This window comes from Daucus carota, chromosome 9 (genome assembly GCF_001625215.2).
Source record: "Daucus carota subsp. sativus chromosome 9, DH1 v3.0, whole genome shotgun sequence".
NCBI lineage: Eukaryota > Viridiplantae > Streptophyta > Magnoliopsida > Apiales > Apiaceae > Daucus > Daucus carota.
The window spans coordinates 44,331,538-44,445,425 of record NC_030389.2 but is presented as its reverse complement, the minus strand read 5'-3'; the positions used below and the strand labels follow the sequence as shown (position 1 = coordinate 44,445,425).

General features: G+C 34.6%; 18 protein-coding genes across 30 annotated transcripts; 10 read left to right on the top strand and 8 right to left on the bottom strand.

Moving 5' to 3' along the window:
- Positions 1 to 1,029: 1,029 nt before the first annotated feature.
- LOC108201954 (uncharacterized) lies at positions 1,030 to 5,075 on the top strand. Its single transcript, XM_017370303.2, has 3 exons — positions 1,030 to 1,867; positions 2,062 to 2,435; positions 4,234 to 5,075. Exons 1-3 carry the CDS (start codon positions 1,056 to 1,058, stop codon positions 4,968 to 4,970), a joined length of 1,923 nt encoding a protein of 640 aa, XP_017225792.1. The 5' UTR covers positions 1,030 to 1,055; the 3' UTR covers positions 4,971 to 5,075.
- A 3,331-nt stretch (positions 5,076 to 8,406) lies between these two features.
- On the bottom strand, positions 8,407 to 9,717 carry LOC135149709 (uncharacterized). Its single transcript, XM_064085510.1, has 4 exons — positions 9,525 to 9,717; positions 9,302 to 9,427; positions 8,702 to 9,202; positions 8,407 to 8,613 (listed from the first exon to the last, which is right to left on the bottom strand). The coding sequence occupies exons 2-4, from the start codon at positions 9,422 to 9,424 to the stop codon at positions 8,407 to 8,409; spliced, it is 831 nt and encodes a 276-aa protein (XP_063941580.1). The 5' UTR covers positions 9,425 to 9,427; positions 9,525 to 9,717.
- A 6,288-nt stretch (positions 9,718 to 16,005) lies between these two features.
- LOC135149708 (uncharacterized) lies at positions 16,006 to 17,934 on the bottom strand. Its single transcript, XM_064085509.1, has one exon. It carries the CDS (start codon positions 17,932 to 17,934, stop codon positions 16,006 to 16,008), a length of 1,929 nt encoding a protein of 642 aa, XP_063941579.1.
- A 3,701-nt stretch (positions 17,935 to 21,635) lies between these two features.
- On the top strand, positions 21,636 to 24,193 carry LOC108202134 (uncharacterized). The gene is made up of 3 exons (XM_064084194.1): positions 21,636 to 22,498; positions 22,872 to 23,243; positions 23,379 to 24,193. Exons 1-3 carry the CDS (start codon positions 21,637 to 21,639, stop codon positions 24,065 to 24,067), a joined length of 1,923 nt encoding a protein of 640 aa, XP_063940264.1. The 5' UTR covers position 21,636; the 3' UTR covers positions 24,068 to 24,193.
- A 4,833-nt stretch (positions 24,194 to 29,026) lies between these two features.
- LOC108202108 (WRKY transcription factor 72A-like) lies at positions 29,027 to 31,790 on the top strand. Its single transcript, XM_017370487.2, has 4 exons — positions 29,027 to 29,102; positions 29,866 to 30,276; positions 30,668 to 30,781; positions 30,890 to 31,790. The coding sequence occupies exons 1-4, from the start codon at positions 29,034 to 29,036 to the stop codon at positions 31,637 to 31,639; spliced, it is 1,344 nt and encodes a 447-aa protein (XP_017225976.1). The 5' UTR covers positions 29,027 to 29,033; the 3' UTR covers positions 31,640 to 31,790.
- A 555-nt stretch (positions 31,791 to 32,345) lies between these two features.
- LOC108201720 (SNF1-related protein kinase regulatory subunit gamma-1-like) lies at positions 32,346 to 34,188 on the top strand. The gene is made up of 5 exons (XM_064084383.1): positions 32,346 to 32,523; positions 32,596 to 33,035; positions 33,210 to 33,476; positions 33,570 to 33,742; positions 33,891 to 34,188. The coding sequence occupies exons 1-5, from the start codon at positions 32,355 to 32,357 to the stop codon at positions 34,186 to 34,188; spliced, it is 1,347 nt and encodes a 448-aa protein (XP_063940453.1). The 5' UTR covers positions 32,346 to 32,354.
- Positions 33,574 to 36,582, bottom strand: LOC108200643 (pentatricopeptide repeat-containing protein At2g02750). The gene has a single exon (XM_017368862.2). It carries the CDS (start codon positions 36,112 to 36,114, stop codon positions 34,264 to 34,266), a length of 1,851 nt encoding a protein of 616 aa, XP_017224351.1. The 5' UTR covers positions 36,115 to 36,582; the 3' UTR covers positions 33,574 to 34,263.
- A 698-nt stretch (positions 36,583 to 37,280) lies between these two features.
- Positions 37,281 to 40,954, bottom strand: LOC108203158 (probable LRR receptor-like serine/threonine-protein kinase At1g14390). 2 transcript variants are annotated; one of them, XM_064084382.1, is made up of 7 exons: positions 39,549 to 40,954; positions 38,976 to 39,112; positions 38,574 to 38,817; positions 38,291 to 38,484; positions 38,148 to 38,203; positions 37,957 to 38,065; positions 37,281 to 37,789 (listed from the first exon to the last, which is right to left on the bottom strand). In XM_064084382.1, exons 1-7 carry the CDS (start codon positions 40,759 to 40,761, stop codon positions 37,556 to 37,558), a joined length of 2,187 nt encoding a protein of 728 aa, XP_063940452.1. In that variant the 5' UTR covers positions 40,762 to 40,954; the 3' UTR covers positions 37,281 to 37,555. The 2 variants fall into 2 exon arrangements, with proteins under 2 accessions (XP_063940452.1, XP_017227410.1); XM_017371921.2 differs by having other exon boundaries at positions 37,957 to 38,068; positions 39,549 to 40,953.
- Positions 40,955 to 47,243: 6,289 nt separating this feature from the next.
- On the top strand, positions 47,244 to 52,740 carry LOC108200327 (protein IQ-DOMAIN 29). Its single transcript, XM_017368438.2, has 6 exons — positions 47,244 to 47,515; positions 49,244 to 49,456; positions 49,616 to 49,813; positions 50,020 to 50,100; positions 50,842 to 51,901; positions 52,348 to 52,740. Exons 1-6 carry the CDS (start codon positions 47,417 to 47,419, stop codon positions 52,380 to 52,382), a joined length of 1,686 nt encoding a protein of 561 aa, XP_017223927.1. The 5' UTR covers positions 47,244 to 47,416; the 3' UTR covers positions 52,383 to 52,740.
- Positions 52,741 to 55,863: 3,123 nt separating this feature from the next.
- LOC108201719 (polygalacturonase) lies at positions 55,864 to 57,042 on the top strand. The gene has a single exon (XM_017370003.1). It carries the CDS (start codon positions 55,864 to 55,866, stop codon positions 57,040 to 57,042), a length of 1,179 nt encoding a protein of 392 aa, XP_017225492.1.
- A 4,706-nt stretch (positions 57,043 to 61,748) lies between these two features.
- On the top strand, positions 61,749 to 62,930 carry LOC108201717 (probable polygalacturonase At3g15720). The gene has a single exon (XM_017370002.1). It carries the CDS (start codon positions 61,749 to 61,751, stop codon positions 62,928 to 62,930), a length of 1,182 nt encoding a protein of 393 aa, XP_017225491.1.
- A 4,125-nt stretch (positions 62,931 to 67,055) lies between these two features.
- LOC108201716 (probable polygalacturonase At3g15720) lies at positions 67,056 to 69,353 on the bottom strand. The gene is made up of 2 exons (XM_064085508.1): positions 68,611 to 69,353; positions 67,056 to 67,113 (listed from the first exon to the last, which is right to left on the bottom strand). Exons 1-2 carry the CDS (start codon positions 69,351 to 69,353, stop codon positions 67,056 to 67,058), a joined length of 801 nt encoding a protein of 266 aa, XP_063941578.1.
- Positions 69,354 to 75,348: 5,995 nt separating this feature from the next.
- On the top strand, positions 75,349 to 78,221 carry LOC108201963 (sesquiterpene synthase Cop-like). Its single transcript, XM_064084202.1, has 7 exons — positions 75,349 to 75,510; positions 75,587 to 75,866; positions 76,133 to 76,508; positions 76,632 to 76,850; positions 76,952 to 77,093; positions 77,199 to 77,447; positions 77,733 to 78,221. Exons 1-3 carry the CDS (start codon positions 75,373 to 75,375, stop codon positions 76,267 to 76,269), a joined length of 555 nt encoding a protein of 184 aa, XP_063940272.1. The 5' UTR covers positions 75,349 to 75,372; the 3' UTR covers positions 76,270 to 76,508; positions 76,632 to 76,850; positions 76,952 to 77,093; positions 77,199 to 77,447; positions 77,733 to 78,221.
- On the top strand, positions 76,537 to 78,029 carry LOC135146788 (sesquiterpene synthase Cop-like). The gene is made up of 4 exons (XM_064085507.1): positions 76,537 to 76,850; positions 76,952 to 77,093; positions 77,199 to 77,447; positions 77,733 to 78,029. Exons 1-4 carry the CDS (start codon positions 76,537 to 76,539, stop codon positions 78,027 to 78,029), a joined length of 1,002 nt encoding a protein of 333 aa, XP_063941577.1.
- An 8,873-nt stretch (positions 78,222 to 87,094) lies between the features above and the next one.
- On the bottom strand, positions 87,095 to 91,041 carry LOC108200849 (uncharacterized). Of its 3 annotated transcripts, none has more exons than XM_017369112.2 (5): positions 90,736 to 91,041; positions 90,185 to 90,627; positions 89,499 to 90,099; positions 88,956 to 89,419; positions 87,095 to 87,408 (listed from the first exon to the last, which is right to left on the bottom strand). In XM_017369112.2, the coding sequence occupies exons 1-4, from the start codon at positions 90,829 to 90,831 to the stop codon at positions 88,964 to 88,966; spliced, it is 1,596 nt and encodes a 531-aa protein (XP_017224601.1). In that variant the 5' UTR covers positions 90,832 to 91,041; the 3' UTR covers positions 87,095 to 87,408; positions 88,956 to 88,963. The 3 variants fall into 3 exon arrangements, with proteins under 3 accessions (XP_017224601.1, XP_017224602.1, XP_017224600.1); XM_017369113.2 differs by having other exon boundaries at positions 87,095 to 87,399; XM_017369111.2 differs by lacking the exon at positions 87,095 to 87,408 and having other exon boundaries at positions 88,842 to 89,419.
- Positions 91,042 to 97,541: 6,500 nt separating this feature from the next.
- LOC108201715 (receptor-like cytoplasmic kinase 176) lies at positions 97,542 to 100,313 on the top strand. Of its 2 annotated transcripts, XR_010287574.1 has the most exons (5): positions 97,542 to 97,672; positions 97,813 to 97,872; positions 98,329 to 99,275; positions 99,380 to 99,503; positions 99,679 to 100,313. XR_010287574.1 is itself a non-coding variant. In XM_017370000.2 (4 exons), the coding sequence occupies exons 1-4, from the start codon at positions 99,010 to 99,012 to the stop codon at positions 100,067 to 100,069; spliced, it is 735 nt and encodes a 244-aa protein (XP_017225489.2). In that variant the 5' UTR covers positions 98,932 to 99,009; the 3' UTR covers positions 100,070 to 100,313. The 2 variants fall into 2 exon arrangements, 1 of the variants encoding a protein (XP_017225489.2); XM_017370000.2 differs by lacking the exons at positions 97,542 to 97,672; positions 97,813 to 97,872 and having other exon boundaries at positions 98,932 to 99,064; positions 99,142 to 99,275; positions 99,648 to 100,313.
- On the bottom strand, positions 98,193 to 103,536 carry LOC108202771 (probable serine/threonine-protein kinase PBL3). 9 transcript variants are annotated; one of them, XR_010287570.1, is made up of 7 exons: positions 102,987 to 103,487; positions 101,717 to 102,060; positions 101,498 to 101,633; positions 101,236 to 101,372; positions 100,381 to 101,047; positions 99,153 to 99,339; positions 98,193 to 98,686 (listed from the first exon to the last, which is right to left on the bottom strand). XR_010287570.1 is itself a non-coding variant. In XM_017371305.2 (5 exons), exons 1-5 carry the CDS (start codon positions 103,048 to 103,050, stop codon positions 100,469 to 100,471), a joined length of 1,260 nt encoding a protein of 419 aa, XP_017226794.1. In that variant the 5' UTR covers positions 103,051 to 103,536; the 3' UTR covers positions 100,165 to 100,468. The 9 variants fall into 9 exon arrangements, 1 of the variants encoding a protein (XP_017226794.1); XR_010287571.1 differs by having other exon boundaries at positions 98,193 to 98,585; XR_001803228.2 differs by having other exon boundaries at positions 98,193 to 98,544.
- A 5,021-nt stretch (positions 103,537 to 108,557) lies between these two features.
- On the bottom strand, positions 108,558 to 112,967 carry LOC108202996 (transcription factor MYB124). Its single transcript, XM_017371670.2, has 12 exons — positions 112,555 to 112,967; positions 112,414 to 112,460; positions 112,013 to 112,069; positions 111,850 to 111,922; positions 111,593 to 111,648; positions 111,312 to 111,491; positions 111,102 to 111,229; positions 110,833 to 110,978; positions 110,515 to 110,642; positions 110,212 to 110,447; positions 109,962 to 110,110; positions 108,558 to 109,329 (listed from the first exon to the last, which is right to left on the bottom strand). The coding sequence occupies exons 1-12, from the start codon at positions 112,609 to 112,611 to the stop codon at positions 109,219 to 109,221; spliced, it is 1,368 nt and encodes a 455-aa protein (XP_017227159.1). The 5' UTR covers positions 112,612 to 112,967; the 3' UTR covers positions 108,558 to 109,218.
- Between the last annotated feature and the right edge of the window lie 921 nt (positions 112,968 to 113,888).

Below are 113,888 nucleotides of genomic sequence, written 5' to 3'. Positions count from 1 at the left end.
GGAAATATATGTGTGTGTAATTGAACCATCCCTATATATATATCAAGTGCACTCAAAGTATTATACTCAAAGATAAATGAACTAATGAAAAAATCATTAGTTTTATAATGCTAATTTTTTGAGTAATCACTAGGTATTACATAAACAGTAGAGTTAGATAAATTACAAAGGTCACTGGTAAATAAGTCACTTCTTTTCCATACATTCTTTTTCACTTTAAGTAATCACTACGTATTCTTTTATTTCTTTTTCCGATCATATTCCTTTTAAAGATTTCATGCCGGCCTTTGATGACACGAATAATGCATGCATTATAAAGGCAGATGTTATGATTGTGTATATAGGGTGGAGTATCAGTTCGTAGAAATACACATTTCACTTTCTCTGCGGCGACAGATTCTACTCGATCTCGACCGAAGTCTGGTTTTCTAACTCGAATAGAACTTGTGACACATTGATAACTTAGTTACGACCAAATCGAAATTGGTGGCTTTCTATCAAAGTGAGATCAAGGCTTACATGATCAGTGGTTACATGAGAAAGAACTGATCTATGTTACTCTGAGCTGTAATACAATATTGTATTCCACACTAATTCAGTATTTTAGAGGGCATGAAACAGATTGATAAAGTAACCACATATAAATGTGCTATTATATGAGTTCTAATGAACTTCATTATAGAAGAAATTTGTTGGAAGGCATGTATTCGATCTGTGAGAATAAATAATATATCAAATGTATACTCAAAGTATAATACGAGCAACCAAGTTTTAATAAATGTATCTACGAAAATAAATGATGATATATCTTATATGCACTCAAAGTATTATACTCAAAGATAAAGGAGCTCATGAAAAAAGTAAACTATATATATTGCTTCTTTTATGAACATTCTTTTATACCTTGAGTGAGTAGTTTTTATTCTTCTTATTTTTCTAAAAATGTCATATCACGTAAAGTACATACATTTATATGTATATATATACAGGAGTTTCATATCAATTTTTATTTAACATCTTCAAATTCTCTACAAAATTCCTAGTTGCATATAAAAATGGTACACCCCAGTCACGAGCATCCACTGATCCTACACAAAAATTACATTGCGAGGGACGGTGACATGTGTCGTGGCTGCGGTGAACAAATATTATCTTGTAAATCATTTGTTTATAGTTGCAGTACTATCACTAGAGCTGGCACTAGCACCCGTACTGATACTGGTGTAGATGATAAATCATGTGCCAGTTTTTTACTGCACAAAAATTGTGCAGATTTGCCCTCGGTTGTCCAAAATCCAACTAATCTGAAAGGGCGTCTTAAACTCTGTTTTGATCATTCCCGTATTGTTAAATTACAGTTCAATATGTTACTATACCAGACTATAGGCATTTGTGACATCTGTAACATAGAGATGTCAGAGAAACACTTCTTCTATTATGATAATGATTTTGATTCTATCATTTGCCTAATTTGTTTTATGTACCACACTCAGCTGTCCTCCGAGGATCACAAATCTATGCATCCGTCTCACGATCAACATTTATTATCCTTAATTCGGCATCCATCCTCATTCAGATGTTATGCTTGCAATGTGAATGATAATATCGTAGATATGTCTTATAGATGTACCAGCTGTCAGTTTTGGATTCACAAATCTTGTGCAGATGCTCCTGCATCTTTTAAATTTGAATTTCACGATAAGCATCCTCTTGTTCTCTCATTTTCTCTTCCACCACTTTACCACAAATTCCGACAATATTGCCGACTCTGCAACAAGACATTGAGTCCAGTGACTTGGATTTATTATTGTCGCTATTGCAGATTTTTCGCTCATTTTCATTGTGCTAGATCTGGCCGGTTTTTAAGGTGTTTTTTAACATTAAATTTCAGTGTTTATATATGCGTGTCCTAATATCTATAGCATTGCTATCATTTTGTTCATAATTTCATATAGCCACTGTATAAATATATGCAGTCTTACATGAATTATATACAGTCTAGTTTTATCTTTACATCTAGCAACATTATTTATTCTTATATATTTTATTTTTTTTGCTCAGCTCCGGTGAGAATGAAAGATACGAGGACGATCTGCTGCAATTACTGCCAGCAGCTGATGAATTATCAGTACAGTTACTACGCGAGAAATTTATCAAGGCAGCTAGCATTCGAGCTTACAGCAGCAACACTGCAGATAGCATACTTAACTGGGTGAATGATATAAAAAATATGAGTCACGAGGGACATCATCTGCAGCTCATTAACGGTGATGAGTTGAAAAATCATCAAATTGATGAGGATACATTATTGTTATGTGATGGCTGCACGCAACCCATAAGGACTGATCACTTTTACGGTTGTGCTATTTGTAAATATTTTCTGCATAAGTTCTGTGCGGAGTTTCCACAAGAGATCCAATACCCTGCAGCTGCAGGTATCACTATCTCTCTCGTATTGCCTTTAATAGCTCTTCCTTTTTGTGTGTCATGAATCTTGAGTTTTCTTAAAAAAAAAAAAAAGAGAGAGGAATTACATGCATGCTGATTACTGAGTTATATACATCCAAGGTAATTAGTAATATTTTTGGAACTAGATCCCACTACAGTTATATACACTCAAATCATCTTATTATATATGTTATATATCTTATACAGACAAATATCCTATAAGTATATAGTTTTTTTGTTTTTTTTTTTTGATAAAAAAGAATCAATTCATTGATCAAACGCCATACGGCATCTACAAATACAATTGAAATTGGACAGGCGCCGAAGAATATCGCTGTTGAATCCTTCCTTCTGGAAGAGGCAACTGAGCGATTTGAAGATGATTTGAATATACACACTTGTTTCCATCTGATTGGTTTTCACCTGAGTGTTCTGAAACCTTCAAATCTGAATCAAACCCATGAAAATCATGCCGATCTATAACCTCGGTCATGAAGAACATCAAAACACACCAAAACAAAATAAACCAACTCTCACAAGAAGGAGAGACTAACAAAACCCAAATAAATTGGGAACTTATTGAATGGGAAATAAGATTTCAAAACAAAAAAAATAGGAAGAAAATAGTTAAAATTATATGTCATGATATTTTTTGCTAAATAAATATAATGTTAACTAATATAGACATATATATATATATATATATATATATATATATATATATATATATATATATATATATATATATATATATATAGAGAGGTGAGGATTCTGATACAAACTTACAAACTTTTTTAGTTCAACACATAAATAATTTGAGTTCAACATTTTTTAACATATTTTGTTGAACATCTTTTAAAATTGTGTCGGAGAAATACATAAAACTAATTTTTCAATGTAAAAACTAAGTTAAACGTATTATATAACCAATATTTGTGTTTTCTAGGCCCTAACCAAATAGTATAGTTTAAGCATCTCTATAAACATATTCAACAGCGTTATAATTAGTGTTGTACACCCGATGTTGATGCACAGGTACAAATGTGTTGAATGCACACGATTTATTTAGGTGTTATTTTTAAAAATGATGATGTTTTTTCAATAAAATTTGAAAAAAATAACTCGTGATTTTTAAGAGTCTACTGATTTATTGTTAGGTTAAAGTTCTTATACATCTAGTACTGATAGTTGTTTCAATAGTTATTTGACAAATTAATATACAACTCTAAGGGAGTTTTCAAGTCATATAACTTAAATTCAAAATTAATTTATTATCAATATTTTTTGAAAATGTCTTGTGTTTCAGTCCTTTTACTATAATTAATATTGATTTGGCTAATAATATCAATATGGATTGTTTATTATTTGAATTCTAAAACATGATACGAATATTATAGAGTTGTTTCGTAAATTAAATTGTTTGAGTTTTAGAAATTAAAATAAATAGTTTTGTTAACCAATTCTGTTGGTGGTATATATAATATATGGTTACATTACAAATCCTAATCAATATGGTAGTCTCTATAATATAATAATAATTATTATTATAATTATTATTATAATTAAATGATAAAAACTATAAAATGATAACGAAATTATAGTACTTTGATATTTGATACTTGATGTTCCACTAAAATTAATAAAGGGTATAGATTAACTAATTGAAGTGCACACGATATTGATTAAAGTTCAGTTCAATTATAACATATTATTATGATCATGATTGGTAAATTATACTCTCCAAATACAAGCTAATTCATTTTGGCTTGGTCTCACAAATACCAGGCGTGGCCACTGCAAGAATGGTTAATACACGTTACAAGTTATTTTCTTGCTTTGGTTGCGGAGATTTTGGCAATGGAATATACCTTTATTGGAATGGTAAGAAGTTTCATATTGGATGTCTTACATTACCCAAAATGATCAAACATGAAGCTCATCCTCACAAACTTAAACACATGATCATGAACGTAGCACCAATTTTTGCTTCATTTTTTGCTTCCATATGCAATGGATGCGAAAGAAAAGTGAATAATAGACATGGTTGTATGAAATGTCGGTACTATATATGTAATTCATGCATTATGAAGGCAAGTGTGGTCCAACATCCATGGGATTCTCACTCACTCCACTTGATATATGAACCTGGTATGGTCGTCGATCATGAGCATGATTTCAATTGTGAGCATTGCTCTGAAGATATCGACTCGAATTTTTGGTTCTATCATTGCCATACTTGTGACCTTTCATTCCATCTCAGATGTTTCGAAATATCAAGATGTTCCTCCTACTCAAATGTTAAATTTGGGGCTACAGGTGTGATCAATTCTGAACTCCATCATCACAGTCTGCAATTTGTTTTGAACAAAAGGTCACGTAGGTGTGAAAAATGTCAAAGGAAACTGTTTGTGGAGCCGGTTCTTAAATGTGATGGCACATGTGAATCCATATTCTGTGCAAGCTGTATATCAACAGAAACAGATATTATGACACCACTTGTGAATCTAATTAAGAATTTGTAGTAAACTTGTTGTTATAGCTAATGAATACAGAATTAAGTAGCATCATATTGTGTAATTTATACTTTTAAGCTCAATATTTTCATCAACTACTTTACATTGTGTGATTTATACTCCATATATATTAGTCTTAATATTTTTATCTATAAATATAGTTTTATATATGGAACTTAATTTAACTACAAATATTTTTTCAATAAATAGTCCGGCCGTTGGCTAAACTTATTTTTTTGAAATAAGGACTTATTTATGTAGAAAAGTACGTTTAACTCTACTCTTTTTTAAATAAGTCCTTGTTTTTTACTAAATATCGAATATAAAACAACTCCTTAATATTTATATCTAAAACGGGTGCTCATCATGACTTAAAATTTGGCACTAACTGACCCAAAGACGGGTGCTCATCATGACTTAAAATGCGATACTAAATGAGTTGATATCCCATAAAATAAATGATCAACATTATTTTGACTAGATAACGAATAATTATGACAAGTGAGAGAAGTTGAAACTTTTTATAAGAAAGCCAATTATTAGAATATTTTATGAGAAAAAATGTAAAAAATGATATATATCTTTATTTCTTGACAATGTAGAACTAGTTTGATCCCCTTCCTACCATATTTCCTCACAAACCCCAATCTTGTGAAATGCATGAATCTGTCCGTAAAGTTTGTATTTGTAGTTGCATTATTTTAGTTATCAGTTGTAATCTCATTTGTAACTTTCAAAAAATTTTGAAGAAAAAAATGAAATCAAGTTGCGTGTGAGGTTGCAAACTGTATTTTTGAAAATAAAATTTAAAAAATCAATTTTTAAAAATATTTTAAAAAATTGTATTTAAATAAATAATTGTAAGAAGACGGTTTTAAAAAAGCCCTATTTTATTTATAGAGGAATGAAACAAACAACATTGATGTGACACCCGTCTATATACAAAAAGAACAAGATACAATAGAAAAAGGATAAGATAAAATAAGAAAAGAGTTTGAATAACATATACCGATACTTTTCCGGAGCTTAAAAAAGTTTGGCACCTATCATCTTTAGTATAAATATTTAGTTTTGTGGATTCGTAAATAATATTCTATTAAAATATTATCATAATCAAATATTCATATTTTTTTAATAGCAGTCAAAAAACATTATATTTTAAGATGAATCATTTATAATTTTAGTAAAAGGTTATATTTCAGAAAAATAAGTTTCTATAAATAAACATTTTTTTGAATGAAATATAATTGTTAGTCACTCAAAGTATCATATTGAAGAATAAAAAAAATAGAATGAATGGTACATTTAATTTATACTTTGAGCATATTAATTATGAATAATAACTATTTATTTTTAAAGTGTCAAAACCGTACTAAAAATTAATTATACCGAATTATTATAATTAATTAGGATAATAGTTAATAACGACAATCAATATTATTATTCAATTAAAATAAATTTTTGTTTTGAGATGGTAAGACATTATATATGCCAACTAATAATCAACTTCCCATCTACATATATATATATACCATATACACAAATACAATCTATATATGTCACCATAATCCATCAATGTGTCACCTGTACTAGTTGTTTCACCTGATCATCACTAATTTATATAGCACAAATTACTAATTTGTAAAGTGAAAATCACTAAAATATACAACAGGAACTCCCAAATTCTGCAGCAACTTTGCTCACTAGTGGGATTAAGTGGAGGGGCGTAGTGTGATGGTTGGGATTAAGAGTTGAAAATTGGGTAGGTAGGTAGTTAAAATAGAAGGTTTGTAGTTTGTATTTAAGGAGGGGTTCACTAACCTATATTTATATAATATGTTCTTAATTTTATACCATTAAGCTCTAATGAACTGCTTTATAATATATAATATATACTCAAAGTATCATATATCAAAAGAATATACATATATAGGAACTAGGGATATATATTAATTTTCTGTTACGGACTATTTCATCACAAGTAGTAGTATACAAGAAACTGATATGGAGATAAGTAGTTCCTCATAATTAAAGAACATGCTTCTTTATCAACATACTTTTCTACCTTAAGTGGTTCGTTCTTATTCTTATTCTTGTTTCAGAGATTTCATATATATATATATCTGCCTTTAATTTCACGTTCCAATATGTTTAAATGTTTATATAAAGGGTTTTGATTTTATTTAATTGATTGAAATAAATATTGTTATATATGCAAAAATCTCCTTCCAAAATTCGAAGTTATTTATAAAAAATGCAGCAGACACGCACCTTCACCACCGTGCAGAACCAATCAGTTTCTGCTTTAGTACTAGCACTATAAGAAAAACAACATCAGACAAGCGTGTTTGCCAGATGTCTGATACCCTCCAAGACCTTAACCACCGGCTAGAACAAATTAGATTAATTGAAGCACTAGCAATTCTGTAGACACCTTCAGCTCTGAAGTCTGATCCGGGTATTGATTACTCTCACCAGCACTACAAAAAAACAGGACAAAACCGACCGCCAAAAACGGTCGGTTACAACGGTAAACGGTCGGTTTTAACACTAAAACCGACCGGAGAAGCTGGTCGGTTGTAACCTGGTCGGTTATCAGCTATTGGTCGGGTTTAAAGACTAAAACCGACCGAAATGTCGGTCGGTTTTGCTTATTTAAGAAAGTCGCTACCTGGGCCCTGCAGCAATGCCATCTGGAGCCACGTGGACGCCACAGCCACGTGTAAACTAAAACCGACCGGAGTCGGTCGGTTTAAATGTTTGACCAAAATATGGTCAATCGATATAAGAATAATATAACCGACCGGATGTGGTCGGTTATAATCTGTTGACCAAAAAAGTCAAATTTGTTGGGGGAACTAAAACCGACCGCAGGTGGTCGGTTATAAACGTTTGACCAGAAAAGTCAAACTAAAAACAATGACCTTATAACCGACCGCGTTCGGTCGGTTTCCCATAACCGACCGACAGGACATGGTCGGTTAACGACCAGAGCGCTTGCAGGGATTAAAACCGACCGTATATAACCGACCGATCTACCAAAGATAACCGACCGAGTAGTAAGCAATCGGTCGGTTTTCTGGCTTTTTTGAATGGTAACCGTGGTCGGTTATGTATACGTCGGTCGGTTTTGTCTGTGAATTGAATGGTAAGGACGGTCGGTTTTGTCTTCAGTCGGTCGGTTTTCTGGTTTTTCTATCAAAAAAAAATAATCCTGCTGTTTCTATATACTGCCATACCTGCTACCAACAACCAACAATCAACAATATCCAAAATACATAAACCACAACACCATATATAACAACAAAATGTACCATAACTACAATCCCAAACATCAAACTTATAATTGTCTACAAGGGCAAACCAAAAGCCCTTCACAAGCATTAACCAAATTCCAAATCCAACTTAAACACAATATTCAAAACACAAATATTCAAAAGCCAAACTAATCTAATGTAACATCTGAATCGGAAGCAGCTCCATCCGCAGCGGCAGTAGCACCCGCTCCGGAAGCAGCACTAGCATCCGCTCCTGAAGCAGCACTAGCATTGGCACCCGCATCAGCACCGGCTTCGGGTCCCCCGCGTTCCTCCTCCGACAGCTCCTCTGGATCAGTATAATCCTTCTCCGCTGCGAGTCTGCGTTCCTTTTCCTAATTGCACATATAATAGACAATGACAACCAATAAGAAAATAAGCATACTCGATCAATACAAGTAGATAACAAATATGAATTCGTACCTCTTCAACCTTCCTTTCCATTTTGAGGAGTATATCCTCGACCATCGACCCCACAATGTGTACCATCTCCCCACCAATCATAGAATTCCATTGAACCCTTGTACTTGGATCGGCAGCTGGATCGGAGGCCTCTAGTGCGGTTTTTGCAAAATTCGCGATCTCTTCTTCAGACATTTGTCGCTGAAATTGAAGGGGGTTCGCACGGACCTCATTGAGCACATTGCGCACGACCGAGAGGTACACATTGTCGGGAATGACGGCTTCTTGTCTCTGACCGGAAGATCCACCGGCTTCGCCTCTTGTTGAATCCCTGTAACGTGAGGCAAGAGTCGGAATAAGTTGACTAGCACGAGCCTCGGGGAATCCAACAAGGTAGTCCTTCTTAGGCTTTTTGCCTTCGGGAACTCCGGTTGCTGACAACCACCATTCCAAGGGCTCGTCTCTATCCCCTGTTTGTGTAACCGACACCGGCCTGCTTTCTAGAATAGAAGCATATCGTGTCTACAGAGAAATGTGCATCAATCAGTACATTAAACAACTTAAAAAGTAAAATGGACATTGAAACTTTAAAAAAAAACCACAAGACAATCATTTAATTACCGCTATGGCCATTGCAGCAGGCGTGGTATACACGGGGTGCTCGGGATCACTTCCAACCCTTGTATGCGTCCGGTTCCATACTTCAAGGCGAGTTGGATTCTTTCCACGTTCCTTCCTTTTCATTTCCTTCCAAAAACAATTTAAATCATCAATATAATATATATGTGAATTAAATCTTAATTAAGAAATTAAGGTGTGTATGATAATAGATATTTATATATACCTCCTTCACTTTATTAAAAGACCGGGCACCGGCACTATGCAACCGCTCGACGTTCTTGCGGTTCGTAGATCCAACGGATGACCTATGCAAGTGCCCCTCATTCTTTTCCCAATAATTTAATAAATCCTTCCAAAAAAGTTCAGACCAATATCCAGGTCTTAAACTCAATTTTGATTTTCCGCTTTCCTTTGATTTTTGCTCAATATTTGTCTTGAGCTCATTCAACGTCCTCTTTATTGTGTTTTTGATATGCTTCTCAATTATATTTTTTGCTTCGGACCGGCTTTGTCCCTTTTGTTGCTTGAAATATAACTACAATTATAATAAAATCAAGATAAATTACATACATATGGTTAGACTATTTACACATAATACAAATAAATAAAAAAGCATGCATACAAATCACGATGTGAGCATAAGAAGAGTAGCTTACATTAAATTCCTCGACTACGTGTTTTAGCCATTCATCATCATATTCAACAATGTCGGTGAACGTGTAATGTCCAACGGGCCACCTTTCACGAACAATAGCAAGCAAAGTCTTCTTTGCTTGATCATCTTCAATACTACCAAAAATGTGAAAAGAGATTATATGTACATATATATATATGTCAACAAAATTTAAACAAGTGCAAGATACATATATATATATATATATATAGATAGATATACATATATATATATATAAGTTACTACAAGTAGACTTACTGTCCTCCTGAAATATTGATACGGATTGGTTTCGGAGGGACTTTTCCAAACAAACCGGCTGAATGGGATCGTGGCCTCCTAATTACCCTTCGTCTTGGAACTTCCTCTTCATTCGGATTCTCCCCGCCTTCATCCGAATCAGTTGGCTCATCACGTATAGCCAAGGTGCTAGACTTTCCTTTACCTTTCCGAGTGGAAGTTGTCTCCTTGGCTTTCCCTTTTCCCTTGCCTTTGGTTGTCTCCTTGGCCTTCCCCTTGCCCTTGCCTTTTCTTGCCATTAAGGCAATGATCATCACCACAAGGATGACAAACCACCACAAGGTGCCCTAATCAAACACCATAAACACCATTGGTTAGAATATGAATAAAAAAATAATCGACTTTAAATGGAAACTACAACCCCTTATGAATCAAAATGCAAACCACAACCCCTTAATTATATCACATAAATTTCATTCACAACCAATTATGCAAGCCACAACACCTTATGAATCGACTCATTTTTGAACATATAAACGCCAAAATGAATGAAACCACAACCCCTTATAAATCAAAATGCCAAAATACAAACCACAACCCCTTAATTATATCACATAAATTTCATTCACAACCAATTATGCAAGCCACAACACCTTATGAATCGACTCATTTTTGAACATATAAACGCCAAAATGAATGAAACCACAACCCCTTATAAATCAAAATGCCAAAATACAAACCACAACCCCTTAATTATATCACATAAATTTCATTCACAACCAATTATGCAAACCACAACACCTTAATTATATCAAAATGCCAAATGCAAACCACAACCCCTTAATACAAACACAAAACCAAATTCCAAGCCCTCCTTATGAATGTGAGTACAAACTAAAAATTACAAAAATATAAAAACAAATAAAAAACAGAGATTTCCAAACTAACATATACAAATTAACATATACAAACCAAAACTAACATATACAAACTAAAACTAACATATACAAACTAAAACTAAAACATATACAAACCAAAACTAACATACACAAACTAAAACCTATCGTTTTCATTCTCATGACATAACCGACGACAAGAACTTGCATGTATATTTCCAAACTAACATATACAAATTTTATATACATACAATGCATACATATAAAAGCTTGAAAACTAAACAAATCAAACAAATTGAAGTTCAATAGAGCTCTATACTAACACAAATTTAAGCTCTATACCAACACAAATTAAAAGTTAGGATTCTACCATTGAAGAGGATTTTGGAGAGGGTTTCCGATTCTTGATTCTTGCCGCCATTGCACTTGATTCTTGCCTTGAAAGAGTTAGGAGAGGGTTTGATTCGAGTTTGGAGTTTGAAAGAGTTTGGAGAGGAAAGAGTTTGGAGCAGCAGTGTTCGTGTGAGAATAAAAGAGGAAAGGGGGCTTTTTTTTGTTTATATACTGACGCACCAAAACCGACCGGCAACCCGGTCGGTTTTGACCTGGAAATCTGTGCAGAACCATCAAACGACGTCGTTTCTGTCGCGCGGGTGTTTTAATTTTTCACGAAAAATTCATTTTCCGCGTAATTTTCAAGGTCGGTCGGTTTTACTCTATAGTCGGTCGGTTTTGTGTTTTTGGGAAAATATTTTCTTAATTTAATATTTTGTTTATATAAAGTATTATTATAAAAACGTTATAAAAGTGTATTTCGATTCATCGAAATCATCTGAATTTTTGTGTCGACGTTGATGAGATTATTTTATTAACATCCGTACGGTTGGATCGTTTAAATAATAAAACATCAATTTTTGAATAATTAAGAGTGAACGAGATAATTCAAAATAAGACTTCTGGTATATGATTAGTCTTCTGTTTAGGGGATCCGTACATATAAGAATTTTTTTTAAAATGTCTAAAAAATTAAAACATCTTAGTCAAGTTTATAATTAACATGTGTGACTTCGTAACGTGAAATTTAGGCGAACCGGGTTTTTTAAAAATATTTTCTTAATTTAAAATTTTATTTATGTATATTTTCACAATAAAAAGGTTATAAAAGTGTATTTCGATTCATCGAAATCATCTGAAATTTTTGTCTCGACGTTGATGAGATTATTTTATTAACATCCGTATGGTTGGATCGTTTAAATAATAAAACATCTAATTTTTGAATAATTAAGAGTGAACGAGGTAATTCAAAATAAGACTTCTGGTATATGATTAGTTTTCTGTTTAGGGGATCCGTACATATAAAAATGTTTTTTGAATTGTCTAAAAAATTAAAACATCTTAGTCAAGTTTATAATTAACATGTGTGACTTCGTAACGTGAAAATTAGGCGAACCGGATTTTTTAAAAATATATAGGGAAAGTCGGTCGGTTATATTTGCAATCGGTCGGTTTTCTGCTTTACCGAATGGTAACCGTGGTCGGTTATATTTGCAATCGGTCGGTTTTCTGCTTTACCGAATGGTAACAGTGGTCGGTTATATAGCAGTTCGGTCGGTTTTCTGCGTATTGAATGGTAAAAGCGGTCGGTTTTATGACTAGTCGGTCGGTTTTCTGCGTATTTTAACAAAAAAAACAAGGTTTTGTTGTTTCCTTTCTCTGCCTTTACCTGCGACCAAACCAACAACCATCCAACAAACTAACAAATCAATAATCAATAATTTCATGAAACTAACAAATCAATAATCAATAATTCAACAACATCATAAAATATTCATTATATTAATCAATTTCATCAATCCATCATCATAATCATCCTCTTCTTCATCTTTGTCTTCTTCTTCTTCTTCTTCTTCTTCTTCTTCTTCTTCTTCTTCTTCTTCTTTCTTCTTCGTCTTCTTTTCTTAGGAGGAGTCTTCTTCTTCTTCTTCTTCTTCTTCTCTTCTTCTTCTTCTTCTTCTCTCTTCTTCTTCTTCTTAGTCTTCTTCTTCTTCTTCTGCTTCTTCTTCTTCTTCTTCGCGTCTTCCTTATTCTTCGGAGGCTTCTTCTCTTCTTCTTCTTCTTCTTCTTCTTCTTCTTCTTTCTTCTTCTTCTTAGTCTTCTTCTTCTTCTTCTTCTTCTTCTTCTTCTTCTTATTCTTCTTCTTCTTCTTCTTCTTCTTCTGAGTGATTCTTCTTCTTCTTCTTCTTCCTTATTCTTCTTCTTCGTCTCTTCTTCTTCTTCTTCTTCTTCTTCTTCTTCTTCTTTCTTCTTCTTATTTCTGATTCTTCTTCTTCTTCTTTTCGTCTTCTTCTTCTTCTTCTTCTGCTTCGGATTCTTCTGCTTTCTTCTTCTTTCTTCTTCTTTCTTTCTTCTTAGTTCTTCTTCTTCTCTTCTTCTTCTTCTTCTTCTTCTTCTTCTTCTTCTTCTTCTTCTTCTTCTTCTTCTTCTTCTTCTTCTTCTTCTTCTTCTTCTTCTTCTTCTTCTTCTTCTTCTTCTTCTTCTTCTTCTTCTTCTTCTTCTTCTTCTTCTTCTTCTTCTTCTTCTTCTTCTTCTTCTCTTCTTCTTCTTCTTCTTCTTCTTCTTCTTCTTCTTCTTCTTCTTCTTCTTCTTCTTCTTCTTCTTCTTCTTCTTCTTCTTCTTCTTCTTCTTCTTCTTCTTCTCTTCTTCTTCTTCTTCTTCTTCTTCTTCTTCTTCTTCTTCTTCTTCTTCTTCTTCTTCTTCTTCTTCTTCTTCTTCTTCTTCTCTTCTTCTTCTTCTTCTTCTTCTTCTTCTTCTTCTTCTTCTTCTTCTTCTTCTTCTTCTTCTTCTTCTTCTTCTTCTTCTTCTTCTTCTTCTTCTTCTTCTTCTTCTTCTTCTTCTTCTTCTTCTTCTTCTTCTTCTTCTTCTTCTTCTTCTTCTTCTTCTTCTTCTTCTTCTTCTTCTTCTTCTTCTTCTTCTTCTTCTCTTCTTCTTCTCTTCTTCTTCTTCTTCTTCTTCTTCTTCTTCTTCTTCTTCTTCTTCTTCTTCTTCTTCTTCTTCTTCTTCTTCTTCTTCTTCTTCTTCTTCTTCTTCTTCTTCTTCTTCTTCTTCTTCTTCTTCTTCTTCTTCTTCTTCTTCTTCTTCTTCTTCTTCTTCTTCTTCTTCTTCTTCTTCTTCTTCTTCTTCTTCTTCTTCTTCTTCTTCTTCTTCTTCTCTTCTTCTTCTTCTTCTTCTTCTTCTTCTTCTTCTTCTTCTTCTTCTTCTTCTTCTTCTTCTTCTTCTTCTTCTCTTCTTCTTCTTCTTCTTCTTCTTCTTCTTCTTCTTCTTCTTCTTCTTCTTCTTCTTCTTCTTCTTCTTCTTCTTCTTCTTCCTCTTCTTCATCATCATCCTCTTCTTCATCTTTGTCTTCTTCTTCTTGTTCATCTTCTTCATGTCGAACGAACGGTAAGGAACCATATTGTGCAAAATCAACAAATATAGAGAATGCACTAGTAGCATTTGATCTATCTTCTTGATAAGCTTCTTCAATATCATTTGATATTTTGATAGATTCGCTTATCGGACGACTTTTAGACTTGACGACCGTAAAATATTTGCCATGTGGATTCAATACACTGGGAGCATAGTAAACCTGGGAAGCTTGACTAGCCAAAATAAAAATCTCATCCGACTTCAATCTTGAAGTAATATCCACGGTCACGACCCTATTTTTATCAATCACAACACCATTTCCGACACTATCAAACCATATACATTTGAATAAATATACATAATTTCCTCCTCGATAAATAAGCTTGACAATTTCCTTCAATTGTCCATAATAATCACTATTGTTATCATGTGAAGTGCCCTTAACAATGACACCGGAACCGGAAGATGTTCTCGTACAAAATTTGTATCCATTGACTTTACAAGTCTCAAATGTCATTACCCGCATAGCCGGTCCCTCAAACAAATATTGAAGAAGAGGTTGGTTTACATCATTTCGTCCAACCTAAAAATATTAAAATTATATTGATGAAATATATTCAAATTTCAAAAGAAATTGAAAAAACAATATATACCTTTTTCAATAACCAATCTTTAAATCGGTCTTTATGTAACAATCTAATTGTTGAGGTGTTGTCTCCGGACGTTGACTCATAACACGATCTGTAAACCGCCTGAAATAAATTATAATAAATAAATTAAAATAAATTATCAATAAATTATAATAAATTAAAATGAATTAAAATAAATTTAAATAAATTTATTTAAATTATAAATGATACCTTAGATAAGGTTGAATTTCTGGAGAGCTTAGAAGTACATATTCTTCTGCTAACTTTCGCTCTTTATCGGTCAAATAACGACTTCCCTCTTTACCAAGACATTCAATTGGATATTCAAAAACTTCTAATTTTTCGGAGCCATCACCATCAAAACGAGCTTCATTGCGACGTATTTTATTATGAATTGAGTCCGTGGCAAAGTAGAAGGAACAAAAATTAAGAATCTCCTCTTCCATATAACGTTCGGCAATTGAACCCTCGACTCGCGCTTTATTACCAACCTTTTGTTTAAATTTCCCTAATAACCGTTCAATTGGATACATCCAATGCCAATAAGCGGGTCCTGCTAGTCTAATTTCTTCTGCTAAATGTATTACCAAATGCTCCATCGAATCAAACCAAGTCTGAGGAAAAATTGTTTCCAATAAACACAAAGCTCTAATAACCGATTTCGTCATTAGATCCAAGTCGGATCTCGTAATCACAGATGAACATAATTCTTGAAAAAAATTGGAAATCATTGTCAAGGCATCCACAATTGGTCCCGGTAGAAGCTCGCGAATTGATAGAGGCAACAATTTTTGAAGGAAAATATGACAATCATGCGATTTAAATCCAAAAAACTTACACTCCTTAGCATTGCAACAACGAGATATATTTGAGACATAACCGTCTGGAAGTTTCAACGTGAATCCACTGACATAGAAGTTTGAGTTGTTTTCTACTAAGAGAGTACGGAGCTTTTGGTTTTTTGCCATTTTCATCAATCCACAAATGAGGCAACACACCGAAGTGTTTGCAATCCGACCTTGCCTTGTGGTGATCTTTTGACTTCTTGCCCCCAACAATGGTAAAAAATATGTTCTCAAACACATTTTTTTCGGTATGCATGATATCAATGGAATGTCGCAAACTATGTGAAGACCAATAAGGGAGATCATAGAACATCGGGGCATGAGTCCAATGATGCTCAACCCCATATCCATCACTTCTTTTCTTTTTGTTAGTCTTTCCGGGTGGTGGAAAGTCTATGCTATCAATCCAAGTTTTAACTTCCTCCCCGGATAAGCGTCCACGCCACAACCTTTTTTCCGAATGGTCAAACAAGCTACTCTTCTTACGCAATGGATCATTAGGTTCAAGAAAAATTCGGTTAGTGCCATGAAAAGAACATTTCCCAGAATGTTTTAACTGAAACCCCTGCACACTTCCCAAACACACTGGACATGCAAGCTTTCCTTTCCCCGACCAACCACTTACCATACTCATGGCAGGAAAATCACTGATTGTCCACATAAGAGCCGCTCTCATGGTAAAATTTTGTTTTAGAGATTGGTCATATGTTTGCACTCCGGTATACCATAATGTCTTCAATTCATCAATGAGAGGTCTAAGATATATATTAATATTTTTCCCAATACTCTCCGGACCCGGTATAATATCCATCAAAAACATATACGGTCTCTTCATACACATGGACGGCGGAAGATTATACACAACAATTACCACGGGCCATACACTATATGTTTTGTTACCCGTATTCCCAAACGGGTTGAAACCATCGGTCGCAAAACCAAGTCTTACATTACGAATTTCTTGAGCAAATGATGGATATCGGAGGTCAAAATTCTTCCATTCGTCTCCATCCGCAGGGTGAGAAATTTCTTTTTCATTGACCTCTCGATTTTTGTAATACCTCATGTGGTTGGATGTATGTGCCGACATATATAAGCGTTGCAGTCGGGGAATCAAAGGAAAATGTCTTAAAATCTTTCTCGGAATTTTCTTACCATTTTTCCTTGATTTATCCAAATATCGATTACAACTACATATATCACACACAATTTTATCTTTGTCATCTCCATAAAATAGCATACAATCATTCTCGCACACATCAATTTTTTCATATTCCACCCTTAAACTTTTCATAACCTTTTTCATCTCATAATAAGACTCGGGTAATGTGTGCTTTTTTGGTAACACGTCCATAATGATCTTAATCAAACTGTTGAAGGCTTTGTCACTACAATTAGACGCATTTTTGAACTCCAACAATTTTGCGGTAAAACTTAATCTTGTAAATTTTGTGCAACCGGGATAAATAGGAGCACCATTTTCAACAATCGCCTTATAAAATTCTTTAGCACTATCATTAGGAGCTTCTTCAACATTAGTAGTACCCGTGGTATCATAAAATTCATGATTCGAACCGGCAAAATCATGTAACATGGAGTTGATATCAACATGATCATCTACTACCCTACGACATTCTCGCGTTTCACATGATTTTCGCTTTTTATTTTTTTGCGAAACCTCTCCGTGCGAAGTCCATACCGTATAACTCTCCATCATACCCTCGGATATCAAATGAAACCGAACATCATCTACCCCTAACCAATTCAAATTTTTACAAAGCTTGCAAGGACATTTCATCATACCTCCCTCCATTTTCAAGCTTGCAAAATTCAAAAATTCCTCTACACCTTCCCTATATTCTAAATTAAGAGTAATTTTATCTCGTTGCAACCGGTTACTAATCCAACTTCGATCAAGATTTGTCATCTACATAAATATATATACACACCACGTATGTATTAACATAACATAAAACATATACACATTACAAATTATCCAAGAAATTTATATAAACAACATTCATACAAATTATTCTCAACAAAATAAATAAAAATCACAATGTGATCATAATTAAGAAGAGTAGCTTACTTTGTTTTTGATAATTGATTCCTTCCTTTCTTGTTCTTCTTTTTCTTCTTCTCCTTCTTTTTCTTCTTCTCCTTCTTCTTCTTTTGATATTTGATAATTTCCAAGCTTTGTTGTATAATGAAAGTGGAGAGTAGTTTTTAACTTTTTAGCTCACACAAAACCGACCGACTGTCAAATATAAACGGTCGGTTATGTCTATTTAAACAAAACGATGTCGTATCACTGCTAAAACGCACCTACCCGCCGTTTTTTAAATAATAAAATATATAATGGGGGTCAAAACCGACCACCGGGTGGTCGGTTATGTTTCAAAATAAAACGAACGTCCGTTTCTGGTCGGTTAACGAGCAGAACGCTACTTTCCCAGCATTTAAAACCGACCATGTTAAACCGACCGACCAAAAGCGACCAACAATTCGGTCGGTTTTATTTTGCACAAACGACGTCGTCTTAGCACTTAGCCAAAATAAATCAAGAAATAAAAATAAAATAATCAAAACCGACCGAGATCGGTCGGTTTTATAGTATGCAAACGACGTCGTTCTTCGGTGCCGCAGAGCATTCTCAAGACTTAGCCAAATAAACCGATAAATAAAACTAATAAGAACAAAACCGACCACCATATCGGTCGGTTTTCTGCACTTGATTATGCTATAAACGGTCGGTTATGACCCAATCGGTCGGTTTACTGAGTTACGGCAATGGTAACCTCGGTCGGTTATGACTTTAGTCGGTCGGTTTTGTCGCTTAAATTTTTAAAAAAATAATTTGACGGAACTGGTTTTATATCAGAAAACTCATAACAAACGCAACCATTTATTCACAAGTCGTCTGATAAAAACCAGTCCCGTCATTGATAACTCCCTAAAAAATTGTTTAATCTTCAAAATATTTCAAATTAAAATTTATGCGAACAACAAATTAAACTCACACGCTTTATAAAATCAAACTCAAAAAAATATATCAAAATCAAATCAAACTCAAAATCAAATAAAATAGATGAGTAAATCAAATTCAAAGTCCAAAATCAAATAAAATTAATCTTAATAATATTTAAATTTCAAAATCCTATCAAATTCCTAAGCAATCAAGGGGTATGAATATTGGGAGTGTAACTCATAGAATTCAATACAAGGTAATGGAAGGGTGACTCTTGGGATTGTAACACTAATACAATTCAATGTAGAGACTTTTTAGTTGCTTAACACTTGTGCTATAAAAAGGGTTCTAATCTACCACAAATTAACTACAACTACTACAATCACAATCAAAATTACAATGGCAGTCACAATCAACTACAACAACAACACCGTCACAATCGATGGAGTCTCCTATGGCATTCTCGACATCCCCGATGAAATTTGGGTGGAAATGGATTGGGATTATAAAATCCCAATCATGTTCATGCAAATGGATCACTATCTCGAACAAGAGCGGTTAGAGGAAGAAAGGCGGGCAGCGCTACGCAAGCAAGAGTGGTTGATTCGCTTCGCGGGGATGATGACCGCGAAGTTGAAGCAACAAAAGAAGGACGAGGACAAGGAGGACAAGGCGGGCAAAGGCAAAGGCAAGGCGGGCCCTTCGGGGATTTGAAGTTGTTACAGTTGTTTTCAAGTGTTTTATTATGAATTTTATTTAAGTATTTATAAATATATATGTTTATGGGTGTTCTTATAAATTATGAATATGAATGAAATGATTATATATTTTGCTTCAAAAACGGACTCCTTCTTCATTATCATGCATTCATGCTTACAAACTCGACTAAAAATCGAATTCAAAGAACATTCACAATTAAAGAGAAACTAAAAATCAAAATCAAACTCAAATTCAAAATCAAACTCAAATTCAAAATCATATACATAAAGAAACATATATATACATACATACAAAAACACATATATACATACACAAAATGCTAAAGAGAAACTGAGGGAGAGATCGATATACCTTTAAATTGAGATTGAACCCTAATTGAGATTGATATCCAAAATCCAATCGAGACCGAACGGAGTTTAAAATCCATATTCTTCATGTGCATTTTATTGGCGGAGAGGGAGAGATTAGTTGGCAGAGACACAGAGAGAGGGGAGTAGAGAGAGATTTTTGGGAAGAGAAGAGGAAGAAAATAAGTTGGGGAAAAAGAAAGATAGACTGGTGGGGGAGAATCATATTAATCAAAATTACGAGTTAAAACCGACCGGTGCCGGTCGGTTATGATATTTATACAAAAACGGCGTCGTAACCCCTTCCCTGACGAGTTTATGTTATCCATTTTCCACATAAATAAAAAAAATTATATGAATATATTAGGATAAAACCGACCGCTGGCGGTCGGTTTTCGTTTTCGCGATCACACGTCGTCGTTTAAACTCATAATTTATTTAAAAATCAATTAAATTCTTTAAAAACACATAACCGACCGAGGCTGTGGTCGGTTAAGCGTTGTACACGTCAGCCATAAAACCGACCACTGTTGTCCCGGTCGGTTATAAAATGCCTGGCCTTGCCAGCAAGGCAAAACGACGTCGCTCTGAGACGTAACCGACCGATTTAGTCCGGTCGGTTTTAAGTCGACACTTTTTTTTGGCGGTCGGTTTTAGCCGGTCGGTTTTGTCCTGTTTTTTTGTAGTGCAGTGACGTAGTCCTTTTTCTCCTCATTTGTCATGGCTAAAAAAACTTGCCCCAATCTTGGGGCTAAAAACACAGAGCATCATCCAGTTAAGGGGTATCTTATCAATTGTCAAAACTTCAGTATTATATCTTGCATAATATGCTGGTCGTCACTTCATCAAATAAAAGGTCAAGTTGTAAAATATTATTTAGCAACGAACATCCCAGCTATACACAAATTCTAACACATAAAAACTATTAATACATATGAAGCACCCACGGGCCATTATTATACAATATAGTGATATGTGATGAACAAATTAATTATTGATTTTTGCAGTTAAAAATACTTAATAAAAATTGGGTTTTTAGTTTGTACGCTAATTTGGTTTGTATTGGAGTAGGATTCTCTCCCTATATATGAGTGATATATCTTATGTGCACTCAAAGTATTATATTCTAAAAGAATATATATATATATATATATATATATATATATATATTCATAAAAGGAGCAAAATATATAATACTAAGTATCTTGATTAAAGTTATTAAAGTATATGGAGTGAGAAAAACATACGAGGATTATTATTTTTATGAAATAAATTAAGATCCTTGTGGTGTGCTGAGCTCACTCACTGATTTATTTTATTATATTTATTTATGAGTATTAATTTTCTGTTATGGACCATTTCCATCACAAAAGTAGTAGTATACAAAAATTTAATATGGAATCAAGAAAAGTAAGTTCCTTATGAAGAACATGCTTCTTTTCTGAACATACTTTTCTACCTTTAGTGGTTAGTTCTTATTCTTTTCCTTATTTCGGAGAATTTATATCTGCCTTTGATGCCACGTTCCAATATGTATCAATGTTTGCACGTATATAAAGGGTTTTGATTGCAACTGGTTGAAATAAATATTGTTATGTCTGCAAAAATCTCCTACCAAAATTCGAAGTTATATATAAGAATGAAGCACTCTAGCCATGAGCATGAGCTGATCCTGAATGAGATATATATTGCTAGGGATGGTGATTTGTGTCGCGGTTGCAGTGAACAAATATTCTCATACAATTCATTTGTTTATAGTTGCAGCAGGATCACCGGCGCGGGCACTAGTACTGATGCTAGTGCAGATAATAATTCATGTGCCAGTTTTTTACTACACAAAAACTGTGCAGAATTACCAGAACGTATTCAAAATCCAGCCAATCCAAAAGAGCTTCTACACCTCTGTGTCGATTATTCCTTCAGTAAGTATTTACGGTTTCTTGAACTTACTAGTTTTAATATAGAATGTGACATCTGTGACAGGAATATATCATGGAGTCCAAAACAGTTCTTCTATTACAGAAGAAATGAGAACAGAATCACTTTTGATGGTTATGTTTGCCTCAATTGTGTTATGTTCCGAACTCAGATGTCCTTGGAGGACCGCAAATTTAGGCATCCGTCTCACTATCAACATATGGTATCCTTAATTCAGCAGCCATCGTCGTTCAAATGTCATGCTTGCAATGTGGATGATAATATCAAACACATGTCTTATAGATGCACCAGATGTCAGTTTTGGGTGCACAAGAGCTGTGCTGAAGCTCCGCGCACTTTCCAATTCCGATTTCACGATGAGCATCCTTTAATTCTCTCATTATCTCTTCCGCAAGTTTATCGCAAATTTGAACAGTATTGCGGACTCTGTAATAAAAAATTGAGTCGACTAGTTTGGATTTATTATTGCCCCAAGTGCAGGTTCTTCACTCATTTCCAATGTGCTAGATCCTTCAAAGGTACTCATTTTCATTATATATCTTTTTCCTACTATATATATAACATTTTTTTGAATATGCATAGATGGTATCGTTTGTTTTAATTCAAAAGAAGTACTTACGGCTTACAAGTTAGAAGTAAAAAGTAACTTTTTATTTTATGTGTTTGGATCATTTTTTATATCTACGACTTATTATATATAAAAATTATTAATATAATAATAAAATTATAATATAAATTATTTTCTAAAGTGATCCTATACATTTTTGTAAAGTCAAATTAAAAAAAAGTCAGCTAAGATTTTCAACTTCTCATATTGTGGCTTATAAGTCAAAAATTATTATAAGTTTTCTGCACAAACAGTACGAATTAACTGAATTTCTTACATTTTAGGTATTCTTGATGATGGCGAAAATGAAAATTATGATTCAGAGGTGGAACAACTACCAGCACCTGATGAGTTATCAGTAACATTACTACGGGAGAAATTTATCAAGGCCAAGAGTACTCAAAACAACAATGCTAGCATCTTGAGCTCAGGAAATGAAATTCAACATTGGACCCACAAGGAACATCCCTTGCAACTCATTAATGTTAATGAGCTTAAAAATAAGCAAGATGATGAATTATCATTGTTATGCGATGGCTGCATACAATCCATCCGGACTGATGAAGGTCAAATCTATGGTTGTGTTAGTTGTAATTTTTTTATGCATAAGTTCTGTGCTGAATTGCCAAAAAGGATCAAGGTCAACATTGGTAGAGGTATAACTATTTCTCTTAGGATAATATTATGAGCATGCATTAATCTCCACTTTGAGGATATATATAGTTTAGTAAATTTTATACTGATTCATGTGGAAAAATTGTCTAATTTGTTTTGGTCCATTTTACCTCTAGCCGGATTATACGCCAATGCAAATAAGCACAGCGAACCATACAAATTGTTTTACTGTCGTGGTTGTGGAGAAGGGTGCAATGGGATATTCTTCAAGCTTGGGGGTTTCAATTTTCATATTGGATGTGTTACATTACCCAAAATGATCAAACATGAAGCTCACCGTCACAAACTGAAACGAGTCCTAGTTCGTGAGCCTAAAGATTGCAAAGCATGTTACAAGCTAATACTAATGAAGGTTAGCCACAAGTGTGAACAATGTGATTACCATATATGTGGTTCTTGTATCATGAAACCGAGTTTAGTTAAACATCCATGGGATCCTCATCACCCTCTTCAGTTGATATATAAACCAAGCATGGTCAGCGATCATGTGCATGATTTCAATTGTGAGTTCTGCTCGAAAGATATAGACACAAACTACTGGTTCTACCATTGCCGTGCTTGTGATATTTCATTTCATCTCTTCAGATGTTTTGAAAATTCAAGTCATCGCAGCTACTTAAATGTTAAGTTTGGAGCAACGGGCATTGTCATCGACAAGCTTCATCCTCACAGTCTCACATTTGTTTTAAACAAAAAGGTCCGTGTGTGTGAAAAATGTCAGAAGAAACAGCTTGGTGAGCCAGTCCTTGAATGTGCCGGACCATGTAGATCTATATTCTGTATAAGCTGTGCTGAAATGCAGTAGTCTGTCACATGACACTTCGATTCACTATCAGTTTGTATTCAATTGTCTCTCTATCCGGCCTCATGCAGCCTGTTCTGATCACTTACTTGATAATTAATATGAATTATGAGATTCTGTTTCTTCAATTTATATGGAATATTTTTTAATTTGTTATTCGACACAAAAGTCCGTATAAATATTCAATCAAAGCAACAAGGCTACTATTTTCATGATGTGTACATGAAAGAGTTCTTATAATTCTGAGCTTGTGCATCTAGAAATCTCTACTCACTTATTCTTGAACCAAATCAAAGCCGTGTCTCGATGTTTATTGGAGCATAATTATTGCTTAATTAAAGTTAGGCGGGAACTTTCCTTCCATTTTTTTCAGGGCCCGCCATTTAAAATTGACCGGATAAATTTGACCGAAAACTTATTTTGACCGAAACGGTCAAAATTATGAGCAGTTAAAATTAATCGGTCAATTTTAGCCCTGACTTGGTGGCATGCGAGTTTGACCTTATATTTGACCGCGTTCGGTCAAAAATAAGGCGGTCAAAAATAACCGGTCAAAAATAACCGGTTTTTCTTGTAGTGAATGCAGCAGACACCTTCACCACCGTGCAGAACCAATCAGTTTCTGCTCTAGTACTAGCCGCACTACAAGAAAAACAGCATTAGACAAGCATGTTTGCCAGATGTCTGATACCCTCCAAGACCTTAACCACCGCCTAGAATAAATTAGATTAATTGAAGCACTAGCAATTCTGTAGACACCTTCAGACTCTGAAGTCTGATACGGGTATTGATTACTCTCACCAGTGACCTAGTCCTTTTTCTGCTCATTTGTCATGGCTAAGTAATGTCCTTGCCCCAATCTTGGGGCTAAAAGCACATAGCATCATCCAGTTGAGGGGTATCTTATCAAGTGTCAAAACTTCAGTATAATTGCACAATATGCTCATCGTCACTTCATCAAATAAAAGGTCAAGTTGTATTATTTATCAACAAACATCCCAGCAATACACAATTTCTAACACAGAAAAACTATTATACATATGAAGCACCCACTGGCCACTACCACGAACACAGCCATTTACGATGGATAACTTCCGACAAATCTCCTACACGCCTCAACTTACGATGGAAAAAATCTGGATGCCATAAAATGGTGGGAATGCAGGAAAATACAGCAGTCTCTTGTAGTATATAAATTTGAACTTACGACGGAAATATATGTCGTAACTTTCAGCTTTCTCCTAAATTTACGATGGAAGTTCATAATAGATTCCGTCATAAGATAACTACCGATGGAAAGTTCCGTCGCAGGATCAAAATTGCTCGAACAAAAAATATGAAAATGGTGCCCATAATGTGTATACGACGGAACTTTCCGTCATAAAATGTGTATCTCACGATGTATTATATGTCGTAATTTTAACTATTATTATAATGAAATTGTGTATCCCATCATATAACTTACGACGCTTTTCCATACTTACGACGCATTTGAAAAATTGTGACGTATTTTCGAACTTACTATTTGAGCAAAACTGACGGAAATATTCCATCATAAATTGATAACTTCGATGAAATTAAGACTTAATTTCCGTCGTAAATAGGTGAGTTTGTTAGGGTGACCCCCGAAACCTTGAGATTTTGAGAGTTAAATACTAAATACGGTATCAAACCTCTTATAACCCGCTAGCTGTGATACCTTAAAGTTTTTAATTTATCTGTTGATAACTAAACAAGAATTGATCTCTGCAACTCGGAACTGGGCATCATATTCTACACCTGTTCACCAAACATCAATTATAACTTAACATTCATATGTTACTAATATATCTCCAATTAGCAACCAGCAAGGGCGGCTTTGCCAGGCCCTAATCAAAAATCAGTTTTCAAAACCCTAATCAGCATGTACTCTCCATATATATTTCATACATTTGCAACATTCAAAAATTTTGGGGCCTTATGCGTTGAGAGTCCTAAACGCAAGTCTTGTTGGCCTGAGTCACCTCGGCAATACCAGACAAATTTGAGGATGCTTTGACTAATCACAAGCTCATAATTTAAGTACTTTTCACTACAAGAAAAGCGGCTATTTTCGACCGTCAAAATCTGGTCGAAAATAGCTATTTTCGACCGTTAACGGTCGAAATTAATTATTTTCGACCGGAAAAAGTTGGTCGAATATAAGCTAGTCGAAATTAAAAACCCAATCGAAAATATTTAATTTCGACCAAATACGGTCGAAATTAATTTCGACCCTATTTGGTCGAAATTAATTTCGACCCTATTTGGTCGAAATTAATTTCGACCCTATTTGGTCGAAATTATAAATTCAACCGAAATTTTGAAAATTTCAAAAATTCAAATAAATTCAAATTTGCCGCCCAAAAAGTATAATTTCGACCGAAATTGGTCAAATTTATACATGCTAAATTCGACCAAATCCGGTCGAATTTAACATACCACATTTTAAAAAAAAATACAGCAGACTGTCGAAAATAGCCGCCGGTCGAAATTAACCGGTCGAAAATAGCCGGTTTTCTTGTGGTGTTTTTAACTAAGATGGTTGATCATTTTGTTAATGGTTTGTTAGATTTAATTCATTGACTTCTCTTGTATATATAACTATCATGACAATCCAGATTGTCATGTAGTATATATGTAATCTTATGTATATGTATTATGACAGCCACTTCTTAATCCTTATATTAATCTTTCAAGCAGTAGTTTAGATTCAGTCCACTTGTGGCTAATTATTAACTCTTAGGTTAATTACTTGTCCACCTAAGTAACCATATATAATTGGTGTTATGTGTCACTTACTTCTAAAGAACTCCATTTTGAAAGAAAATGCAGCAATTTATCTAATATTATATTGCAGGGTCAATACATAGATGCATTATTTGCTAAAATAAGGAATTTATTATTACATTGGAGATAACTTGTATGAGAAAGCTGGCTAGATGATATCACTTATGTGTGGTAAATCAATCTTCTGCAATTAGTTTATTGGCAACGTATTTTTCTCAATTAATTAAATAAAATGTATTTTACATATATAATTATATTATATTATCAAAATATGTATTTTTTTTTTGAACAAGTATATTATTGAAGTAGTGAGAGTAATTTGTTTTGTTTGTAGTTTGGTACATGTGTTAGAAATGTTGAAATATATTATAAGATTCGTTTGAATCTTTCTTCTGACACTTTAAAATTTTAGATGACTCATATTTAACCTGATTTCACTTATCAGAACTCAAGTTTGACGAAGGTACGTATCAAGTTTGACGCTCGATGAATTAGGTGAAGTGTTTAATCATATGATCTAATTATTTAATGTAAGTTTGTAGATGTATTGCTGCATTATCTTAGTTATTTGTTTAAGTTCTTAAACAACTTGGATTACATTATTAATAACTTAATGAAGACTTAGAGCTGGATTAAAGAATTAATTACACGAAGTTCGAGGCCCTCTTGATCAAGCATAAGGGTGGATTTTGAACCCCACTTGTCATTTTATGTTCTTAGATCCTCCAACCCTATTAAAATATGAAAATTGAAAAGTGTTCCAGACTTCCAGAATCTTGAATGGTCGCCAGAGAAACTAAGGTGGTGGTGAAACATCATAGTTCGGAACTTCGGATGTTAATTATTCATCTTTTTTCTTATATATTTATATAGAACATCAAGTCGATCGATTTTGATATCAGAAATTTATTTCAAACAGTAACATTCAAAATCATGGATTGCTTTAAATCTATTATTTTTTACCTAATTCTGATCATTGAAATCAAATTTTATTAACCAGAACTCGCTGCTGTCCCAAGAACAAAGAATTTTACCACCGATTAATTCATTAACATAAACCGTAATAATCCAATGATGAATTTATCCTCTCTGGGTTTCGGTACACCCAGGTTCGACCTAGCGTACGTCCAACCTATCACTAAATGAAAACATCAGCTGTCCCCGATGGTACGTGCATGTATATAACAAGGTCGAGACATATATTAATCACCAAGTGACTCTATTTTGTTGACATCAATGTCAATTGTATATATTATACTTTTCATATATACAAGGGACCCAAAAAGTCAACAAGATGGCGGAATTTATAAATTGTACATGCATACTAGTACTTCAGAGTTCAGAAGAATCAGAACTCAAGGTCATCTTAGGTCTATGCTGGACGAAATGTTCAACTCACCCTATGGCACCCAACATGCATTCTCTCTCCATTGACTAGTTCTTAATTTGACTTTTAGTTTAACTTGAATGCAACTGCATTTGAAGTTAGAATAATTATTTAATTTATTTTTGAGTATATAAGTCCCCGTTATAGAAAAAGATTAATCAGAGTGATTAATCGGTCACTAATTAGAGTTAATTCAATATTATTTTTAAATTTATCAATTTTTACCCGGCTTTTCTATTTTTGAATAATTTTCATAGATACCTTCAGAAATTATATTTTATTGACTAACCTGCATTAATCGAAACACTTTTTTTGAATAGCGATTAATTCAGATTAATCACCAATTTTAGAATACTTATATCGATAGACATCAAATGATTATAATTTTATATTTTGAATTTATTATTGTTATAATGTTCCATATTTTATATGTAATGCGGAATAATTATTCTTTCTTACTCGAATCACATCTTTATTGTATTATTCTGTCATCTTCCTATGTTAAAATATGATAAGTTGAAAAGGTTGGACGAGTAGTTAAACATTCAAGTTAGAAGACTTTCGGAATAACAACTGGGCGGTTTAAGTTTCAATACTATATATCTATCCAGCATGCAAATGCTGATCAACTGTGTTTTTCAAAATAGAAAATAATATAAAGCTGCGACTTTGTATCTCAAGAAAGTCAATCTCGTGCTTTTACTATTCTTAATCTGTGTATATATATGCTACCGAATGTCTAATGCATGCATATTCAGCTCATTTCTTCAATATATGGCAACTGCTTTGCAAATACGCTCCAAGATTAAGGAAGAGGTTGCTCTTGTACCAGAGATACCTAAGGTGCTCTATCTTCTTAATATTTATAGTTTATAGATATATATGTATTATTTATATGATAGATTATGGTTATAAATTATGATAAGAGCCCTTCTCTCGACATCTTATCAGAGCTCGAGATCAGATTTTCATGATTTCGATTCGGATTCATGTGAATATATATGTGATGATTATAATTCAACTTTTCATCATAACTAGTGTTATGATTAGCTGAGTATTTCATTTGATATAAACTTATATTCGTAAAATCCAACAATAACAATAATATTATGGTTCATTTGAAATTTTAGAATTAAATAAATAACCTGTTGGAAAATATGAATTTAATTTTTTTTTTATTTTTTGGTCATATGAATTTGAATTTTATTTGAAATCAAGAATATTCAAATATTAGTATAAATTTAAGAATTTGAAATGACAGCTCAAATGAAATTCTATAATTTAAAATTCATCGTTTGAAATAAAATACATGTTTTCGAACTTTTTCTTGCATTAAATACATACATGAATTTTTCTTATCTATCAACTTGAGTACATGCATAGTCATTGGTCCTCCCAGTCAAGGCTTTGTACATATCCAGAATAGCGTTAGATTTGACTGCATGCATGTGATGTTTCGTTGCTTCTCCAATTTAAATAGAAACCAAGTTAGTTAATTCGACCAGTTACAATTTTTTAGTAAATTATGGCAAATTGTTTAGTCTCTTTTACGAGAATTTAATATTAGAAGAACTATTTACGAGGATCATATATTATTCGATTGCAGTCGAAATCAAGTGAATCACCAGCTCAAGAAATGGATGAAACTAGAGAAGAAATGGATCATATTAGAGAAGATGATCTGGTGGCTCTTTGCCTAGGAAGATCTTCATTGTCTGTAGCCAAAAACAAGGATCATCTTCCGAAAGCTAGCAAACAAGAAGATGATAGTTTGAACCAAGGGCTCGTGCTAAGGTTGGATGGGAGATCATATGAGTATTCAGGGGATCAGAATGATGCAGGAGTCTCAAAGAGCCAAAGTCCCACAAAGATCGAAGAAGAATCTGAAACTGATCAAAAATGGGGTTCAAGTATAGGATTAAAGGCGGCGAGAAGCGAGGAAGATGAAGCTCTCTTGCAGCAGCATCCTGCGAAGAAAGCTAGAGTTGCTGTCAGGGCAATATGCAATGGCCCAACGGTTAGTATAATTTCCAGAAACCTGCACTTGAAAACACAGTCGAATTTAGGCTCCGTTTGATGTTGTTGTTAACAGTAAGCAGTTTTTTGTTTAAAAACATGTGAAAAACTGTTTGATAAATCTAAAAACAGCTTTCTCAACAGTAAAACTGTTTGTTTGGAAAAGTAGGTCCTCCATACTTTTTGAAAATGCTGTTTTTCAACTTTTGCGAGAAACTGATATTAAATCTCGCCAAAAACATTATCATTTATACTATAACTCAAAATATGCAAATATCAAAAAAAAACAAAACTATCAAACAGTTATGTGATTTCTACGACATCACTTTTTCTGACACCACTCAACTGTATATTTGGACGATGAATACTAAAACTGCTAATGATTCATGTAGATGAACGATGGCTGTCAATGGCGAAAATATGGACAGAAAATAGCGAAAGGAAATCCATGCCCTCGAGCCTATTATCGGTGCACAATGTCAACCTCATGCCCTGTCAGAAAACATGTATGCTCACTTGAGTGATCTTCAATCCTTCTACAAAGCTTTAAGCTCTGATAACTTCATTAACACAACTCAATCTTCTGATTCTGACAATGTCATATCTTATTTCAGGTGCAGAGATGTCAGGAGGACTTGTCGATCCTCTTAACAACCTACGAAGGATCACACAACCACGGGCTCCCCCCTGCAGCCACAGCAATGGCATCCACCACTTCTGCTGCGGTTTCCATGCTGAAAACCTCCTCAACATCCACCTCACAGCCAAGCCTTAGCCTCCCCTCCGCGACCTCTGCCACCACCAAATTCCCTCCATTTTATGCCCCTAACACAACAATTTCGACGTCTCAGTCACACCCTACAATCACCCTAGACCTCACCACACCATCCGCCTACTCGCATTACAACAAGTACTCATCAACCTTCTTACCTCCTCACCACACAACATATTCCCCTGCTGCATCCCTCAACTTCTCTGCTTCCTCCTCGTCCTCATCCGCCTCATTCGAGCACTGGAGAAACCAGAGCATATCATCCTCCTCTTATGCCTCATTATACAACAGAACAGAACTCCAATTGCCATTAATGCCTCATAAGAACAATTTTATTAATCAAACTCAACCGCAGTTTTCTATAGAGAAAATCGCGGATGCAACAAAGGAAATCACATCGAACCCGAGTTTCCAATCTGCATTGGCAGCTGCAATTTCATCAATAGTTGGAAAAAAGAGTGGTGGCATTGCAGAAACCATGCAATCACAGTTTGCTACAAGTCATTTCAATTCGATTTTTCCACAAGCTGGGAACCTGAAGTTTGATTTCTCTCCATTTGCTTCAAGTAAAGGTGACTTTAGGAAGTTGTAAATTCGAAGATGTGTAAAACATTAGGAGTAAAGTTAATCTCAAGGTTCAGTTTTGGTCCTGTAATATATTTCTTCCCCTGTAAAAGTTGATATTATGATCTGTACATTTATATCAGGATGATTAATATAATGAAATTTACGTGAATTAAGAAGCGTTTACGTATGAGCGAGAATCGGACCCGGAATCTAAGATGACAAGAGATAAATGTTTCACCGAATTAATTATATTTCAAAAGAGATATAAGTTAATAATACTAAATACAAAAAGTTGTAAGTGTGGCATCTCTTGTTATATAATATAATACGTGTCGGAATGTCAAACTTGGAGATCTGATTAACCGTAACGTCCTGCTTTTAGTTTCAGGCGGAAAAACTAACACAAAGGATTCAAGAATAGAGATCTTCCTTACGTTGCAAGGACCATCAATCCGGTGTGTGAAATTTCTTATTTTATAGCCCGATTAAATTGTTATATCCTAATTATTGTTCCTAGTTTGTTTTGTTTTGGTTTATACTGATCACGAAAATGGCCATATCTGCTGCAAATTCTTTGATCTCTCATGCACGGTGCAATTCTATAATCTTTAATTAAGTTTTGATAAAGCTAGCATTACATGTCAAATAATGCATAAATTTCGTAAAGAACACCCAAAACATCAAACACCCAAAACATCACTTGCGATTTTCTGGTATATGTGTCAGGTATACGAGTAAATATGGCGCAATTTCAAGCCTTAAATCAAGTTCTGCAGAATCCGAGCTCTGGTGCTTACTTTGAAATGGTCCAGAAAAGAAAGAAACTGCCAATGTCGTTGCAGGAGACTTTGAACAAAGCATTTGCAAATATTCCAGTTTCGACCTTCCCAATAGTTCCTGGAGGCAAAGGTGACTTCTAACATTATTTTTGTTTGATACAAAATGAAATGTGCTGGCTCACCATTTATATTGGCTTTGTAGTGTTGGAAATTCAAGCAAACGCGTCAGTTGGCGAGGCAATCAAGATTCTGTCAGATGCCAACATTCTAGCAGCTCCTGTGTGCGAGTCTGATGATGTAAAAGCTGTGGACTGGAGAGAAAGATACTTAGGAACCATAGATTTCTCTGCCATTGTTCTGTGGGTTTTAGAGAGTGCCGATATTGCTGCAGCTGCCTTGTCAGCCAGCTCTGCAGCTGCTGCTGGAGTAGGTGCAGGCGCTGCTGGGGCTCTCGGGGCACTAGCAGCAGGTGGAACAGGTCCCGTGGCAGCTGCAGGCATAGCGGCTGCTGCAGTTGGCGCAGCTCTAGCTGGTGGGTTGGCTGGAGATCAAGTGGGAAAAGATGCTTCCTCAGCCGCTGACACATTGGGAGATGATTTTTATAAAGTCCTGCTAGAAGAAGAACCTTTTGCATCAACTACAGTAAGCTAACATGTGATTATAACTTTTAAACTAATTTTCAAGATAATGTAATTCAGAGAACAAGAACCAAAGGCCAAATAAGTGCAAAACATGGGAGAATAAATAAACATGTCTTACAAAGTTTTGCCCCGCTTTTAAGACAACCAATCTAGTTTGATTGGGAATCATTTGCAGGTGAGGTCCATCATCACATCTTATCGTTGGGCACCATTCATTCCGGTTGCAGCAGATAGCTCAATGTTGGGTGTTCTCTTGCTTCTTTCCAAGTATAGGCTAAGGAATGTACCTATAATTGAAGATGGAAAACCAACTATAAAAAACTTCATAACTCAGTCTGCAGTTGTGAAGGGTCTAGATAACTGCCAAGGAAGGGACTGGTTTGATTGTATCGCTGCTCAACCAATCACTGAACTGGGGCTTCCTTTCATGTCCAATGATGAGGTGACATAAATGATTAACTCGGTATACTTCTTGTCTGAAAGAAGATCAGCAGGGAGTTGGAAAAAAAAGTAATGTTTTTGTTTCATTCTACAGGTCATCAGCATCAAAAGTAGTGAATTGGTATTGGAAGCATTTAAGCTAATGAAAGATAATCAAATTGGAGGTCTTCCAGTCATAGAAGGACCGGAGAAGAATATTATAGGCAGCCTAAGCATAAAAGATATCCGATTCCTGTTGCTCAACCGTGAGCTTTTCGCAAAATTTAGGTAAGTTTAGATTAAAGCTCTCAACTGTGTTACTTGAATTCATCCATCCAGCAGACCAAGAACATCCTTAGACATGCGTATACGTGTATGATATTCATATAGCATAATATTTTATGCAGCTGTCATCATCTGTATATAATGCTTGCAGGGAACTGACTGTGAAGGATTTCATGAACACCATTGCTTCAGAGGCCCGTGATCTCGGGAAAGGCACCATACCTGCAACGTGTAGTCTCTCCTCAAATCTTGGAAGTGTGATACACATACTTGCTTCAAAGATGGTTCATAGAGTTTATGTTGTTGGTGCCAACGGCAAAGAAGTTGTTGGCGTGATTACACTCAGGGACATCATATCATGCTTCATCTTTGAACCACCCAACTACTTTGAAAACTATTTGGGATTAACAAGTTACGAAGTCAAGATTGATGCATTCAAGACAAAGTAACTGACTGTCCTTGGAGTAACAACATATGTATATTAGTTTTACTTCAACTTCTGATAGTGTACCGGAGGAGTCATATCATGTCAAACCAACCGAACTATATGCAGGAAACTTTTTCAATTTCTTTTGATCTATTATCTGTCTTACCCTCTTTGCATCTTGCCACCGTCCCAGCCCAGCATATATATTTGACAAAATAACGTATGGAGTTGGGTTGTCAGGTTCTAAAACTAACAGTCTCTTGGCCATGTCTTCTCCAAGCTTGGGTTCTAAATGATACTTTGACGCTCCAAGTAGAGAAGAGAACATAGACTTTGAAGGTTCAGGTATGTCTTGCAATAGTTTCCAAGCTTCATCGAGATGACCAGATCGACCTAGAAGGTCTACCATGCAACTAAGGTTCTCTGTAGTAGGTTTCAAGCCATAGACCAGTTGCATCAACCTAAACATTTCGCGACCTTTGTCAACTTGACCAGAGTGACTGCAAACAGATAGTATGCAATTAAAAGTTGCCGAATTTGGTTTGACATTCTTGTCCAGCATCTGTCCGAATATGTGGAAAGCAGCTTCATGCTCTCCATTTCTTCCATATCCAGAAATCATTGCATTCCATATTGCTGGATCCTTAGGCTCTAGCTCAAACTTATCAAATATTCGTCTCGCATTACAAGATTGCCCATTTTTTATGTACATATCAATAAGAGTTGTGGCAAAAAATTCATCATCACTTATATCAGTTCTAATACCATGTCCATGAATCTCTTTTCCACAACGCAGCGCAAGCACACCAGAACAAGCAGATAACAAGCTGGTAACAGTTTTAAGATTTGGCGCAACGCCAGCTGATTGCATTTTCCTGAAGAGAATAAAAGCTTCCGTCTCTTTTCCTAGTTGTGAAAAGCCACAAATCATCGAATTCCATGTTGCTGAATCCGGTTTTAATCCCTCATAAATCATTTGCGTAAAAAGTTCAATAGCAATCTCAGTATCACCATTCAACATCATCCCTGCGATTATTGCATTCCACGTTACTAAGCTCCTTCTTCCCTTCAACTCTTTAAATAAATCATAAGCTGCATGCAAACAACCGCATTTAGAATACATATCAAGAAGTGCAGTTCCAACCATTGTATCGAAGTTCATTCCAATTTTGACAATAAACCCATGAACCTGCCTACCAAAATGAACATACCTACTATCCGAACAGGCAGAAAGAACCGAAACAAGTGTCACAAAATTAGGTTCCACAACTGACCGTATAATTTCCCTAAACACATCCAAGACCAACAAAGGAACCCCATTTAACACCAACCCTGAAACAAGTGCATTATAGCAGACCAAACTCTTATCTCCAATCTGCTCAAACGCCTTCGACGCCATGACCAACTCCTTACATTTCGAGTACATTGTCACAAGTGAAGTTCCTACATAAACATCAACCTCAACCCCAATCTTAGCCCCCCAACAATGCACTTGACAGCCTTCCCTAACATCTCGACACACCGACAACAAACTAGCAATACTAACAGAATCAGGCCTCAACCTCCCCACACCAACTTCCCTAAAAACCCTAAAAGCCTCCTCATAACGCCCATTCAACGAAAACCCAGAAACCATAACATTAACTAAAGCGATATTTGGTTCAGGAATTTCATCAAACAGTTGGACTGCATTTTCTAAAAAATGAAGCTTTGCGTACATGTCTACCAGAGCAGTTGCAGTGTGTACGTGATCATGAAACCCAGTTTTGAGGAGATGGGCATGGAGTATTTGGCCCTGGGAAGGTAAGTTAAGCTTGGCACAAGCTTTGAGGAGGGCCGGAAATGTGAATTTTCCGGCGCGGAATGAGCGGGCGTGAAAACGGGAATAAAGAGAGAGAGCTTGTTCGTATAGGCCGTCCGCTACTAGTTTTGTTATTTCCCGCTTCATGTTTTGTAATTCATTCGCTGATCATTCCTGTTCAAATTCTTTTTAAAATCTCAATCCAATACACCCCGGTAAATGTCATACCTCCCTCATCTACTTGTGTGGTTTTCGTCTAGAATTTTGAGCAGTGTTCCGAAAATTCTGGATTATTATAAAAAGTTTAATTAGTTTCTTTAAAAAAAGATATTAATTTATTGATCACCTCCGATTTGATAAAAATGTCCGATTTATCTAAAAAATTCTTCAATAAATCTCCTACAAAAATCTAGAGTCGGTACGTCAACCGATTAGTTCTGATTCTCGATTTCTAGAACCATGATTACAAGTTGCGAAATTACCCATTATTGCTCCGGCTAATCTCTGGTAATTAGTGATGCACTTTCTTAAACACATAGAGACATATTTAGGCCTCCCATGTTAGACAGAATCTGAAAGGCATTGATGTTTGTGAGAATTGCATGCATCACTTCACAGTTAGATAGCAGTGTAGCAGACGGTATCTTTCTTGTGGTACATCATTGATTAAGGTAGGTAGAGTATTTATACCATCTTTCCTGTTGTGCAGTTCACAGATTACGTCTGTTGGCATAGGAGCGGATTTAGGATTCAAATTTTCAGGGCATCAAGCAAATTTTCAAAAAACACTTATGTATATTTATTAAGTTTATGAGGGGCACTTCTATGAGTTTGAAAATTTTGGAATAAGAAAATAAAAAGTCAAGAAAAAAGTTCAGGGGAACATTTGCCCATGTGCCTCTTACTAGATCCGTCGATGGGAGTCACTCAAGGCTTCTAAACTGATAACACTGTTGCTGTTACATCAATATGAACTGTGAAGTGTGAACATGTAGTTGCCTGAATTTACAATCAGAGAAAAGCTCAAATCTTTAAGCATTGTGGACTCAGATCCAACTCACCTGCCAGTTCAGAAACAGCAAGAATGTTCAGTGAGCTGGCCTGCTTTATAAGATTCAATGATTGTTGTATGTCAATAATGCTAAAGCTTCAAACTATTATATGCTTCCAAGACTATGCTCTTCTGTCATAATATACTTTTATCAAAGTCAATTTGTTCTTTGAGTCCATAGTTGACGTGAACCAGAAAGACTCGTGTATGGAGAGAATAAGATGTACGCAGATGTGTTTCCTATTACGAGTAGTAACATAAGGATCTCGAAAACCAGACGGTGTGAATAAATTACAAAGCAATAAGAAGGAAAAAATAGATGCGCAAATTATTAACTATCCGTTCCAAACTAGGCCAACCGAAACTACCCTAAAGAGTAAATTACAAAGCAACACGGTACAAAAAATAAGTGCGCAGATTATTAACTAGCATTCCCAAACCAACCCGAATGACCTAATCATTTTTATGTTCAATATATCTACCATCTACATTAGGAAGGCTGAAAAACATAGAGCAGCAGATTCTGAGGATTCACAGTTACATTTTTGTACTAAGGTTTCCGCTACTTGTCCATCCCTCTTGTACTTGTATTGAATACTGCATATGCCAAAGAACATCTTCGATTGTTGGACGGTTATTTGAATCTTCACCAAGACAGTTCACTGAGATCTGAACTGCGGTCTTCAGTGATTCATAAGCAAATGTGCCTCGTATCAAAGGATCGACTGCCTCTCGTAAGGTTGCTGGTGATTCCACTAAGTTCATTTCTAGCTGCAATAGCAAATGTGCCAGCTGATGCCAAATTTCTTACAATTATAAATGCACGTTGTTAGAATATAATGATCTTGGTAGAACGCCTTTGGTGTTAGGGAACGGCTTTTTACCAGGATCATTATATTTTAACATACGTACTTAATAAAACGAAACAATATACATACCTGAACTTTCATATCTGCTATTTCAGCCGTGGAGTTGAGTAGTTTACCCGTGACAAGCTGTAGTAATATTACCCCGAACTGAAAGATATCGTCTTTCTCCAGATTTTCAGTGCTACAAATTCAGCTTTAATTAGAAAACTTGGAATATATTAAATTCACTTGCCTGGAACAAATGGAGAGATGCGACAAACCTGTTCTGAAGATTGGATGTGCCATGTCGATTGCTCAGAGGGCTTTCGGAACCTTGCTGTAAATTTTTTACAAGATTCAGATTTTTATGTGTTGAGTCATGACACAATTTATTATGTGTAACTATTGCAGTTCAAAATTTTACCTTGGTTGGAAAGGGTATCTTATAATTAGTGATTTTCGGTGCAAGACCATCATCCAACAAAATGTTATCAACCTTCAAATCGTTCCCGAAAATTGCAGGTACTAGTTCCGTGTGCAAGAATTGGATTCCCTTTGCAACACTCATGGCTATGGACATCCTCTGCGGCCATTTCAGCACTTCTCTCTTTCTCATATCTATATAAAAATAACAAAAATCAGTAATTGAAGTCGATACAAAAAATGGTTTCAATTAGCACTAGAGTAGTGACTAATAAATTACACACCTGAAAGATGATCTTTAAGTGATCCCTTGATCATGTATTCTTGAACAATAAAGACAGTGCTCGCGGAGCTGGGATGATCAGTGTGTGAGACAGTGCAGTGTCCAAGAACGCTTACTAAATGCCGGTGTCTGAGCTTAGAAACGATCTCTGCATGTTGCTTCAGTGTTTGAGTTGAGTGCTTCTGTTTCACCTTCAGACATCGAACTATTACTGTGGAGCCATCTCTCAGCCATCCCTTATAAACCTGCAGCAACAATGCAGATCAGTAAAACAAGTCTTGTGCCAATTAGTATAAGAGGAAAAAAATTGAACTGGCTCAACTGAAAAGATTGACATTTGCTAAGGACCGTAAACAGTACACAAGGCTCCCGCATCAACAGCTATTGTAGCTTATATATTTACCTGTCCTTGAGCACCTTCTCCCACCAGATTTGATGAATCAAAGTTGTTTGTTGCCTCTTCCATTTCATCAAACGTGAAGTTCTGATATGGAGGGAGTCCGAATGTCGCCATTCTCCTCATTGTTTGTGGTTTATGCCCTTCAAAAAATTAAGCATTCATCATGACACTATGGTAACAACTCACTATCCAAAAAGTCTAGGAAGCATGAGTGCGGTGCCAGTATGGAGTGTTTAGTGCGGGAAGACGGAAATTCGGCAAATTAAAAATTATGGAAATTCGAGTACGGGATTCGACATATACTAAATATATTAAATTATATTAAATGATGAACCAAATAAGTTCATTATCCTTAATAATATGTTTCTTTCTTACTTGATAACTCAACTGATGCATATTAATGTACTTAATCGATTGTGTTTTTAAGTATGTTCATTATTTCTTCTCATTCGTGGGTGAGAGAAGAATCCTCGTGCACCCAAAAATCCATAAGTATCGAGAGCGAAGTGCAGCAGATAAGTGAAGAATCCTTGCTTTCTAGGTTAAAATCATAAAAGATACTAAAGAAAAACTTACTGCTATCCCCTTTTGGAGAGCCAAGACCAGGATTCGTGTCGAAAACAAAGCTGTCACTTCTAAAAACTCCAGATTTTTTAGCTTGTGCTCTTCGAAAAATGATCAAAAACAACACCCCAAGTGCACCAACAACTCCCACAATGCCTCCAATAATCCCAAGAACAAGACCAAGCTTCATGGTTGATTCTTCATCCGGTTTCGCCTTAGCAGGAGGCTTAACAGCTATAGCTTGTTTTCGACAGAATGAATTGGCACGCTGATACTTTGAGCTTGTATTCGACAGACAATTCCATAGGCTTATGACTGTTCTATTGGCAGTACTTGATGCAATGCAAGAAGGGAGCTTCCCATACAAAAGATTATTCGAAATATCGACAAAAACAAGATTTTTGCTGCAAGAAACCTGTGCAGAAAGTGCACCATTGAGCTGATTCTTAGCAAGATTGAGGTACTTAATGGACTGAAGTGAGAAAACAAAAGGAGGGATTGGTCCAACAAGTTTATTAGAAGAGACATCTAAAATCTGAAGCCTAACAAGCTTTGCAAAAACAGAAGGAATTTCAGATCTTATCGAATTGTTTCTTAATACAAGACTAACAATTTTCTCACCAAATGCAGGAAATCTAGGACCAAGAAAATTGTTACCCAAGTCGAGATTTTCGAGGTTTGTTAAGCCTTTTAGATCTGGGACAGTCCCATTCAACAAATTATTAGCCAGCACAAGAGTCTTTAAATTCGGGAGAGTCGATATCGATACTGGAATGTTACCAGATATCTGATTAGAACTAATGTTGAGCACTTCAAGTGACCAAAACCTGTTGATTTTATGCGGTAAAGGCCCCCATAGTCCCAGAGAAACAAGTGACAAGGACTTCAAACTCGAAAGCTTTGTCAGAGTAGTGAAAAATGAGTCTGTGGAGAATTTTTTCGACAAAATCTGCCTGGATGTTCTGTTTCCAGTAATACTCAGCTTGGTGACATGATTACCTGAGCACACTATCGATAAATAATCCGAACGAGGGAGATAACAGAAGCTCGTGAAGTTATTCCAGCCCTGAAGCACTGGTGGATACTCAAGAAGTCTCTGGAGTTGAAACAGAATGGTCTTTTCCCCTGGACTGATCTGCGAAACCGAAACAGGGAGAAACAGAGCAAGAAACAGAGCAAAAAACAGGGGAAAAAACAGGGGATTTAGGGTGTGAGCTTGTTTCATTTTGCAACATGAGTTAAAGAGTGGATGTGGAGAAAATAATGCAGGTGGATAAAAGGGGCATTGGTATTTGATATGGGGTAGCTTCAGCAGTGGTGATCTGTAGGTTTCATAAAGGCAGCTGCATGATTCTAATAAAAGAAGTGAATGTGTAGAGGAGTAAATGATTATTGAATTTGTGGAGTTTGGAAGTGCATGTGAAGATGTATTAAAAGGCTAGCAACTTGCATGAGGGAATAACAGCTCACAAGTCATAAGGACAAAAGTTAACCACACACATTTTCCTGCTATCGGAGCATCTCCGATGCAAGATATTAGGTAAAATTTACGAAACCTGAATGATATTAGCTATATTGATTGGTTATAATTTAAAATTAATATATTATAAATATTTTAGATTGTTAAAATAGAATATATGAATTTGGTATGGTAGTAAATGAGGTGTAATATTACTACAGATTTCTTACAGACATGTAGAGATTCGACAAATATAAGTATATAACCATCCAGAAGAGGTTGATTAAAATTATAGACAATAGATAACTGTGGTTGGAGTGGCATTTTTTCACATGGTTGGCTATATTTTTTAATTATGGTATGTCAACTCACATTTTAGCTAAGGACGTGCTGGTTGAAGATTCTCTTATTTCGGTGTTATTGGCCGTATAAATTGGAAATCAAAATAATTATCAATTTTTTGGTCAATTGAGAATTTTAGTCAAATTAAAATATAATCTGTAAAATTATAAAATATTTTTTAAAAAAATAATTTTTAAATAAATAAAAATTCTTAGAAATAACGTTGTATTTATAAAATAAGTCAAATAAACTCGTAATAATGTCCGCGGAATTTAAAACTTTGGTGCTAAAATAAGTTGGTAGGTGGAATATGACATATGTGACATTTATATCTGTAGATTCCAGAGTTGCAAGTTATTCAAAGACCATGCATGATATTTGTCGGTCCTATTAATTTTGTACTCCCTCCAGTCTCTATAGGTTGTTTACATCGACTGTTTGCACGTATAGTTCTGTAAAATTTTTTTAAATTTTTTTTTTCTGAATAAAAGTTTAAATATCAAATTTTTATTCAAAGCAAAAAGATTTAAAAAATATATTATGTAACTATACTTTAAATGAGGGTTGAAAAGCGTGCCAAAAAGTAACGTAAAGAAATGAGGGGATAGACGGAGTAAAATCCATAGCTAGGTTATAGAGTATTTCAACTTATTTATATTTAAATATATTTTTTGTAATGCAGCCTGGCTTTTAGAGATTTCTAGTCCTTCAAAATTAGGCATCTGAAGTCATAAGGACAAAAATGGATCCCAATACATAAAATTATTTTCAAAAATGATTATTTATATTTTTGTAAATTAAATTTTAAAAATAAAATAAGTCATTAATTAGAATTTTCGACTTATATCATGATGTTTAAGTCGAAAGTTTGCTAACTTATAAATTGAGAAGCTTGATTTTTAAACTCAGAACGGTTTTCGCTACTTTTTTTTCATTTTTTTTTTTGATAAATATGATTTATTGTCTTGTAAGTGAAGTGAGTATGTGTTCTCGAAAATCTCAGGATGAGCCGGAATCGAACTCAGGACTTGGTACGACATCTCAGGATGAGCCGGAATCGAACTCAGGACTTGGTACGAGTGTACGACATCTCAGGATGAGCTGGAATCGAACTCAGGACTTGGTACGACAGAAGATAAGTTCTCAAGCTCTTCTTAATCTGACAAGGAATCAAGCCGTTGGAAAGAGCTTGAATTAAGCTGAATGCAGTCGACAATCGACATGCATGTAAACAAAGTCAACACATTTTGCGTTATACAAGGGTTGACCGCCATAAGAGTAGTAAACCAGGTGGCATCTGATACACAACTCACGGGCCGTAGGCACGTGGGGTTCACAAGGGCCCCCAATAAATAATGTTATAATAATACAAGTAGACCCCTGGCCCGGAGGCCCATGTCCATTTATCTCTTTTCATACCAAAAAGTGAAGCTTTTTCCAAATAAAATTTCAGTGCTTCAATGATATGCAAAGAGGACACTAGAGAGGAGAGACTAGTGAATAACTTATTATTTTATTAATTATCACTTGTCAATCACACCGACTTCTACTCGTTTATTTTTCAAATATTAAGGTTTTCATAGTTATTTTTAAAGAATATATTAGTATTCTTGTACTTAGGTTGGAATTCTTTTAGTCAAACAAAAACTAGATAGGATGGAATGGGGGGAGGAGATATATTTTATTTCAAATCTTACATATGATACAATTATTAAAATATCATTTTACACATGAATAATGAATGTAAAAAGTGAAAATATGTAGAAATTCCTTATATTGTAATAAATAAGAGAATAATAAATAAAGAATTTAATGCTAAGCATTAAATTCTATAAATTTGAGATATTTTGATTGGTGTGATCGTTGCATTTGTAAGGTTCCACCATTATTAAGAAACAAAAACCAATCAAAATGAGTCAAATTTATAACATATGATGTGGGCACACAATTAAAAAACCGATAAATAAATACCAACAAAAGTGATCGTGTACAAAGATTTGGGTGTCTAAAACACATACTCCCTCCGTCCCCTTTTACATGTCCATTTTGACTTTTGACCAGTCAAATTGATTATATTTTGACTGGATTTTACATATATCAGATAATTGAGAAAATTAATAAAAATTATATCATTAAAAAATATATTGAGTCTATTTTAATATGCAACTTTCAGATTTTAGAAATATTGGGTAGATAACTCGTAATTTTAATCAAAAGTTGGTCAATTTGACTTCTCGAAAAGTAAAATTGGCATGTAAAAGGGGACGGAGGAAGTATTTTTTAATTAATTACATGCATTCAAGAAATATAAAAATTATAGAATTAATTTAGTTATGCAATTAATGTGAACGTGATCTAGGTGTAATTATAAAAAGTGAATACTTTCATGCAGTTAAACTTTGTCCTTACGTAATGCTTAATGACGCTTTTGCAGGTGGTTAACTTTAATGACGAGGTCCCGTGCTTATTTAGCTCATTGAAATTAGTGCAAATCTCATTGTTCAAATTATTTACTTGGAAAGATCAGTAACTTTCTAGCTGGTTTTGTCGCTACAATCATTGCATTGCTTGGCTGTAACAATTTTTTTATGTGGATTTATATTTCGGTTTTTCTATGGTGTGGGCACACGCTAAGCGCGGAAAATTATGTGCTTGGATCATTTTGATTGGCTCCTATCTCATGATAATGGTGGACTCCCTTCAAATACACCAACCACACCAATCAAAATCTCCCAAATATAAAAATTTCCGCGCTTAGCATGTGCCCATGAGCACATGCTAGCCAAACCTTTTATATTTTACTCCCTTCGTCCCAATCAATTCTATACAGTTTCCTTTCTGGGATGTCCCATCATTTCTATACATTCCCAAAATAGCAATTTTTTATAATATAAAACACTACTACACCCACTACATTCTCCCACTATCTCCATTATATAATAATAAAAACACTATTACACCCACTACTTTCCTCCACTATCTCAATTCTATTATTAAAAAATATGTGGGTCCCACCACTTTACCCACTTTCCATATAACTTTAATCATTTCTTACACTTTTTCTTGGTCTCCGTGTCCGATCCTAATGTATATAATTCATTGGGACGGAGGGAGTAGTTGAGTAATGTTAGGCTTTAAGAGCAGTAGAATCAATTAAACACAAAATTTAGAAAAAACAAAAAATAAATATCGGAGACATAGAATTTTCCACTTCACACTTGAGACTTTTGTATTAGTTAGAATTTTGACACACTTACATGTCTCTTCATGACGTTATTTTCAATGTTTATTTTATATGAATTATAGTACTAGTTATTTGTTTTTGTTTGGAAAAAATTAAAATTAAAATTATAATAATATAACCACTTTTCTTAAAAATGCGTGTTAAAAAATCAATCGAGGCAAAAAAAATATTTTAGTAGATTTTTTACCTACGATGTTAGATACAATGAATGGGTATCCCAAGTAATATGTCGTTAGTGACATAATTGAATTCATATAAACTTATTCTGATTTAATTATCACATGATTATGTGGCGAATAAATTTTATAATTATTTTTGAAGATTCTAATATTTTTGCACGAGGGATTATTTTTGAAAGATGTAGGAAGCTATTCATTTCGGGTCACAAACGAAAATGAGGTTTAGTCGACATAAACTAACAAAGTTTTGTGTGAAAATAGGCCGAGTTTCAAGAACTGAAAAACAGTGACCCATCTCTAACCAATCAATTCAAATAAATTGTACTTTACTTAAATATATAATGTCACTTTCGAAATTCAATTAAAATTCATATATTAAGGAACTAGATTCCAAGAAAGAAATACTTATTTATTGGTCCACTATAAAAGAACTTTTTAAATCGTGTAGATAACATGATCATTATATCAAGGAAAATGAATATGATACGTGCTACATATATGTAGGGTTTCTGAAATCACTTATTGACTTGCAAACGAGAACTAAAATAAGATTTTATTTTTACATGATATTTTTTGATAATTTCAAATTATAATAGTTTTTATTATTCGATCAATACTCGAAAAAACTAAAATGACTCGTAAAAGAAAATATATGTAATAATGAAATTATTTGATCGCATATATTCATGATATTGTATCTCTACCACTACAAGATTTGGTTGACAATACTGTTATATAATTAATCTATAGGACCTTGTTTTTTTGAAATAAAACAGTAGTATAGGTGACTTATATATATCCTATATAATATAGTGGTATTATAAACAAAAATAATACAAAATATAGGTTTGGTTTGACCAAACAAATATTCCGGTTCTTGCATATAAACAACCGAAAGATTACAATGACTTAATTTGAAAAGTTTTTAAAAAGAAATTGAATGACATCGATGGCTGAACAATATCGAGGGTATTATGCAGAGAATCCGGTCGGTTCTCACAATATTGAGAGTATTATGCAGAGGATTTTAATTATATACTTTTTTGTTTTGAAATATAGGTTGTTTGACTTTTTTTCACGTATTTTTTAAGTTTTTTGACTGCATGCTTAAAATCATTATTTTTGAATTTTTTTCATAAATAATAGTATCAATTATATGTTTTTATTCAAATTTGTTTTTGAAAACAATAATTTTTAGCACGTGATCAAATGACATAAAAATGCGTGAAAAAAATTAAGCGACTTATATCTCAAAATCCAGGGAGTAGTCCACTGGGGTACAGTGTTGTAAAAAGCGGGAATCGGACTTAATCGGTGAAGTTACGGAATAAGGATTAATCGGAAAATTAATTGAATTGATCGGTGATTAATCGGATTGATCGGAGATTTAATCAGTTCGACGAGTTATGGAACAAGGATTAATCGGTGATTAATCGTGATTAATCACCGACTTTTAGAACAGAGCTGGGTAGAATAAGTACTAGTCTACTTTGATCAAGAACAAAACAAAATGAAGTAGTACTTCGTATTTTATTTATAGTTCAACTACTCCGTTTTTAAAGACGATATTGATGTTAAATTATTTTTGGACAATCATTGACGTTATTTTCTGATTTGAATCAGGTTTGAAAGTTTGAATCATACTAGATGACAGAGTTCTTCCAACTAAATATAGCTGCATCCTCACATTTCAAACTTGACCTTCAATTTAATATATTCGGACTCTTATTTTATTTTATTTTTGCAAGTTGTTCAAGCTTCGAATTTCTATAAACAGATTGTCGTAGAAACATTTAATCATATAAAATTATTTTTCTTGTTTTCAATCATGAAAAATATTGTCATAAATTATCATTGTTTCCGTCTTCAAATAATTTTATTTTACGAAATAGTGTTGCGTACGAATTCGACTCGAAAACTCGAATCAGGATATATTATAATATATCATAAATATTTCGAATTTAATAAAATCGACTCAATTAAGTATATACTATATATAATATATAAAAATAATAATACTATTTTAATTTATTTTTCGAAATTGTTCGATTTATTTTTTTTATTTGATTATTCGGATATACCAACTAGTTACGAAATCGCATTGATCGTCTCGACTGGTGTCCTGTTCTACATCTCCGAGCTATATTTTCCCGCCTAATTCTGGTCATTAAATTAAATAAATGAAATTTTGACGAATAACTAATAGATTTTCTTTCGAGTAATTTGAAATTTAACCAAACACTTCAAACGGGTGCTTAAATTAATAAAACATTCTAGTAGATGGAAATTATATGATGCAAACACTCCTTTCAGATTTACACCATACTGCCAAAGATAGAGCAAAACAAAAAGTCCTTTTTAATAGGGCAAGTTCAATACTCATCATGGACTTTTTCATAAATGAAGCCCAAGATTCAAAACCAGCAAGAATTTATCATCTCATAAAAAACCCACTACTATAATTAAGGCCCATGTTTCTTTTTGTAGGAGAGCTGAAAACTGTCCCATTAAGCAACGGTTGTGTTTGTACTGACCCAATCTTTTTCAAAATCTGAACTGATGTGTGAGTTTAAACTGCTTCCCCACATTTGTTTACACTTTGTTTTAAGTAAGTGAGATTCATTTCTTGGAAACTGTGCTTCTTTGTCTGGTGGGTATGGGGAAATCTCCAGGTAAATGGATCAAGAAGGTTCTTTTTGGGAAGAAGGGTTCTAAATCTGCTGCTTCTGCTCCAAACCCAAGACAGATGAACATGGTATGATTTATTTTTGTGTGTTTTTGTGAGTGTTTTTGTGTGTGTTTATGTGGGTATGAAGTGCATTTTGGTAATTTAGTGTTGAAGTGATGAATGGGTTTTTGTGTATGGTTGTTAAGTTGTGATTGTGTGATGAGGGCCTAAAGGAAGATGGTATGATTTATTTATGTGTATTTCTGTGTATTTTTGTGTTTGTTTATGTGGGTATGAAGTGCATTCTAGTGATTTAGTGTTGAAGTAATTAATGGCTTTTTGTGTATGGTTATTGAGTTGTGATTGTGTGATTAGGGGTGGATTCTTGGAGTTCATGGTGGCAGAAAGATTTAATTTTTGTGGGGGTGGTTAAGATTTATGTGCATTTTAGTGTTTCAGTGTTAAAGTAAATAATGGTTGTTGTGTATCGATATTGAGTAGTAATTATGTGATTTTGGGCTGATTTTTGTAGTTTAGGCTTGCTGAAAGATTAAATTTTGGTGGGGTTTTGTTGAAAATTATGTATGTTTGCGTTTTGATATATTACTGTTGAAGTTGAGAGTGGGAGTTGTTTACAGTTATTAAGCTGTAATTATGTGATTAGGGCCTGATTCATATGAATGGGTAATATCTGCATTGGAGTATTCTAATGTTCAAGTCAAGAATGGCTGTCACATATGGTTATTAGTTGTACTTATGTGATTAGGGCCTGATACTTGGAGTTCATGTTTGCTGAAAGATCAACTTTTTGTGGTGTTGCCGTGTTGGGTTATGATTGGTGTATGTTTGTTTTTGTAAACATGGGATATATTTGCATTTAGTAAATTAGTATTGAAGCAAAGAATGGCTATTGTGTGTGTTATTATGTAGTGATTATGTGATTTTGTCCTAGTTCTCTGAGTTCGTGCTTACTGAAAGATCAATTTTTTTGGGGGTTGGTTATGATATATATGTTATATTGGGAAAAATCTGGATTTTGTATTATAGTTTTTAAGTAAAAAATGGTAGACTGATAGACTGATAGTGTATATGGTTATTAAGTAGTGATTGTGTATTTAGGGACTAATTCTTGCGTGCTTACTGAGAAAGATCAAAATCTTTTAAGGTTGGTATTGATTTATGTGTTTGTATGTATGTATGAGAAATATGTGCCTTTGTAGTGTTGCAGCAGAGAATGGGTATTGTACATGGTTAAAGCCCTAAAGATGACTTGAAGTTCTGATCTTTGTGGTGTTGTATGTATGTATGTACATGTATTTGTGTTTTGAGTTTTTGGCGTTAAAGAAAGATGGGCATTCTTGGTGGTTATAAAGTAATAATTATGTGAGTTGATCTTTCCCGTTAAAATTTATCCTCACTCAGATGTCCGACATATCTGGTGTTCTTTAAAATTTTGTATGTGTGTGGTTTGAAAATATTGACATATTACTATATTAGTATTGCATTTAATAAATGTAAGGTTTATATCAAGTGGTAATTCTGTAATGCAAACCTTTAAATTTTCAAGAATTAATTCCCAATTGGAGCTTATGCTCACGGATATTGCTATATATGGGTGGAAAATATACACATTGTAGTACTTCATTGTTAAAGCAAAGAATGGTGTATGAAGCAGTATTTTTGTGATTGGATCCTTGTAATTTTCAAAAAGTAGTCCCATCAGAGTTTTATGCTCATAGATAAATCCAATTGATATGGTGTTTATTAAGTTAATATGCAATCTCCTTGACTATGAATTCCTCTTTGGTTTTGCAGCCAATTCTTGGTACGAGTGCTAGTACAAAAGAGAACCTACCAATCAAGAAAGAAGAGGCTACTGTATCCCCTAAAGCTGAACCAGTATTACCTTCACCTGATATTCACAATGACGAAAATGCACCCAGAAATATCAGTCCAATTGACGACTCTGAGAAAAGGAGGCTTGAGCAAGCTGCTATCACGGCACAGGCTGCTATCAGAGGCTATCAGGTTCTCTTGCTCTCAAGTTATCATCGTTATCAATATATATAGAAAATGTTCCATAGTTGTTATATACGCTCTCAAAAGTTGTTGAATATCTTTGCTTCAATACAATCAACACTGTCAGTCCAAGCTCATCTGTACTAATAGTTTGTTATTTGTTTCAAGGCTCGTGAAAAACTCCACTCACTTGAGGCTATCACAAGGTTGCAAGCGCTAGCTCGTGGTCATTTAGTAAGGCGACAAGCTGTTGCTACTTTACAATCTGTGCGAGGAATAATTAAAATTCAAGCACTTGTCCGTGGCCAAAGAGTGCGGCGCTCTATTGGTAGTGAGATTCGTGAAAGAGAGCCACATAAAGAAATTGTAAGTGTAGGCAACCTGTCTCATTAATCTTTACCACTTTTGGGTGCCTTGTGAAATGTATAACCATTATGCTCTCTGAATATAAGTTTGCACATTACTTCGAGGTGATCAAAAGTACTTTAGGGTATTCTTTCTTTTGGCACCTAGTGATATATGGTTGTTGGTAATATAAATATATTATTTAACATGATGTTTTTTCAATTCAGGATGATCAGTGTTTAAGTTCTTTTGGAAACATAGGATCCCAGCGAACAGAGATGCTCTTGAAAACTGCATTTGTTGGCAAGGCAAGTTCCATATATTATTTTTCACTGCCCTTCAATCAATTTTGCTGAATCATTTATGCAATACTTGCACAATGCTGGCTTCAGAAGTTCAATTTAATATCATTTTTTATCCTAATATTCTATTTTCAAATATATGTTTTGCTTTTCTACTGGGCAAAGGGTGATAATATTATCATAGAGGTCTTTGTGTGAGAACTAAGAGCATCTCCAACCCAACACTAAAACTCTATAATAGTGTAACTTTAAGACCAACTCCAACCCAACTCTTTAATATTGTAAAAAAAACACTAAATGAATTGTGTGACACCAAATTTAGTGTCAAATGTTCATATGGTGTATTTTTACACCATTCCAGAGTTTTTTAAAATTCCAAGTATACCCTCAGGTTTATATCCTATTTTATCCCAACAAAGGAATTTTTTTTCCTGTAGGTCCCATTTGTATCCTGTTATATCCCAAATTCCCAATAAAACAAGCACTTTTGAAAAAGTTGGGAGGAATATATCTTGTTATAGACCAAAGATTCTTTTTGGCGTAATATATAGTGTAAATGGGTTCAAGTTGGCTTTACAAATTCAGTAAATTTAACACCATAATAGTGTAATATTTACACTATTTTAGTGTTATGGGTTGGAGATGGTCTATTATCTCAACTTATAAGATTTTCTGTTTTATTATTTGTAATGTTGAAATTATGCTTTTTTGAAATCCAACGATATGAAAGGTTACCTTCACTTTCAGCTTATTTCTTCAATGCCTGCTGCAATGCCTTTGCAACTTTGTTATGAACCTGAAGAACCGAATTCCTTATCGAACTGGCTAAATCGGTGGACCTTGTTACAAGTTCTTGGACCTCATTCACAATTTAAGGAGACCATTGGTGTAACTGGCAGCAGTTCTTTATCAGTTGGTACTGATAAAGCAAGATCAAGAGGCAGTGTTTCACGGATTACTTCTTCTGATAATGACAATGGTTTAAAACGTAGTGTTCCGGAATCTGAAAGAAATAAAGTCAAGCTTAAGAAAGTTACAAAAGATCCTGTCAAGTCTATTCAGGAGCACCCACAAAATGGGACAAAAAAGGTTCTACGTAACCCCAAAAAGGTATCCAAACCTCTGGTAGAAACATCTGTTAAAGCAGTGGCTGGTTCTGAAAGGAGAAAACATTCTATTGGGAAGTCATCAAAGTCAGATATCTCAGAAGGGATTAGCAACCCTGTTGAAAAAGTGATTGAAGTTTCAGAGAAGGCAGAGTCAAAACCATCTGATGTTGAAATAAGTCAAGAACTACCAGCAGAAGGAACAGATTCCAAGTTAGATAATCATTCTTATGCTCCTTTGCAACCTAGTGAAACTCCAGTGCAACAAAAGGAGGAAGTCACTCCAGTGCAACAAAAGGAGGAAGTCACTCCAGTGCAAACAAAGGAGGAACTCACTTTAGTAGATGAGGAAATTAAAAAAAAAAATGCTCTAATTAATGACGAAAACAAGAAAGCCAGTATGAGAAGAGCTTCACTTCCTGCTAAGCATGATTATTTAGAGAAGGACATACATAGCACACCGAGAGTTCCCAGCTATATGGCGGCTACTGAGTCTGCAAAAGCTAAGCTAAGGGCCCAAGCCTCCCCAAACTTTGACCAAGATGATGCTGAGAAGTATGCTTTAAGGAGGAGGCATTCTCTGCCATCTTCTAACAGTGGTAAATTTGGTTCATCCCCACGAATGCATAAGTTGATTCAAGCAAGTATAAAGGGAGGAATGAGAGGAGACAGATCTTTAATGTCTTCCAGAGATAGTAGCGGTAAGAACTGAACATCAAGTACATAATTACTTTCTAAATACGTCTTACTTTTGCCACTAAAGTAAATTCAACAACCAAAATGCTAGATACAATGTGATAAGTTACTTTGTTCCCATAATCTACTTGACCAGTATGGTGGTGCACATGCTTTTTGCAGTGTTTTACTTGCCCATTTTTTTCTTTGAATTATGAAGTACTCGCTAGCTCCTGTATGCCTGTTGAACATGAGCCATCTCTGTCCGTCCCCCCCCCCCCCCCCAAATATAGCTTTTGGACTCCATCTCTTACTATCCAGCTTATTTCCTGCAATGCGGTTGTTGAGATCTGACAATCAGTGCAACATATCTCTTACATAGTTAGCAGTAGAGTATAATTTGATATTCTGATAAAATCCTAATACTTTGGGCTGTCCTCTGACGGGTTGTGATTTTTGTGCTTGGTTTCAGATAGTAGGGTGATCCAAGCAGAGTGGAAGAGATGACTGCACACAAAAAAGTGAAGTTCTATAAAAGTTATCCTGAAGAGGTGAAAGAAAATTACTGAATTCCTATGGTTTCTCCAGTTGTCACATTGTTGCAACTGACAAATGAATCTGCTTATAAGAAATATTTGATGCCCCGTGTGTAGCCTTGTTTCTCTTCTTTTTTATTATGCTTTAGGCTAGAGATTTGTCATGTCACTTTGAACACAATGATTTCAGTCGCAAGGGTTGCTGTTATCTAGTTATTCCTCTTCTTTGTAAACGCGTAATGTTATTTCCTTCATGCAACAGAATGTATAAGAAAAGACTGCACATACTTATGATTTACTATAATATTATCAATCTTTTATTCTGTGGATTTGCTGTATATATATTAGTGGTACCTTGTAGATATGAACCTTCCGAGTCTTGATAGGAAGCAAGCCTATGATACAAAAGTTATCTGCCTGAATTCGTGAATAGTAATTTTCTACCATCAGTGCCTATGCAAAGCCTAAACTTTGCCAAAGACTGCTTCGACTTTTTGTTGAAATAGTTTGTTCTGATTACAAAAACTCTGTGTCTAAGGTGTTATCTTGCGGATCAAACCAAACATACCCAGTATATCCGAGGGGTTTTATATGGGTCTGATAGACTGGAACCACTCTTTACAGTAGAGATGTTTTTTGGTAACCCTCTTCTTAGACAAGTAAATTATTACAAAAGATGTAGAAATATATAAATGATGAAAATTCTAGAAGAACAATGCCTTCCACTATAATAGTTTCTGTAGAATTAGTGGCCATCCTAAAAGGAGTAAAAGTTATTGCTCTTTTCCTGATTTAACATGTACTGGCTATTGATCTTGATGCTTTTTAAAATAGTAGCATATTTAGAAGTGTATATGTCACATTGCACAAACATGCAAGTTCTTCACCTCTCTCACTTTTCTTGACATGATAATATGGTCGCTGGTCCAGAATATACGAATTACTGTAATATACATCCAGCGGAAGAAAAGCACTGGACGTGAAAAACACTAGGATAAGGCGATTTTCCGCCGAAAGATACTGTAGCATAAATGAAATGGTTAAGCTGTTCGGCGTTTTTTTTTGTGCTGAACGTCAGAGACCTGAACCCCAATAATATAAGCTTGTTTTTCTAGCTTTTCCTCTATTCCCTTGTCATATGATGAATTTTCATTAGAGAACTTTGATTGCGTTTTACTGGTTGTAGAAAGGGGAATCGGAGAATCTGACTATGATGTTGCCCAACTAATCGTATTCGATCTTTTTATAGTGTGATACACTATGTCATCACTCTATTCAGATTCAGTGAAAACTGTTCCATTCTTTATGCTTTATTCCTCCTGTAATATTGCAGCACTTTATTCTTGTTCAGATGCATTCCTGAGTACTCCCTGTCTCTGGAAATAGCTTTTGCATCAGTGGAGAATAGGTACTGATAATAATTTGGTCAAAAGAAAGTACAGAACCTAAGACACTTGGTCCTCGAAATTGAATTTGAGACTTAAAATATGAGTTAAAGTATCAGTTAAAGTAATTTCTCTTATGATGTTCAATTTTTATCATATTTCAGTAGAGTCTGAACAACACGGAATCAACACATTTACAAGGCAGCTAGTCTGGAACATATACATTTAGCAGGGAAAAAGTGATGGATGTGAAACACTCTAGAATAGAGGCAATTTTCCGCTGAATGATATTTTAACATCTCCTGTATATACATCAAAGACTTAAAAACTTAGGATTAAGTTATTCAACACTTTTTCTCAGATGAACGTACGCTACCGACAATATATATGTCTAGGACCCAGACTATATTTACAAACACGACCCAAAATTCGAAACTGTCACCCCAATCGGCCCTGAGTTTTTACGATCACATATTTTTTTTTAATTTTTCTTTTAAATTTCGCTTATTTCTTTCAAAAGTCGGGAGTTTTCACAAAAACCAACAGTTCCGGTATTACTTGGAGCAGGCATCAGGTTTACTTATATAGTATTCTCTCTGACCCTACTTCCTAGTTAGTGTGGTGGTTATTATCTGTCTATAAAATCATGGCACTGACTGAAAGATTGCATTCAGAGTATTCCAACACTTGAAGCTTCTTTCATGAAGGAGGAGGGGCTATTACACTCTCCACAGCTTGTTCCTCAATTTCCCTCAGTGTCGTAATGAATGTCTGTGCTGGCGGGGCGATTCTATTACTACATTGAGGGAAATTGAGGGAACAATCAATGGTGAGAAGGAGACGTTGCACTCCCATCTTTCGCGAGTACTTGGGATCCTAGAGGTGAAGTTATCTTTGGCGGATCTCATTTTAAGGTCAGCTTTTATTTTCTCCGACAGTAGTGTTCCTGCTATTGTGCACTCTTTGTAAAAGCATCTCCAAGATACTATTAGTTCACTCTCTATATGTACTAGAAATAATTGGTTCTTAATTTTTTTAGTGACAGAAGTAAGCAAGTCGCGGATACAAGTGACTAAGATGAACCTTGACACCTCCATATTTGGCAATGAAAGAAAAGATAGGTTCGTGACGATTCAGGTTCCGATGATGCAGCAAAAGGGTGCAGCAAGGTCCAATTAGCGGTGGAATCAGATTCGTCCTGAGTTCTCTAGTTCCGGATGACCCTGAAATTATAATATAAAAGTTCAAATTCAGGCGGTTCTTTAAAGAAAGCCTTCGACATTTGTTGAAAAATCCTGGTTCCGTGACTGGTCCGATCACCCTGAACATGGCAGAAGCAATTTACGTCAGATTAGCCAACCCCACCGGAGATTGCTTAGACATTGCCCTGGACCTAATGTAATCAAGAATAGCAGAAGAACTATAGAATCTGAATAAAAACTGGCTATAGGGTCTTGTTTATCTGCTGTTCTGTTTTCTATTTGTAAAGAAACAATGTCATGGCTGGGGCTGACTTGCGAAGAGTACTAGTTCATCAGCTCAAGATTTTCCGCATAGCAAACCAAACCAAACATAGCCAGTATATCGTACGAGTAAGCAGGGTTTGATTTGAGTGATATGCAGCGGAACTGTTCTACTCTGTACTGTAGAGATGTTTTTTTGCAACGGAATCAAATAAAATATTCTAAATTTAATAAATAATAAAATTAATTAATTGATTTCAATAAAATAATTTATTTAAACCCCGCGCCGGTGGTTATCACTGCTGCTTGAGAAGTAGTACATCCTATACGAAATATAATAGTCATCAGAATTCAGAACTACAACTTCTAATAAGAGAAGAAGTTATATAAATTTCTTATAAGCCGATTCGAAGTTCTTAAATTACTGCTTTAATTCTAATAAGAGAAGAAATTAGAATGAGTAGTGTTCTTCCTCTCTTAGAAATCTGAATGCCGATCTTCTATAAATTCAACGATCCCTCTCAACAATTTTCATATTCTACGATCCCTTCTTAAATACAATCAACAAGTTAGAAATATATTAAGCGTCCGTAAAGAGTTCATCATGCTTAGCTTTCTTAAGGTTTTTATTTTACTGCTTGTTCTTCCTCTAGTTTTAAGTAAACCGGTGGTGAATAATGTTCTCTCCTATGGTGCAATCGGCGATGGCCTCAAAGACGATACTAGTAGTTTGTTGAAAGCATGGGAGGCCACATGCAAATCATCTTCTTCCTCTGCAACCATGTACTTTCCTCCAAATCGCATGTTTCTGACTCATCCTCTGCTTCTTAAAGGCCCATGCAAGGCGGATGTGGTGAGAGTGGAGATCAATGGCACAATCACCGCGCCAAGTGAGCCTAAAAATTGGAAGTGTGGTTCTGATAATTGTGATACTTGGTTACACTTCTCTCACATTGATGGACTTGAGATCTCTGGCTCTGGAACAATCTCTGGACGCGGCCAAAAATGGTGGGACATTAAGCGCGGTAAAGACAAGCCTGCTGCTTTGAGGATTACTAATTCTAAGAATATTGGGCTTAGTGGATTGAGATTTAAAGATAATCCAAAGATGCACATTGTGCTTAATGGGGTGCAAACTGCATACCTCTCTTATTTAAAGATAGAGGCTCCGAGTCATAGTCCTAACACGGATGGAATTCATATAGGCGACTCCACAGATGTCCACATTCAGCATTGTAACATAGGGACCGGAGACGATTGCATATCTATTGGAGGCGGTTCTAAGAAGCTGAGAATCAATGACATTATTTGCGGGCCTGGTCATGGGATAAGTGTAGGGAGTTTAGGGAAGCATGGTGATTATGATGAAGTCGATGATGTTGAGATTGTAGGCGCTGTGTTCACTGGCACGACGAATGGTGCTAGAATTAAGACATGGCAGGGGGGAAAAGGGTATGCCAGGAACATAAGGTTTGAGCATATACTCTGTCAGAATTGTGATAATCCTATAATTATTGATCAGTTTTATTGTGATCATGAAAAGTGCGAAGATCATGATTCGGCTGTGAAGGTGAGTAATGTGAAATTTGTTAATGTAATGGGGACGTCGAAGAGAGAGACAGCAGTGAAGATAGAATGCAGCAAGACAGTGCCATGCGAAGACATAGTGTTGGATACTATACACTTAAGATCGAGTCAAGAAAAGAAGAAAGCCACATCTTATTCCAGCAATGCAAGAGGGGAAGTAAGAGGGGAAGTTGTTCCTAAAATTGTTCTGAATTAAATACGTAGGCTGAATTTTTTCTTTTTTTATGTCAAGTAAAATTTTACTTTCTTGTAATCATGAAGGTCGTAGCATAGATTATGAGATTTCAGTTCACATTCTTAGATCAACATGTAATGTGACTTTTATTTTCAAATTTTTTTAATGGCAAAATTTTGTGCTATACATAGTTCAGTAGTTCTGATCTTAATATTGTTATATTTAGCTCTTCTTTCCCATAAGATTAAGGGTTCAAAATATGACAATCATTGTTCTTGAAAAATTATGCATTACTCTGAGCGTTCAATATGATTAACATGGTTAACCTTTTGCACTACCTTATTGAATTGCTAATGGCACATCAGGCTTTGACAAAATGATTCAAGCACAGCCATTGTTAATGCCTCTCTCATGTTAATTGCTTCTGCCATGTCCAAGGTCATCGGACCAGTCACGGAACTAGGATTCTTCAACAAATGTTGAAGGCTTTCTTTAAAGAACCACCTAGATTTGAACTTTTATATATTAATTTGAAGTTCAAGCAGAAGTCCAGAACTAGAGTTGAAATCAGGACGAATCTGATTCTACCACTAATTAGACCTTACTAGTTGCACCCTTCTGCTGCTATAATAACCCCACTGGAATTAAACACCTTTTTCGGTTTTTCCTAACCAGTATTTTAACAGTCATTATAGCCAGTCAAAATAGCCAACCCCACTGGAGATTGCTCACAAATTGCCATGGACCTAATGTAATCAAGAATAGCTGAAGAATTACAGAAACCGAATATATAGTAACTGCATCTAAGGCCTTGTTTGTCTATTGTTCTGTTTTCTCTTGGGAGCGAAAAGTATGTCAGGAATCAGGACCTGGGCTGGCATGCGAAGAGTACTCGTTCACCAGCTCAAGTGTTTCCCTGTAGCAAACGAAACCAAACAAAACAAAGCCGGTATATCCTACTAGGAAGCAGGGTTTGATATGAGTGTGATAGGCAGCGGAACTTGTTTACTCTTTGCAGTAGAGATGTTTTTGTAACCCTTCTTTAGATAAGTAAATTATTACTAAAGATGTAGAAAAATATATAAATTATGAAATTATAGAAGAACAATGCCTTCCACTATGATAGTTTCTGAAGAATTACTGGCCATCCTAAAAGTTTTTGCTCTTTTCTTGATTTTGACATGTATTGGCTATAAGTATTGTTGCTTTTGAAAATAATAGCATTTTCAGAACTGTATATGTCACAATGCACAACATTCAAATTCTTTATCAGTATTACTTGTCTTAACAGAATTATATAAGCTTGTTTCTCTACCCCTCGTCATCAGTCATCTGATGAATTTTTATTAGAGAACGTTGATTGCGTTTTACTGGTGATAGAAAGGGGGATCAGAGAATCTTGCTATCATGACGCCCAGCTAATCTTATTTTATCTTTTTATAGTGTCATCACACTATGTCATCAGTCATCACTATACTTATATTCAGCGAAAACTGTTTCATTCTTTAATATTGCAGCACTTCATTTTTGTTCAGATGCATTCCTGATGAGTACTCGGTACGTCTCTGGAAATAGCTTTTGTATTAGTGGAGAACAGGCACTGATAAAAATTTGGTCAAAAGAAAATACAGAACCCAAGACACATGGTCCTCAAAATTCAGATTAAGGTTTAGAATATAAGTTAAAGAATGTTCTCTCAGGATGTCCTCGTTTTTATCATATTTTAATAGAATTTAAACAACGCGGAATCAACACATTTACAAACACGACCTGAAATTCAAAAGTGTCACCCCAACCCCCACCCTGAGTTTGTCCAATTATATTTTTATTAACTATTTTAAAACCTTTCTTATTTTTTTAGAAGTTGCAAGTTTTCACAAAAACAAACAGTACCCCGATTACTTGGAAAGGGCATCAGTTTACTCATGTATTGGTCTCTCTGACCCTACTTTGTAGTTAGTGTGGTGATTATTATTATCTGTCTATAAAATCATGGCACTGACTGAAAGATTGTATTCAGAGTCTTTTAACACTTTGAAGCTTGTTTCATGGAGGAGGGGCTAGTACACTTTCCACAGCTTGTTCCTCAATTTCCCTCAGTGTCGTAATGGATGTTTTAGTACTGCAATACGACTTTATTACTACATTGAGGGAAATTGAGGGAACAATCAGTGGTGAGGAGAAGACGTTGCATAACATCTTCCACCTATTCAACTGCACTCCTATCTTTCACAAGTACTTGGGATCCTACAGGTGAATTTATCTTTGGCCTCTCTTATCCGTTTTCAAGTAAGTTTTCTTAAACTATCTTCATACAAGGCTGCACTGTCGTCTTGCAGGCGAATCTCATTTTAAGGTCAGATTGTATTTTCTCCGGTAGTAGTATTCCTGCTATAGTGCACTCCTTGTAAAAGCATCTTCAAGATACTATTACTTCACTCTCTTTTCATAATAGGAACAATTGGTTCTTAAATTTTTTAGTGACAGAAGTAAGCAAGTCGCGGATACAAGTGACTAAGATGAACCTTGACACCTCTATATTTGGCAATGAAAGAAAAGATAGGTTCATGACCTTTCAGGTTCCGATGATGGCAGCAAAAGGGTGCAGCAAGGTTCAATTAGCAGTGGAATCAGATTCGTCCTGAGTTCTACTCTAGGTCCGGATGAACTTCAAATTATAATATTTTAACAATCATTATGGCCAATCAGATTAGCCAACCCCATCGGAGATTGCTCAGACATTGCCGGGACCTAATGTAATCAAGAATAGGTGCAAAATTATAGAAACTGAATAAAAAGTGGCTACAGGGTCTTGTTTATCTGATGTTCTGTTTTCTCTTTGGAAAGAAAAGTATGTCAGGACTGGGGCTGGCATGCGAAGAGCACTAGTTCATCAGCTCAAGTTTTTCCGCGTAGCAAACCAAACCAAACAAAGCCGGTATAAGGGGTATCCTGCCGAGAAAGCAGGGTTTGATATGAGTGTGATATGCAGAGCAACTTATTCTACTCTTTAGTGTAGAGCTGTTTTTTGTAGTCCTTTCTACCTATGTAGAAAATTATACGAAGAATCAAAATTCTGAAAGAGCAACACCTTTCGGTCTCCAAGAGCAAGTAGAAAAATAAAGATCTCTGTATAAGTAAATAGAAAAATAAAGTTCTAAGAGATTTTTAGAGATTTTTTATAATTTAAGAATCCTATACTTGAATTTATTTTATTGATTCTGAATATTTATTCTCTCTTTAAAAATCATAAAATAACATAATTATTTTACTAAAATAAACATATCATTCTAAAATAAATACATGTTACTCCCTTTGTCCCTCTCATTTGTTTACAGTTTTTTCACACTGCTCGACACGCATTTTAAGGCATATATAAAACATAGTTTTGTAGCTTATTTTTAAATTTTTTCTTTTTTGCATAAAAATTTAAACATCAAATTTTTATTCAGAAGAAAAAAAAGTTCAAAATAATTAATTAAACTACATTTTACGAGAGCATTAGAATGCGTGCCGCGCCCCCGTCCCCCAATGTAAACAAATGAGGGGGACGGAGGGAGTATGTATTTGAGAATAAATTAAGAACTAAAATAGAATCAAATGTTTTTTTTTTTTTTTGAAGAAAAGAAAATAATTCATTAAATAATAGCCATACGGCATCTACAAGAATGATCGAATCGAACAAACATAGAAAAAATTAACATGCCTGTCTTCATAACCAAGATGAGACAAATAAGCGATGTTGAAATTGACGATGGTACATGTATAGATCCTTGCTCTGTGTTCACCATCTTTTTCAAAAACTCCGTTTGAGCTATCAACCACAAATGCAATTCCCGAAGGCTTTTATCGATGAATCCAAACCAACTCTCACAAAAGAGGAGAGAAAAATCACACACTCTCACCAGGGAGAGAAATCAAATTATAATCAAAATAAACTAGAGAAAATCCAACTAAAAACTAAAGCAATTAGATCTGCACCACGACAAGTAGGAGATAATCGATCCACCCACAAATCCAAAAAGCTCTCTGGAAGCGAATATGAACGAAAATCAAAAGTTCCGGTGATATAGATCTAAGAAACTTTCCCTCTTGAAGAAGGAGATTTATTAAGAAAATCAATGAAAAAGCAAGAACAATAAGAACTAGCAATCAAACGGAAAGATTTGGGGCTTTCCACCGGAAAACCGATGGAAGCCCCGTCGAGAATGAAAAGAGGGAGGCGGCTAGAGAGAAGAGAGAAAAAAGAAAACTTTCTTTTTAATTATAATGTAAAAATAGAATCAAATGTTAATATAAATATTTAATATCTGAATAATAACAATTTAAATAAATATATTAATAAAAAACATTATACTTCTAATAAATAATAACATAAATAATTTATTTAAATAAAATAATTCATTTAAACCAGAGCTGCTGGTCAGCCGGCTTCTCACACGAGAAGAAATTATATTTCATATCGGCAGAATCAAGTCTTATTACTGCCACTTCTAATCAGAGAAGAAGTTCTATAAATTTCTTATAAGCCGATTCGAGTTCTTAGAATTACTGTTCCTAATAAGAGAAGAAATTAGAATGAATAGTGTTCTTCCTCTCTTAAAAATCTGAATGTTCGATCTTCTATAAATTCAACGATCCCTCTCAACAATTTTCATATTCTACGATACATTCTTAAATACAATCAACAAGTTAGAAATATATTAAGCGTTCGTAAAGAGTTCATCATGATGCTAAGCTTTCTTAAGGTCTTTATATTTCTGCTTCTTCTTCCTGTAGTTTTAAGTAAACCAGTGGTGAATAATGTTCTCTCCTATGGTGCAATCGGCGATGGCCTCAACGACGATACTAGTAGTTTGTTGAAAGCATGGGAGGCCACATGCAAATTATCTGCTTCCTCAGCAACCATGTACTTTCCTCCAAATCGCGTGTTTCTGACTCAACCTCTGCTTCTTAAAGGCCCATGCAAGGCAGAATTCGTGAGAGTGGAGATCAATGGCACAATCACCGCGCCTAGTGAGCCTAAAAATTGGAAGTGTGGTTCTGATAATTGTGATACTTGGTTACACTTCTCTCATATTGATGGAATTGAGGTCTCTGGCTCTGGAACAATCTCTGGACGCGGGCAAAAATGGTGGGACATGAAGCGCGGTAAAGACAAGCCTGCTGCGTTGAGGGTTACTAATTCTAGGAATGTTAGGCTTAGTGGATTGAGATTTAAAGATAATCCAAAGATGCACATTGTGCTTAATGGGGTGCAAACTGCATACCTTTCGTATTTAAAGATAGAGGCCCCGGGTCATAGTCCTAACACGGATGGTATTCATATAGGCGATTCCACGGATGTCCACATTCAGCATTGTAACATAGGGACCGGAGACGATTGCATATCTATTGGAGGCGGTTCTAAGAAGCTGAGAATCAATGACATTATATGCGGTCCTGGTCATGGGATTAGTATAGGGAGTTTAGGAAAGCATGGCGATTATGATGAAGTCGATGATGTTGAAGTTATAGGGGCTGTGTTCACTGGCACGACGAATGGTGCTAGAATTAAGACATGGCAGGGGGGGAAAGGGTATGCCAGGAACATAAGGTTTGAGCATATACTCTGTCAGAATTGTGATAATCCTATAATTATTGATCAGTTTTATTGTGATCATGAAAAGTGCGAAGATCATGATTCGGCTGTGAAGGTGAGTAATGTGAAATTTGTAAATGTAATGGGGACTTCGAAGAGAGAGACGGCTGTGAAGATAGAATGCAGCAAGACAGTGCCCTGCGAAGACATAGTGTTGGATACCATACACTTAAGATCGAGTCAAGAAAAGAAGAAAGCCACATCTTATTCGAGCAATGCAAGAGGGGAAGTAATAGGGGAAGTAGTTCCTAAAGTTTTCTTCAACTGATCCATCTTTTTATTGTTCTGAATTATGTGTAGGTAGGCTGAATTTAATTTTTTTTTGTCAAGTAATTTTTTTTCCTTGTAATCATAAACGCGTAGCATAGGTTACAAGATTTCAGTTTACATTCTTAGATCAACAATGTAATGTAACTTTTATTTTCAAGAATTTTTAATGATAAATTTTGTCCTATATATTCTTCTGATCTTAATTTTGTTATATTTAGCTTTTTTTCAAAAGATTAAGGGTTCAAAATCCGAAAGTGCAAAATATCATAATCATTGTTATTAAAAATTTATGCATTACTCTCAGCGTTTCAAAATGTTAAATATGTTTAGCCTTTTGCTAATGGCACATCAGGCTTGGACAAACTGATTGAAGCACAAATTGCTCTGGACCTAATGTAATCAAGATTAGCTAAAGAATTAGAGAAACTGAATAATAACTGGCTATAAGAGCCTTGTTTGTCTATTGTTCTGTTTTCTCTTGGGAACGAAAAGTATGTCAGGAGTCAGGACTCGGGCTGGCAGGCTAAGAGTACTCGTTCGTTAGCTCAAAGTTTTTCCCGTAGCAAACCAAACCAAACAAAGCCGGTATATCCTACTAGTAAGCAGGGTGTGATATTAGTGTGATAGGCAGCGGAACTTGTTCTGCTCTTTACTGTAGAGATGTTTTTGTAACCCTTTCTTTAGATGTCGAAAAATATATAAATGATGAAAACTATAGTAGAATAATGCCTTCCACTATGATGGTTTCTGAAGAATTACTGGCCATCCTAAAAGTTATTGCTCTTTTCTTGATTTTGAAATGTATTGGCTATAAATATTGATGCTTTTTAATATAATAGCATTTTCGGAACTGTATATGTCACAATGCATAAACATTCAAGTTCTTATTCTGTATTACTTGTCTTAACAGAAATACATAAGCTTGTTGTTCTTGCTTTTCCTCTATTCCCTCGTCATCTGATGAATTTTCATTAGAGAACGTTGATTGCGTTTTACTGGTTGTACAAAGGGGGATCAGAGAATCTTGCTATAAGGAAGCCCAGCTAATCTTATTCGATCTTTTTATAGTGTGAACACACTATGTCATCAGTCATCACTATACTTATATTCAGCGAAAACTGTTTCATTCTTTAATATTGCAGCACTTCATTTTTGTTCAGATGCATTCCTGATGAGTACACTGTATGTCTCTGGAAATAGCTTTTGTATTAGTGGAGAACAGGCACTGATAAAAATTTGGTCAAAAGAAAATACAGAACTTAAGACAGTTGGTCCTCAAAATTCAGATTAAGGTTCAAAATATAAGTTAAAGTATATTCTCTCAAGATGTCCTCATTTTTATCATATTTTAATAGAATTTAAACAACGTCGAATCAACACATTTACAAACACGACCCAAAATTCGAAAGTGTCACTCCCACCCGGCCCTGAGTTTGTCCAATGAGATTTTTTTGTATGTTTATTTAAAAACCTTTTCTAATTTTTTTTTCTTCAAAATTTGGAAGTTTTCAGGAAAAAAAGGTACCTACATTACTTGGAGTGGGCATCAGGTATACTTATGAGCCGTTTGGTTATGAGCCTAATTAACGAGAATCAGAACCTCAAACTATTGTGTCGTTGTTTGGATTAGCAATTTGGTGACATGAAATAGGAACCCCAATCCCACTTAGAGGTAAATCATTCCTTACACTCCCTTTGGGATGCCCACCCCCAACCCCTCATTCCCATACCTTTGAGTCCCATTCCTGATTCCCATTCTCATTCACGATCCAAACGCCCCTTATATGTTAGTCTCTCTGACCCTACTTCCTAGTCAGTGTGGTGATTATTATCTGTCTATAAAATCAAGGCACTACTGAAAGATTGTTCTAAAGAGTCTTCCAACACTTGAAGCTTGTTTCAAGAAGGGGGGGAGGGGCTAGTACACGCTACACAGCTTGTTCCTCAATTTCCCTCAGTGTCGTAATGAATGTCTGTACTGGCGGGGCGATTCTATTACTACATTGAGGGAAATTGAGGGAACAATCAATGGTGAGGAGAAGACGTTGCACACCTATCTTTCGCGAGTACTTGGGATCTCACAGGTGAAGTATCTTTGGCCTCTCTTATCTGTGTTCAAGAAAGTTTTGTTAAACTACCTGCAACCTATGTTACTACTTACTTGTACTTGACTGTAAGAGTCCAACATGGAAACATGTCCAAGTATCGGACTCAACAACATTTTTAGAAGTATACATGTTTTTGGCAAAAAATAAGTGTCCAAGTCTGAGTGTCCGACACGTGTGCTCGAAGATAAAATGAAGAGTCCGAGTAACATAGCCTGCAAATGAGGCTGCAGGTCGTCTTGCTGGCGGATCTCATTTTAAGGTCAGATTGTATTTTCTCCGGCAGTAGTATTTCTTCTATTGTGCACTCTTTGTAAAAGCATCTTCAAGATACTATCAATCCACTCTCTATATATACTAGAAATAATTGGTTCTTAAATTTTTTAGTGACAGAAGTAAGCAAGTCGCGGATACAAGTGACTAAGATGAACCTTGACACCTCTATATTTGGTAATGAAAGAAAAGATAGGTTCATGACCATTCAGGTTCCGGTGATGGCAGCAAAAGGGTGCAGCAAGGTCCAATTAGCGGGGGAATCAGATTCATCCTGAGTTCTACTCTAGTTCCGGATGAACTTCAAATCTATTATATGAAAGTTCAAAGTTAGGCGGTTCTTTAAAGAAAGCTTTCTGACATTTGTTGAAAAATCCTAGTTCCGTGACTGGTCCGATCACCCTGGACATGGCAGAAGCAATTTACATCAGATTACCCAACCCCACCGGAGATTGCTCAGACATTGTCCAGGACCTAATGTAATCAAGAATAGCAGAAGAACTCTAGAATCTGAATAAAAATTGGTTATAGGGTCTTGTTCTGTTTTCTATTTGTAAAGAAAAAATGTCAGGGCTGGGGCTGGCTTGCGAAGTGTACGAGTAAGTGGGGTTTGATAGAGATGTTTTTTGTAACGGTATCAAATAAAATATTCTAAATTTAATAAATAGTAAAATAAATTAATTAATTTAAATAAAATAATTTATTTAAACCCAGCGCCGGTGGTTAGCGCTAGCTTCTAACGAGAGAAGAAATTATATATTTCATATAAGCAGATTTAAGTGTTATCACTACTGCATGAGAAGAAGTATATCCTATATGAAATACGATAGTCATCAGAACTACAACTTCTAATAAGAGAAGAAGTTAAATAAATTTTTTTATAACTTAGAATTACTGTTCCTAATAAGAGAAGAAGTTAAACAAATTTTTTTTATAACTTAGAATTACTGTTCCTAAAAAGAGAAGAAATTAGAATGAATAGTGTTCTTCCTCTCGTAGAAATCTGAATGTTCGATCTTCTATAAATTCAACGATCCCTCTCAACAATTTTCATATTCTACGATCCATTCTTACATACAATCAACAAGTTAAAAATATGTTAAGCGTCCGTAAAGAGTTCATCATGATGCTAAGCTTTCTTAAGGTCTTTATATTACTGATTTCTCCTCACCATTGATTGTTCCCTCAATTTCCCTCAATGTAGTAATAGAATCGACCCGCCAGTACAGACATTCATCACTACACTGAGAGAAATTGAGGAACAAGCTGTGGAGAGTGTACTAGCCCCTCCATGAAACAGGCTTCAAGTGTTGGAAGACTCTTGAATACAATCTTTCAGTCAGTGCCATGTTTTTATAGACAGATTATAATCTCCACACTAACTAGAAAGTAGGGTCAGAGAGACCACTACATGAGTAAACTGATACCCTTTCCAAGTAATGTAGGTACTGTTTGTTTTCGTGAAAACTTCCAACTTCTTAATAAAATAAGAAAGGTTTTGAAATAATTAATAGAAATCTAATTGGACAAACTCAGGGCCGGGTGGGGGGTGACACTTTCGAATTTTGGGTCATGTTTGTAAATGTGTTGATTCTGCGCTGTTTAAATTTTATTAAAATATGATAAAAATTAATGAGGACATCCTGAGAGAATATATTTTAACTGATATTCTAAACCTTAATCTGAATTTTGAGGACCAAGTGTCTTAAGCTCTGTATTTTCTTTTGACCAAATTTTAACAGTGCCTATTCTCCACTAATACAAAAGCTATTTCCAGAGACATCAGAGAACTGAGGAATGCATCTGCACAAGAATGAAGTGCTGCAATATTAAAGAATGAAACAGTTTCGCGGAATATAAGTATAGTGATGACATAGTGTGATCACACTATAAAAAGATCGAATAAGAATAGCTGCGCGTCATGATAGCAAGATTCTCTGATCCCCCTTTCTACAACCAGTAAAACGCAATCAACGTTCTAAAATAAAAATTCATCAGATGACGAGAAAATAGAGGAAAAGCAAGAAAAACAAGCTTATATAATTCTGTTAAGACAAGTAATACTGATAAAGAACTTGTATGTTTGTGCATTGTGACGTATACAGTTCTGAAAATGCCATTATTTTCAAAAGCATCAATATTTATAGCCAATACATGTCAAAATCAAGAAAAGAGCAATAACTTTTAGGATGGCCAGTAATTCTTCAGAAACTATCATAGTGGAAGGGATTATTCTTCTATAATTTTCATCATTTATATATTTTTCTACATCTAAAGAAAGGGTACAAAAACATCTCTACAGTAAAGAGCAGAACAAGTTCCGCTACATATCACACTCATATCAAAGTAGGATATACCGGCTTTGTTTTGTTTGGTTTGGTTTGCTACGGGGAAAATTTTGAGCTGCTGAACGTACTCTTTGCATGCCAGCCCAAGTCCTGACTCCTGACATACTTTTCGTTCCCCAGAGAAAACAGAACAACAGACAGACAAGGCCCCTATAACCTGTTAATATTCAGTTTCTGTAATTTTTTAGCTATTCTTGATTACATTAGGTCCAGGGCAATGTGTGAGCAATCTCCGGTGGGGTTGGCTATTCTGATTAGCTATAATGATTGTTAAATTACTGGTAAGGAAAAACGGAAAAAAGTGTTTAATTCCAATAGGTTTATTATCATTACAGCTTAAGTATTTTTTTTTCTCAGGATTATTGCCAATTCGGATTATTTTAAGGGGTTGCATCCCCTCGAATGCATGGGATTGTATGCTTTAGGTAATAGCATAGTACAATAGTTCTCTGATCCCAGTTTCTATAACCAGTAAAATGAAATCAGCGAAATATTCTTCTATATCTAAAGAAAGGGTTACAAAAACATCTCTTACAGTAAAGAGCAGAACAAGTTCTGCTACACATCACACTCATATCAAACTCTGCCTACTAGTAGGTGGCTTTGTTTGGTTTGGTTTGCTGCGGTTTGGTCGCACACGCGGAAAAGCCCGAGGCTTGCGAAGCCACGAAACTCCCCTCGAAATCCCACAATTTGCACCCCCCCCTGCGCGCACGTAGGTGGTGGAGCATAACACTAGTAACACATTTGGACACTACCAAAGTGTTTTGCTATATAAAGCCTTTAAAGGCTCTTTATTGAATCTATGTGGGATTCAAGCTTTCTATTCCAATTTTTCCACTACCAAGGAAGCAACTTTGGATCATCATAACTCATCCATTCCTTAGTCGTTTTGAGTGAATAAACATGCATTGGAAAGCTCTCTCGGAGGAGAACATAATCCAAGTATAACCCGCCACGAGCACGTAGCCGAGCCTCACTCAAATTTGTGCTCAAAATGACAAACTTCCAACAATTAGATCCACCTCCAATAGATATGCAATCGTCTCCGGTCCCAATGTTACAATGCTGAATGTGGACATCCGTGGACTCGCCTATATGAATGCCATCCGTGTTAGGACTATGACCCGGTGCCTCAATCTTTAAATAAGAGAGGTATGCAGTTTGCACCCCATTAAGCACAATGTGCATCTTTGGATTATCTTTAAATCTCAATCCACTAAGCCCAACATTCCTAGAATTAGTAATCCTCAAGGCAGCAGGCTTGTCTTTATCGCGCTTCATGTCCCACCATTTTTGACCGCGGCCAGAGATGGTTCCAGAGCCAGAGATCTCAATTCCATACATGTGAGAGAAGTGTAACCAAGTATCACAATTATCAGAACCACACTTCCAATTTTTAGGCTCGCTTGGCGCGGTGATTGTGCCATTGATCTCCACTCTCACGACTTCCGCCTTGCATGGGCCTTTAAGAAGCAGAGGATGAGTCAGAAACACGCGATTTGGAGGAAAGTACATGGTTGCTGAGGAAGCAGATGATTTGCATGTGGCCTCCCATGCTTTCAACAAACTACTAGTATCGTCTTTGAGGCCATCGCCGATTGCACCATAGGACAGAACATTATTAACCACTGGTTGAGTTAAAACTAGAGGAAGAACAAGCAGTAAAATAAAAACTTTAAGAAAGCTTGACATGATGAAATCTTTACGGAAGCTTAATATATTTCTAACTTGTTGAATGTATTTAAGAATGGATCGTAGAATATGAAAATTGTTGAGAGGGATCGTTGAATTTATAGAAGATCGAACATTCAGATTTCTACGAGAGGAAGAACCCTATTCATTCTAATTTCTTCTCTCATTAGGAACAGTAATTCTAAGAACTTCGAATCGGCTTATAAGAAATTTATATAACTTCTCCTCTAATTAGAAGTTGTAGTTCTAATGACTATCTTAAAAGGATCTACTTCGTGCTCACTGCTCAGCGTGTAGTTTTTGTTTTAATTTGCTCTAGGCAGATATTTGTCATAATGATTTCAACACAATGTTATTTAGTTTTGCCTGCTTGTACGAGAGATTGCAAAATCCCATCTCATCGGAAATTTTAAATTATGAGTCTACCGCACCCGATTTTTTAAATATTAATTTGAATTTAATTTTTAAATCCAAAAAATATTTGATTTAAAACGATCCTAAATCTGAAATCAAATCTTAACCCCATCCAAATTTAAAATTTCAAAAAAAAAAAACCGCATGCATACACACATATATGCAGTGTTACAGAAATCGGGAATCGGACCTAATCGGTTGAGCTGCCGATTCAGGGATTAATCAGAAATCGAGGATTAATCAGAAGGATTAATCGGATTTATTTTAATTTTAAAATATTATTTAATATTTAGTTATTATTATATTAGCTATTTAGAAACTAATATTTTACTATATTCATAAACTCTATAATTATTCATATTTAAGGTAATAGAGTATTTTAATATTAATAATTTATCATATATACTTCGATTAAGAAATATATATAAGGATTAATCGGATTTCAAAAATCGGATCGGTGGCCGACCACCTTGTAATTATGCATATTAGGAAATGTCAGCTTATTTGATGATTAATGATTAAGAGCCTGTTTGTCCCAACTTAAAACCGGGGCTTAAAGCCGTTTCTAACTTTAAGTTGAAAAATATCTGTTTCTGTAGTAAAGTCAGAAGCCTACTTTAAGTTAAAAATAAGTCACAAACTGACTTAATGCCAGAAGTTAGTTTTAAATATTTTTATTAGTGAATTAATTTTTTGAACTTTCTTCTCTTATCTGTATTCAAGTAAGTTTTGTTAAACTATCTGCATATGAGGGCTGCACATCGTCTTGCTGGCCGATCTCATTTTAAGGTCAAATTGTATTTTCCCGACAGTATATTCGTGCTATTGTGCAGTCTTTGTAAGAGACTCTTCTAAGTACTAGCATTAGTTCACTCTCTGTATATAAAACAAATAATTGGTTCTTAATAATTTAGGTACAGAAGTAAGATGGACTCAGCTGGAACTTACTGTTGGACCAAGTCGCAGATACGATTGATTAAGATGAATGTTGACACCTGTATCTTTGGCAATGAAAGATAGTAAGGTCCAATACTCAAATTAGTGGTGGAATCAGAATCTTCCTGATTTCTACTCTAGTTCCTGATGAACTTCAAATTATAATATAAAAGTCCACATTTAGGCGGTTCTTCAAAAGCCTTCAACGTTTATTGACAAATCCTAGTTCCGTCACTGGTCCTATCACATTGGACATGGCAGAAGCAATTTACACCAGAAGCAAGACTTGGATATTATGTACTTTGATTTCTTAAAATTTGCTGGCTTTTAGGACACAATTTTTCCATTATACAAATTTGAAAATAGAAGTGACATTACATGTTGATCTAAGAATGTAAACTGAAATCTCATAATCTATGCAAAATTTTACTTGACAAAAAAAATTTAAATTCAGCCTACCTACACATATTTCAGAACAATATAAAGATGGATCAGTTGAATAAAACTTTAGGAACTACTTCCCCTCTTACTTCCCCTTTCGCATTGCTCGAATAAGATGTCGCCTTCTTCTTTTCTTGACTCGATCTTAAGTGTATGGTATCCAACACTATATCTTCGCATGGCACTGTCTTGCTGCATTCTATCTTCTTGATTTTGACATGTACTGGCCATCCTAAAAGTTATTGCTCTTTTCTTGATTTTGACATGTACTGGCTAGAAATTTTGATGCTTTAGAGTTCTGAGCTTGGTTTGGTAACGGATAATCTAACGTATGTGTTTAAATTATGTTCTTCTTCTGGTTGATTTTAAAAATAAAAAAAAAATCTTTTAAACAAGCATAATTTTTAAAAGAGCTTATTGCACTTTGTAACTCCACATTTTGGCTGATTAGCAAATCAGAGTTTAGACAATAATATTACCCTGTTTTTTTTGCTTTCGAGCTTTCGAAAGAGGACCTTGATTGCATCTTACTGGTTATGGTTATAGAAAAGAGAATGGGAGAATCTTGTTATCATGTCGCCCAACTAATTGTATTCGATTTTATTGTAGTGTAATCACACTATATATGTCATCACTATACTCATATTCAGCCGAAACTGTTTCATTCTTTAAGCACTAGTCGTCCTGTAACATTGCAGCACTTTATATTTTGTTCAGATGCATTCCTATTTCCTGAGTACTTCATGTGTCTCTAGCTAGAAGTAGCTTTTGTATCAGTGGAGAACAAGTACTGATAATAATTTGGTCAAAAGAAAATGAAGAACCCAAGGCAGTTGGTCCTCAAAATTTAAATTGAGATTTAAAATATAAGTTACTGCTCTCTTATTCCTTTAGGTTGTTCACGTTCAGTCAACACGCATTTTGAGACTCTTATAAAATATAGTTTCATAATATTTTTCTTAAATTTGCTTCCTTTTATGCAGGAAAAACGTTTAAAAAATATATTATGAAACTATACTATAAATGAGTCTTAAAAACCATGTCAAAATTTAACGTAAAAAATTGAGGGGGACAGAAGAAGTAGAATATATTTCAATAGATTTGAACATGGAATAAACACATTTAGAAACACGACCCAAAACCCGAGTGTCACCCAGCCCTAAGTTAGAATATACTCCTAGTTAGTGGGGTTACTATTATCTGGCTATAAAAGCATGGCACTGACTGAAAGATTGCATTCAAGAGTCTTCCAACCCTTGAAGCTTGTTTCATGAAAAGGGAGGGGCTAGTACACTCTCCACAGCTTGTTCCTCAATTTCCCTCAGTGTAGTGATGGATGGTTTACTGCAGCCTGCATGGACGATTTCGTTACTCCATTGAGGGAAATTGAGGGAACAATCAATGGTGAGGTGAAGACTGAAGTGGGCGCGTAACATCGCCCACCTATTCAATTATATTGCACTCCTATATTCTGCAGATACCTTGGATTCAACAGGTGAGGTTATTATACTACATTTTATTATATTTAGTATGTTGTTTTGTACAAACAATGCATAATATGCTCTCTTATGGGTGACCCGGTTGAGTTATTCATTAATAAAAAATGACTATATGGATTATCAGAGTTTTTTATAATTCATCTCTTAATTCCATCATTAATTTTACCCATTTTCTGGACGCGAAAATTCAATTAATCGTATCTACATAATCTCTATAACCTAATGTGTTAGATCCCCATGAGTAACACTTCTCAAAATGTCAATTTGTCTTCGAATTTAACCTTTTATTTTTAAGACTGATATAATTTTCGAAAACCGTGTTTCTAAGGAGACCGAAAATTTGAAGAGTGATCCGGATGATATATTGGTGTTAAGTAAGTGACCAATTAAATAATTAACCCTATTATAACAGAATTTATGGCATAAATATAACTACAATCAGAATTATCCAAAATGTACAGCGACACTTGATAAAATCATAATATTGTATATACTAAATTAATTAATATAATTTATAATCAAATAAACATGTAGTGAGTATATGAGCCGGAAACTGTACACATTTTTTTTATAGCCATTATTATTTTTCGTAAATTTAAAACTCAAACACATTGGATTTTTTTTTGACTATCGATTGGTTAATTAAGTGTTCTCTTTAATATATACGTATCGAACTCCCGATTAATGTGTGGTTAGTATGAAAGCCTCCAGAACAATCCTGCTCGACGTGCATGTTAATAGATGCATCTAAACTTTTAGAGAATTAAACATGAACAGTTGTGTATTCGATCCGTCCGTTATTAGCTGCTTTATTTCGATTTTCAACCAAATTGATCAATTTTTGATCTGATAGTTGGATTTATTTTTTTATTATTTCTAGAAATTAAAAATTTATATCATAATATATATGATATAAAATCTATGATGATACAATATTAATCATTTTTAACTATAAAATATATTTAAATATATTTATTTCGAGCATTAATTAAATTAAAATATCAAATAGGATAACTAATTAGCAAAGAGAAAATAATAAAATGACCCAACTCCCGGAAGAAAATATCTAAATCTCGGCGGGCTACGCACGCAAAGAATGACCTGCTCGAAAATGTGACATCGAAAGTTAAAGAATTTATCATATTACGTATTTGTTATTGATGCATCTTGTTTTAGTGTAACCCACAAAACCCTAATCTCTAGTGGCGGACCGTCACAAAAAAGTTGAGGACGGGCCAAGAAATGATAGAAAGAAAAGAAAGTAGAGAATATTGAACAACGTTGAAACATTTGTGGACGTTTAACATAATTTTTGGAAGATTCAGGATAAAATACAAATAATTCTGATAATGAAGTTCTATCTGGTTCCTTCGAGTAATAATATAAGTGCGCAATCGTTAGATTTATACTTACCGACACAATCGTTAAGTGATCCTGTGATGTTAGAAAAGCACAATACTGCCTTGTGGTAAGACGATTTTGCTAACAAATTATTGCAATTTTTATATGAAATTTTAGATTTCTGGACATGTATTGAAAAAGTATTAATAAAAAACTTAAAATATAATAAAATATGTCAATGAAATTATCATAAAATAAATCAATTCACGGTGTCCTTTAACAATATTGAAGTGGGATTTTCAAGAATTTATGGGTTACTTCTTACCATCTTATCTATATCTACGTACTGTTATAAAAATCGGACATGCAAAAATCTAGTTTATTATCTTTAATATATGATATAGATGTCATTATAATAAAATCACTTGAATTAAATTAATTAAAATTATTAGATTAAAATTTCTGCATTTCACTATTTAAAATGCTATCAAAATTCTAAGAATCCCTTAAAAACGTATTAATATATTTATATAAAAAATATCTAAAATACTAATATAGGTATGTGTGGGTATATAACTTTCACTCAATATACTTCCTCCATTTTATATTATATCTTATTCGATTTTTTCACACACCTTAAAGTACTCATTTAATTTGAATGAGTACTTAACATAAGTATTTTCAAAAAATTCAAATATATATTCCATATTTTTGTTCAGATATACTTTTAAAAAAACAATTACTTTAAATCACAAACATTTTCATGTAAAACGTCAAGCGTCGTTCAAAAGAAATTCCAGAAAAATATATTAACAATTTTAAACACTATTAATTTTTTTATTTGTACAGAACTAAAATACTAAAATCTGTCAACAAAAAAAAAAGAACTATAATACTAAACTACTGGTGCAACAACAAAACAATGGATTAATTCACTATATACAAAATTTACTTGGACTGAAATCTCAAGAATGAGTTGAGATCACACACATACCCTCGGCTCTTATAGGTGATCAGTCACTGCATAAAAGTTGTTTGTAACACACTATTCTCGATCCATATCAACCAAACATAATATTAAAATTTAAATAGTAATGTCAAAGCACTGCTAAAGAACTAAAGACCATTGTTATCATTGATACTGAGCCAAATGTCTAAAAGATTGATGAAATGATGGGTGTTCTACAGGACGAGGTTGGTTTTTCCACATTGGCCAACTATGTTGGTTTTTTCCAAAAGAACCAACTATGTGAATGCATGAGGCCATGCAAATGGAGGAGGTCACCAACAAGATCATGCATGCACCAACCAGTATAAATACAGGTTATACTCAATAGTAGTATAACAAATTCTTCTATAATCAGTATTTCTAATAACTTAGCTGCACCATGTCTTTCTGTCTTCAGGTTTCATCTGGTTCTCCTCCACAGAAGGCTGCTGTGGCTGAAGTTGTTCGTCGCTCGGCCAACTATCATCCCAGCCCTTGGGGAGACCATTTCCTTAAATATAATACCTCTGATCATGAAGTACGTAAATTTTCATAATACGATAGGCTATTGCTTAATTTATTCTGGTGCCTTACACACTTGTGTACTCATGCAGACGCCTGATAGTAACACGGTGGAAAAGATTCAAGAACTTAAGGAAAAAGTGAAGAAGATGCTGCTGGAAGCTGCTCATCAGCCTCAACAAGAGCTTAAGTTGATTGATGATATTCAACGACTTGGCGTGGCTTACCATTTTGAAGTTGAGATAGATGGAGCACTAAAGCGCCTCAATGATATTTATCAGGGACTCTGTGGAACCAAAAACAAGGATGACCTTAACATTGTAGCTCTTTGCTTTCGGTTGCTTAGACAGCATGGTTATAACGTTTCTTGTGGTACAGTGACTCGCTGTTAGATATTACTATTCCCTCTGTCCCAGCAGGTTCTTTACGTTACTTTTTGGCACGGATTTTGAGGCTTCTATAAAGTATAGTTCCATAATATATTTTAAAGTTATGAAACTATACTTTATAGGAGGCTCAAAATGCATGCAAACAGTGAACGTAAACAACCTGCTGGGACAGAGGGAGCATCATTTATGTTTGTTCCGCTGAAAGGTATATACTTCTATTCATTTGAAAAAAAAAATCATGAATTACAGATGTGTTCAACAAATTCAAGGATGAAAGCACTGGACTATTTAAGGCTTGTCTGAGCAAGGATGTGGAAGGACTGCTAAACCTGTACGAAGCCACACATCTTAGGCTTGATGGAGAAGATATACTTGAAGAAGCATAGACATTCACAACATTTCACCTTGAGGTCCTCAAAACTGGGCTAAAAAATCCGCTTGCAGCGCAAGTCACACGTGCACTAAAACTACCCCTCTGGAAGAGTATAAACAGGGTTGAAGCGAGGCACTACATTTCTCTCTACGAAGAGTTTGATTCTCATTCTAGGATTCTGTTATATTTTGCCAAACTAGACTTCAATCTTCTGCAGAAATGTTATCAAAGTGAATTGGGAAAACTTTCCAGGTAAGCATGCATGCTATGCATGCATGATATGAATTGTACATGTTCTCTGAATTATGTAGCAGCTGTAACATTTGTGGAGATCGGTGTATATAAGTATTATCTCTATTATCATTGCAATTCCAGCTGGTGGCTGAATTTCAATTTCAAAGAGAAAACGCCTTTTGCAAGAGATAGATTGGTGGAATGCTACTTTGGGGGTTTGGGGATGTCTTTCGAGCCCCAATACCAACTATCACGAAGAATACTAACAAAAGTTTTTTCATTGGTGGTTGTTCTTGATGATATGTATGATGTGTATGGAACTGTTGAAGAACTCATACTCTTTACAGATGCAATTGAACGGTAAGTTAAGTCATCTAATTACTTCTGTAATGGGTTAATAGGCTAAAACATAATCGAACTGATTGATTGGTGAATACTCATAGATAGGGTGTTTAATTCAGGTGGGATATCAGTGCATTGGATCAGCTGCCAGAATACATGAGGTATATCTATCGAATCATCTTGGAGGTTTATATTGAAGTGGAGGAAGAACTGAGCCAGGCAGGAATACCGTTAAATCGTGCTCAGTATGCAAAAGATGCTGTAAGTATCTTGTTATATATGTTTAATTCGAATATATTTATGTACGTGTATCCGTAATGGATATCAAATTTTAAGTGTATACTCCTCTCTCTTTCCGATTTTCAGATGAAAGAAATAATAAGGTCATACATTTTTGATGCCAAGTGCATCAACAAATGGTTAGTACCAACAATGGAAGAGAATATGAGCAATTCTGTAGTAAGCTCAACAATTCCAATACTCGCCACACATTTCTTCGCGGGGATGGGTGACATTGTGACCGTGGAAGCCCTTGAATGGTTATCCAAATATCCGCTTATGGTCCAAGCATCAAGCTTATATTGCGTGCTCACTGACAACATAGCTGAAGATGAGGCATGAATGCTTATACAAAACCTTTATTTGGCTATCCATTGATGAGTAATGCTACGTACCCCAAATTCTGTTCTCAAATATTTTCCCAAATGATGTGGCAGTCAGATGCTAATTTTAATTGGAGGTTCATGTGCATACAGGGATCTCATTATTATTAGTTTGAGTGGAAACAATCATATATTGCCAACTAAATTTGGGAAAAAGATTTGGAAACACTTTTTGGTGTACCTAGCATTTTCCTCTGTTGATTCTCGACATTAAATTTATAAATACATGCAATTGCAGGTGGGGAAGGCAGCAGACGCGGCTTGTTTTGTTGATTGTTACATGAAACAACACGGCGTATCAAAGGAATATACATATTCCGAATTTGGAAAACAGAGAGTTAAGGCATGGAAGGACATGAATTCGGAGTGCCTCCGTCCAACTGCAGTCCCCCTTCCATTACTCTCAGTAGTTCTTAGTATACCTCGTCTGGCCTATATTCTTTACGAATACCAAGGCCTTGATGGATTTAGTGCTTCGGATACTAAGACTAAAGAGCTTATAAACTCTGTGCTTGTGAATCCCATTCCAATGTAACTTGCAAGACTTCATTGTTGTGGAGGACTCCGAATCTACTGATTGGAAGTGTGCTTTTAAGAGTCTTGGAATGATATTTAATAAAAGCTAGCTAGCTAGCTACAGGAGGGGTTCTGCCCTAACGTTATGTCCTGTAACATGAATTCAAATAAAAGAGACTCGTTTCGTTTTGTAATATCAGGATTACATCAATGAAAGCTTTGAAATATTCATTCTTTTGTCACTATCCGTTAATGAATCCGAGGAAATAGGTTACGTTGCAAGATAACAGATTGAGGAAATAGGTTACGTTGCAAGATAACAGATTGAGGAAATAGCCAGAATTCGGTCGAAAATAGTTATTTTCGATCGTTTATGGTCGAAAATAACTATTTTCGACCGCAAAAAACCGGTCACAGATATTTAGGAGGCGTTTGGATGGTAGGCGGGAATTTGAATCAGGAATGGGAATGAGTATTTTAAAAAGAAAATGATTTAACCCTAAATGGGAATGAGGTTCCCATTTCTAGCTTCTGCTTCTATTAAACAAACAGATAAAATTGTTCAAAAGTCACTCATTATCAACAAATTTAAACAAGTCAAATATTGTGCTAAAATGACATCTTCAACAAAAATATAAGACATTTGGCCGAATGAGTTGTGGTGGTACCTTAAAACACTAGAACATCCGGCAAATGTTTTAATTTTAATACATCACTATACATGTGCAAAAAGATTTTATGAATAAAATTTTCAATTTCCTCTATTTCAATACATCTCTCTCCACTCATCTCTTCCTTTCCCTCTAATAAAAATTCATATATATTATTATAGTAATAAACACAAATTAAGACATGTTCTTGGAATTGATGATATAACAAAATAATGCCCTAAATCAACACTTATAATTTAATTACTGAAATTAGAAGACATATATACTTTCTAAAGTTAATTAGCAGGAACTATAAGTTTATAACTTGTTGCAAAAGATGTAGAAATTATATTAAAGATGCAAATTCTAGAAGAAGATACCTTTCACTGTAATAGTTTCTCAAGAATTACTGGCCAGTCTAAAAGTTATTGCTCTTTTTCTTTCTATTATGACATGTTATGGCTATTAATCTAGATGCAAGTTCTTTATCTCCATCAGTTGTCTTAAGACAATTATATATATTAGCCTGTTCTTCTTACCTTTCCTCCATTCCCTCGTCATCTTGAGCTTTTGAAAGAGAACCTTGATTGCATCTTACTGGTTATAAAAAAGAGAATCAGAGAATCTTGCTATCATGTCGCCCAACTAATCGTATTTGTTCTTTTTATAGTGTCATTTCTTTCTTTAAGCCTAGTATAGCCTGTAATATTACAGCACTTTCTTTTGCTCAGATGCATTCCTGAGTAAGTACAGCACACTACAAGAAAAGCGGCTAATTTTGACCGGATGAAAATAGCGGTCGAAAATATTATATATGGCGGGAAACTGAATTTTTTAGATTTTTTAAAAAACTTGAGCGGGAAGTTCAATTTTTCACCGAAAACAATTTTTTGGGCTGAAAAGGATGGTCGAAAATAGCGGTGAAATTTAAATATTTTCGACCGGAAATTATTTTCGACTAGCCTAACTTCGACCGCACATTCTGCGGTCGAAATTAGTCATTTTCGACCAGAATTGGACAGTCGAAAATGACCGCTTTTCCTGTAGTGGTACTAGCTTTTGTGGCTGGTCTCAAATTTAGATGCAATATATAAATTGGAGTATATTCTTCTGGGATGGTCTTGCTCATAATTTAGGTCAAATTCATTTTGAGGATGTCTATTTTTATCTATCTGATCCTATTTCCTAGTATTTTGAAGTGTAATCATGCAAAATTATTTTACTATCATCGCTTGATGTGGGGTGGCAGTATATTGAAGTACGAAAAGGAGTATTATGTGGTTAAATATCGTAATTTTAGATACATGAGAGGAGGTAATCTTGTTCATAATCTGCTTACAAATTGGAGGGAAGTGAGCAGATTAGAAAACCTGCATGAACTGGACAATTGTTAACAAAACCTGTCCACTTAAAAGGGTATCGATGAACCTGAAACTGCTTGTGGTTTAAGAAGATGCTTAAGAAAAAAAAAAACTCAAGAATGTTGAGGAATCCAAAGCTTGAACTAAACTGGCATTAGTACATGGGACAAAGTAATCAAATTAATGGTGTGTTTGGTTGGGTTGAATGATTCCGGAAGGAATGGAATGAAAAATAAACTATTTTATGAATAATTGTTAAGAAATTTTATTCCTTCTTCCGTCTCATTCCTTACCTCATGTTCCAGAGATCACACATTCAATTTGAGATGAAATGCTCCATTCTCACCTACCCCTAATTTTTTCTCAAATCTAATCATAGCAATTTTCCACTCACTTAATTTTTTTTCCAAACCTTTCCTCCCATCTCAATTAGTTTCAAGTAATTTTACTCATTTCATTACATTTTCCCCAACCAAACACAACATAATTTTCTTCCATGAAAAAACTAAAACTAATTTAGTTTTCAAATTATAATGTAATTTTTTTTGTTTTAAGTTGCACATAGGATGGCAATGTAGTGACTCAAGTTGTTGGCGGCCGGGCTTAGTTGTATTTGGCCGATTATGGGTTATAAGTGACAGATATGGTGGTCGGAATAGTTATGTTTTCTTTCGGTGTATATAAGTTCATTACACAGGTCCATTACTGAATTAATAAGCACCGGCCAAAGAGATGGCATCCCATTCCAGGACACTCTGGCCCCAGAATTTTTTTTTGAGATTCCATTATATAGTTTCTGAAGAATTACTGGCCATCCTAAAAGTGTTTTCTCTTTTATTGATTTTGACATGTAATGGTTATTAATCTTGATGCTTTTAGAAATAATAGCATTTCTACCTCTCTCAGTTGATCCCTTGGCACCTGATCGATGAGCTTTCAAACAAGAACCTTGAATTGCATCTTACTGGTTATAGAAAAAGGATACAGGAAATCGTGATGCTATTGCGTCTCCAACTAATCATATGCTATCTTTTTATATCCCTATTCTTATAAAATTGGGAAGTGTTTCAATATTTATGCTTTAATTATTCTGTAATATTACAGCACTTGTTTTTGGTGCAGATGCATTCCTGAGAATCAAGCGCTTCTTAAACAGCTTTTGCAATTTGTATCAGTGGAGAACTGCAGGTACAGTCATACTGATAGTAATTTGGTTGAAAGGAAATACAGAACCTGAGATGGCTGGTCCTCAACTTGAGATGTGGAATATTAGAATAAATCTCGAGCAATGTTTTAACCCAGAATCATGGCCAGGTTCATCTTGGAAATGTCTGACATGACATGAAACACAACTTAAGCCCGAGTAGCTTATTGACACAGTAACCTAAACATAATACAAAACAACTTTTATACGAAGCAATATTTAAATTGAGTTGATTATGAAAATATTGCTCCTTTAAGCTAGCATTTCATTTTAATTTCATTAATGGCATGTTTGAGTATTCGGATTTCATTTGAAATCCTGGATTTGATCAAATAACATGTTTGCATACACACATAAAAAGTTGGATTTGCATTTCATTCGAAATCCAGGATATTCAAATACTAGTATAAATTAGCTGAGAATTTGAAATGACACTCCAAATCATGTCATTCGAAATCCAAATTTTGAAATGAAATACATGTTCACAAACGCAATCTAAAATATAATTTAGTTGGACACAAAAATGCACGTTCACGAATACTTTGTTATATGTTCACACTCACACTCAATTGTTTTAGTTTGATTTAGTCACAGATTGTTGCACTGCAAGTTCTCATCTCTCTCAATTGTAGTCTTAACACAATTATATAAGCTTGTTTTTGTTGCTTTTCCTCTATTCCCTCGTCATCTGATAAATTTTCTTAGGAGAACCTTGATTGCATTTTACTGGTTATAGAAAGGGGAATCGGAGAATCTTAGTATTATGTTTCCCAACAAATCATATTATCATCTTTCTATAGTGCGATCAGAATATGTCATCCCTATGTCTCATATTCGGTAAAAACTGTTTCATTCTTTAGCTCTATTCATCCTGTAATAGCTTTTGTATCAGTGGAGAACTGGTAAAGATAATAGTTTGGTCAAAAGAAAACAAGGAATCAAAGATGGTTGGTCCTCAGATTAAGATGCAGAATATGGTATATTCTCTTAGGATTTAACACATATATCCCATAATTCAGGCCGAGGTCATATCTAGGTCATGCTTGTGTATGAGATGAACTGAAGAACATATGTGAAACCCGAGCCATCGATTTACAGATCACAAAAACAAAGTACAAACTAGTTACAAACACGGCTAGATTCATCTGACCTGAAAAGAGTCATTATTGAATTTTCATTTCTTTAAACTTGAGCATTTTATTGAAGTCCTCTAGATTCTGGAACAACACAGGATTGACATATTTACAAACACAACCCAAACTCTGAAAGCTTGCCCCTAGGATAATTTAATGGCTTTTTTTAATAAAAAAATGATTCAAAAACATTTTTTTCATTTTGGTGGCAGAAATTTCAAATTTACAATAAGGTGGTCATATATTATTTTAATTCATCAAAATAAAGATGGCTAAGGACCACTTTTTTGAGAAAACAATGATAGCTTTTTCTCATAAAAATGACCTAGCGGTTAAAGTTTAGCCACCACTTTACATTTAACTCTTCAAAACTTTCCTCTTCTTATTTTTTTAAAGAAGTCGGAGATTTTCATGAAAACAATATCTATCTGACCTTACTTCTTCCTATAGTTAGCGACTTAACGTGATTATATAGAGTTAAATTCAAAGTGATGGCCAAACTTTACACCCATTTTCAAAAAGGTGGCCAGACTTCCAAATTTTTAAAAAAGTGACCAAACTTTGACTCCGCTTTTTAAAAGAGTGGCTGCCGTTAAAAGCCACTAACGGGACTAACGGAAACAGGGGTAAAAATGGGTTTTGATTCCACCATCAGCCTCATCTCCTTCTCCCTCCCTCCCTCTCTCACTCAACATAACTGCATAATGGACCAGATGATGACGAATTAGGGGCTGATGAGGTAGCCTCCACCCTCTTCCGGCTCCGAGTTTCCATACAAAACCCCCTCGAAATCACTAATTCAATCGCCGTTACTCACTCGGCGATCAAACACTACTCACTCCAAAACTCCTTTTCATCCAAAACCCCAAAATTTTCGAACTCAAAACGCCAAAGATCAAAACTTTAACCCTAAAACCTGCACGACACAAAACCAAAACAAATCAAACAACCAAACCCTGATCACCCACATCAGAATCAGAATCACAATCACAATCCATCCACTAACTTCAATTAACCCCGATGGCCCTGCTATTTGCGATCGTCGCAGCGCCCAACACCGTCGCCGGTCGCCCCGATTCCAAACCCCATCTGCGATCGTCTCTAACCGGGGGTGACACCCGCTGCTCCCCTCCACTCGGACCTTCTTTCAAAAACACCCAACTCAATCACCACAATAAACACCCACTTTCTTTAACACAACAGTTCAAAACCTACTGGAAATCAGCTTTACACTTGCATCTTCATATTTGTGCATCTCTTCTTAATTAGGGTTTAGAATGATAAAGTATGTCCATTGTTACATTTTATAATGATTAGACTAATATATCCCTTAAAAAAACCGTTCAAATTATTAGTTAATGTTAAGTTTTTAACGTCTCTTTAACGGCAGCCACTCTTTTAAAAAGCGGAGTCAAAGTTGGGCCACGTTTTTGAAAATTTGGAAGTCTGGCCACCGTTTTGAAAATCAGTGTAAAGTTTGGCCACAACTTTGAATTTAACTTGATTATATATTCTATCTGGCGGCTATAAAAGCAAAGCACTGGTAAAAAGATTGTCTTCAGGAATCCTCCAACACTGTAAGTATGTTTGATGATAGAGGGGAAGGGGGGAACTAATACACTCTCCATAACTTGTTCCTCGATTTCCCTCAATGTAGTGATATTGGATGTTTGTACCACGGGACAATTAAATTACTACATTGAGGGAAATTGAGGGAACAATCAATGGTGAGGAGAAGTCGGTGATAACATCTTCCACCTATTCAACTGCACTCCTATTTTTCGCAGATACTTGGGATCCAAATGGTGAAGTTATGTTATAGTGTGATTTTAGTATGTATAGTATATTAATGTATAATATGCTCCCTTGTGCAAACCAGTTAAGATCTTCCTGCAACTTGAAACTGCACAGAAAGCATAGAGTACTTGACACACTCCGAGAGCAAGGTAAATGCATTCATATATTCTTAGCTGATATGTATGATTTGCATGCATAGCTTAACGACGACACCCCCCCCCCCCCCCCCCCCCCAAAAAAAACCCCCCCCCAAAAAACGTTTTTTGATGACATTTTTTCACCTTTTTAAATTTTACGAAATTATATAAATGTCTTCAGAAAATTTAAAAATATATAGGTGTTTTTCGAAAATTTTCTTCGTGCCTCCCAAAAATACCACATATCCGGCCCTGGTGGTGGCTATCAAAACTGAGGTATTTACATGATCCCTTGTTTCTGGCAAACTAGTTAGTCCACCAAGATGTTGTACACATAAAAGATTTATATTATACTTTAAAGTGTTCAAGTAAGTTCTGTTGAACTACCTGCATATATGAGGCTGCACGTCGTTTTGAACAGGGATCTCATTTAATGGTCAGACTGTATTTTCTCCGGCAGTGGTATTCATGCTACTGTGCTAGCAGCAGAAAGGGTGCAACAAGTTCTTCAAAGAAAGCATTTAAATTTTGTTTACAAATCCTCGTTCTGCGGCTGGTCCAATCACTTTGGATATAGCAGAAGCAATTTACGCGGGGAAGACACTGACTTTGATTAAACAAAAGGAATGGAAAATCATAGGGCTGTTTTATAATCGAGGGCCAGGCTGGATTATCTTTAATTTGCTTCATACTTTCGTGTTGTTGATATTTTGTACTTTAATTTGGAATGTTTAAACTTCAATTTTTTTCTGACAGTTTAGAAAATCTTAATCCTTAGAAAAGAAGGGCTACATATATCAAAATTAAAATCAGAATTTTATTTATGATGAGTTTTATCATTGTGAAAAATAGAAAATATATATAAATGATATAATTATATAATCAGACGTATGAAACAATAAATAATAATAATAAGTTAATTAATATATATCATCTTTATACAAATGAAAGAAAAATGAGCCATGTTTGTTTTGGTGGCACTACAACATTCAGGACCATTTACGACGAACAAAATTTTGCGAGCCAGACTTACGATGGAAACTTACTGGTTTTGGTACTTCGTCACTTTTTTTACCGTCTCCAAGCACCGAGGTCACTCTGACTTCTTCTGCTCCTACTCTTTGCAGGTTTGCCCTGTCACAAATATTTTAAAAGCCCTCGTTTTGTAGTTGTTTTAAAATTCAAACGAGTCTGGAATGAGGCTACAAGTTTTTCCATCTTCAATCTAGTCAATAATGAAGCTACAAAGTTGTTTCCGTGTTCAAATGAGCCAAGAATGAAACTACAAGTTGATTCCAATTTTAAACAACCGAAAATGAAGCTAGTTTGTTATAAATATTTTTTTAAATATCTTAAAACTCCTTTTTTTATCAGAACTTATAGATAGTTTTTAAATATTACTTTTAATAATATTTTATAATTTTACTACTGTCAATTTTATTCCTTTTAATTTTAATATACCCAAATATAATCGAGAAAAAGATATCTCACGTAACAAAACACACCAGCAATGTCCAAAATAGCAGAGTTTGAGGAAATAATCCAAATTACGCCGGATAATCAAGAGTTTCGATTTTGGAAAAAAAACACTATATCGCGTTATGTTTAGGTCCGAAAATCACTACAAAACGTAACACGGCCTGGAGTTTTAGGAGTAAAATGCTATATGAAATAGAGCAATGCTAGGTACCCCAAAAGATTTTCCCAAAAATTGTTACCAAATGATGTGGCAAACAAGTGGAGAGTTATGATTGGGTGATGAATGAATCTACAAGGGGGCCTCATTATTTTGGGAGTAAATGCAACCAATCAGGATTAGACACCTCATTTGGGAAAAAAAATTTGGGACAATTTTTTGGGGTCCCTAGCATTTTCCTATGAAATAACGTTTAGGGTATCAAAACGCTTGATTGTGGAGCGTTAAGAAGGAAAAGAGAATAAACATCTAGTGTTTTGAATTGAAAAATGATAGGTCATGACCGTCTTCTCCGACAATAATATCTGAGATCATTTTCTTCAAATTTGTAGCACCAGAACCAACAACCAAAATAATCACTAACACAAAGATGCTTGTTCTTTATCTCTCTCAATTGTCTTGACACAATAATGTAAGCCTGCATGTTTTACGATTCCTTCATCATCTGATTCTGAGATCTTATATATAGGTGCAAGTTTTGTCCATCTATAATCAGCGCTACCCCTCCTGCTGTTGGTACAGATGCATTCCTGAGTATTAAGCACGTCTTCAAAACAGTTTTTGTAATTTGGGTCAGTGGAGCACACACCGGAAAAACTACTAATTTCAACAGCTTATTTGTGACAGAATTTAATTTTGACTGATTACCGTCGAAATAGCTATGTTTAATTTATTGGCTAATTTCGACGCTAAAGATTCTGTCGAAAATGGATTTTTTCGTTATAATTCTGTCAAAATTGACTAATTTTAACAGAAGTTTCCGTCAAAATTATGCAAATTCTTCGTATCGACTAATTTCGATAGTAATGTGGTCAAAAGAAAATATAGAACCTGAAACGATTGGTCCTTGATCAACTTGATATGTAGAATATAAGAATAAATCTGTTGCAATGTTTTAAACAAGAATCATGGCCAGGTTCATCTTGGCGATGCCTAACACTGCACCAGACACAGCCTAAGCCAGAGCCGATTATTGACACAGTAAGTTCAGTATATTTAATTTTAGCTGGACACGAAATTGACACGTTCAGAAACACAACCCGAAAGCAGTCTATATTCATTGGAATCGGAATAAACTGTATTTACATTTCACACTATTTAACATTAACTCTGAGGAGAATATTTTGAGTAATTTTGTCCTTAAGTGGTGGGCTGGTGGCTATAAAAGCATGGTATTGGCCAAAATATGGTCTCCAAGAGTCTTCCAAATCTTCAAGATTGTATCATGAGCAGCAGGGGGGCTCGTATACTCTCCATAGCTTGTTCCTCGATTTCCCTCAGTGTAGTGATGGATATTTGTCTTCCGGAGATGATTTTATTACTACATTGAGGGAAATTGAGGGAACAATTAATGGTGAGAGGTGAAGCGGATGCATAACATTTTCCACCTTTTTCGTCTCACTCTTATATTCTGCAGACACTTGCGATCCAACAGGTGAGGTTAAGAACCATAGATACTATATATGATAAATTAATTTTAATTTTTGAGTAAATGATGCATAAAATGCTACTCTGTGTGACCACTTCAGTTCTTTTTTAACTCTACTATGCAGAAAGCATGAAGTACAGATCATAAACTTTTTCTCCATATTTTCTTGATGCCAAGACATGAACTTGTTCATCCAGAAAAAGTATAGATCATTTCATTTGTTTCTTTCTTTCGTCGTGACCAGATACAATGTGTAAAAGTGGTAGGTAATCGTGCTTAGTCTGTTGGTTTAGGGGAATAATTTAAACACGGCCAGCATATTCTACCAGGAACCACTAATACAAAAATACCAACTAGTACAAAAATACCTTTTTGCGTCATCTTTTTAGCGTCGGTTTTTTAAAGGTAGAACCGACGCATATACATATAAATAGCGTCGGTTGTCAGTGAACTCTGCAGTCTGGAAGTAGGGTCTCGAAATATATGCAGATTCTAAAAGAATAATTCCTTCCACTATTTTGGTATCTAAAGAATTATAAGCCATCCTAAAAGTTTGGAGCGTTGTTCTTTTCTTGATTTGACTTGCGATTGCTATTGATCTGAATGCTAACCTTTTCTAAGAAGATATCATTTTATGCTGGAATGCTGTTCATGATACATATTGCAGAAAAAAGAAGTTTTTAATCTCTCTTTAGTGCCTTAACACAGTGGTATGAGCCGATTTCACGGATTTTTCTTTATTCTTTCGTCATCTAATGGTCGAAAGAAAATCTTGAACTGCATCTTACTGGTTATAGAAAAAGGACAAAGGGAATCAAGCCATCATGTCAGTATGTCACTCAGCTACTCAAATTTCTATCTTTTTGTAGTGCAATCAGTATTAATCTTATTTAACAAAGCTGTTCAAAGGTTCAAGGTCTAGTTATCCTGTAATATTACAGCACTTTATATTGTTCAGAGATTTGAGTACAGTACTTAATATGTCTTCAGATTTTGCTTTGTATCAGTGCAGAACAGGTACATATAATAATTTAACCAAAAGGAAATATGGAACCTCAACTTGATACCTTCTAACTATGTAGTAGGGTAAGTCATAACGTTCTCCAGAGATAAACGTATCAATCACTAGTTATTTACATCTTCCTCTCTGCAACCCGACTTTCAAGCAAGACAGGTTTATATGATTAGTTTAGTTTCTAACAGCTACAAAAGCATAAGTCTGGTTAAAAGATTGTCTCAGAGTTTTATCAACTCTTTAGGATTGTATTATGGAGGGGGAGGGGGGACTAGTATACTCTCAGTTTCTTGTTACTCGAATTTTCCTCAGTGCAGTGATGGTAATGTAACTACGACATTTTAACTACATTGAGGTGATTGAGGGAACAATGAATGGTGAGGGTGCATAACATATTCCATCTATTCAATTGCACTCTAAACCTTATTCATTTTACGCAGATAATAATATTATTGAACTTCATGTATGGTTTAAAACAATCAATGCGTAAAATGCTTTCTTCTGAGACCAACTCAGTTCTTACCGTGAAGTTTAAAATACACAGAAAGCATAGATGGCGATTCCACGTGTCCAGGGATGAAATAGTCCAACGCCAACAGTATATCCGTGTCCAAGGTAAATGCATCCGTAACTAGCTGATACGCCCCCATATATTGTAGCACCAGTATTGTATGACCAGAGTATAGCCCCAGTGTCTGCATCCATAGCATAAAGAGGACCATTAGCAGCTACAGATCCTGCAAAGAGAACTCCATTTGCCAATGAGACTGGCCCTTGACAAGTATCATTGCCAGGATTAGCTGTGGTCCATATAATCTCCCCTGTATTAGCGTCCAGTGCCACCCATGCCCCGGCTGTTGTAGTCATGTTGGAAGGTGCAAGCCTGAATCGAATCCTATCGTTGTTCGCTATGTTTGTAAAAACCATTCTACCATTGGTAGCTGCTCCCCATATCCCTCCTCCTTCATTGCCTCCTGGTCCTGCTTTCTGCAGAAGTTTCAGATTCTTAGCAAAATATTGCTAATAAGCCACGATAAATATTAGAGTGGTTTTATGAGATACTTACTCTGAACCAAACAATTTCCCCATTGCTGCGGTCTAGACACCATGCAAAACCACTTTTTTGAACAGCAACCACCACATCGCGCACCCTACCATCTGCAAATATGGTCAGCAACATTGGTGCCTCTCCAAAGTCCGCGTCTAGATTAGGTCCACTTGGACAGTCAGGATTATTTGGAACCAAACAAGCAAAAAAGAAAATGTCGTAGCCTCCCAATTGTCTAGACCATCTGATCCGCCCAGTGTTCATATCAAATGCAAGCATCGAATTAAAATTCACATCTGGTCCTATGCACCTATCCGGACCAGTTGCTGTGGTTTGATTATTTTGTTCCTCTTCACATCTCTGCACCTCTTCTGGAGCTGTATAAAGATTCCCTGTTGCAGCAAAAACAAGCCCCCTCGGAATGTCAATTGAAGGGCTGCTTCCCCATATAGCTGCTCCAGAATATCCACCTAATCGACCACCATTATCTGGAAGCGTATAGGTCTGCCACAAAATTGCACCTGTCCTAACATCCATCTTCACCATACTTCCCCGAAACGTGCAACATAAATTTGCTGGTAGTGTTTCCTCTAGTGATGACACTCCCACATAAAGTGCCCTGTACATAAAATTCATACAAATTAAATGGAAATCAAGAAATGTATAATCCATGTACACTATCTGGAAACCTACTAAGTACTAACCCCAAGTGAACTGTTCCAGATGAAGTGATCACGACCAGAGGACTCGAGTCTATTGTAGTGGACCACACGAGTTCTCCAGTTAAACGCTCAAGGCCAATCATGACACCAGCTCCATATATTCCGACTAGCAGCATATCACCAGCTACAACAGGGGTGGTTCTTGAAACCGAGGCATTGACATTAGTCCTTGTTGCAGGCAAGCCAGTTAGCTGACCAATATGTTGTTTCCAAACAAGATCACCAGTGAAGGCATTTAGGGCATACAAATATCCGTTCCACGAAGGCACGTAGACTACTCCATTAGCTATTGCTGGAGTAGCAGATATGTCATTTCCAACAAAGAACTTCCACCTTAAATGCAAGTTCTTTACAGTTTTTCGGCTGATCTTGAATTCTCCTACAGCGGATCTGCTGTTACTTATATCGCCTCCATGATTGTACCACTGGTTTAGTAAAATAGTGATCAGTCAATTTAATTAACAAAAATTGTAAGTTATAAGTTATAACATGTAAAATGAAAGGAAAATTGGATTTATTGCAGCAATACTTACCTCTGCTTCTGCATAATCTGCGACAATGAACAACACGAGAGGAATTATCAGAAGGAAGCAGACAAGATTTTCACATCTCTTTCGCGTAACAGCCATGACTAGAATGTATGCTTATGAATTATGATCAGGATACTCGTTAACACTGCTACTCACATATCATTCGTTTCTGGTAACATGGCATAAGATGAGAAAGCCTTATACGACGTATGTTAAAGTAACTGGTTCATCTAAAATTTTAAAGGGGTTAATTATCAAACTCATCACTGAAGTGGACAAATGGTATCAAACTCATCACTGATCTCCACGGGGTCTTTCGACTTTTCTATAATACTTTAAAATTGGGTTAATTATCAAACTCAGCACTGAAGTGGACAAATGGTATCAAACTCATCACTGATCAGTGATGAGTTTGGTAATTAACCCAATTTTAAAGTATTATAGAAAAGTCGAAAGACCCCAACAGAAATTGTTCCAAAAATCATTCATTTTAAGATTCTTTGAAGTATCTGGTCCAGTGGTCTACTGCTTTTTCTGGGCACAAAAAAGTTATAGCAGCTGATGATGAACTTGATATGGCAGGACAGTTACAACTTGCATATACATAAGAAGTTGTTAGAAAGTAAAGGAAGTTAGCCGACTAGCATAGTTTCCACTGCAGCATGCCGAAAAAGTTCTTTGAAAAAGTTCTTGTTCACTAATTTTGAAAAAGCTAACCAAACTGGAATATAGAATTCCTCTCTATAAATTTCACTTATAGAAAATATACTCTTTCCGTTCGGCTCATTTCTTTACGATATTTTTTTCATTCCTTCACAGATATTTTAAGATCTATATAAAATATAGGGGTTAATTATCAAGTTGGTCACTGAAGTGGGCTTAATGTATCAAGTTGGTCACTGAACTCAAAACGGTATCAAGATGGTCACTGAAGTGGTCATAAATATCAAACAAGTACCTTGAAATATGAGTTCAAGCACTAAAAATATTATTTATAAAGTTTTACATATTATTTTTAAATGTTACCAAAACCAAGTAAAATGTTATGATTTCTAATATTTATGACATAAAATTTAGATTTTATCAAATTTATTTATTATTTATTTTTAATTAAAACAAAGAAATAACTATATAATAAAATATAAATAATAAATAAACTTGATAAAATCTAAATTTTTTGTCATAAATATTAGAAGTCATAACCTTTTACTTGGTTTTGGTAACATTCAAAAATAATGTGTAAAACTTTATAAATAATATTTTTAGTGCTTGAACTCATATTTCAAGGTACTTGTTTGATATTTATGACCACTTCAGTGACCATCTTGATACCGTTTTGAGTTCAGTGACCAACTTGATACATTAAGCCCACTTCAGTGACCAACTTGATAATTAACCCTAAAATATAGTTACATAACTTATATTTTAAAAAAATGTATAAATATTTAAACATTAAATTTTTATGAGAAATTATGAATGGTACCATTGTGTAATTGGCTTCTCTAAATGGTACCATTTCGTGTTTTTGACTTACAGGTGGTACCACTCAGTTTATGATCTGTTAGCGATAATACCATTCCGTCCATCAAAACGTTAGAAACGTTAGTTTACTGTATTTATTTCGTATTTTCCTTTAAAAACACATAAAATATAGCGTATTATACACCTCAAGAACCCTAATTTATCAAGCCATAGAAGACGACGACGACGACGAGTTTGGCGATTTGTACACCGATGTTCTCATGCCGTTCGCCAATTCATCGTCTCTTCCGATCTTGAACAGCTTCGCCATCATAACGATCGTAAAGAGATCGTCGCCGAAGCTCCGAGCTCGAGAAGATTGGATCTTGAAAGTTCGGATCTTGAAAGTTCGGATCCGACCCGTATTCAGTTGGATGAATCGAAGTGGAGAGATAGGGTTTGGACAGGGAAAGCGAGGAAAGGAAGTTTGAGGATCCGAATTTGATTGATGAATCGCAGATTAATGTTGGTGAGGGTGATGATGGTGATGGGGAGGACGGCAGGGGTGCCGGACTGAAATCTACTTATATATATAGTAGCCCAACAGGTTCGTGTCAAGCCTCCCTCCTGAGCAAATAAATTACCTAGCTCCGAACCTGAGCCTAACTCCGAACCTAACCTCTTCTCATATATATAAAAAAAAAGATGTTATCCATGAGACTCGAACTCGAGCCCTCTCCAATACAAATACATCACTCAAACCACTTGATCTACACAAACAATTAGTTTGTTATTCAAAAGCATTAATTACATACTTTAAAACTTTTGTATTTATATTCGTTTCAATATCTTATTTATTTGGGATGAGTTATTATTTCAGTTTAGTCTCATATATTGTTTACATGATAGATTAATATCTATAAATTAATTATTTACAAAAATAAATTTAAAATTGAAAAAGAATATGAATAATCGGGTTCGTGGCATGATTCAGATTTCAAAAAATAGATATAATTCGTATTCGAATAAAAATGAACGAATTCAAATCTAACTTAATAGTTTAAACGAGCACCGATACAATATTATAGAAATTTTAACTCATGAATGTGAGAAATAAGCACAAAAACTGAGGTTTAAGCGAGCATCTTTGAAAGGAAAAATTGATGGGCTTTCAACATGGGCTATGTCATATTAATTTCTTTTATTATAAAAGGCGATTTATAAAGAGATTACAATATTTTGGAGAACACGAAATAAGGTGACTGAAAGAATATTCCTATTTAGAATATTCTTTTATTTTAAACTTATGAATTCAGAATTTGATGTGTAACTAAATCTTTTTTAAAAGAAATTATAGATATAAGAATAGTGACAATACATCAAATTTGGTGTCGGAAAATATATCTTAATGATATAATTTTGATGATATATGTATTTGAAATACTATAACTTGTGATATGAAGGTGAATTTAAGGAAATTTTATATTGTTAATCAAAAGTCAACCACATAATAATAAAACGCGTTTAAGAGAACTACTAAAAAGATTTGAGTTATAAATTTTACTTTTATTAAATAAAATAACACAGAGAAATAAGTTATATATATTAAAGTCTTAAAACTATAATTTTTAATATGCCATCATCCAACATATAACATACCAGTTAAATAAAATGATTCAAACTACAGTTAAATTAATCATTTACAAATTAAACTAATAAAATATAATTAATTCTGAACCGGATAATCTGACGCGATACGGTGAAAACTAATATCTGATTAAACAGGACTAGAACAAGAATAGTTTTTTCATAATACAAAATATCGAATATATGACTTGATCTTTAACAATTATAAAGAGATTACAATATTTTGGTGAACACGAAATAAGGTGACTGAAAGAATATTCCTATTTAGAATATTCTTTTATTTTAAACTTATGAATTCAGAATTTGATGTGTAACTAAATCTTTTTTAAAAGAAATTATAGATATAAGAATAGTGACAATACATCAAATTTGGTGTCGGAAAATATATCTTAATGATATAATTTTGATGATATATGTATTTGAAATACTATAACTTGTGATATGAAGGTGAATTTAAGGAAATTTTATATTGTTAATCAAAAGTCAACCACATAATAATAAAACGCGTTTACGAGAACTACTAAAAAGATTTGAGTTATAAATTTTACTTTTATTAAATAAAATGACACAGAGAAATAAGTTATATATATAAAAGTCTTAAAACTATAATTTTTCATATGCCATCATCCAACATATAACATACCAGTTAAATAAAATGATTCAAACTACAGTTAAATTAATCATTTACAAATTAAACTAATAAAATATAATTAATTCTGAACCGGATAATCTGACGCGATACAGTGAAAACTAATATCTGATTAAACAGGACTAGAACAAGAATAGTTTTTTCATAATACAAAATATAGAATATATGACTTGATCTTTAACAATTGAATATGATATGCCACATTGATCACTCCTAACAAATACGAGTATCAAAATATTTAAAAATGTGAGTTTGCACAAAGCTAAAAAAGTAACTACACGACTAATTAAACTAAATCTTTTATGGTTTTATGAACTTCATGATGCCTAACTCATATCTACTCTCGTTTTGCTATTTGAAATTCTAGAAAATCATTTCTTTGAGATCTGTTTTATAACGATTACATGAAAAATCATTAAAAGTCTTAATAGACAAGCTCAAAAAACTAATTATAGAACATTAAAATTTTATAACGACATAATGTTATAACATACTGTATCAAAGTAATAATCATCTAATATTTTTAAATTAACAATAAAAATATAATACGTTGAAGTACTATATAATTGATATGAAACATAAAAGGATAAGACACATCAAAAGTGTCAGAAATTTTTGGGTTGCAATTATACAATTAGTAGTTCAATTGATGCTTTTATAATAAAATAAGGTACGTGTCTTTTTACGTACAACATATGTTTCAAATTTTATTTATACAAAATGTGTGCAACATATGCTAAAAAGAATGTGTTGATGATCTGCTCCATCATGTATCACTTTAACAATTATGCAAACGTACGCTCAAAAAAGAAGAAATAAATGTAGGGCAACGCGGACCACACATCTTCATTTAATCATGATTTAGGATATCGTAATTCACATATCAAGAACAAGATTTCATCAAAATCATGGTATATTAGTTGAAATAATTTAATAATTTCAACAATAAATTACAGATACTTTTAATGAGGTATAATATATTTAAAATTTAAAATTTCAGTATTAATTTCGAATATAATTTTGAACATTGATAATATGATAATGGTCTCTATATCCCAGTGTTCTAAAAATCGCCGAGTCGGCCGAGTACTCATTCCGAGTACTCGTTTTTAACCCCTCGTCCGATCCGAGTTCCGAGTAATCGGGTTCAAAACCGATTTATTTAAAAATCGGTCAAAAATCAGTTTGACTCCGAGTACTCGAGGTCAAATCTAAGTTTGACTTATCATTTTTTTATTTGAAATTTATTTTAAAAGAGACTAAACGTAAATTTATGTATGTTTTGGTCTTTTTTTGCAAAGTATTGACATTAATTAGAAAGTATATTTGTTTTATCATTAAAACTTGTGAATGATTATTATGTCAAAAACTATAATTTTTATTTGAATTTCATTATTTCAAGTGTGTTATTAAAATATTAATATTATTAGATAGTTTTATTATTAATCAGTATATAACTATATATGAGAGAAAAAAATAATAAAAAAAATACCCGATTAGTTATCCGATAACTCATTCCGAGTACTCTCCCGAGTTCCGAGTACTCATTTTTCCGGAACCAAACCGAGTTGGACCGAGTTCCGATTTTTACAACCTTGCTATATCCTAACGAATTTGAATATAGAAATATCAGTTCAAATGTAGTTTTTAATCTATAATTTTTTTTAAAAATATACTCCCTTCGTCCTATTTTAAGTAACCTTATTTGACTTTCACGGAGATTAAGAAAAATGTAGTAAAAAAGAGTAAATTTAGTTGGAAAGTGGGTAAAGTGGTGGAATATATCAAAATTTAATAATAGATTTGAGATAGTGGTGGTAAGTAGTGAGTGTAATAGTGTTTATTTAATATAAAAGAGTATATAATAGAGAAGTAGTGGCTGTAATAGTGAAAAATAGTGTTTAAAAATAGTAAGTATAGTAAGTTCATTATTTTAGAGATGTTTCAAAAAGGAATAAGGGTCATATAAAATGGGATGGAGGGAATAGTACTTATTATTACTATTAATGCTATTAGGTTGCATATATTACATTTTTCATGTTTACTTTTGTCAAAAAGTAAAACATAATAGTTACGCTCGAAACAATATGATGACACACGGATATTATTTAAAACATAATACAAATTCAAGGTCCGTACGAGAATAATATAATGATATATGAATATTACTTAAAATACAGCAAAAACCAGAGTCCCGTGCCTCGCACGGGCTTTTATGCTAGTTGATGATTAAAATAGATAGAGCTCGTCTCAAATTTTATTTTGGTTACTCATACTTTTAAAACTGACACCGGCAACATGATCAAAAAGTTATTTAATCTTCAAGAACTCAAGAACACAAAGAAAAAATACGAATATTAGTTGTATTTTATGTGTTTTTAAAGGAAAATACGAAATAAATACGGTAAACTAACGTTTTTAACGTTTTGATGGACGGAATGGTATTATCGTTAACGGATCATAAACCGAGTTGTACCACCTGTAAGTCCAAAACACGAAATGGTACCATTTAGAGAAGCCGATTACACAATGGTACCATTCATAATTTCCCAATTTTTATTCGGGAAAAAAGTTTTAAAATATTTTATGAAACTACGTTTTATAAAAGTTTTAAAATGCGTATCAAGTCCCCGTCCCCGATATAAATAAACTAGGGACAGAGGGAGTATATTTTAGTTTGTTCGAACTTAAATTTTGAAAATGTCGTTCAAGCTGGCCGAGAACATTTTCAGTCGAAAATAACTTTAAGCCGCAAGGCATTCTTATCGTAGACAAAATTCGACTAGCTCCCGTGAACTTCAGACCGGCCCGGTGGGAAATCAATGCATAATATTCTTCTTCTGTTGCTTTCGCATGCACTGTAAAACTCTGTTTTACTCCAAATATAGCTGCCAACCAAACGACAGAAAAATGGCAGCTATACTCAGAATGGCAAATTTTAGTTATCTTCATAAACGATGGAAAAAACAAGAAGCACACAAGAAGAAAATAGACAAGTTCTTAGTACACATCAAATAAATCTAATATAACAAGTACATTATTAACTCATTCTCAGATTTTATCCAATCATTATAGCTTCCAGCCTCATTTCAAGAATTTATATCATGGGGAATTGTCTGGGAATGGACTTTCGAAGCCAACCTGGACAACCAGAGAGCCAGAGGATTACGCGATTTCCTCCACGTTAGTATCTTCGTTGTCGATAAATTCTTCCCGAATTCCAGATACTATGTGTGACAAATTTAGCAGTTTCAATGATTTCAGTTAAGTTTATGATTAAATTTTATGTAACAATATTTATTTTCTTGATTATCATTAAGTAGGTTTTAAACATGGAGTCCAGAAGAGAAGCAGAAGTGTAAGCTTTTCTTTGAACACTGAAGGTATGTTGTGTGATATCATGAATTTGTGTTTCTGTTAAATATGATTATAGTAAGCCCTTGTCTCAAAATCTCGAGGTTTTAGAAGAATTAGTATGATATAACTTATAAGAACTCAGTCCAACGAAACTCGGGCACCTTGAAATTTTAAGATAATTAGGACTTAGACATTTCGAGGTTGACAGTTTTATATATGTAGCGGTTTGAGTACACGAAAACATAGTCCGTTCGACAAAAATTCACAAAATCAAAACATCTATGATTTTTTTTTCCTTTCAAATACCGTTTCTGAATAATAAACAAATTTATCAATAATCAATCGGTTCATGTTAATCTGGTGTCAGTGTTGTGTATATAAGATATTTTTCATGTCATGTATCTGATACGGAAGTAAATACGAGTATTAGAGGTGGCATGAATGCATGTTTCAATTGACTGCTACATTCCATGGCTGTGAAGCTAATGCAGGAACTGTGAAACACGATGAGAAATACGGAGCTCACGATTTCGTGAAGGTTGCCATGATAGACAACAAGCTTCATGTCTACAACATTACATCCTTCAGTTACAACACCCTGAAGGCTGCGACGCAGAAGTTCAGCAAGAAGAATCTGCTAGGCGAAGGTGGCTCGGGCGATGTTTTCAAGGGCTGGATAAATCTTTCCACCATGACTGCTGCAAAACCGAAAGGCGGTCACCCTGTTGCAGTCAAGAGGCTAAAACAGGAAAGACTTCAAGGCCGGGAAGAATGGATGGTAGGAAAACTGATAATGTGGCCGTTTGACTAAACTTATTTTTCAGAAATAAGGGCTTATTGCTGAAAAAAAAAGTACATCAAACTCAACTTTTTTATGAAATAAGTCCTTATTTTTTTCCCACATAATGAATATTAAACACCTTCTTAACATTTGTATCCAACAAAATTATAAAAATATACATTTTAGGAAGAAAAAAAAATAAGCCCTTGATAAGGGCTTGATTTATGTAGCCAAACAGGCTCAATGTTCTTGATTTTACGGGCAATTAAGCCAGTGTTTGTACTAATACATCTTGTTGCAGACAGAACTAAGTTTTCTGAAAAGGTTGAACCATCCAAATGTGGTTAAAATCATAGGATACTGCTGTGAGGATGACCACAGTATGTTGGTTTTCGAATACATGCCTAAAGGAAGCTTAGAAACAAGTCTACTAGAAGGTAAGCCCCGAGCTAATATACGCTAATCCAAGCACAAAATGTGGCATAAGTAAAGAAGTTTTATATGACACAAGCAGGAGAGAGTGACCTGAACTGGAGTACAAGACTCAAAATTGCTGTTGGCTCTGCAAAAGGCTTAGAGTATCTGCATGGAACAAGCTTACCAGTCATTCACCGCGATATGAAGTCTTCTAACATTCTTCTCGACGATGTCAGTACTTCATAACCTCCATACTCTGGATGAACTTGCTTTTCTTGCACCTGCTCTTCAGTTTCTGCATACATATGCATTCTAACTATGTCAGGAATGTTTAGGACTATACACCAAAAATCTCAGATTTCGGACTAGCTAAGTTCGGGCCTCAAGATGACAAGAGTCACACCTCTTCCAGGGTGCTGGGAACTAAAGGCTACTTTGCCCCTGAGTACGTAGGAACAGGTAAGAATACAACACAAGTTACAATCTTTTTTGCAGACGAAGATACTATAGTATAAGCGTTGAGCATCATATTATCAAGACATAATTATTCGGAGAAAATATTATAGTTATAATAGTAATGTATCACACATCTTTGCCATACAGGTCATTTGACAATGCAAATTGATGTATACAGCTTCGGAGTAGTACTCCTTGAAATCCTGTCTGGGCGTTTAGCAGTCACTAGGTCATATTCTGGAGGGTCTGAAGATCTAGTCGAGTGGGGAAAACCATTTCTTGACAGTAAGCAACAATTGCATTGCATTATTGACAAGAAAATGGGAAGGACCATGACAAGAAAAGAAGCAAACAGATTTGCTAAAATCATACGCCAGTGCCTTAACCAGAAGCCAAAACGAAGACCAACTATGAAAGAGGTGGTGCGATCCCTAGAAGAATTAGAACAGGGCTTGAACCAAAATGGTCAGAAACCAGTTCACTGTTTTATGAAGAATCAAAAACATAACCACCCTCAATACTTGCATGACCACAAAAAAGATTATTGTTCTACAACTTCAGTAGCGTAGGCGCGTAGCGATAAACAATGAAGTAGACCTAAATGTAATACTCTTATCTAGCACTTGAGTTATATATAAGTAATTAATGTACCAACATGTATCAATGGTAGGTCTAAAAACGTCTCAATACTATCACTTTCGCATATAATCACAATAGTTAACTGATCATGCACAAAGTACATCTATCAATCATCGTAGACAACTGACAACATACTATTCTGCAGATGGCAAGATTCTATACCAAAAGACTATACAATAGCTTATAATAACAAAAATTGGATTGAAACAAGAGGTGAATTTTCAATCATTAGATGATATACCTCTGCTATTTCACAAGTAAAATTCACCCCGTATGCAAACAATGTTAAACTATGCTGTTCATCAATACTGGTCCATATTATCTGTCGATCAACCTCGTCTATATGGAGATTGATGAGACCGCAATGGGGATGCTGAAGGTGTCAGATTTAGAGGAGAACGATTGTGACTCAAATGTGATTTACGGGCAGGGTCAGGACCAGTCTGATTCTTTGAGGAGTGCTTTTTGGCTGCAGACTTTGATAATTGGAGATCTTCCAGAGCTGCTACAACTTCTGACATTTCTGGCCTGGATTTAAAGTCAGCATTCAGGCATTGTAAAGCAAGGGTAGCAGCAGCGAAAGCTGCTTTCTGAGGATATTGTCCCTCCAACTTTGTGTCCATAATCCGAAACAATTTCCTCTTGTCACTCAAATATGGTAATGCCCAATCAACAAGATTTTGCTCAACAACAACCTTCGACTTATCAACAGCACGACGACCAGTTAACAGTTCAAGAAGAACTACCCCAAAGCCATATACATCACTTTTTGCTGTCAACCGACCTGTAGCAACATACTCTGGAGCTGCATAGCCTTGAGTACCCATTACTTGAGTGGACACATGAGTCCTATCACCGGTTGGTCCTGCCTTAGCCAAACCGAAATCAGACAGCTTGGCATTAAACTCCTGCATATCCAGCATAACCCCATGTGAATATTATATATATAAATATCACAGCAGATGTAAAATATTCATTCTAAATATTTAAAACCAATTTTTGCAATCTAGTCTATTTGTGAACTTCTTGTGCACTATTTGTGCGGCACACTAAATTTTAGGAACAGCCTTAACTTTGAGGTATTAAATTAACATACCGAGTCTAGAAGAATATTAGCAGCCTTGAGATCACGATATATGACTTGCTCTTTAGCATCATGAAGAAAAGAGAGACCTCTAGCAGCATCAATAGCCACTTTTATTCTTATTTCCCAAGAGAGTGGTGTAGGCCCTCCTGTTTACAAATGTAGGTGTCAAAAGTTTGGTACCACTTGTTATCCGACGAATTTTGATAACTTAGCTAAAGTAACATTAGTTGATTGGTTAGCTAAAGAAACATTAGTCGATTGGTTAGCTTACTTCTGAAAAGATGATTTTCTAGGCTCCCCTTGGGCATGAATTCATACACCAAAAGTTGATTGTCACCCTCCAAGCAATGTCCAATAAGTTTAACAAGATTTGGATGATGTAGTTGTCCAAGATAATTCACCTCAGCCTGAAAAAAAAATTATCAGTTAATATCCAAGCAATTGTCGTCATATATAATTCTCATGTAATAGTAAAGAAGTGATAACATACCAACCACTCTTTATGGCCTTGGAATCCTTCAGGCTTAAGCTTTTTAACAGCAATAATCATTCCAGACCCAGGTTTTGTAGCAGTAAGTGTATGCTCATCGATCCATCCTTTGAAAACATAACCAAATCCGCCTTCACCAAGTAAACTGTCAGGGCGGAAGTTTCTCGTTGCATTTTTCAATTCATTATAGGAAAAAGCTTTCAGTTGAGAGGACGACAAAATTTCACTTTCTGATCTCGGAGTTGGTAGACTCTCAATGCTACTGTTCCAGCTGGAAGACGTCATGGTGGTTGCACCAGAAGTAAGCGTAGAAGTAGTGGATTTACTGATAGCTTTTGAAGCCCCTAAAATGGTAAATAAAAGGTCTTCATTAGTAACAGAAGGAATGGTGGAAATTGTCTTCAGTAGTAACATAAGAATAATGAAATGTAGCATTTCTTTCCATAGCCATCTCCTCTATTCACTTTATATCCAATAGTTGCCTAATATAATCAATTATCAGCTTCGACAAAAACTGCTGAGGCAGCCGAAACACCCCCCCCCCCCCCCCACCACCACCACCGGCACAGAATCTGAGGTAACATTTTCCAATAAAAATTTCTATAGAGTTACAACTGCCGAAACATTTATTCAGATACACCGGATATTCCTCTAGAAGTGTCTACATAACAACTGTATAACTTGTTTCAAAGGTATACTTATTGGTGTAGTTCTCAGTTAGCAAAAGTATTCTTTCAAAAGATAACAGAGAATTAACTTCAATACAAAATCGTCCGAGGCTAAAGACATCTATTACAATTCACTTACAATTTCAGATGCCATGAAAAATATCATCTTTCAACCCAAATCAAAATCAAAAAAGAAAAAGGAAGATATGATGTCAAAAAACTGCTTTCAACTCAAAATTACTAAACTATTCTTGCAAAAGAACAAGAATCAACAGTAAACATAAAAAAGTCATCTTTTTCCCATATTCAGTTGGATTCCAAGTATAGAAATTAACCCAAAAAGTCCAAGTACTAAGCTTAGCTAACTAAGGAATTTCAGTTAGTCAACCATCCCAAGATCAGTGATTCAAGAACAACAATCTATCAAAAATAGCATGAAAATCAACTACCAAAGAAACTCAGATTGAAAGAAGTACACAAATCTGTAACAAATCCAATGAAAATCCCAAAAAAGTACATAAAAGTACACATAACAGAACAGTCTATTCCCAGAAAAGTAATTATAAATTGTGTCTTAACAGAGAAATGGACAAGGAAATTACCAGAAGTTGAGGTCATTGCAGAATCACCTTTTGGTGAAGAAGCAGCAGCAAAACAATTACCCATTGTTGAGATTCAAGAAACCAGAAACAAAGAAAGAAATGATAAAAAAACAAAATACTTAAAGAATTAAATGAATATGAATTATTGAATTGTGCTGAGGTTTTATCAACTAGGACAAATGGACAATATGTCAAAATGCAATAATGAGTGAGAATGTGAGATCATTAACTTTAAGGTATTAATATACTACAGCATTATACTATAATAATAAAATAATATTATAGCATAGTTCTACTAGTTTACTATTTCAGAGAGGCAACTGCTAGGAAAGAAGAACATGGATCAGTCTTGTGCATGCAATGAAGTTGCAGAGAAAGAGGTGGCTAAGGAGAATTTGGAGACAGTGGGAACATCCAAGAAGGTCTCTTTATAGAAATATGTTATATTTGGTCATGATCTCTGTGGCTTTTGTAGTTGAAATAGATAGTTTAAAAAATGTGTGAAGGTGTGGAGAAATCAATTCAGGGTAGAAGAAATATGAGCAGCCTATCTATCTATTTTGTTTAGTTATACTTACTTTTCATGTCATTGAATTTGCAAGTTGAAAGATGTTTCATGGAACCTAGGCACTTGTTGAGTTGTTGGAAGGAAGAGTAAATTTTTGGTATGCTAGATTTTGTCCAAAATTTTTTTTTTTTTTCAAAAAACATGACAGATAAATGACTAATTTTACACGAATCTCGTTATCATCATTCAATTAAGATTTGAGAAAAAAAATTAGAAACAACAATTATGCAACTATTATTTTTCTTAAAAGGAAAATGTTATGGATTTTGTGTTAAAATATTTAGTTGACCAAAATTGATTAAACTTGTATTTTAGAAAGAGGAATCCCTCTCATATTTGTACATAAACAGCATGAAATAGAATTACATCAGGTTAATCAGCATTAGCAAACAAATTCGGAAATTATTTCAAATATGTGAAAAATGCGAATCAAGGGTCCTAAATTGTTTTTCAGATTTCTTCTTGAATTTCATGTGTCCTATTTTTGTGAATTAGGTCACATACTCACATCAATAATACTAATTAAACCTTCCTATTTATCAAATTATTGATCTGTATTATTTGAAAATTTATATAAGATTTAATCCGAGGAGTTGACACAAATCACTCACAGAGTCACAGTGGTGCATGAATGTAACTTACTATTGTCTTTGATTTGGTGATCTGCATTCCATAAAGTAAAAGCACTCATGTTTACTATGATGATATGATAATCCATGTTTCGTGAGCTTTTTTTTATCTTACTTCTAGCCAATCGGAAAAATATCGGATTGTTTAGAAATTTAATCAGTTCAGTGAGATACGGAATATGATTTAATCGATTAGTAATTTATAGATTTTTAAAACAGTGCTTCAAGCTCTTAAGTCAGAAATAAGTGATTCATGAATTTTGTTTTCTTATATATATAGGTAATTTAATTTTTAACATAATGATTTTAATATTTTATCATATAACTGTAATTTTTATTTTGTCAACTTTGTTCTACATAAATAATGTTATTATTATTATTCACATAAAGAAATATTTTAAACAAATGGCCAAACAACATTTTTTTTTTTTTGACAAAATGCAAATTCATTCCATTAAATTAAAACAAGTCTAGTCGGGACAGATCCCCAACTGACAATGCAATCAGGTTAATAAACAATAAAACGAGCTAAACAAATAGCCGCATTGTTTCCAGACTGCTTAACACAATGAATCCAATGATTCTTGAAATTGAAAATGAATACTGCTTAACACAATGAATCCAGTGATTCTTGAAATTGAAAATGAATACAAAGGCTTCTCGAGTAATCCAGCCTACATCAATCCCGAAAATGGTAACTTCACAATTGACCTTCACAATAGCTCCATGGCTGTTGCGGTGTTCAGACGACTCAGTTGTAAAAACCAAGCAATGAGGAACAAGAATCCTCGAATAATGAACAACTATAATTTATGAAAGGTGAGCACATGCGATCACCACCGTTCCAAGCATACCCCAGCTATCTACACGCCGGGAGCCAGCTATAGACATGCCGAAAGTATTAATGATGCGATAAACCAGATCTCCCAAAACTCCATCCCAATCATTCTCATTGATAATGCAGGAAGACATAACAACCACAAATATAACACCCAGAAATTGGGTACTAAATCAACACACGCCAAAAGGCGAGACGGAAAAACACAATCGGACCTTTGATTTCAAAAGATCTGATTTATTCAGAAAACAATCAAGTCCAAACTCAAATCCGAAACAGATCTGAAAATAAAACTCGATTGGAATCTTCGAGATTTAAGCAACACTCGATTTTATTGAAAAACAAAAAATAGGTAAATAGTGGAGAAGATGGGAGAGCGAAAATGATTTGGTGGATGCAGAGGATGAAGGTGAAGAATGGAGAAGTGACGGCTAATTTTGAGAGTCGACTCTCAAAATCCTAATTTGAGAGAGAAGAATCCTCATTTAGGACCACCAATGGCCAAACAACATCAAGTAAAAAGAACAAGCGACTTACATAAAAAAAACTAAAGAAACTATTGAATAATACTTTTTAATCTGATGTTTTGATCGATTCGATTATCTCCCGTCCCATATTTATATAAAAAACTCTATAATTATAATATTATTTTTCTGTCCTGCCATCGTCAATATTGACAAAGTATAGAAAAGGAAGTGGTAATGATTTTCTCCAAATACCGGAAAGATATCGACACGAGAATATCTTCCGCATTTAAATATAAATCTTTTTCCCCAGCCAAGTCAAAAAACAAATATAACAATAAATATAAAAAGACGTGTGAGGTCTGAATTTCACATCTCTTTTCCATTGAATCTGATTTTTAAATATACGATTTTTTAATTTAAAGGTTTCTACACGTGGTCTTTGATTCTTGGCCCGGAGATTTTTAAGTTCATATTAAAGCAAAAGAAATGAACGGAGGTCCTGGGCTAACTTTCGTTGAATTGATAAAATGTGTTGACTTTTCTGTTCTTAAAATGGTCAAGAGAGAAGACTTCGTAGTTTCTTGAAAGAAAAGGTAACGATAACAAGATAACACCTAATTGACATACATATCACTTCTTACTTCTGTCCCAAGCCCAATAATTTGTTTAAGAAAAATCTTATCGTAGTATTTTAATTTCTAGAGCAATTTGTAAAAAGAGAAGAGTACTATTCACACAAGAGAAGTGCTACCGAGACTCCACAAGAGTTCAAATTTTTGCTTTCACATGATTGAGGTAGTTTTTAATAAATAAATATATTATTGAAAATAAGGAATGACATTTTTATTTATAACATGAATCAAATTATGTCAATTAATATTCGAGAATTCGAAGATCTCTAACATTACTTCTTATTTTAGAAAATTACGTATAAAATTTATTGGATAGCTATAATTGATGTATAGTACCGAATTGGAAAATGTTATTTTGAGAGCCACAATTTTGTTTGAAGAGCGAATCAATTGTCTTTTTCTCTTGCATACACATAAATCATACAACTTCAGTACAAATCTCTGCAACTTACTTTAGAAATTAAAAACCTACTCTAGATATAATATTTTCTGACCGAATTTAGCTGGCGGATTAATTGAGATCCGGATATGGAAACCAGGAAATTAAAATAATTATTACAGTATGATTTGCATATCCAGGTAACTTAAATAATCATTGTTTTGATTTGCTTGACCAGTGAAGTCAATATCTTGTGGCACTACTATCAGAGATTCACACTATCGTTATCTTGCCAAAAATAGAGATCGAAGGAATTCAATAATACCCGTTCAATTTGGTGCAAGTTTTAGTCAATATACTGGAAATTCCCTCTACACATGTGTAAGGTTCAAGTTTCTTTAAAGAAATAATGTCGAGATCAAAAGATTGATCTTAATCGTTTATTAGCTTATTAAGGATAAAAATACATATTATTTATTATCTTGATAAAATTATTGTATTATTAGTTATATATTTGTACGATGTAGTCGAGTTTAAAATGTCGCATACATTTTATAAATAATATATATATATATTTATTGTGAGTCCACGAACACACCACAGAAAAACCGATAATATAAACAATGGGTTTTCTCTTAAATATCTAAGTCCAAAATTATTTTGGCAAAAATACTACATCTTTTTTAAATTATACCAAACTTTTGAAAATATTGCAAAAATATTGTATGCAACCCGTTGCAACCATACTTGCAACCAGATGCAACCATATTTGCAACCCCTACGGGGCCAATTAACTGAAGTTGCATCTGGTTGGAGACTGTATTTGTGCAAATATTTTTTAAAAAATTAATATTTTTGCAATTTTTTTCAAAAGATAGTTAAATAAAAAAAAACTTAAATTCTTTTTTTTTTTGATAAATTCCCTATAAACATAAAAAGAACTGTTTTATAACTTGATACTCTGAAATTTGTATTCAAGAATTGTCCACATCGATGATAATAATTGATATTTGTTATTTTACGCGCATCAATTTATTTCGTTTTCTCTTTTGCGTTTATGAGAAGAACTGAAGAAGTCAAGCTATAACAACCTCCACTACACGGTACTCACCTTTACAGAATCCAATGTACATGAATCCGAGCTCTCATTTTCAAGATCTTCTTCTGTTTATAGAAATGTGGGTAATGATTTAGTCATCGATCGAAAGTTATTTGTCAAATTGATTTACAGTGAGAGCAACGATAACAATAATCTAGTCCTGGGTCGAAAATCCGTTACTATATAAGTGATAAAATTTCGGTACAAATTAAAATTATCAGTATTTTTCGATGAAAATGCTAGGTATCTTTTTTTTAATGCAAGAAATGCTAGGTATCTTAAAAATTGTTCCTAAATTTTCATATTTGTTTAGATAAATAGAGAAGTGAAAACAAAGACAGAGGGTGAAGGTCCGGAGCACTTTTGAGCAAATTCAATAAAAATATCGCAACTCCAGAAAATTTTCAAAATCCCACGGACATTAGCGCATTGTATGAAGTCGAACCCGAGAAATTAGCGTATTGCATTCCCGCGGACATTAGAGCATGAACTCGAACCCCAGACATTAGCGCATTGCATGAAGTCGAACTCGAGACGTTAGCACGACAATTAATTAAGTAAAGACTCAAGAGCGAAGAAAAAAGCACTTGGTGCTTATCATCAAGTACATGCTTTAGTTTGTACTTGATTCCCTCCATTTCTTTACCTAATGCTTCTGCTTTATGCATAACTTCATGATCATACTATCCCCACTGACTAATATATAATGTCGCAGCAGATTTTCGATATCAAGTTCTCCCCCACAACACAGCCCCAGTAAAACCAGAGATCGAGTCGAGGGAGCAATGAGCATGGGACTCGCAGAGAAGAAACAGCATTTGTCGAGTTTTCAGCTTCAGCAAGTAAGTTCTAATCAGGGCATTTTCTGATTATGTAGCTTAGTTACTCATTTCAGATTCTCCAGAGAGTTATTTATACGACAAAATTAAAAATGCATTATATAAAAGAAGAGTGAAGAATTTCTGCAACAATTTTCCATCAAAACCACATTCTTCAAACACTCAGTAATCTTTGTGTCAAATTACATTGAAAACCAAGGCGTAAAAAGAGAAGTGAATACAATGAGAAGTTATACCGAAACCCTCTGCACACCTAAACAAACTAAGTAAAAGGAGTTCATTTTGGTTGATGCTCCTTCTAGCTCTTTCTACGTTTTACTATAGTCTTCCCCTTATTGTCATCCTTTGCTCTACAAGGGGTTAAATTGGCGACGAGCCAATGTATAGTTACACTCTTAAAAACTAAGGAATTATGTTGTAAGTCATGTACAAAAGGACACTCCAAGGCAAAAATATTTATGGAGAATTGAATAACCGTATTCAAGACCCGAAAGAAGATAAACAAAAGAATTTCGCTACCAGAACACATTGGTGTGCAATGTGGATATTAGCGTTGGTGATGCAAACAAGAATGCAGAACATAGGACAAAATCTTCATGGGAATGAATCTAGGATGCACCGTTGCATTCTAGAGTTCAAGGCAGATCTGATTTTGGTAGACCTGTAAAAATTTAGGTGGGAATGACTGCAATTCAAGTGAAAAAAGAACTCCAAAACTGAAGATAAAACCTGTAGTTGTGAATAATAGTAAAAGACGTCTCGTGAGAAAACCAGTGGTTGATCAGAGACTTTGGAGAAGAGCCCTTTTGCAGGGTGGTGGTCTTGAAGCTGTTGTGCTTGGGTTCGGAGATGCAGTCTCCACACCAAGAGTTTTGAGTAGGAAGTGCCTTTCCTGACAGATATATTCAAAAACACAGGATCAGTCTTGCTTCTTTGCAATCATATTGAACACATTGAAACATATGTCACATGCCAAAAGAATACATGACCACGTAGCGATAATGTTTCTAGAGCTTTAAGCTCAGTTGTAATTCACAATCATAGAACCATAGGCTACACACAACTGACAAGTGACTAGTGGAATGAACACCCTACTTCCATCAGGACAGCAAGGGCATGCACCGAGTCATCTTAGTTTGCAAGTTTTGGTATCTTTTGACTATGAATAATCCGGTAAAAAAACATAGCCAAGTTCAGAAAACCAGTTTCAGACACCTACAACATCTAAGGTCAGAACCTGCCAATAGGGTGCTCAATGCAAGTGTATCAGCTCCTTCTTTGCACATTCTATAACTGAATCGGTTATTTATTATACTTCTTTAAAATAGTGACTTTAAATCCTAACAAGCAACATACAGATTTGTGAGTTCACTGATGAGTAGCTTTTGGTTCCGTCACTAAATTGCTCATGAAGACTAAGATGCGTTAACTAAAGCATTTTATTAAAGAAACACAGGTATAGTCCTCAACACTCTGATTCAACTTATTGCTTTGTAAGCTCATCTGGAAAATTCATTGACTCACACTTTCTGTAAATTGTGGGCTGGGGATCCCTGATGCCAACGATCTGAACACGGGGGCTACTTGAGGTGGGGAGTTTAATTCATTGCTCGGGAGGTCGTAAACCATTCCCATATCATCATTTAAATCATCACAAGGTGGCACAAGACTTGCTGAATCAAAAAAGAAGAAAAATCATCAAAAAATGCAATATTTCATAATTATATCTTTAAAATATATGATATTATATGAATGCCTGCAGCTTTCTTCTTACATATTGGTAAAATTTCTTTAGTTTGATTAGTTGTGCAGGAGACGGTGTGCTTCTCAACAACAGAATCAACTATCGACTGTCCTATCTGATTTGATTGAGGATGAGCTGAGTTATGATACGCATCAGATGCATCAGCTGCAATACGGTCTGGTTTATCAACTGTTAAATGGGTCAAAAGTGTTGATCCAGTACTATACTCGGAGCTACTTGGAGAATCTGCATAGAAATGTGATGCCCTGCATTGAGCATGAGTCAGAGCAGTTTAGTTTAAAGCTAAATGCTAGTTTCGGCCATGTTTAGTACCTCCAAGACTGTTGGATGTCATCTCTACTAACCGAGTCTTTAGAATTCTCAAGTTCAAAATCCACATCGGTGATCCTTAATCTGATCATATCAGCATCTTTGCTTTGATTGAGAAATTCTTGGAGAATCTGAATATTATGTATAAAAATATAAAATAGCATGAAAAAAGGAGGCACATGCTACAAAAAACTGGAGCATGGCTAATCGAGAGCTTGAAGCAATTATTGAAGAAATATTCCAAATTCACACTCCTAATGTGAAAATTTTAATAAATAAAATATCATAAAATGTAATAACAGATCAATGTCATTGTCTCACCTTCCAAGCATTATCAATACTCTGATCTTTGTTCTCTGCATCAAATTTAAGTGCAAGTGAACTGAGTAGTTCTGCTTGTTGCATTAGTGCTATAATCTTCGGGTCATCCTTCTTGAGATATATACCTTGAATCAAGTCGGTGCTGGCTGAAAATGAACATACAAAGATTGATAATAAGCCATTACGTCTTCAATACTAAACTATGCTAGTCAAAATATAAAATCATGATTTTGTTCCGTCTTTGCCTATTTCCCAGTTGTTTGCATTACCTTGTGTTTCCAGGTCCCTCAAAATGTTAAAGTCTTGGACCATTACCGCGAATGGTGGTCTAATTTGTTCGTCCATTTCTCTGAATTCCTCTCGCGATCTTTCAGTCATATCAGAGCTTTCATTTGTTCTGAGTCACAAAACTTGACTGTTAACAATAACAGGACGGTCCTATATTCTTAAGAAGCAGAAATACACATTACCAGCAATACCTTATCTTCTTATGAAGCACTCCAGTTTCTGATAATTCATCCTCATCAGCATCAAGTCGAGGAATAACCCTTTTGTTGTTCAAGTTGACATAACTAGTTGCGTTTTGTTTAGCTAACGCCTCTCGCTTTGCTCTCTTTTTACATAAAGTAGAGAATCGATTCTTCACAGCATTATCAGTTCTATGAAAGACACAAGTAAAAATAGTTAAGTACCTTCAATTATTTAGTCGAAAAAAAAGGGGGAAAAGGTAATATTATCCCAACTCCATGTTTCCATGTACCTGCCTGATACTACTTTCGCTATTTCAGTCCATCTATTACCAAAAATCTTCTGAGCCTGCACAAATCACTTAAAATTTAGTTCAAACTTATATAACTCAATCCGCCAAGTGGCTAAATATCTTCATCTAATAAGTCGAAAACATGATCTAATACTGATGCTCTGAGCAATATATCATTGATTCTGATTCAGTTACAGATTAGATAAGGTTCCGTGCAGATGAATAAGTTGCGAATAAGATAGCATATGATGATATACCTCACATAGAAGAATGTCTTCCTCAGGTGACCATCCCCCTTTCTTAAAATCAGAATTCAAATAAGTATACCATCTGCATATATTTCAAATAAACCAAACAACACCTGATTAGGATGTGCAGAAGATCACCATATACAGAGTAAAAAACCCGAAAAACACGAACCTTCTCCTGCACTGCCTTGTGGTCTTATCAGTAAAATTCGAAGCAATAATCGACCAGCTACAATCAAAACACATACAAATATTATTAAACTTATCAGTATGAATATGATTCTGATTTCAGACAAATATCCGAAAACTTAGTGGCCGTTTGGATAATGGGATTCCAACCTCATTAATAGAAACGGCAACGAGATTTTAAACAAAAACGTAGTGTAATCTTATTTCTATTAATCGGGTTGAAATCTCGTGATACCCAGAAGTGATACCCAGAAGTGGTAACGAGATTTTAAACAAAAACGTATTATAATCTCATTTCTATTAATCGGGTTGAAATGTCATGATACAAACTGACGGGACCTTAAGTATTCCAGAAAAATACAACAAGGCCGAATAAAATTTTACTTGTCAGTGCCATGAACCCGAATCTGTTCCCGCAAGATATCATCTTCCTGCACCTCATCAAATCATGCATCTCATCAAAACCCCAACTCAAAACATAAAAAACAAACAAACATAAAATCAAAAACCCATTAAAAAAGCAACCTGAGAAGACCAAGAAACGATGGGTCTACTAGTCTTCTTCTGCTGCAAGGTTTGCATTGTTTAGGCAAAAAGCAAGGTGATGAAACGTATAAAATAGCTTCTGAGCTCTTGCATGCTAGTGCTTCCTTCCTTGAATGAATCGAAACTTGAGTAATTTATATCGAGATTTGTTCAAGAATCGAGAAAGTGAGAGTGTTGTGGTAAAAGTTAAGAAGCTTGCGAGTATATCATTATCTTTTGTTGCTTAGAAAGCGTAACTTTCTTCTCTCACTGTAAAAACAAATGGGGTTTTAGTATATTTATATTGGGGTTTAGTGTTTTATGAACGTTGTTAGGAGTAATATAATCAGAGTTGTGGTGGTATTGTAAAGTAGGTGAGCATTGGAACGGGGGTTGGGTTGGATTAAGATGACCAGTTTGAATTGTGAGACTGGGTCACTGAATTTCATGGCCACTATGTGTTTGGTAGGACACTCAGCCGAATGCCTAGCGTAACCGAAGTTGCGGAACCAGAGAGGGGCTGTAATTTCGATACTCGGTAGTTTAATTTAGAAAAATAATTAATCTCGGGTGATTTTTAAGAAATTGCTAAAAAGTATGATATTTTGACGGGCAACAAATATTTTATATTTACTCTTTATTGAATGTGATGAAAATCGGGTCGGATCGTATCGGATTTTATAGTATCCAAATGCCAGGTTGGATATTTTATCCATATACAAATCCGATCCTAATCTGAAAAATATCTCATAATCAAAATCGAACCCAATTCGATGAATTTCTGATCGAATTCAGGTATACCTGAAATCCAAATCCTTTTCTAAATATAAAATTTACTTTATTCCTATAACGGGTAGAAAAAAGGTCAAAAATATCTAATTATGTGATATCTAAAATCTTAATTAATACCAACATCAACGTAATTTAGTGCCAAAAAATAATTGATAACGGCTAGTGATTGTGTGCATATAAATTATACTTATGAAAAAACCAAAATAGGCGAATCAAAGATCGATCTCTTTTAGAGTGGGAGGCTGGGAGCAGTCACTAGCACTAGCCACTAAGGCTAAGAAATGGCAAGACATTACCAACGAATCAGATACTCCCTCCGTCCCAGTCATTTATATACAAATGGCCGGGACACGGAGATCAAGAAATTGTGTAAAAAATGAGTAAAGTTGGATGAAAAGTGAGTATAGTGGTGGGACCCATTTATATTTAATAATAAATTTGAGATAGTGGAGAAAAGTAGTGGGTGTAATAGTGGAGATAGTGGAAGAAAATAGTTGGTGTAATGATGTTTTATATTATAAAAATTTACTACTTTTGTAATG

Excerpts from the sequence above, each read along its gene's own strand:
- LOC108201954 (XM_017370303.2), top strand. The coding sequence starts at position 1,056 with ATGGTACACCCCAGTCACGAGCATCCACTGATCCTACACAAAAATTAC. Across the intron at positions 1,868-2,061 it reads AGATCTGGCCGGTTTTTAAG|CTCCGGTGAGAATGAAAGAT; the intron begins GTGTTTTTTAAC and ends TTTTTTGCTCAG. Across the intron at positions 2,436-4,233 it reads CCAATACCCTGCAGCTGCAG|GCGTGGCCACTGCAAGAATG; the intron begins GTATCACTATCT and ends CACAAATACCAG.
- LOC135149709 (XM_064085510.1), bottom strand. The coding sequence starts at position 9,424 with ATGAAAAGGAAGGAACGTGGAAAGAATCCAACTCGCCTTGAAGTATGG. Across the intron at positions 9,203-9,301 it reads CTGCTGCAATGGCCATAGCG|ACACGATATGCTTCTATTCT; the intron begins GTAATTAAATGA and ends ATTTCTCTGTAG. Across the intron at positions 8,614-8,701 it reads TGGAAAGGAAGGTTGAAGAG|GAAAAGGAACGCAGACTCGC; the intron begins GTACGAATTCAT and ends ATGTGCAATTAG.
- LOC135149708 (XM_064085509.1), bottom strand. The coding sequence starts at position 17,934 with ATGACAAATCTTGATCGAAGTTGGATTAGTAACCGGTTGCAACGAGAT.
- LOC108202134 (XM_064084194.1), top strand. The coding sequence starts at position 21,637 with ATGTCTGCAAAAATCTCCTACCAAAATTCGAAGTTATATATAAGAATG. Across the intron at positions 22,499-22,871 it reads ATGTGCTAGATCCTTCAAAG|GTATTCTTGATGATGGCGAA; the intron begins GTACTCATTTTC and ends CTTACATTTTAG. Across the intron at positions 23,244-23,378 it reads CAAGGTCAACATTGGTAGAG|CCGGATTATACGCCAATGCA; the intron begins GTATAACTATTT and ends TTTTACCTCTAG.
- LOC108202108 (XM_017370487.2), top strand. The coding sequence starts at position 29,034 with ATGGCAACTGCTTTGCAAATACGCTCCAAGATTAAGGAAGAGGTTGCT. Across the intron at positions 29,103-29,865 it reads TTGTACCAGAGATACCTAAG|TCGAAATCAAGTGAATCACC; the intron begins GTGCTCTATCTT and ends ATTCGATTGCAG. Across the intron at positions 30,782-30,889 it reads CATGCCCTGTCAGAAAACAT|GTGCAGAGATGTCAGGAGGA; the intron begins GTATGCTCACTT and ends ATCTTATTTCAG.
- LOC108201720 (XM_064084383.1), top strand. The coding sequence starts at position 32,355 with ATGGCGCAATTTCAAGCCTTAAATCAAGTTCTGCAGAATCCGAGCTCT. Across the intron at positions 33,477-33,569 it reads CTTTCATGTCCAATGATGAG|GTCATCAGCATCAAAAGTAG; the intron begins GTGACATAAATG and ends TTCATTCTACAG. Across the intron at positions 33,743-33,890 it reads GAGCTTTTCGCAAAATTTAG|GGAACTGACTGTGAAGGATT; the intron begins GTAAGTTTAGAT and ends TAATGCTTGCAG.
- LOC108200643 (XM_017368862.2), bottom strand. The coding sequence starts at position 36,114 with ATGAAGCGGGAAATAACAAAACTAGTAGCGGACGGCCTATACGAACAA.
- LOC108203158 (XM_017371921.2), bottom strand. The coding sequence starts at position 40,761 with ATGAAACAAGCTCACACCCTAAATCCCCTGTTTTTTCCCCTGTTTTTT. Across the intron at positions 38,204-38,290 it reads AGATACCCTTTCCAACCAAG|CAAGGTTCCGAAAGCCCTCT; the intron begins GTAAAATTTTGA and ends AAAAATTTACAG. Across the intron at positions 37,790-37,956 it reads TAGCAGATATGAAAGTTCAG|CTAGAAATGAACTTAGTGGA; the intron begins GTATGTATATTG and ends TTGCTATTGCAG.
- LOC108200327 (XM_017368438.2), top strand. The coding sequence starts at position 47,417 with ATGGGGAAATCTCCAGGTAAATGGATCAAGAAGGTTCTTTTTGGGAAG. Across the intron at positions 49,457-49,615 it reads CTGCTATCAGAGGCTATCAG|GCTCGTGAAAAACTCCACTC; the intron begins GTTCTCTTGCTC and ends ATTTGTTTCAAG. Across the intron at positions 50,101-50,841 it reads AAACTGCATTTGTTGGCAAG|CTTATTTCTTCAATGCCTGC; the intron begins GCAAGTTCCATA and ends CTTCACTTTCAG.
- LOC108201719 (XM_017370003.1), top strand. The coding sequence starts at position 55,864 with ATGCTTAGCTTTCTTAAGGTTTTTATTTTACTGCTTGTTCTTCCTCTA.
- LOC108201717 (XM_017370002.1), top strand. The coding sequence starts at position 61,749 with ATGATGCTAAGCTTTCTTAAGGTCTTTATATTTCTGCTTCTTCTTCCT.
- LOC108201716 (XM_064085508.1), bottom strand. The coding sequence starts at position 69,353 with ATGTCAAGCTTTCTTAAAGTTTTTATTTTACTGCTTGTTCTTCCTCTA. Across the intron at positions 67,114-68,610 it reads CGGCTACGTGCTCGTGGCGG|ATGCATTCCTCAGTTCTCTG; the intron begins GTTATACTTGGA and ends ATTCTTGTGCAG.
- LOC108201963 (XM_064084202.1), top strand. The coding sequence starts at position 75,373 with ATGTCTTTCTGTCTTCAGGTTTCATCTGGTTCTCCTCCACAGAAGGCT. Across the intron at positions 75,511-75,586 it reads ATAATACCTCTGATCATGAA|ACGCCTGATAGTAACACGGT; the intron begins GTACGTAAATTT and ends GTACTCATGCAG. Across the intron at positions 75,867-76,132 it reads TGGTTATAACGTTTCTTGTG|ATGTGTTCAACAAATTCAAG; the intron begins GTACAGTGACTC and ends CATGAATTACAG.
- LOC135146788 (XM_064085507.1), top strand. The coding sequence starts at position 76,537 with ATGAATTGTACATGTTCTCTGAATTATGTAGCAGCTGTAACATTTGTG. Across the intron at positions 77,094-77,198 it reads CTCAGTATGCAAAAGATGCT|ATGAAAGAAATAATAAGGTC; the intron begins GTAAGTATCTTG and ends TCCGATTTTCAG. Across the intron at positions 77,448-77,732 it reads ACAACATAGCTGAAGATGAG|GTGGGGAAGGCAGCAGACGC; the intron begins GCATGAATGCTT and ends ATGCAATTGCAG.
- LOC108200849 (XM_017369112.2), bottom strand. The coding sequence starts at position 90,831 with ATGGCTGTTACGCGAAAGAGATGTGAAAATCTTGTCTGCTTCCTTCTG. Across the intron at positions 90,628-90,735 it reads CAGATTATGCAGAAGCAGAG|TGGTACAATCATGGAGGCGA; the intron begins GTAAGTATTGCT and ends TTACTAAACCAG. Across the intron at positions 90,100-90,184 it reads TCTGGAACAGTTCACTTGGG|GGCACTTTATGTGGGAGTGT; the intron begins GTTAGTACTTAG and ends TTTTATGTACAG.
- LOC108201715 (XM_017370000.2), top strand. The coding sequence starts at position 99,010 with ATGTTGGTTTTCGAATACATGCCTAAAGGAAGCTTAGAAACAAGTCTA. Across the intron at positions 99,065-99,141 it reads AGAAACAAGTCTACTAGAAG|GAGAGAGTGACCTGAACTGG; the intron begins GTAAGCCCCGAG and ends TGACACAAGCAG. Across the intron at positions 99,276-99,379 it reads CTAACATTCTTCTCGACGAT|GACTATACACCAAAAATCTC; the intron begins GTCAGTACTTCA and ends AGGAATGTTTAG.
- LOC108202771 (XM_017371305.2), bottom strand. The coding sequence starts at position 103,050 with ATGGGTAATTGTTTTGCTGCTGCTTCTTCACCAAAAGGTGATTCTGCA. Across the intron at positions 102,061-102,986 it reads TGCAATGACCTCAACTTCTG|GGGCTTCAAAAGCTATCAGT; the intron begins GTAATTTCCTTG and ends TTACCATTTTAG. Across the intron at positions 101,373-101,497 it reads AGAAAATCATCTTTTCAGAA|GAGGGCCTACACCACTCTCT; the intron begins GTAAGCTAACCA and ends ATTTGTAAACAG.
- LOC108202996 (XM_017371670.2), bottom strand. The coding sequence starts at position 112,611 with ATGCAAACCTTGCAGCAGAAGAAGACTAGTAGACCCATCGTTTCTTGG. Across the intron at positions 111,230-111,311 it reads GTGCTTCATAAGAAGATAAG|AACAAATGAAAGCTCTGATA; the intron begins GTATTGCTGGTA and ends TTTGTGACTCAG. Across the intron at positions 110,448-110,514 it reads GACATCCAACAGTCTTGGAG|GGCATCACATTTCTATGCAG; the intron begins GTACTAAACATG and ends TGCTCAATGCAG.